This window comes from Panthera onca, chromosome A3 (assembly GCF_046562875.1).
Source record: "Panthera onca isolate mPanOnc1 chromosome A3, mPanOnc1 haplotype 2, whole genome shotgun sequence".
In the NCBI taxonomy this organism is placed as follows: domain Eukaryota; kingdom Metazoa; phylum Chordata; class Mammalia; order Carnivora; family Felidae; genus Panthera; species Panthera onca.
Window position 1 is genome coordinate 94,539,353 of NC_138341.1, and position 144,179 is coordinate 94,683,531.

The 144,179-nt window shown below is 41.7% G+C and overlaps 2 long non-coding RNA genes across 2 annotated transcripts; one reads left to right on the forward strand and one right to left on the reverse strand.

The window, feature by feature from the left end:
* Positions 1 to 33,732: 33,732 nt before the first annotated feature.
* LOC132664328 (uncharacterized) lies at positions 33,733 to 95,070 on the reverse strand. Its single transcript, XR_009603598.1, has 3 exons — positions 94,950 to 95,070; positions 84,867 to 84,915; positions 33,733 to 33,880 (listed from the first exon to the last, which is right to left on the reverse strand). It is a non-coding gene; the product is annotated as an uncharacterized LOC132664328 (long non-coding RNA).
* Positions 95,071 to 95,077: 7 nt separating this feature from the next.
* LOC144615809 (uncharacterized) lies at positions 95,078 to 116,537 on the forward strand. Its single transcript, XR_013554422.1, has 4 exons — positions 95,078 to 95,205; positions 97,236 to 97,341; positions 114,023 to 114,202; positions 116,428 to 116,537. It is a non-coding gene; the product is annotated as an uncharacterized LOC144615809 (long non-coding RNA).
* The last annotated feature ends 27,642 nt before the right edge of the window (positions 116,538 to 144,179 follow it).

The following is a 144,179-nucleotide window of genomic DNA, read 5'->3' on the forward strand; positions in this document are numbered from 1 at the left end:
TAATATCAGCAATCAGACAACAAAAGGAAATCAAAGCCATCAAAATTGGCAAAGATGAAGTCAAGCTTTCACTTTTTGCAAATGACATGTTATTATACATGGAAAATCCGATAGACTCCACCAAAAGTCTGCTAGAACTGATACATGAATTGAGCAAAGTCACAGGATACAAAATCAATGTACAGAAATCAGTTGCATTCTTATACACTAATATAATGAAGCAACAGAAAAACAAATAAAGAAACTGATCCCATTCACAATTGCAGCAAGAAGCATAAAATACCTAGGAATAAACCTAACCAAAGATGTAAAAGATCTGTATGATAGAAACTATAGAAAGCTTATGAAGGAAAATGGAAAAGATACAAAGAAATGGGAAAACATTCCATGCTCCTGGATAGGAAGAACAAATAGCATTAAAATGTCAATACTACCCAAAGCAGGCTACACATTCAAAACAATCCCAATCAAAATTGCACCAGCATTCTTCTCAAAGCTAGAACAAGCAATCCTAAAAGTTGTATGGAACCACAAAAGACCCCTAATACCCAAAGTAATTTTGAAGAAAAGACCAAAGTGGGAGGCATCACAATCCCAGACTTTAGCCTCTACTACAAAGCTGTAATCAACAAGACAGCATGGTATTAGCACAAAAACAGACACATAGACCAATGGGATAGAATAGACACTCTAGAATTAGACCCACAAAAGTATGGCCAACTAATCCTTGGCAAAGCAGGAAAGAATATCCAATAGAAAAAAGACAGTCTCTTTAACAAATGGTGCTGGGAGTACTGGAGTTATGCAACATGCAGAAGAATAAAACTAGACCACTTTCTTACACCATTCACAAAAATAAAGTCAGAATGGATAAAGGACCTGAATGTGACAAGAATCCTTCAAAACCCTAGAGGAGAAAGCAGGAAAAAAACCTCTCTGACGTCAGCCACAGCAATTTCTTACTTGACACATCCCCAAAGGCAAGGGAATTAAAAGCAAACATGAACTATTGGGACCTCATGAAGATAAAAAGCTTCTGCACTGCAAAGGAAATAATCAACAAAATTAAAAGGCAACTGATGGAATGGGAAAAGATATTTGCAAATGACATATCGGACAAAGGGCTAGTATCCAAAATCTATAAAGAGCTCACCAAATTCCACACCCAAAAAACAAATAATCCAGTGAAGAAATGGGCAGAAAACATGAATAGACTCTTCTCTAAAGAAGACATTCAGATGGCCAACAGGCAACGTCACTCCTCATTAGGGAAATACAAATCAAAACCACAGTCAGATATCACCTCATGCCAGTCAGAGTGGTCAAAATGAACAAATCGGGAAACTACAGATGCTGGATGTGGAGAAACGGAAACCCTCTTGCACTGTTGGTGGGAAAGCAAACTGGTGCAGCCACTCTGGAAAACAGTATGGAGGTTCCTCAAAAAATTAAAAATAGATATACCCTATGACTGAGAAATAGCACTGCTAGGAATTTACCCAAGGGATACAGGAGCTGATGCATAGGGGCACTTGTACCTCAATGTTTATAGCAACACTTTCAACAAGAGCCAAATTATGGAAAGAGCCTAAATGTCCATCAACTGATGAATGCTAAAGAAATTGTGGTTTATATACACAATGGAATACTATGTGGCAATGAGAAAGAATGAAATATGGCCCTTTGTAGCAATGTGGATGGAACTGGAGAGTGTTATGCTAAGTGAAATAAGTCATACAGAGAAAGACAGATACCCTATGTTTTCACTCTTATGTGCATCCTGAGAAACTTAACAGAAGTCCATGGGAAGGGAAGAAAAAAAAAAGAGGTTACAGAGGGAGGGAACCAAAGCATAAGGGACTCTTAGAGAATGAGAACAAACTGAGGGTTGATGGGGGGTGGGAGGGAGGGGAGGGTGGGTAATGAATATTGAGGACGGCACCTTTTGGGATGAGCACTGAGTGTTGTATGGAAGCCAATTTGACAATAAATTTCATATTAAAAAATAATAAATAAAAATAAAGAGAAAAAATATATATTTAATAAAAATATATTTTGAAAAATGTGTCAGACTCTTAATTTCAGCTCAGTCATGATCTCATGGTTCATGGGATCAAGGCCCACATAAGGTTCTATGCTGATAGCACAGAGCCTGCTTGAGTCTGTCTTTCTCCCTTTCTCTCTCTCTGCCTCTCCCTTGGTCATGTGTGCCCTCTCTCTCCCAAAAAAAGAGAGAATTAAAAAAGTGAGAATTCTAAGAACTGGTAAGTAATATAAACTAATATACAAATCTTTAAAAATTCCTAAACAAGTTATATTTATGTATTTTATATATTTATCTTATATATTTCATAATATACTAGATATATAATATATTCTATATCTCACAATAAAAGTTCTTACCAACTATAATAATTAGAGCTAATTAAGTCATTCTAATAATTTATTACTGATTTTGGAATTTTTGTGTGACCCTTTGTTTAAGTCAACTGTTACGAGCTACATGACAAATATTACTGAGCACCTGCTCCAGCTCAGGTATTCCAGTAGGTGCTGGGAATTCTACAGTGGAAATGATAGACAAGGTTCATATATAGACAGCCTTTGCATGATATAACACAGAAAGCTCATCAAAATCTCTCTTATTAAATTGGTGGCTATTAGGTACCCAGCACTGGGTCATTTTTGCAGTTGGAGGGAACATTGTACCTTAGCCTGCGTATCTGGCATGGCCACAACCTGGAGCCTTAGCTCCTGACAACAAGACTACCCATCTGCTTTCCCTGAAGTTCCCACCATGCAGGTTCACCCCAGGGCAATGGACAGGCCCAGCCCCTGCTGCCTTGCTGCTATTCCCCCTTTAATCTACACAGAGTTGCCAGGGGCCACCCACTTCCACTGGAGACCTGTTCCCAGGTTCTATTGCCCATGGCCAAATCTAGTTACTTTTATGTCAATCAGACTGGAACCATTTCAATAATCATCCATGCAAGGAGTCTGATGCTTTTTGTAAAATATCATCCTGTGCTCACATGCAAACTTTATGCAGATCCAGATGGTTACTGACCTCTAAATCCCCCAGGATAAAATGATATGGGGGTCAATGATATGCTAGAAAACCACCTGGGAGCATGGATAGATGTCCCCTGTCCTAGCTGCCCTGGTATCCACAGCCTGGAATGTAGCTGTTGCTCTACAGACATCAACTGATTGACACAACTTTCACCTCATTGATTCAATGGCATCAGAAGAATGGTTTAGCTACAGGTCTGTCCAAATCTTCAAGTTCACTCAGTTCTCTTATAAACAATAGTCTTTCCTATAGGAGAGGCTGCCAATACCTAATGGCTTGGATTACATCTCTCCTTTTCCTTTTGGACCTCCACTGCAGTGTTTTAAAAATATTTATTTGGGCTCCTGGGTGGCTCAGTCGGTTAATTATGTCCAGCTCTCAATTTTGGCTCAGGTCATGATCTTGCGGTTCATGAAACTCAGCCCCGTGTAGGGATCCTCACTGACAACGTGGAGCCTGCTTGGGATTCTCTCTCTCTCCCTCTCTCTCTGCCACACCCCGTTCACTCTTGCTCTCTTAAAAATAAGTAAATAAACTTTAAAAAAATTAAATAAAAATAAGATAAAAATGTGCACTGATCCTATTCTCACATCTGATGGATTTAAACTTTCAAATTCCACTGGGGGCTTTTGAAGTGCAAATTAAAGAAAGTAGTACAGTTGAGTTTACCATTTGAGAGGGATTGGAGCTGGGATGGAGATTGGACACAAATCAGATAGCACTATTTTAGAAAAAGCCTCAGGTTTGGAGGGTCTTTGTTCTGGCTTGTCTCACATGGGAATGATAGTATTATGAGCTGAATGTCTTAGGTAATTGATCCTACTCACAAATTACAGATGCAATAATTTTAAGGTTGGTCAATTAACTTATCAAGCCTGGGAAATGGTTCCTAACTCTGCAAAAAGAGGAGCTTTCATGAAGATGTTTAAAAAGCAAAGAGAAGGACAATGAATTCTCAGCTGCATTCCTCCAAGGTGTCACAAGTGTATCAGACATCAGGGCCCAATGAGGCCAAACCCAGGAGGTAGGGGAGAGCAGGGGCATCAACAATAGCAAAGCCGGTGGGGGCGGGGGGGCAGTTCCAGATCAAGGCAGGCAGATCAGATAATACATAAAGGAAGATAGGAAAGCAAAAGACCCTGTCTATTGTCCACATGCTCAGGCTGAATTATTCAAAGGCAGATTTTTAAATATGTATCAGCGTTCCAGTAAACAGGGTAAGCTTGCTAATAACAGTGCAATTCAGCAATCGCTACTCCAAATAAATACGTTCGAAATGTCATTACTGTAATCAGATTAACTGCTGTCTTTCATGTTATGCCTTGAATAATCATCAAAATTATTCTTAGAGAATTTGGCAAAAATCATTGTCTAGAAATGCACAGAAGAAATAACGGTGTCCTAGTATTTTTTTCTCTTTTAATAAGTTCCCTAAGTACTTGTAAACGCATTGATAATTTTTCTCCCACATAGGCAACTTCATATGACAAAACCAACTGTGTTCAGTTTCATGATTTCTACTGCCAGGATGTAATTTTTATGCTGGATTTTATTATTCATTACAACAGTTCACACTTTCTATGAGAACAATTGCTGTAATAGGTTAAAAGTCATTATTTTCAAAACTACCCTCAGAGATTAGCTGCTACATCACCTTCTGGACACTTGCACTTGAACATCTGAACCATAGCTCATAATTGTATTATTCACTAGGCTGATTCTTCTTGCTAAGAATGCCTCTAAATGCTTTTTCAATAGCCAGAGATACAGTCCTGTGAACCAAACCATCTCTACCCATTTTGGCATTGGGTGACAGCTGGGATCATTTGTAAGTAAATTGAGATCTAGTGATGAGTTTATTTTCTATTGTAGTTGTATTCATGATGTGAAGGCCATTAAAATTCAGACTTGGGTTATCTGGCAGTCAACATTTTCTTTAACTCAAGGAATTTAAGAAGAACAAGTACCATCGTGATCATTCATTGAAAGAATTTGCCTATCAAAAAAATGTTCTTTGTGCTAGAAAATATTTAGGAGATTAATATTTAATAAACAGATATATTAAAGGAAACTTCAACACATCTAATGAACACCTACTCTCTTCCAGACAAAGGCAGGCACTTGTACACACACTAATAATCAGTCTGAGATGGGGAACGGAAGTTCTAATGTGACTTTTATTTATTTTGCTTTTTTTTGGTAATCACTTGATTTTTTTCACCATGCTTTTCTATATTGAAAACATCTAAAGTCATTATATTCAGTCCATATATAGGGACTACAGAAGGAAATAGTTGGGAATTCAGCCAATGGCGGTTGCCCAAAAGTAGCAATAGGAACAAATCACACAGACCTGCCCAAATAGTCTATTTCCTTCTGCAAAATTCACCCCTGTCCCACATGCACTTTTATTCTTCAGCTTCAACAATGACATTTCTTTGTAACTAGCTTTCTTAGGTACTTTGTGTCTTTGTTGGTCACACTTATTCCCAATAGGAATCCCTGCCATCCCGTAAGGTCTTGAAATGAAACAGCACAGTCTTCCTTTTCAATAGAAATTAATGGGGATCTAGAGCCAAAGTCATTACCAAATAGAGCAAAATGGGGGAAGTACAACCTGGCCCCAGGAGTGAGTTTGGAAATGTTCAGAGGTTCTTTCATGAGAAAAGTAGACCAATATCTTACTTTTCAACTTACAGTACCCTAACAAAGATCCTTTGACTCTAGTTTTTGGAACCACGAAGATTTCTTTGGGTTAACTAACCATTCCTCCAGATTTCTAGGATGAAAGAGGTATAGATGGGAAAGAAACGTTCAGTTAATCCATGTAGGCAAGTGACACAGGGTTCAGTAGAGGCAGGACTCAACCCAAAGCATGGGTGTCCTTGAATGTAGTTCTATGTACCTTCCTTCATCCTAGTATTGTCTGTAATCTTTTACTATGTTGCCTCCCCCTATTCTCTTACTCCTGAAGTCTGTAAAATGTGCCCTCATCAAAACACAATTAATCCAACAACCCCTCCCACTTGGGTTTCCCAAGTGGTTGTGCACACCACCCCATGAGCTCAAGCTCTCAGCTGCCACAACCATGAGGCCATACTGGCCACACTTAGAGCTGCTTTGGCAATTTCCAATTGGAGCGGGGACATTTCTCCTTCCTCTTCCTCTTTCCTTGCCAAACCAATTGAGTTTGTTGTATCTTTTCTTAAAAGAAGGCAAGATGCAGTGTACCCAGGTTTCCTGGAATTGATTGTTCATTTTCACAGGATTGTCCAGTCAAATGAATTCTCATAGCTGCCAACAGAAGCTTTTCAGAAAAATTGGCCTCGGACGATATTTGTAATTCCCTCTACTCTTCAAGTCAAGTATTTCTTGCTCCTAAGTAGAAGCTTCCCACTTTCTCCAAAGCGTCAAGTTTTCCTCTCATCCCATGGGCAGTTTATTGATTCTTCCAGACTCTAAAGCCAGGCTTCTTCCATCCAGTCCTCTTTCCATGACCTTAGACCAAAGATGAATCATTGAACTGGAATCTCAAATTTATCAAACCAGGATGCTCAGCTGAATCTATACTACCTCCAACACACATCGCTTAAGGTCATATTCTGCATGTGGGTTAAATTAGCATATATGTGTTCATAAAAATCAAAGGGTCTTTGAATGAAGTATTCTTATATTCAGTGGGAATTTATTGATCATAAATTATATGAGGCTCTGAGCCATAAGCTTGGGCTAAAGCACGAAGGGCCATGCTTCCTGACCTCACAGAGCTCATAGTCCAGAAGAAAAGTGCATATAAACCTCCAGAATCCCATGGAGTGCAAACTATCCACTCAAAATATAACTGATATTAAAAATATTTCATTGGTCAAAAGGTCAAGTCCTCTGAATTCAACAGAAACCACTTATAGATTGATTTTCCTAGAGTGTGTTTATTCCTGTGGGGGGAAGAAAACAGAATTAGCAGGGAATCCTTTTTATTGCTTTGTATTGAATTCAAAGACTACTTATGGGGAAATTCAAATAATAAGGTGAAAAACAGGAGGTTAAGGACAAAAACTAAGAGAACAAGTTGGGGTTAATATGTATAGGAAAACAAATATAGACCTAGCATTTGTGTGCAACTAATTATTGGGAGATCATGAGGTTAGGCAGAACAAACCACAGGTGTCACTATGTATATCTTACCCCTGGAGCTCAATGTATAAATTTTGCCGAACATCCATTTTGAGCATGGCCCTGAGTGCGCTGGTAGCTTGCACAACCCATGTGGCCCTGAAGTCATTTTGTAATAAATGGCATCACTTCTGTAAGGCCATCCTGCAATTTAAAAAGATCCCAGCATGCTTCCTCTTGTAAGGTAAGAAAATCCTTTTTGAAAGCCAATCTTCAGTCCACTATCATTAGAAGAGGCTCTCTGTTGGAACAAACACCCCCCAAACTTCAGCACGTTAACACAATGGAAGTTTTTTTTTTTTTTCTCACTCACATAATGCTTCCATAGAGGCAGCTTTCTATCTGGTGATTCTGAGACTAGTCTCCTTCCAGCTTGTAGTTTCACCATCCCTGAGAACCTGAAGTTCTCTCTCAACGCTTCTGCTACCAGCTGGTAGGTGGGAGGAGGGAGAGAATGTGGCAGATCCAGTGGGAGGTTTCTGTGGGCCAAACCCAAAAAGGCATACATCATGTCTACAGTTTTCTATTCACCAGAAGTCACAACCAAACTGAACTCAAGGAAGGCTGAGACACACTAGCTACTTGCCAGAGGAAAGGGAAAATGAGTCAGTGAAAAACTCACCAGTGTCTGCTAAATATCCTAAATGTCTCTACTGTGGTTTTCCTAAGAGAAAAAAAATGCATCTGCATATTAAAACTGTAATAAGCCAAATTCATTTATGAAGTATGTGCTATTGGAAATTAATCTTTAAGGGTCTTCATGGATTTGTTTTTTAATTAAATTCAAGTTAGATAGCATATAGTGTAGTGTTGGTTTCAGGAGTAGATCCCAGTGATTCATCACTTACATATAACACCCAGTGCTCATCCCAACAAAGCACCTTCCTTAATGTCCATCACCCATTCAGCCCATCCCCCCACCCATCTCCCCTCCAGCAACCCTCAGTTTGTTCTCTATAGTTAAAAGTCTCCTATGGTTTGTCTCTCTGTTTCTTTTATTTTTTCTTCCCTTCCCCTGTGTTAATCTGTTTTGTTTCTTAGATTCCACAAATGAGTGAAATCATATGGTATTTGTCTTTCTCTGGCTTATTTTGCTTAGCATGATATGCTAGTTCCAGCCATGTCTTTGCAAATGGCAAGATTTCATTCTTTTTGACGGCCTCTGTGTGTGTGTGTGTGTGTGTGTGTGTGTGTGTGTGTGTCATTTTCTTCATCCACTCATCAGTTGATGGACATAATTTGGTTATTGCCAATAGTGCTGCTAGAAACATCGGGTGCATGTGTCCCTTCGAATCCGTATTTTTGTATCCTTTAGATAAATACCTAGTAGTGCAATTGCTGTGTCATAAGGTAGTTCTGTTTTTAACTTTTTGAGGAACCTCCATACTGTTTTCCAGAGTGGCTGCACCAGTTTGCATTCCCATCAACAGTGCAAAAGTGTTCCCCTTTCTCTACATCCTTGCCAACATCTGTTGTTTTCTGAGTTGTTAATTTTAGCCATTCTGACAGGTTTGAGGTCGTATCTCATTGTGGTTTTGATTTGTATTTCCCTGATGATGAGTGATGTCGAGCATTTTTTCATGTGTCAGTTTGCCATCTGGATGTCTTCTTTGGAGAAATGTCTATTTATGTTTTCTTCCCATTTCTTAACTGGATTGTTTATTTTGGGGATATTGAGTTTGATAAGTTCTATAAAGTTTGATAAAGTTTGATAAGTCCTACATAGATTTTGGATACTAGCCTTTTGTCTGATACGTCATTTGCGAATATCTTCTCCCATTCCATTGGTTGGTTGCCTTTTAGTTTTGTTGTTTCCTTTGCTGTGCAGAAGCGTTTTATCTTTTTTTAAAATATAATTTATTGTCAAATTGGTTTCCATATAACACCCAGTGTTTATCCCAACAAGTGCCCTCCTCAATGCCCATCACCCACTTTCCCCTCTCTCCCAACCCCCATCAACCCTCAGTTTGTTCTCAGTATTTAAGAGTCTCTTATGGTTTGTCTCCCTCCCTCTCCGTAACTCATAACCCTCCCCCATGGTCTTCTGTTAAGTTTCTCAAGATCCACACATGAGTGAACACATATGATATCTGTCTTTCTCTGCCTGACTTATTTCAGTTAGCATAATGCTCTCCAGTTCCATCCATGTTGCTGCAAATGGCCAGATTTCATTCTTTCTCATTGCCAAGTAGTATTCCATTGTATATATAAACCACATCTTCTTTATCCATTTGTCAGCTGATGAACATTAGGCTCTTTCCATAACTTGGCTATTGTTGAAAGTGCTGCTATAAACATTTGGGACCTCATTAAGATAAACAGCTTCTGCACTGGAAACAGTCAACAAAACTGGAAGCTTTTTATCTTCATAAAGTTCCAATAGTTCATTTTATTTTGTTTCTTTTGCCTCCAGAGATGTATCTAGTAAGAAGTTGCTGCATCCAAGGTCAAAGAGGTTGCTGAATACAACCCTCAGCGCTTGCCATAACAAGTGTCCTCCTTAATGCCCATCACCCTTTAGCCCATCTCCCCACCCAACACCCCTCCAGCAACCCTGTTTGTTCTCTGTATTTAAGAGTCTCTTATGGTTTGAAACAGATGAACATGGGAAAAGGAAGGAAAAATAAAATAAGATAAAAACAGAGAAGGAGGTATTCATGGATTTGATCTTCAAACCAATAAACCAACTAATAAAAAAAAAGGTCAGGAAATTATTTTGGTCAAATTACTTTGGCATCACCTAGCTGACAGCCTAAGACCATTATCAAGTGCTGCTGCTACTGAACTTTGATTCGTGAAACATAATCTTCTTTCGGAAAGATCTCAACTAATCAGCTGGCAAACAAACAGTTGTTCATAAGCAGGGCTAAAGGAAGTACTGATTGTAATCATCTCCAAGATGGATTTTTAAGTGAGTCGGGGGGAGGGGAACAGGAAAGCTACAAAATAGTATGCACAGTACATTACTTGCATTAGCTTTTTATTACTGTGTAATAAATTACCACAAAGGTAGCAGCTTAAAACAACACAAATTTAGTATTTCACAGTTTCCAGGGGCCAGGAGACAGAGTATGAGTTGGCTGGGTCCTCTGTTCAGGGTCTCTTGATACCAGATTGAAATCAAGGTACCAACCAGGACTCCAGATCCCACCTGAAGCTCAGGCTCCTCTTCCAAGTTCACTAGTTATTAGCAGAATCTGGTTCTTGCTGGCACACAGTCAGGAGTTGCTCTCAGCTCCCATGGACCACCCTTAGTCCCAGTAATGTGCTTCTCCCACACATGGCAGCCGCTGCTTCAAGGCCAGCAGGAGCATCTTCCTCTGCTCCACTATGGCGGAGTCTTAGGTAAGGAGACTTACCTAATCATGGGAGTGACATCTGTCATCTTCATCATTGGCCACATTCAAAGGGGATTACCCAGGGTCCTGTAACACTAATGGTTATTTTTAACAAACAGGAGAAACGTATACTGAATATATATAAAATATATCTATAGGAGTCCAGGAGAAACTAAAACCAGGCTTGTCCTGGAAAGCAGAACTGGAAACCTGGAAACAGAGCAGGGGGATGTCTCTGCTGTTTTTATTATTCCTGTTTGAATTATTGTGTCATATTCGTGTATTACTTGTTCACAGGAAGTAACCAAATAGAATAAGATTAGCTGGTTCGGGTCTTCTCTAGAAAGCGAGAACTGTCCTCTCAGGAGCCCACAGTGTGGCATTGATCTGTCCCAGAGAAAAGGTTGCAGGAGGGTGGGCACATGGCCTCTCCCAGTAGGTTCCTGCCTGAGTGTGTAGACACAAGCCCCTAATGATGTGGAAAGAAGACTTGCAACTGTCAAGGGCTTCTCTCTGGAAAAGTCTTTCTAAGTGCTTGTAGCTGCCTTAAATACAAACCAAAGTAGTAAAATAAGGCAACAACTTCTTATGTGCCCACATTCCTCAGTTCACCAAAGCTAGGTGAAAGATATCTTAGATGAGCAGGTGTCTCATTTTAACAGAACCTTTTAAAAAAATTTTAATGTTTATTTATTTTTGAAAGAGCAGTTGGGGCAGGGGCAGGAAGGGGGACAGAGGATCCAAAGTGGGCTCTGGACTGACAGTAGTGAGCCCAATGTGGGGCTTGAACTTGCAGACTGTGAGATCATGACCTGAGCCAAAGGCGGATGCTCAACCAACTGAGCGACCTAGGTGCCCCAGCTGGTGTCTCATTTTGGAGACTGCCTTCCTAGGGGCACTTGGGTGGCTCAGTCTGTTAAGTGTCTGACCCTCAATTTTGGCTCAGGTCATGATCCTAGGGTCATGGGACCAAGACCCACATTGACTGGGCTCTGTGCTGAGGGTGGAGCCTCCTTAAGACTCTCTCTCTCTCCCCCCCCCCCTCTGCCCCTCTCCTCTGCTTGCGTTCTCTCTCTCTCTAAGATAAATAAAATGAAGGGAAAAAGAGACTGTCTTCCTACATGCAAATGTTTATGTTCTCATTTTTTTAGCATGTATTTTTCAAATTTTAAGTCCTTCCCAGGTGGAGTATTCAGTGCAACTAAAGCTGCACCTAGGACATTTGTCCTGTTGACTAATTTGGGAATTTATTTGGTTTTTACATCTGACTTTCTAGTGAGGGTGCTGATGGTAAAGCGAGTGAATAATGCTATATGGTAGTGTCTTTCTGTGCCTCCAAAATAGCCTTTGAAGGGGGAGTGCAGTTTGTCCTACTTTGTAATCCTAACCCTGCATAAGAAACAGGGATTTTCAATAACTCTATCATAAAATGCCTATAAACCTTTTTTAAATGTTTATTTATTTTTGAGGGAGAGAGAGAGAGAGAGACAGAGCATGAGCAGGGGAGGGGCAGAGAGAGGGGGAGATACAGAATCCAAAGCAGGCTCCAAGCTCTGAGCTGTCAGCACAGAGCCTGACGCGAGGCTTGAACCCATGAGCTGTGAGATAATGACCTGAGCCTAAGTTAGACACTCAACTGACTGAGCCACCCAGGCACCCCACCTATAGACTGTTTTGATCAGGAAATTAATAACCAGTTGAAGGACTTTAATGTTACTGCCTCTCAGAGGCTCTCATGGGGACAGGCACCATGCGTGTGAGGATAGTCAGTCAAGAAGCATATACAAGTGTGCTTTGGTTTCCATCAGAGGTTATGGGGAGGCTTGTGGGCAGCTCAGTTGGTTGAGTGTCCAACTCTTCATCTCAGCTCAGGTCATGATCCGAGGGTCATGGGATCAAGCCCCACATCAGGATCCACGCTAAGTGTGGAGCCTGCTTGAGACTCTCTCTGTCTCTCTCTCTCTCTCTCTCTTCCTCTGCCCCTCTCCCCTGCTGTCTCTCTCTAAAATAAAATTTAAAAAAAGATAATGGGAGACAGGATCCAACTAGCATAAATCCACATCTGCATCTGCTTTTCTCCCAGACACTGATATGAGTGAGGAACAGTAATTGACAGTGAACTAAGGAAACATCAGGAGAGCATGGGGAAGTGAACCAAGGAGAGGAAGGGACTTAGTAAAGGGGCATTCACAAGAGGGTTTCCACAGTGGGCAGTGGGGGCTCCATCCCTCTGGGAGGCCCACGTGACAGTGTAGAAAACACGGAGCCCCCTACCCAGGGGCACAGGAGCTGGCGTTTCTTCTCCAACACCTCTCCATTGTTATTTGAAGGCTGCTTCCAGGGAAGAGGAAATAATTGCTTAGTATTTCTGGCTTACCTCACACTATGGACCAGAAAATTCCCAGCCAAGAGGAGCAGATGCTTGCAGATGGAAGGCATGGGCTGGGTGTGTGAGTTGTGAGGAGCACCAAGGGGGTACAGGGGACCAGCAACAGTGTGAGCTGGCACGCTGTAGCTACAAATTAAAAATAAAAATTCTCTACCTTGACTGAAATTCAACCCCATGCTTTTTGTTTACTTTTATTTTTTTAAGTTTATTTATTTATTTTGAGAGTGAGTGGGGGAAGGGCAGAGAGAGAGGGAGAGAGAAGAGAATCCTAAGCAGGCTCTGCACTGTCAGTGTGTGGAGCCTGATGGGGGGTTTGAACTCACGAACCTCCAGATCATGACCTGAGCGGAAATCAAGAGTTGGATGCTTAACCGACTGAGCCACCCAGGAGCCCCTGTTTGTTTGCTTTCAAAATAATAGACTTCAGGTGTGGAGTTTGGTGAGCTCTTTATAGACTTTGGATACTAGTCCTTTGTCCGTTATGTCATTTGCAAATATCTTTTCCAATTCCGTCAGTTGCCATTTAGTTTTGTTGATTGTTTCCTTTGCTGTGCAGAAGCTTTTTATCTTCATGAGGTCCCAATAGTTCATTTTTGCTTTTAATTCCCTTGCCTTTGGGGATGTGTCAAGTAAGAAATTGCTGCGGCTGAGGTCAGAGAGGTATTTTTCCTGCTTTCTCCTCTAGGGTTTTGATGGTTTCCTGTCTCACATTCAGGTCCTTTATCCATTTTGAGTTTGTTTTTGTGAATGGTGTGAGAAAGTGGTCCAGTTTCATCCTTCTGCATGTTGCTGTCCAGTTCTTCCAGCACCATTTGTTAAAGAGACTGTCTTTTTTTCCATTGGATATTCTTTCCTGCTTTGTCAAGGATTAGTTGGCCATACTTTTGTGGGTCTAGTTCTGGGGTTTCTATTCTATCCCATTGGTCTATGTGTCTGTTTTTGTGCCAATGTCATGCTATCTTGATGATTATTCCACACCCGAAAAACAAATAATCCAGTGAAGAAATGGGCAAAAAACATGAATAGACACTTCTCTAAAGAAGACATCCAGATGGCTAACAGGCACATGAAAAGATGCTCAACGTCGCTCCTCATCAGGGAAATACAAATCAAAACCACACTCAGATATCACCTCATGCCAGTCAGAGTGGCCAAAATGAACAAATCAGAGACTATAGATGCTGGAGAGGATGTGGAGAAACGGGAACCCTCTTGCACTGTTGGTGGGAATGCAAACTGGTGCAGCCACTCTGGAAAACAGTGTGGATGTTCCTCAAAAAATTAAAAATAGATCTACCCTATGACTGAGAAATAGCACTGCTAGGAATTTACCCAAGGGATACAGGAGTGCTGATGCATAGGGGCACTTGTACCCCAATGTTTATAGCAGCACTTTCAACAAGAGCCAAATTATGGAAAGAGCCTAAATGTCCATCAACTGATGAATGGATAAAGAAATTGTGGTTTATATACACAATGGAATACTACGTGGCAATGAGAAAAAATGAAATATGGCCTTTTGTAGCAACATGGATGGAACTGGAGAGTGTGATGCTAAGTGAAATAAGCCATACAGAGAAAGACAGATACCATATGGTTTCACTCTTATGTGGATCCTGAGAAACATAACAGAAACCCATGGGGGAGGGGAAGGAAAAAAAAAAAAAAAGAGGTTAGAGTGGGAGAGAGCCAAAGCATTAGAGACTGTTAAAAACTGAGAACAAACTGAGGGTTGATGGGGGGTGGGAGGGAGGGCAGGGTGGGTGATGGGTATTGAGGAGGGCACCTTTTGGGATGAGCACTGGGTGTTGTATGGAAACCAATTTGACAGTAAATTTCATATATTAAAAAATAAAAAAAATAAAAAAATAAAAAAAAAGAAATTGTGGTTTATATACACAATGGAATACTATGTGGCAATGAGAAAGAATGAAACATGGCCCTTTGTAGCAATGTGGATAGAAATGGAGAGTGTTATGCTAAGTGAAATAAGTCATACAGAGAAAGACAGATATCATATGTTTTCACTCTTATGTGGATCCTGAGAAACTTAACAGAAGTCCATGGGGGAGGGGAAGAAAAAAAAAGAGGTTAGAGAGGGAGGGAACCAAAGCATAAGAGACCCTTAGAAACTGAGAACAAACTGAGGGTTGATGGGGAGTGGGAAGGAAGGGAGGGTGGGTGATGGGTATTGATGAGGACACCTTTTGGGATGAGCACTGGGTGTTGTATGGAAACCAATTTGACAATAAATTTCATATTTAAAAAAATAAAATAAAATGGAAAAAACCAAATAATAGCCTTCATTTTTATTTAATTTTTATTTATTTACTTATTTTGAGACAGAGAGAGAGAGAGAGAGAGAGAGAGAGCAGGGGATGGACAGAGTAGGGGCAGAAGAGAGAGAGAGATTCCCAGGCAGGGAAGCTCTGCCAATGCAGAGCTTAGTGTGGGGCTCGAACCCATAAGCCATGAAAACATGACCTGACCTGAGGTCAAGAGTCAGATGCCCCAATAGATTTCATTTTTTAAGAGAAGGTTTACAGAAAGGTTTACAGAACTTATACAGAACCTTTATGGCAAGTTTATAGCAAAGTTGATGAGAAAGTACAGAGTTCCCAGTAGCTCCTCCCCACAGTTTCCCCTATTATTTTTATTATTAGTGTGATTTAGGTGTCACAATTGGTGGTCCAATATTGAGGCATTATTAACTAAAAAAGTTAAATAAAGTTAATAAAGCCTCAATATTGGACCACCAATAGTTTACATTGGTGTTCACCACAGTTTACATTGGGGTTCACTCGTTGTGTTCTATACTTTATCGGTTTTGATAAATGTGTGATGGCATATATCTGTCATTACTGTATCATACAGAACTCCCAAAGCTTTTTCAAAACTGCTAGTTTTAGTTATTCTCGCAGGAAGACCCTTCCCATGAAAATTTGAAAGAAATACGAATCCAATTTTGATTTGTTAAGGAAGAAGCAATTCTCCCGAAGCAATTATTTTGGCTGAAAATGAAATTCCCCTTAATTCTTCCAGAATTTCCAGAATGTGTCTGCTTGGCACCTTTCCAGAAAACGGTCTGTTATTTACTGATTTGTGTCCTCATCCCAAATTTGTATGTTGAAGCCCTAACTCCCAATGTGACTCTATTTGAGGTGGGGTCTTTAGGAAGGTAATTAAGGATATATGAGGTCATAAAGGTGGGGCCCTGATCTGATAGGACTGGGGTCTCTATAAGAAGAGGAGGGGACACTAAATATCTCTGTCTCTCTCTCCTCATACTGACAAAGGAAAGGCCATGTGAGGACACAGCAAAGAGATGGCTGTCTATAGGCCAAGGATAGAGTCCTCATTGCAAACCAACCCTACGGACATGTTGGTCTTGGACCTCCAGCCTCCAGAACTGTGAGAAAATTAATTTCTGTTGTTGAAGCCACCAAAGTAGGTGGTATTGTGTTATGGCACAGCAGCTCAGGCTGGCTAAAGCAGGGTCCCTTAAAAAAAAAAACTCCTAGCAAAAACGTTCTGTTCTTGGAGTGCCTGCATGGCTCAGTCGGTTAAGGGTCCCACTCTTGATTTCTGCTCAGGTCATGATCTCACGGTTCCTGAGATCGAGTCTTGTGCCAGGCTCTGCACTGACAGCGTGGAGCCTGCTTGGGATTCTCTCTCCCTCTTTGTATGCCCCTCCCCTGCTCTCTCTCACTCTCTCAAAATAAATAAATAAATAAAACATTAAAAAAACCATTCTGTTCTTCTCTTTGAATCAGGAAGAGGGTCTGAGGGGCCCAAGGGAAAGCCTGTGGCAGGGGTTTCTTAGACTGACATGGCAACCATGAGTAGGAGCAGGACGAGCACAAGCTGTGGCCTGCGCCCGGGTGGGAGTCTCCAGGTTTTTTTCTGCAGCCTGCCAGTCCTGGAGAGGGACACATCAACATGCTGTCAAGACAAATCCCAAGATCCTAAGTAAATCACAGAACAAGTCTGTCAGTCATCCTGACTGGATGACATGTGGCCCTAAAAGTACAACATCCATGAAATGTCACTGTGTCACTGCCCGATAACACACACCATGCCCCCTGCCAAGTCCTACCCCCTTTCTGGCACCTCCATCACCAACACTGCTGTGGTCTCGGGCCCAGCTGCGTGGCACCATTCTTCCCAAGAAATGTTATCTCTTGACCTTAATTGTAAGAAGCGATTTTGACTTATAAGCAGTCATACGCACAGATACCCCCTCACTGAAACACCTCATGTGTTGCATATTTCCCTACAGATAGCATGTCCCTTTTCCTGTCTCTGATTGTCACTCCAGACAGGTTCTTTATGAAACCAAGAACCCATTTTGCAAACTCCCATCATGAATCCCATGGGCATGTCCAAAGTTCCAGCTGGTGCTGTATTTTCAAAGCCATGAAGGCATTTGCCTGAGGAAACAGTGCACTATTTGGGTTGGCAGCGGCATTACTGACTATTCCAATGGTGAAATACGTTTAGCAATGAGGTGAACTCCTTGGAAAAAGGCATCGGGTTTGTTTACTCCAATCAGTAGATGGGAGATAAATCAGCATCACCTAAGCCAAATGCTGGACTCTTGCAGCAGGTGCAGACACAGAGCTTACAAGAAGCCGAAAATACATCCCACCCAGACAATTCTTGGTTTATTACGTCCTTTCCCTGGGTCTTAATAAGTCATTAAGTCTTTTTGAATCAAACAAGTCTCCTCATTTTGATGTTCCTATAAAACTTACTTCCTGTTGCTCTGAGAACTGTGGATAATGGCTCTGATACATGGAAGTTTGAATACACGTTGATAAAAATCAGATTTTCTGCATGCGATGGATATTAAAAATACCAAACTTCTATGATTTTTGAATGCTAAGCAGCGTCCACAGGGCCGAGGTGACCTTGCGGTGTGCAGGATGGAGAGAAGAAAGAAGACAGGGCAGATACCCTCACGTCTCACATAGTTAATAATTTGCCCGTTCAGCCTTCCACCACTGTGGTTTAATACAGACACTGACTGGCCGCAGTTGTCTTTGGGAAATACTCCTGAAAGAGGCAGTTTTCCAGCAGCCTCATCCATCTGCAGTCAGCTCGCTTTCTTGAGCTTCACAGGAGGTCCCACCAGACCAACTTTCATTTTGGTTTCCCTCCTGCAGCCAAGTTAATCTAAATTCAAGAACAATAGCATTCATATTTGTCCCTGTATGTCCAGGATTACCACTATTGAAAGGGGTTTCTACGATCAGCTTGTCACTTTCTTTGCTCCTTAATCTCTTTCTTTCTCTTGCTCAATGGCCTCCTCTTACTTTCTCTCCTGATGAGAGGATTTTTTTTTAGTCTCTCTCCCTCTTCCCTTTCTAAAAAACTTAGGAAGTTAAAAGGCCAGCTCAACCCGACCACCTGGGCGGCAGGAGGCTCTGTCACCAGGCACCCTGCCAGCAGCCAGCTGTGACATTGTGCCCTGCCAGAGGGATTGTCCTGGCTCTGTTGGCAGCCACCTCCCACCTGGCCAGTGTCCTATTCCCATTGTCCTCAACTTCCCTTGTTTAATGCTGTTTTGCAAATTACTAAGCATTGGAAGTCTGTTAATCACAGTTCATGTCCCATGTGAGGCCACACAGGAGAGGCAGAGCTGGGTGGGGAGGCCCGCTGGCAAGGGTGAATGTCTTGGTGGCGGCCCTTTCATACCCCTAACGAGATCATTACAGCTAACTAAATACAAGCCTGGCCTCATGACCCTCTGGGGAATCAGAAGGGCCCGTGAGGGATATCAATATCGTCCCGAAACCCCACTTTGCTGCCTTCCCATGCTGGAAGCTAACCATGTGATCAAAAGGTCTCTAAGCCCTGCTCTGGTTCCATCTGGTCCCCAGGGATCAGGCACCTGAGTGACACTGACTGTGGGCATGTCACCTGCCCCAGGGCATTCGGGAACTGTTCAGCCCAGCATAGCTCTGAGTGGACCGCCTGGGAAGCCAACTATACCTTCCACAGAGTAGACAGAGCCTGGAGACATGCCTAGGCAACTCTTGGTCCTGAGTATGGGCCGAACATGATCTAGGTGGTAAAGTCCAGGACATGGGCCAGGAGTGAGGGCTTTCTTGTTCACAAACTGTGGGCATCTTTGAAAAGATTGTCAAGAGTGTCCTTGGCATAATTAGGTGTTTTATTCACATCTCAAGGTACCTAAACTGGCAGTGAATTTCTTCCTTCACTGGAGATATGAAGATGGCCACTTGGACCCACTCATGTAAGCAGAGGTAAAGTGTGGGTGTGTGCGTGAGAATGTGTGTGTGAGCATGTACAAGTGTGAGCATGTATGAGAATGTGAGTGTGAATGCAGGTCTGTGTCAATGTATGTGCACGAATATGTATGATTGTATGTGAATGTATACAAGTGTGAACATGTATGAGCACATGAGTGTGAATGTATGTCTGTGTGAACACATGTGCGTGAGTGTGCATCATCGTCTATGCACATTTGTGTGTGAGTGTGAACATGTGTGAGCACGCGACTGTGAATGTAAGCCTGTGTGTGAGTATATATGCCTGTGTGGGCATGTATACAAGCGTGAGTGTGTGTGAGTGTGTAAGTGTGAGCATGTGGGATGTGTGTGTGTGCGTGTGTGAAGAAGGGAAAGTCTCACCAGTGTTGTTTGCTATTCCACAGTAATGGAGTTTCAGTGCAGCATTTCTGCCCACCTGCTTGATGATGACAATCCCAGTGTGACACGTAGATTTCCTATTGAAGGAAAGAGCTGGTGATCAATTATTTCTCTTTCCGTCTCTCCTTCCTTCTCAAAAGAAATGATGAAATGCTGCATTTAAATCTGTTGAGCTGGAACAAATAATGCAAGGAAACCGTATAACTGAGAGAAGAAAATAAAAGGCAGGCATGATGTGAGGGAATGGTTCTTAAATCTAAAAAAGCACAAAAATGTGGCACCTGGGTAGCTCAGTAGGTTAAGCCTCTGACTTTGGCTCAGGTCATGACCTCACGGTTTGTGAGTTTGAGCCCGGCATTGGGCTCTGTGCTGACATCTCAAAGCCTGGAGCCTGCTTTGGATTCCAAAACAAATCTAACTTCTTCCATGATCCAAGATGGGTTGCAAACAGAAACAAACAGGAAAGTGCTGAGCATCTGTTTCCCAGGTACCACGCAGAACCACACATTGGTGGTATCCTTGGCTCTAGGAGAGGACATCTGGAGCAGCCCTCTCAAGAGCTCATCTAAGGTATTCTTGCTCCTCCCTCCCTATCTCTGTAGGGACAGGACTCAGCAGGACTCATGGCACCAGCAGGGGGCTAGTGGCTGGGGATGGGTAAGTGATGCCTGCCTGCTAGAGCATTGCTTCCCTCTCTGTGCAGGGGAGAGCCTGACTGGAGCTAAGTAATGTGCAAATGGTGGCATGATCTCCTGTACTCTCCTCGGCCCTCTTGTGAATTTACAGCCCCGCATAGGGTGTGTTAATTCTATGTTTCTGAGCATCTCATTGCCAGCACTGGCTCTGGCTGTAACAAGGAGAAGTTGAGCTCATGCAGAAAATGACTCTGTGGTTTGATTGTCCTGGACCAGACTCTGTGAGGAGGACAGCAAAGGGTTGGGCCTTCCCACCCAAAGCATTGGATGGTGGTTACTGAAACTGCTCTCCCTCATGGCCAAAAGGCAGATTCCCCAGGGCTGCTCAAATATTAACCTTCATGGCACGCCAGCCAAGCTGCACCATTTTCATTTGGATGATGGAATCGGACAGAACTTAAAACTTAAACCCTTCCTTGACCAAACTTGAACAAATGAGTTTTGCTCTCATAGGTTACGACAGGGCATTAATGGCAGCATGAACCATGAAATTGCTCTCATGGCCTGTGCCTCCCCATTTTGCTATGCAAGGTTGCAGGAAGCATCTTCTGCAGAAAGCCACATATGCTTTAAATAATTATTTAATAAATAAATATCATGGTTTTCATCAACCTAAAGTAGCTTTCCCCCCACCCATGACCTAGCAAAACAGCATCACTCTTCACAGAGCAATGGCATTTTTAAAACATTAAGCTTGCTTCCTCTCCTTGCCTGACAACCTCCGAGGAAATAGCTAAACCAGAACAGATAAGGAAAAGAGTAAAGGTTTTTCATTAAATCCCTTTCAAGTTTTATCTTGGGCGTAGGAATTTTCATGAAGTAGAAACACAATTTTCAGGTTCAGGGAACTGGAATATAATTTTGGTCAGTGTTTTAAAGAATATAGCTTTATCTGAGTGGGTTTATTATTTTATAATGCACACCTACTTAATCTCATGCCAGGCTCCTCTTCGTTCATTTTGCTATGGCCACTCCAAGGCTGATCCCACCCCAGGGCCTTTGCATTTGCTGTTCTATCTGCCTGCCTCTCTTTTTCCCCAGATCGCCACGTGGTGTCTCTTCCTCCCAGTCAGGTCTCAGCTCAATGCCTCCTATTTGAAAAGGACTTTTGACTATCATAGCACAATGAGCTCCTAACCCCACTCTGTTGTCTTGGACTTATTTCCCTCTTTCAATTTGTCTTATCTGACTGTCTTCCCATGCATTGTCTGTCAATGAAGGTCTCGTCCCTTATTCTCTTGGAACAAAAATGCCTGGTGCATAGTAGGCACTTGATAAATATTTGTTGGGACAACTCTGTTTGGAAGATAAGGAGAAGCCACTTGACAGTTTTGTTTGGGGCTTACTTGGATATTTCTTGGTTCTCTATTGAAATTCTGTTTTATGGTGGCAGCAAGCAAACTAGTCCACTGGATTTGACCTTATGCAGGGCAAATTTTTATATATGTATAATTTTATATATATAAATAAAATGTGTATATATATATATAATTTATATGTATGTATATGTATGTAAAATCTTAGTATCACTCACCTTTAATAACCAAATGTCTGCTGTGATCTTTACCCTCATGCTATTACCTATAAAGTTGAATCCATGTCCGATTGCCCCTACTTTAAGAACCTGTGAAAACATGTGCTACAAGAAGAGCTTTGAAGGATCATTTCAAAAATCTGTACTACCAAGTTTTTCTTCCCCTCCTCCAGAGCTTTTTTTGTACCATTTCCCATGCTAAAGTGGGCTTGTAGGGAAATAAAGTACTTCAGGCCATAACAGGTTTGGACCCACCATTTTGCCCTTCACCGTGGCTGGGCTATTCGTTTGAAATGCAGTTATGTTTATTTGTTTCTGTTTATATTTCATTTTAGGGTTTTTCCACATTGTTGTTCATTTAATGTTTTCCCCTGAGTATGAAAAAATTAACATGGTTCCAAAGTCAAACCTATACTCCAAGATATCCTTTAAAAAAAAAGTGGTATTTCCGGCTCCCATGGCTCCAGCTCTCTCTCACCCCCACCCCTCCACTCCATTCTTACCCCACCAGCTCCTTCACCCTGTTCCAACCAATTCCCTGTAGATAACTAGCCATGTCAGTTTCTGGTTTTATCCTCCCTGTATTCCTTTCTGCCAAAAAAAAAATGCAAATAAATGCATGTTTTCTTATGTCTCTCTCTTCCTTACACAAAAGGAGGTAGACGATAGATACTCTTTTGCACTTTGCTTTCTTCACTAAATAGCATATCCTGGAAATCACGGCATAGCAGTTCACAGTAAACTTTCTCAATAATTTTTACAGCTTCCTAGTACTGCGTTGTGTAGATGGGCCACAGTTGATGCAAGCAGTCTCCTATGATTAAGCTACCAGGCAGTTTTCAATATTTTGCAATTATAAACAATGCTACAAAGGATAATCTTGTGTATATGTATTTTTGGATTGTTAAAAGTGTGTGAGTTCATAGGGTTGGTACTGCTGCATAACTGGCAAGGGCCTACACAGTGTGTTAGCTATTGCTAAGTTTCCCTGCTCCAGAGTGGTAGCAAGTTGTATTCTCACCGACACATGGAGACTATCTACTTGCCCCACAGGCTCCTTAACTGTGTTGTGGAATTTTTGAATGTTTTCCAATCTCACAGATGATAAGTGGTGTCTGTGTAATTTTAATTCATGGTTCTCTTAGTATGAATAAGGTTGAACATCTTATATTTAAAGACCATTTTTACATCTTCTTTTGAATTGTCTATTCATGTCTTTTACCTATGTTTCTATTCAATGCTGATCTTTTTCCTTCAAACGTTAAGAAATGTCCCTATGTTAGAGACACCAGTCCTATGTCTGTAATACATGTTGAAACCACTTTCTTCCAGTGTGCCATGGTCTTTTGGCTTTTGTTACAGTGTATTCTGTCAGAAAAAGTTCAAAATTCTTTTCCGTAATCAGTTATTGATGTGGTCCTCTGTTGCTTCTGGATTTAGGGACACAGTTAGAAGGCCTTTCCTTGAACTGCAAATCATATGGGAACTCATGCATTTGCTCCAAATGCTGGTATAGCTTCATTTTTACATTCAGCTCTTGAATCCTTGGGGGTAATTATTCCTGCATATAGTGTGAGATATGGATCTAATTTTATTTTTTTCCAAAACTATTCAGTTTGTCCTGCACCACTGATTAAAAGCCCCATTCTTAAGAAGGGCCTTTGGGAGCAAGGAAGGGAAGAAAAGGAAGGGGGGTGGTGGATAGAGACAGGAAGACAAACCTTTACACTTTCCTCTTCATGTCCCTTATCCCAAACACATCCCAGATGAGGAGCACGCCCAGCAAGCGTGTGCCCGATTTGCAAGGGGCACCACAGAGCAGCCGTTTCTACTCAAACCTGAGCTTGTGTCCCAGACCTTATGGTTAACAGCCAAGTTCAGGTCACCAGGGGAAGAGAGGCTTGGGGTCAGTGGCTCTGAAGTGACAAAAAGTTCCCTGCAGACTTGATAGCATCCAGCTGGTCACAGCTAGCATTTCTAATTTGCTGCCCCCAACTAATCACCACATCTTTAACTGCAGAATTGGAAGAGTCATAAAAGTACACTGGTCCCCAGGCTCCAGGCTGTAAGGCTATATGCAGAGAGCTATTGTCTATGAAGAGCTTGGGAGCAGGGACCTTTGTCTCTGCAGGCATCTGGTCTCCCTGTCCTTTTCAGTGACTCACCTTCCCCTCTCTGATCCATTTTGGTTTGGAAGCTTAGACTGTGGAAGCTTCCAGAGATGTTCTGATTTTTGGTTTATTTTGTTACCTTGATTTCTCTCATGGGTCAGAATCTCGTTTCAAACTAAACTGTCATCCAGAACTATCACAGTCTTGCAAATAGCTAACCTTCCCTGAGGACTTGCCCTAACCAGTTACTTTATGGACACTGTCTCCTTCACCTTCCCACACCCTGTGAGCATTGCTTAATTATTATATCTATTTTTCACATGGGAAAGCTGAGTCTCAGACAGGTTGCATTACTTGCTGAGGTCATCCAGTGGATGGTGGAGTTGATGGCGGAGCAGAATTTGAACCCAGCACCCACCTTCATACCTACTATGCCTGCTCACTGGTGAGACCTGTTTCTCAATGTCACTGTGTGTAATGAGAAAAAAAAAGTCTGGTGGATTTAAGATGCTGAATTTTCCCTTGCTCATTTCATTACTGGCAAGAGGCCAATTGTGTCCCCTCTAATTTACACCACAGCTCTGGGTTTTATGAATAAACTCAGGCCAACCCAGCAGGAGAGTCTGAAAGAAATCGACAGGTTGAACTGTCCACATGACATCCTCAAAAATTACTACTAGACAAAAGTAATATAATATTAAGTGTAAAAAATGATGTTTTAGGTAGACCAGGTACCAGTTATAAATTTAAAACGTAAATGGTGTGAGCTAGCTACACTTAAAAAGTCCTGGGGTATGGCAGACTAATGTTAAATATAAAATGTCTTTCTGTCTCTGGCATTCATCTGCCAGTCACATTGTTGGTTAAAAGTAGTCATTTTGAAAGCAGTAATTCATTCTCTACAGTCCTTCCTTAACACAATTTCAGCCTGCAATTTAGATGATAGGAAAATTACAACCTCAGTGCACTATATTATGTGATATAAATGTTATTTCAATTAAGCCTTGTAGGAAAACATCCACACACCACACACACACACACACACACACACACACAAGACCCAAATACAACTGGCCCATGATTTAGCTAAGTAAGTATTTCTTGTAAGCCAAGAGACTGTTGGGCAAAACCTGGAAGCAGGTAGGAGATGACCTGAGAAGCTCTGAGTTTTAGTTTTACCGGTCATGATAAGAGTGTATTACACTGACCCGAACACCAAAAGGGTTACCAGCCAGCCAGCCATTAAAGCTAGAACCACAGAATGATCCAAGATGCCTTTTCCCTCATCCCCAAAGCCAGCCAGGCTCTGTGACTTGAACCTTCCAGATGTCTTGATTCTGCCCCATCCTTTGCACCCTACACCCATCACCTTTTTTTCTAGAGCATCAGGATCACTCCCTACCACTCTTCTTTGGCAATGTTATATTCGCTCCTCAGTTTATTCTTAAGGCTATTGTTCAAAAGATAGCTCTCAATCAGAAATCTAGGGAGGTTATCTCTAGTTCAAAGTCCTTCAAGGGCTCCCTGACATTGTTCCGTGCCCGAATGTCATTGTCAGGAATCTACCTCCCCAACTCATTTCCCACCTGAACTTTCCACTTGGACATTCCTTATCATCCTTTATCAGCTGGTTCAGACCCCTCTTCTGGGAACTTCACTCCCCAATGGAATAAACCTCTCTCTTTCTCTCTCTTTTTCTCTATATCTGCTCCATATGTCCATTGCAATACTTAACGTAATTGTGTGTGTTCGTAGCTGGATACTTCTTGGGAGCAGGGATTACAAGACCTGTTCCATTTCACAGCATTCCTGGTATATTGAAAAATAAGAAAAAAAATAGGAAATGCCAAAAAATATTTTCAAAATATTTTGGGTGTTGCATGATGAATGTCCTCTTTTAATCTTGTTGGGTTAATTTTGTGATTATGTGTATAGCCTTACTTGGATATAACACCAAGAAGCTAAATATAAAGTCTTGTAAAGGGCAGTTTAAGCCAAATGGCTCTCTTGTTGCCTGCTGTGACCTCCCACACACAATAGGTCCTAGTCTTCATCATTCTCCATGTAGGTCACCTGGCCTGGTCTGGAACATCATAAGTAATTGATAAATGTTAGTTAAAAGTGCACAATTATATTATATAATTTAATATATATTTATATATATCAATACAATGATATAATGATATATAATTACAGATAATAATATATCATATTATAATATGTGTATTAATCATAACCTTTCTCTCCAGACAAATTAGACAAAGCTATCTACTATGATAAATAAGCTGAAAGGTATAAAACGACTTGAAGACTACACAGTTTTTCCCCCATGCACAAAGCCCAAAAACAGTGATCTGATCATCAGGCATCTGTCCTCCAAGCAGTAAATCTAGGGCCCAGGATCCTTCCATCCCTGGACTCTTCCACATGTGGCTTCTGAAGTTGTCTGCATCAAGTTAGAAAAGGGAAACAGAACATGGCTGTTTTTAAGTGGGAGATTTCTATTAGCATCTCGTTGGCAGAATGCAGTCACATATGCACACGTCACTGCAAAGGGTGCTGGGAAATGTAGCAAAGCTCTGTCAAGTAAGATGAGAAGACTGACTTACCAAGGGCTTAGAGTCAGCCTAACAGATTTTTTTTTTTGTATATAAAATGTGTGTTTCTTATGGCAAAAGGCAATTGCAAATCTTAGCAAAGAAAATAAAACAGTAAAAACTATGATTTCCAGACTGTTTACTGCATACCAGGCTTTGGTCTCTGGATACATTGCCCCATTTTTGTTCTTGAATAACCTGGAAGGTAGATATTCTTATCCCTTGAAAACACTGAAGCTCAGTCAAATTCCTGAGGTCACACGGCAGAGCAGGAAGTTAAATTTGTGTCTGACTGAGTTCAGAGTCCAGGGTTTTTCTTTGTTATCATGCAGTGTTTCCTACAAAAATTAACCTTCAAAATGGATTATAAGGTTCAACATATATTAGAGTGAATTTCAAGGAGCAACAATATGTAACTTGTGAGAGAGGAAAGAAATTTGGAGAAGACATTCACTTAACCTCTTTATAGGAGAAGATGACAGTTTAGAGAAGACAGACCTCTGATTGGTGGTATAGCCACAACTGACACCCACAGTCCTGACTCTCAGGCCTTCAAGTCTGTCTTGTCTAAAAAAGTCATGACACCAATAGATTAAGCAATAGTTGTATTGTTTGAAGCGGCAGGTGCGTCTGTCCACGTTAGAGACTAAACAGGTTGCCTGTTGTAGTATACTGTTCTAAGATGCATCTTTTTATCTTAATGTTTATTTTTGAGAGAGAGAGAGAGGGGAGGGGGAGGAGAGGCAGAGAGAGAGGGAGACACAGAATCTGAAGTAGGCTCCAGGATCTGAGCTGTCAGTGCAGAGCCCAACACTGGGCTCCAACCCACTAACGGCAAGATCATGACCTGAGCTGAAGTTGAACGCCAACCAAGTGAACCATCCAGGCACCCCAAGGTCTTAATATATATGACCTTCAAGACACCTCTGGAATGACTAAGAGAGATGATGTGGAATGACCTCAAATTATCAAACTTTCTGATTACACATTTATTTGACTAGGAGAGACTCAGAACCTCTGCTTTCCAACATGGCAATGACCTTAGATTTCCTAGTTTGGGCTTAGGACGAGATTGTTCTTAACCTACCAAGGGACACAGTGGCTTGATTCATTGGGACTCCCCCAGTTTTCCTGAAGGGCGGGACCAGGACATTTCCATACTTTGCTTCTTCTTACCACTCACCATTCATACTCCATCACAACTCTAAATATGACATATTTACTCAGGTAAGTGAATTTGGGAGGAGGAGATAGAAATGCCAGGGACATACACCAAGGAAATCAGAACTCCCTGCATAAATAAGAGAGACACTAAATTTGCTTAGTCTCCATACTTCAATATATATATTTCTTATTCTAATACAGATGAAATAGTCTCTTCCTACCCTAGCTTGCCTGTCATATAGTCAGATCTGCTTTATAGAATTTCCAAGAATAATAGCTAATTATTAATTATCTGTTTCCACCTCCAGCCTGTGTTTGAGCTTGATTACTTTTTTGTCCTGATTTATAAAAGAACAGATTTTTATTATGGCCATATGTGAAAGTTCAATACATTTCACTGCATTTCATATTCCTCTTGTCGTATGAATCTAACATATTTAAATGGGGAAATAGCAAAAAGAAAAGAGAATGGCATTAGACAGGATTTTATTCTACCTTTGTGTCCTGCCTTATTCTCTTCTTCCAACCCAAGAACCATTTTTGACCAGGCTGAAAGTTAAGATTTCCAAAGCTGTAAGCAATGTTATTAATTCTGAAAATGAGTCCTGACTTACCTGGTTTTCAATTAGTCCACAGGAACTGAGCTATTTTGGATTCTGTTCAGACTTGTAAACCTTTCACTGCAAACAGGCACAGCACACTGCTGGAATGACAACCAGCTGAGGTTTTTTAGTTCACTAGGAAATGTTGTGAGTGAATGTATGGTGTAAAAGGACTCAATTTTTGATAATGGATGTGCCTTTCTGAGCTTTTAATTCTGTGTTTAATTGTGCACAAAATTCAGTCTCTCAGATTTAGCATTGATGCTGGCCAGAATAATCAAAAGAGCGATGAAATGAATGGAATGCCATGGGACTTCCAACTTTGATTCAATGGCACCAAGAAAGCCCTCAAGTGAAGTCCAAGGTTTTAAAGTATATTTCTAATGACCAGAAAATTGTGAGAAATTGTCTTGATTGGGCTAAGTGCCTTGCTGACATGGACGAATGTTAAATAATGAACAAGGAACTTTCTGAGTCCAGTTTTTAAGGAAAATCTGCCACATTCCAAGCCACTGAAGCTGGTCAGTTGTGCACTCCCAGCTTGACCTAGGTATGCAAAAGGGCCAGTGACAGGCTGTCCTTCCTCCACTTTTGTCTCCACTTTGTAACTCCAGCATCATGACAGTGAGACGCAGACCAGCTGAAACTCTCGTTCACCGTACAACTTCTTTATGATTAAACAAACAGAAATGCTATTTTGAAAAGACTCCCCAATCATGGTTTGAATACATGATTTTTAATAAACCATTTAGCATAAACCATTACTCAGTAACCATAATTTCCATGGAGAAACATAAAATGACTCATTTCATTAATTCCTGGTTCTTTTGTAATTCTTTCCATCTTGCCATTCTTCCTCTAATAAGTGAGATACACTTATTTTCTTATTTCCTAGTAACTACGTTGAAGTTTAAAGATTATCTTCTCAGTATAACCTTGGCTCTGCCACACCTGTTGTGATCTGTAGTCTTTTTATTACTCTGGTCTGATGAATTTTTCACTGTTCTTGTAATAGTGAATACTATAACGTGGATCTTCACTGTTATTCTTTCTTTAAGAAGAAGGTAGGTGGGTTTTTTTTTTAGTTTCCAAAAAGTTGAAGAGGTTTTGGCTGTCTTTTTCATATTAATTTCAACCTGAGGTTTATCTTAGAGAATAGGCTTCCAACCTCTCAATTCTTTCAGGTTTGCTGAGAATTTCTTCTTTTAAATCTTCTGTATATGTTTGAAAAAGGAAAGCATATTCCCTGTACTGTTGAGACGTCTGTGCGCATCTCTCAGATACAGCTTATTTGTGTTGTTTATTTGTGTTATCCTGAGCGATTTTCAGGTTGCTTTAATCTTTCTGCTTCTAAGAGTTGGGTTACAGTTCCTCATTAAGTAGATTTATTTATCCCTGCATCTTGGCCACCCTTTGCTTTATATATTTAAAGGTGAAATTATTAGATTCATGAATGTTTTATCATACGTACGGATGTTTCCTTTCTAAAAACCTGGCATGTCTATCTTTTCCTGTATGAAAACTTTTTTACCCTAAAGTCTACTGTTGTCTGCTATGAATACAGCTACCAGCTTTCTCTGGTTTAGTACGAACCCGGGGTCTTTCCCAGCCCCTTTTTTTCAACCCTTCTGTGTCATTTTGGAGTAATATGTAAGTCCTCTTTGACTTATTTTGTTTTTCAAAAAACACAAAGAGCTTTAAGACCCTTCAGTAATAAATCTAGCCTAAGGCTTGGAGATAAAGAGAACTGCCCTCAGAGTGAGGTTCTTCAAATACCTTCAACAACCTGAAAATCTATAGGAATTATGGAAACAAAATTAGTTTCCTTCTTTATTTGCCCATCTGGACTTGGGAGTTTTTGAAAGCTGGAGACACTGACTTATTTTCTTTCTTATCTTTCAAGGAAGCTGGGAAAAAAGCTCTGGGATGCTCAGTCCTAAAGATCATTTCCCCAATACAGAAGGCAATAATGGTGTAACAGCTCTCCACGCCCTTCAGGGAGTGTTATGTTTAGAAGAGAAAACATCCCTAAAAGCATTTGTGAGAGATGACTGAGTGTTTTTATCATCAGTGATAGGGACTTTTCCCCCATAAATATGTGGCATTCAATAACACAATCTCCCTTCCCAGCTACATGCACGCGTCCTTCAAAGCCACTCTCCCTCCAACCATGTGACCATTCAGCAGAGAAAAATCAGCCCGTTTACATAACAGCTGTTAGTGCGAGCGTTGACATATTACTTCAGGGCCTTCCGCCTATAATGGGTTTTTCAAATGTGTTGCCATGTTCAGTTGATTAGTTGTGGGTGATCTGAAATGTCAAACTATTAGCCTTGACAACTACTGCCAAGGTTACTATCTTGGGAAAATATCTTTTTAATAATATAACTGTTTGTAAGTGGAAAAGGTGATGCTCAAAATACAAAGTAACAATAAGTGTGGATTACCGAAGCACTGATGTCTTCAGTTTTTCATTCTCCTTGGTGATGCATGGTCTGGGGGCTTCTTTTTAATGAGCAAGCACCACCAGCACACCCCTAGGTTTCCAAGGGCTGCAGAGATGTGGATTTCAAGATAGGAAATAGAAGGCAGGGAAGAGAGGAAGACTGACAAAAATAGTTGGAGAGTTCTTCCAGTTCCTGTGGGTAAGATGTCGGAAAGTCACTTCAAAACCTGCCCACATGAGGATTTACAAACCCAAGATTTGGTATAGAGGAGGCCTTAATGTTCATATGTGCACATTTCAATCACCATGATGGTCTCAGCAGTCAGGAAACCTGGAAGGAGGTCAAATTACTCATTGGCCCCTTCACATATTTGGTCCTCCATGCTCTCCCGTACACCATCACCAAAGGGCACCCAGTGTTTTTACCAATGTCCTCCAATTAGTGATATTCCTAACGATAGTCGACTCTGTCTCGGACCTTTCCTCTACACATAAACTACACTTCACCACATTCCATTTCTTTTGCCCCATTCTTTTTTTTTTAATGTTTATTTATTTTTGACACAGAGAGAGACAGAGCATGAGTGGGGGAGGGGCAGAGAGAGAGGGAGACACAGAATCTGAAGCAGGCTCCAGGCTCCGAGCTGTCAGCACAGATCCTGACACAGGGCTCAAACTCATGGACTGCGAGATCATCACCTGAGCCAAAGTCAGACATTCAACCAATTGAGCCACCCAGGTGTCCGTCTTCTACTCCATTCTTATACCTGCCTGCATGACAGTTATTCCCAATAAGCAAGCAGCTGTATAATCTGTCTTCCAACTGAGACACTTTCAAGAATGAAAGCACTATAATATTACACCAGGACATTGAGGTGGGCTAGGACTCTGCCAGACATACAGGATTATGGTCCCCCAGTAAAGGGTCAGCAATTGTCAATGTATTCGTCCCTCTTGGGAGAGATATTCCATTATAATCCAGGCTTCCTGGAAATTGCACTTCAGTCCAGAGACATCTGTTAGGCTGGGAAATGCTGGTGGAACAAACCAACAAACGCCTACCAGATAATCTACAATTACCAGAGAGATATTGATGCTTACTCAGTGAAAGAAGTTGAAGTCCACAAGCAGACTCACCACCACCAGGACTTCATAGGCCTGTGCTGGGACCGACCCGCATAATCAAAATTTCAGCGAAAGGGAAAAAACACATATCATGTTGTTTTTGTGTTAACCAGCACTGAGAAGTGGTGATGTTTTCTTTTTCTTGCTTTCCACAACAAAATCAACTGAACTCTTCCACAGGAATCTGTATTATTCAGTGGGTGAAGTGGGGAAAGAATTTATACAGAAGAGAGGATGAAAGGGGCATTTATTTTATAATGTCCCTAAAATATGAGAAATGGTGCCTCTTTTCTGCATTATTTCTTAGAGCAGTGGCTCTAAAGCTATAATGCCTTAATCCAAAATCAAATTAGTAGCGGAGATCTCAGGCACAATGTCAGGCTGGTGGGGAAGATATTTGGACAGAGGGTCATTTTCTGTTATAGTTTAAAGGACCCTAAAGAAGGCTTCCAGCTCCTCAAGGAAGGCTGAAACTGTGACAAACACTCAAAGACAAGTGATGTTTCAAATCTGTCGTCCCTCCCCCTCCCTCCCCAGAATACCTCGACACGTAGAAAAATGACTCTGATATATTTTTTCCCTGTAAGATATATGCAAATTTCAAAATGTGGTTTATTTAATCATCTCAATAAAAAATGGTGGCTAATTAAAAAATATTAATAGGTATAGGTTCTGAAGTTTGTTACAGATTGTAGTTAAAACAGGCACATGGATAGAATTTGAAGAAGTATTGAGTTACACTGAATGAAGTCCAAAGATCACCAAACAAACTGCAAGATAGCTATAATTTTAAATGTGCGTTTTTGTTACTTGTTCCTAAGCAGGGATCCTGACTTCATTTTGTTGAAAATAGTCTCAAAATAATGTTTTAAATGCATGAAATACATAGAACTACAAAGAGAACCAATACCTTGCAATAGTTATCAAAGTATTTAAAAAAAAACAGATGTGTGATATGGCATGTGCATACTTCTTTATTAGTGCATTAAATAATAGTACCTAGTCATAAATTCAGTTATGTCCATCATTTTGACAAAGCGATGAGCACAAATGTTGGTTTGATATCTCTGCAACAACCACAATGTGATGCGAAAATGTCTGATATCTATTGGTGACAGGTCACAGGCATTGTTGATACTAATGTAGTTTGTCTTCTACATTCATAACTAAAGGAAATGCTAAATTTCAGTCACAGTTTTGTGAAAATAGTGATATAATTTTTTTTCCTTCATTCAGGTTCACAGATTCTCTGAATTCCAGCCATGGACCTCTCTCTTCAAGGACCCGTAGACCTCAGGTTAAAAAGCAATGCAGTTCTTGTAAGGCAACATTTACTGAGCTAATGCCCTGCTTTTATTTATTTATTTTTTGAAGTTTATTTATTTTGGGAAAGAGACAGCACGAATGGGGGAGGGGCAGAGAGAGAGAGAGGGAGAGAGAGAGAGAGAGAGAGAGAGAGAGAGAGAGAGAATCCCAAGCAGGCCTTGCACTGCCAGCAGCAGAGCCCAATGTAGGGTTTGAACCCATGAAACCACGAGATCATGACCTCAGCCAAAACCAAGAGTTGGATGCTTAACCGACTGAGCTATCCAGGTGCCCCTGGCCTGCCTTTATTTTTAAAGAAGGCACCAGGCACTTGTTTGTTCCATGACGTAAGTGTAAGCCCTTCCCACTAAGCCCCATGGAGGTCATCTTGGAAACACTGCTCTACTCAGTCTCCATCCCCCAATGGGGCAAAAGTGTCTAATCATAAATGTTGACAACACTTCTCCATGGCATACCAACCTCACCAATTGGAAATATCTGGAAAGTTTAATCATTTCATCATGGCAATAAAGTAAAACAACATTGTCCACATATATAGTTCCTTCTGGAATAACTGTTGAGCCTGGAAATTTCAAATTTTCCCAACTCTTGATCAGAAGCTCTGACAGAAAAGTTTTTTTGGTTGCTGAGTTTCTGAAAAAGAAAAAAAAAAAACATGGTCTGTTCAAAAAACTGAATCTCACTGAGCCTCAATTTCCACAGAAGTAAAAACTAGATAGTCGCACATATCCTTGAGTGGCATTGGTGGATGAAATGAAGCCATGACATGACGCATATACTCAGAAGGGTGCCTTAAACATAGTGACCAGTAAAGTAAGTGCCATTCTTCCTCTCTCCAAAACACAATCATCCGTGCCACCTCCCTTTTTGTTAGGTAGCTCCTTCTAGAAACCGTACCATTGTCAATTTCCTCATCTGAAAAATGCTGTGCTCTGTTCTTTAGATTTTTTATGAAAATATCAATTTGAAAACATATTTTCAGGAGCACCTGGGTGGCTTAGTCAGTTAATCGTTTTTCTTTTGATTTCAGCTCAGGTCAAGACTTATGGTTCATTGAGTTCAAGCCTCTTGTTGGGCTCTGCACTGATAGTGTGGAGCCTGCTTGGGATTCTCTCTCCCTTTCTCTCTGCCCCTCCCCCACTCACACACATGCATGCACATGCACATGCATGCTTTAACTCTCTCTGTCTCTCAAAAATAAATAAACATTAAAAAAAAGAAAACATTTTTAAACCAATGCCAACTTATCAGCAAGGAATAGAGGCTAAGTTTCTGGCACAGAGAAAGAATCCCAAATATCCAGGAGAGGGGGAATCAGAGCAAGTGACTGATAAGAAACAAAAAGATTCTGTTGGTGGTCCAGTAACAAAATCACAAGGAGATAAATCGGAGTTCTCAACGCTGAACTAATTGGTGATTATTCTGTTCTCCATAGGAACAGTGCTATTGATTCAAATATCACAGTGCTATGTAAATTGCTGTGTTTTCCTTCTTTTATTGTTATTATTTTTGATGGAGGGGGCAGAAAGAGAATCTTAAACAGGCTCCATGCTTAGCTCAAGCCCAATGTGGGGTTTGATCCGATGACCATGGGATCATGACCTGAGCCAAAATCAAGAGTCAGTTGTTCAATAGACTGAACTAACCAGGCACCCCTCCTTCTTTTTTATTTTTAGTCTGGCAAAATTGATTGTTTGAAACATTGTACACCTTAAAACTAATATAACATTGTATGTTAATTATACTGGAATTTTAAAAATAAATAAATAAGTAAAAATTTAAAAATCTATTATTATGGTAAGAGGTGGGAGCATTGCAACAGAAAGAACTTTATAAGAGATGAAAAATGATAAGCATTGTCAGCAGAGAGTTAATTTTGACAATGAGGACACACCTTCCAGAGAAGCTTTGAGTTTCTTGAGCTACCCACTCTCCTTCCCCCAAAATGTGATCTCATACATAATTTTCCCCATAGAAATGCTAATGTCAGGTGAAAATCTAACTTTGGGATCCTGGAATTCCCACCAACAGCCAACATGCTTGCCCTACAATGCTACCAAAGAAAGGATTCCCTTCTAGATTTTCAGAGTGAGAGGTTCATTTTAAAAACCACCTATATTTGCTGAGATGAAGTATTCAGGGCATTGCTATTGTTTTTTCCTATCGATTAAATTAGGCTTACTTATGTAAAACAAGTCAATGAAATTGAGGCTTTTTAAATTAACATTGTAGTTGTCTTTAGTTTGGCTTTCTGTGATGTTAACAGCTGTTTCTAGGTGAGCAAAGTTTAGTATTTAATTTATCCAGAATCCTCTCAACCCACTGAAGAAAAATGACGTATGTTTTCATTATATGCTGAACCTTCATCATCTTACCATTAGTACTAAATATATCCCACCCACATATAGAAAATGGATCAAAAATCAATGAAAGAAAGATCAAGATCATTAATACCATGTAACAACCATTCTACTTCAGTTGGTAGGTGGTTACTTATTGCCTTCCAACTTCTTAACCTTTATGTAGGGCACTGAGGGATGAATGAGGAAAAAAAAATTCAATAAAAATATAACCCTAGTTACCATTTATTGAGTATTTATTACGTGCCAGGCACTACTGCTCACACTGATTTCTTATTGCTCCTCTGGGAGGTAAGTATTTCCATTTTAGACACAAGGAGGCTTAGATTCAAAGAGATGAGAGAATTCTAACTCCCATAGCTGGTAAGTGGCAGAGCTAGGGTTTGAACCTATGCTCTTGACCATGGAGCCTCACATAACCTCTGTCCTGAAGAAATGTATACATAGCCTGGGGAATAAAACTCTATGTGCACACAAGCTGACTATGTAACCCACCTGGAAAACACTCAGAGGGCAGTCTGGAGATATAGAAAATAGGTTGGCTTTGAAATAAGCAGATCTGTTTGTGGCTTGGCTTCCAGAAGCATCTCGGCAGGATTTTAAAGCCCAAGTTTCTGACATTCTGCTGAGTCCCAGCCAGAGGTAACCTGATATTTGTATTTGAATTGTACTAATTTAGTGGAGGTAGCTTTTCCCATTTAGACCATAGCAAATAGGCTTTAAAAACTTCAAAAGTGATGGGGCAGTTAAGCGTTTGACTCTTGATTTTGGCTCAGGTCATGATCCCAGTGTTGTGGGATAGAGCCCCATGTCAGGCTCTGCACTGAGCATGGAGCCTGTTTGGGATTCTCTCTCCCTCCCTCCCTCTCTCTCTCTCTCTCTGCCACTCCCTGTTCATGTGTGTTCTCTGTCTCTCTCAAAATAAATAAATAAACTTTAAAAAAAACTTTCAAAAGTGATGATGTTCCCTTTTATATTCAGATTGACTTTTTATGTTCAGATATTCTAGAGAATTACTCAGTAATAACTATTACAGCATCTTGATGAAAAGATAATGGTATATCCATTGTGTGTCTTATTATGTGCCTTGGGTGAAAACTGAAGGCATGAAAAGGCTAATAACATTATCTAGGGTTTAACATCAAATCAGATGAAATTATAGGTGTGAGTTTTGCAGGAGTGGAGAGCACTACCCAAATATAGGACGTTATTATGAAGAATGCTGGTGCCCCATGATGTCTTGACCACCACACTCTAAGTACATTTTACTGACTCTAACTTAGGACATCCTACTCCAAGCCTGATTTTTAAACTTCATTCATTTATTTAACAAATACTCATATGCCTGATACCGTGCTTTTGATCTAGGAGTCAGAGGGTACAGTGGAAAATAGAGAGAAAGCAGCAGAGACTGGTTTTTCTAAGTACTAGTGTAAATTAGAATTCAAGGCATTAGGAATTGTATACTAAGGAACATGCTGAGCTGAGAAACACTGGCTCCAGTTTGCATTAAATAAATGGGTATTGATTCATTGATGGGCTGAACCAGAGTCCCTGGGGCAAGTTGGTAAAGCTAGCCAATTTTAAAAAAATGCCAGACAAAGTAGTGGCCATAAATCACCAGCCATAAATACCTTTCTACAACAAGGTAACAAGGGGCATAAATAGTTTATAAATATATTTTTTGTCAAATGATTTCTTTGTAACTCTTCCCAGGCAAGCAACGTCTATGTGGTCATAGACCACAGGCTTGGGATCCAGTTTTTCCTTTCTAAGAACTTGAAAGAGTTTTGTTTTTGTTTTAAAGTGTGACCCACCCCTAGCTCATCACCCAGCCAGCAATGTAGGATCATAGAATCAGCTCTCTTTACTTGGAGACTGAACTCATTCTGGAAAGGCTGGCTGGGCCTCTCCTCACAGCCACAGAGCCCATCCAAGCTCCAACATCTCCACCTTCAGGAAATAATGCAAAACTCGCCTCAGTGCCCAGCCCTTTTTGGATATAGGACCAAACAGCACACCCTATAGCAACTTCATCCGTGATTCCTTTTTCATTTCTTCCATCCCCAACCCCTCAGCAATATCCCCATTAAAAAAAACAAAAACAAAAACAAAAAAACAACAGCCTGATTCTTAAGGCCAGTCTCAGGCCATTTGCTTCCCCTAGACATCAGAAAATGGCGGGAAGAAGAAATTCTCTGAAGAGCAGGCATCTTTTAAGGGTCTTTTTCCAGACCATGCAGCTGACACTGAACACCTGATTCAGAGCCAGATCTCCAACTGCAATTCTGGAGGAAAAAAATAGAGCAATAATAAAGATTTGAGGATTCTACACGTTTGTCTCTCCACATCAAAAGTGTTGGCTAGGGATTCAGAAAATCGTGAAGTTAACAGTTGAATAATCTCAGAAGAGCTCAGACCAGCACTGAGGTATTCCAACGATGCACATTTCTCTTTGTCCTTTAACCAAGGTCTACAGGCTTTAGCTTAAATGAGTGAAGGATTCTACCGTGACACTCTTTCAGTAAGCTCCACCAACATCAGAGAACAAAGATCACCCAAGCCATGATCACACTGCTTGTGGGGCCCTATATCTACCCCTGGGGATATTCTATACCAGCACTGTCCAACAGAACATCTGTGGTGATGGAAATGTTCTTTATCAGTGCTGTGCACTGTAGTAGCCCCTGACAATGTGTGGCCCTTAGAGCACTTGAAATGAGGCTAGTGGGACAAAGCAACTGAATTTCTCATTTTCTTTCATTTTAATCAGTTTAAATCTCAGTAGTCTTGTGGAAAGACACAGACTGAATCAGGATTTTGCCACAGGAGACCAGGATGGTTTCCACCAGATGTGTCTGAAACAAACTGCTTCTTCTCTGCCTTCTCTCGGCTTCTATATGCTAATCCATTTCTCATTTTAATTTTCCCACACTGACATACTTTATAAACACACCCTCCACCCTACTAAAAACCAACCTCAGTAGGCAAACATCGCAGAAAGAACCTTGGGGTTCACAATTAAAGTCTTTTCAGGAGCTACATTTTTTCCCCACGTCCTCTATATTATCTAACTAGACTCAAGCTACCTAACACTCCATGAAACAACTTATCATTCAGCCTCTGTTGTCCAGGTGGAAAAATTTCCAGTAGCTCTGCAGCCCAGAACCCTACTAAGGGATATAGGTATAGCGCTTACCCATGGTTTCCTCCTTCAACAAAGTTCTCAGGGTCCCTCCTAGACCTGATGAATCAGAATGTGCTGAGGTAGATACCCCAAATCTTTACATTTGATGAGATCTCCAGTGCCACAGTCACCACACACTTGCAACTGGGTCAGCCTTTGGGAAGTCCTGGCCCGTGGATCATTGGGCATGAAATTATCAACAGAGATGGCCTCCCCACTCCATGCGCAGAGGGATTAAGCAACAGGGAATTTCAGTGGTGCCATATAGGAAATGTTGTGGTTCCAGGGAAGGAAACCATATTCAGTTTAAGCTCTTATCAGGAAGAAGTTGTTTCCCTCTAAGGAATTTGGAATGCCCACTCTTCCATTGAGGTGTGGCAGAAAATTCTCAGTGCCCAGGCTAGAAGGTGTGAGAAAGCAGGTTGCCATACTGGCTGCCATTTTCAGGGTCTCAAGTAGAGCAGAAAGCTAACTGTGCATATGAGATTGAGAGCATGGACGGGACAAAATGAAAATGGCACTAACTCTCTGAACACGTCAGGAAAAGAGGAATTCCTGCCCAGCCTCTGCAATATCACCAATTCTTTTGTGAGAAGGTAATAGTAGTTCACATCAAAATCTTTTAGTTGGTTATATTTCCAGTTTAGTCTCTGTATGGTAAAATGCACATTGTTCTAATTCTCTGGGTGTGGGTCCAATTATTGTCATGCCCATTTGTCATCTTCATGGAAACTACAAGTTGATGAACCTTGTAAAAGAGTGCCATGTGTGGCTACCAGGATTCAATGAGCCATGCTCGATTCTGGAGTACAGAGCAAACCAGGCAAGTGACTGCCCACACAGAACCATGCATTAGGCTCGTTTCTATCAGGTCATGTGAAGACATAATATTAAAATGTTGAGAACTAGATATCAAAAGATGGTGCCTTTAGTTTTGAATATGTCTTTTCTCTCCTTTCCATTATATTTCTATGCCAAAGACTAAAATAGTTGCCCAAACTGTTCTGGCTCCATCTTTTCCCTCCTCTTGAGGAAATCTCTTTCTTGAGTGGTGGGAGTTTTCCAGTGTGGATAAGGAGAAAATGTATAACATCAACCACACTGGGAGTGGGTAAGGGAGCAAACAAACTAATTAGGTGGGACAATGTTGTAAGCCAGGACTATTTGTCTTAGATTTTCTTTGGTGTGTAAGAATTGAGGCTGAAATCAACACATTTGTCACTTCCTTGAATGTGGGTAGATATTAGAGACTCAATCTCTGGACCCCATTGCATGCCCTATAACTCAAGGACTTTCTCTTTATTCCTCCACTAGAAATTTATTGGGGTTTCCTGAAACCCAAAAGGGCTTCTTTTTCCCTGTGACTCTGACCTCTTGAAGAAGTTGGCCACTCGAGAGAGACGGAGATGTGGGCAAAACTGATGAGACACACGTATTGTTCACTCACCGACCACACACTAACATGCTCATAGTGATTCCATGCGCTCTTGTTTTCTGCCATTGAACACTTCTGTTCTTTCCATATTATGCTTCTATGCCTCTGTTATTAGATGAGTCTGCTCAGACAAGTTAGCTATCATTTATCTCACTTATAGTAACATCGAGAACACTATTAGTGTTGCTGAGAATTGCCCAGCTCCATGAAGATTCCTTAATAGTTTTGAAGGAAAGTCCCCCAAGTTACAGTGTGTGGGGGAGAGAGTTCATACCAGTCTATAAATGTGAAGATCCTCAAGCATTGTGCTGCATTCTTTTTTATTCGTTTTCCCTGGAGTAGGTCAAACCTCTTGAATTAAGATCCATGCTCAGATGCCAATGGGAATGGAGTGTGCAGAAACTGATATGTTTACTTGAATGTGTTTATTAAGTATCATTTCTGCCTTCATCTTTTTCCTTGCCTTTTCGAGCTTTCAGAAAAGAATCTGGTATTTATGATTATTTTATCTTTTCCCCCAAATGTGCATGATGAGTCTGCTGGGAGCCATAACAAGTTTTTTCTTTCTTTCTTTTAAGTTAGTGCTCTGGTCAATTTGTAAACTAATGGTACTGGAAGCTTTAGTTGATTTCTAATTTTTTAAAAACAATTAAGAGATGCTACATAATGGTCTTTAGTCCCAACAGTAAAAAGAACTTGCATTGCTTTTTAGGATTCTAAGTCCACGTACAGACTGACATTACTGCTGTTCCCTCCTGAATCATGGAGGCAGGAGAGAATTGCAGTTAGAGGTAGAATTATAAGCAGGGTTTCTACTTTTGCCATGACTGCATTTGTGCGCCCCCTGCTGGCTTAGTTTATGGTAACAGCTGTTAAGGAATTTGGTCTTGTTTTAATATTTATTTTGACAGAGGCTCTAAGCAGGACTCCTGGGCATAGAGGAGGTAGCAGGTGTGTGTGTGTGTGTGTGTGTGTGTGTGTGTGTGTGTGTGTATGAGACAGAGATAGAGAGAGAGAGAGATACAGAGAGAGAGAGGGAGAGGGAGAAAGAGATGTAGTCCAGCTCCCACATTTCCATCAGCTCCTCCATTTCTTTTAAATATGAGCAACTAGCATTTCCTCAACCTTCTATAGGGTGTTATACAAATGCACATCCAAGACCCCTACTTCCACCACTGCCACTTCCAGTCAGACGACTGCTTTTAGATGGAAACTGTGGACCACCACCCCACTTATAATGTATTGAAAAATATCTGTTTAACTGTCTAGTTATATGAAATAGAAATGTGGCCAAATGGTGACTCTGAAATTTCCATGTGCCTCCAAAACGTTGCTCATCTTCCAAAGCAGCTACGCTCTGGTAACCAGCCAGTTCCCTGAATATGAACATCCCTAGGTAGTTGGCTGAAACCCAAGAAATGTTCATCTCTGGATTCCAACACTCCTGGGCACATTCAGAACATGGAGGACTAACATGGCAGGCACACGCTGGAATGAGACATTGGTAGTGTAAGTCAATGCTCCTATGGGGCTGAGGCCTCAGGTTGCCACAGTAGGAAAATAGAAACTCCTTGAATTGATGCAGAACTAATATGGCATCCAGTGCTTGGTCAGGTTTTGCTCCAGTGAAGCAGCAGGGCCCAGTGCAGTGGCAGCTTCTACATCTCCACCGTGGCCACACCCCAGTGCATGCTACCACTATGTCTACTGCATCCTAATAACAGCCTCACAATTGTTCTCTCCATTTTCATTTGTCCTCCTGGCAACCTGCAATTCCACTCTGAGTCAGAGTGTTCCTCAAAACACTCAAACCAATCATTTCACTCTTTGGATTAAAACTTTTCAAGGATTTCCATTGCTTTTAGAATAAAGACTAAAATCCCCAACCCTTAGCTCACAAGGCTAGTGAAGCCTCAGATTTATCTTTCCAATCATTCTCAAATCCAAAGAGCCTCCTCTGTTTGCATTGCTTATTTTGTGAGTGCATCTAACATTAGATTCTAAGGTCCATAAGGGACCTTATGTCGATATAGTCACTATATCCACAGTACCTACCTCAGAGCCTGGTAGGTTATCAATAATTATAACTACTTACTGAATAAATAAAAGAATAACCCAGGTGGTGGCATGCATAGCTTCAGCAGCATAGAGGCAGTGCCAAGAACAAGTAGCACCAGCCCCTTTGGGACTTACATACAGGAAAGAGCTGCCTTGGCAGGAACACTGGTGACAGCAGCCAGCTTCCTACTCTTGTGGCTTTATTGGCAGCAAAATAATCAGCCACAGACACTGCCAAGTGGGGTCAGAGCAAGAATGAAGAAAGATGGCGGGCACCAAGATTTAGCTGGGAGAACTTGATGCTGAGCAGAGCTCAGGCACCTCTTGGCCATGTGTGAAGAAATGCTGGGAGGAATGGAGTTCCAGAAATTTCCCTGGCAAGGGCTAGAGTTCCAAGAAATATGCTTATGCTTCTCGTTATTGCTTGCCAAGATTTTAGGAGTGGGCATTTCAAGTTACCAAGCAACAGGTATCTTTCTTTTACTAGAACATAGGGAGAGGAGTATAGCAGTTTAGAGAATGAACAACAAAGGCTCAATGAGCTTCAAGGGATTCAGTCAATGTAGATCCATGGGATCCTACCACAAAAGCCTGCTTTGAGTCGCTGAGATATTGTCTCAACTGATTGAGGCATAAAAATGCTCACAACTTCAAAATGTGGTTTAACTGTATCTCAATCCTCTTTATAACCTATGTTTCTGGGACATTATAGAGTCTTTCAAATGTATTTTTCTTAGAGATCCTTTGTTATTTCAATGTCATATCAACTTGAGGGGCAGAGGTTTCCTTGCTTCACCTCATATATTTCATGGTAGCTGCAATAAGTTGTCTGAACCCTTAACAACATTGTCAGAGTCAAATGTACACTGTTATGTCACATTAAACTTGTTCATATTTCCTAGAGAATTTAGTAGGATTATCTCTGGCATAATCAGAGATAACAGAAAGAGACCAATCTGGGGTCCTCCAACTGATTTGCTCCAAACATCACCAGTGTAGACACTAGAAACTACCATCTCACCCATCTCACTGCCCTTAGCACTTCCCTATGTGATCCACTGTGAATGAGGCCTGCTGGAGCTTTTCTTTCCTCTTCTTGGCAAGAATGACAGCCTCCATGGCACCTCCTCTATTATCCAGAGTCTCTTAAAAAGAGAAGCCACCCCTTTTACCCTGCTTCCAACTCCAGTGATATTCCAAAATAGCATGGGTCCTGAATTGTGCTCTGGGTACCAAAGGTCCAGTTAACTGCACACAGAGAAGACTCCAGATGACCACAAGGCTGTAATCTCTTGTATCAATCTAACCAAATTATTTAAGAGAAAAACAGAAAATGAATTTAAAAAAATGAGCAACATGGGGTACCTGAGTGGCTCAAGTTGGTTGAGCATCCAACTTCAGCTCAGGTCACAATCTCACAGTTAATGAGTTCCAGCCCTGCATTGGGCTCTGTGCTGACAGCTCAGGGCCTGGACCCTGCTTCAGATTCTGTATCTCTCTCACTCTGCCCCTCCCCCACTCTAACTCTGGGTTTCTCTCTCTCTCTCTTTCCCTCTCAAAAATAAATAAACATTTAAAAAAATTTTTTAAAGAGATGAGCAGTGTAAAGGTCTTTCCAAGCCTAGGAGGAGGGCTCAGTATGCTCTGAAGTGTCATATTGCTATTATTTCTTTTAACAAGTATCCTGTAAAACATAGGTAATAATAATAATTTATAAACATTGTAAATGTTTTTATAAGTAAATTTATATATACTTATATATTTATATATAAATATTTATACATATATAAAGTGATTTATAAACATTATAAATATTCCCTTAGAACATGAAGCTCAATATGTCAAAACACTTTCATTACCTAGCCTTTCCAAACACAGTCCACCCTCAACTGTCTGATTTCGGTTAATGATGTGACCCATCTCTCAACAAGAAGGCTGGATATTACATTTGATTTGTTTCTTGCTTCCTTCATCCTACTGGTCCTATGGATAATTCCTCCACATCTCACTCACATCCACCTCCTCTTTTTCATTACCATTGCCACCTCCTGGGAATTCATTAAAAATACATCCAAACAGATCTTACTGAATTCAGTTCTTTCTTCTAGCAATGTGTCTGCATAAAACCACCAGATTAATGCAGTGTAGTTCTTCTATGGTTTGGTCAGGTCCCCTGTTCAAAAACTTTCAATAACATCCCATTGTTGATTTAATAAGCTCCAATCCGTTTGCAGATTGGGATTGCAAGACTCTCTGCAGACTGGTCACAATCTGTCTTTCTAATCCCTATATTCCAAAAGAAACTCATTACCTCTCATTTATAAGTCTTTCCCTTTGGAGTCTTATCTCCCCCTGATGGTAGACACTATGTTGTAACTGAGAGCACTTATGATTGAGCACCTCTAGATATCTCTTGGACAGGGGGTTAAGTCTTGCTTAACTAACCATTCCTCCAAGCAACTCCCCTATTGTCTCAGCATGAATTTCTTGCTTTCTTTGGTTTTCCCCAAATTCCTCAGTGGTACCCTCTGATGGTCTTTGTGCACCTGCCTCTCTTCTTAGAGAGTAGTCACCTTCACGGTTAAAGGCCACATTTTTATATGTTTCCACCACCACTGCCCACAGTATTTTACTCAGGAAGCCTTCATCATCTTAATAATTGTTTGCTAAAGGGAAGAATAGTCACTAGGTGATGCTCTCTGACATGAACGTCTTCCTTTCATCCCAAAAGCGAACAAAAGGGCACACCTACAAATGGCAATGCCATCCACACAATGGCAGGTATGCATCTCAATCCACAAATGTCCTTATGCACTGACCTAAGATGACCTTACTAAGAAATTGAAAGAGACATGTTTCTTTTCTCATTTTTCCCCATCTAAGAAGCTAAGTGACAAAAATGAAGGATAAGAAAAAGTGGTTTTCTAAGCTCATGAAAAAGAGGAGTTGTAGATTGCCTTGGTCAGAGCCAACAGGAAGCTCAGGTGGGAAGAACATTGACTACCTTCATCTAAGAATTATTCCACCTATTTCAAAGGGTTCGTGTTCAAAATGGCTCTTGTGGACATTATTCTGCTTTTATTCCCTTTGGTTAAAAATACTTTAAAGTATTTTTCTAAAAATTTTTTTTAAAAATGTTTTGTTAAAAAGCCAACAAATACTTGGCTTTTATTCCCTTTGGTTAAAAAAAAAACTAGTAATAATGAACTAAAAACAATAATTCAGAGCAGACATTTTTCCAGCAGGAAATCCCTTTTCCTAACATAAGTCCACTGGAAAAAATTTCCATATGTATAGCAGCCTTTGCCTTGACTCATAGTTCCCATGTCTGTCGCTGTTAACACTGATTTTCAGGAATTCTTTCACCAACTGGAGGACAGTTAGCTAGGATTTGACAGAATCCTATTTTAAATGTGGTGCTTGAATCCACAGCCACTCTTCATAAAGGTGATGATTCCACTATCCTGTCCTGTCATGGCTAGGATGCACACCTAGAAGGAGCCACCTGCTGCTGGGTCAAGAACCCACTTGGAAGAGTCGGTGTTGATGTAGCAGCTGTTCTTGTGGTTGAATCATCTCTGCCTGTCTCCTAGCCCCTCCTGATCTAAACAGTGATGGGCATTTAGATCAAACCCAAGGAAATGAGTTTTTGCTCTCTCCCCATCTTTCACTTCCTCCCTGGGTTTTCCTGCAATAGAAATCTCAACTAGGATTTCTACTAATATAAAAACTCTCAAGACAAGATGAAAACTCAGAGATTTCTTAGTTCATTTCTTGCCCCTTGGTCCACCTGCTCTTAATCCATCTGACAGGTGGTTCTATGGACAGCTATGAAAGATTTCCATGGACACCAACAGTAACTTTCCCCTATTTTTTTGGTCTTATTTCTATAGTTTGTTTTGTATTATTTCTGATATGAGGCCATATTAAACCTTGTAATTTGCTTGTTTGACTGTCTTCATCTTTTGGCACTTAAATTCCATGAAAGCAGGACTTTGTCTCAGCTATCACTGTGTCCTCAGCACCTAGGACAGTGTCTGGAACACAGTAGGTGCTCAATCAAAACTTGCTGACTGATTGTGATCAACGAACAGAGCATCAGTACCCCCGCCCCATATTTCACACAAGATAGGGAACTATGCAAAATTATTGAACTAAGTACAAAATGATCTATCTATCCATCTATCTAACTATCTAGAGACAGACAAGCAGACTATGAGGAAAATTGAGACAGATCTGTGCCAGCTATGAGCACTAAGCAAAGTCAGTCTGCAAAAAAGAAACCCAGCCATCCAGACACAGCCTTTAGACCCATGTTTTTCCACTTTTGTGTGCACTAGAATCCCCTGGAGATCTTGTTAGAATACAGATTCTGATTTAGGATGTGTTTCAGAGAGTGCCCCAAATTCTGCATTTGTATCAAGGTCATGGAGGATGCCAATGCCACTGGTCTGTGAATCACGTTTTGAGTAGTGAGGCTGTAGCTGTAGATAACCAAACAATGTTTTAAAATAATTGAATCTTTTATTTTATCTTGAGAACAGAAGGCTGACCAGATAACAAAGTTGATTGTTTTCTTTTTTCTTTTCTTCCTTTTTTTTTTTTTTGCCAGATATCCTAACTCCAGAAAGTACAGAAACATATCATCACAAGAGAAATTATTCCAAATACAGAAATAAGCAGATTGGTAGTTGTCAGCCTGCTTAATACACTGGGGAAAAAATAGGGTTTGAAAAATTATATGGAAGCAATTTCATGCCCATTAGACATTTTAACCTGTTTCTTTATGACCATTGATGTAAAACAAATATACTCAGATTGATCCGGAAGGGAATCTTGAGTCTTCATACATATTATTTCATTGCTTCACAGATGTTTGGAAGAAGAAGAGAAAAGTGATTCATACATGAAGAGTGATTGTCCTTCAAATCCACTCCACACAGAGATTTTCCAGTTCCTTTGCTGGTGCAGCCCACACACCATTTTGCTTCTTTGTGGGGAAATATAAGATGTTTTCTTCCTTTAAGCTATTTGCTATGGCTAAAATGATACTCGGCCCTCCAGATGTTGATGCAACAGAGAGCTAAAGAGAGAGAGACAAAAGGAGAACAGTTCTGCATCAGAGACACTGAGAGCTCCATTCATTGGAAAAGACCCGCTGACTTCCACGTTCAGCCCTACTATTTATTCTAGTCACCGGACTGTTGAAGCCACTGCCCCACTTGCTGGATGATCCCGGCTGGAGAAATAAGAACAGATTTATGGTACCCTTTAGGGTGTTCACCCTTTGTGAGGCCACAGAAGGGACACTTGAGTCTGAGGTCACTCAGAGCTCTGGCTTACTTTGGAGCCCATCCTCTCTGACAGCCAGGGCCTTATTTCCTTCCCCTGCCCAGCCCCCTTTTGTGGGGCACAGGGTCCTTCAATCTCCTGGTGTCTTGAAAACTCAGATGGAGGCCCCAGAAAGACAAAAACAAATATAAAGCATCTTATGGCTTCCCTTTATGGAGCTCTCTGTTCAGGGAGAAGGAAGTTATTTTGTCAAAGCTCACCTATCAGTTTGCCCATCTGGCAGGTGGAAATTAAACACAGGCAAGCGTCTTCTGAGAAAATGAAAGTGGACTCCAATTCCTCTCTTGATAAATACAGCCCACTGTTGGATATGGGGTTATTGTTCTCTGTCTTCTGGACACCAACATCCAAACTGCCCCACACACACTGACACAATCACACCCCTGCACACACTCATCCCTGCACACACACATCTCTGCCCCCACTCATACACATTTAGACCCTTGAACACACTTATCTCTGCCCACGCTTACACACTCACATGCCACACACACATCCATGCACACACATGCACACTCGCATCCCTGCATACACTCACACACACCCTTGCACACACACATTCCCTTACACGCACTCTCATTTTCACACATTCTCTGTGCACACACCACAGACTTTCAAATCCAGTAATGTCCAACCAGGTGCCCCAACACAAAAATGCCCCATCTGGGTCCCTACTTCTGTCTACTGTTTTCATATTTAAAACCACACAGTAGACTTTCCTAGGATGGAAACTTAAAAGTCCTAAGAACATTTTTTTAATATTTATTTACTTATTTTGAGAGAGAGAGAGAGAGAGAGAGAGAGAGAGAGAGACTACAGGCATGTGCACACAAGTGGGGAGGGGTAGAGAGAAAGGGAGTGGGAGAGAATCCCAAGCAGGCTCCATGCTGTCAGCACAGCGCCCGACATGGGGCTTGAACTCACCAACCGTGAGATCATGACCTGAGCCACAATCAGGAGCCAGACGCTTAACTGACTGAGCCACCCAGGTGCCTCAAGTCCTAAGAAAATTTTTAAACAACTTCATAGTTCTGCAATTCTTAAGGTAATTTGGATTGTTTGCCCTCAAGAGTCTTGCCCCACCTGGATCTCAAGTTCACCTTCTTGCACCCACATCTCTTCCCCTTGTGCCACCTCCTCTTTAGTAACTTTCTTATTAAGGGAACACTGTCCCTCTCTTGCTCTTCCCATGGACTGGCATCCTGTCTCTGCAGCTGGCAGATGTCCCCAGTGCCGACCCTGCCTGGGTGTCTGAATAGTGCCTGCCTGCATGGCCTGCCTCTGTGTGCACATCATTACCCATCATCTGGGCCCATAGTCACCCCTTGATGGACATCCCCCAACCCCACTGGTTGCCTGGGTGACTGCTAGTTGCCTAGCACCGTATTTTACCAGCCAGATGGGTTTCCTGTCATCCACAGTCCTGGGTCTGTCCCTGCCCTTCAACACCTGGGCCACCTGGTTTCATCTCCCAGGCCACCCCAACCCCCCATTCTGCATCCATCTATTTCAGGAGATAAAATCCTTACATAAATAACAGTAAGAGAACCCATTCTAATAACCTGCTCAGTATAATAATACTGCTGTATCATTTGAACTGAAGGACATCACCTACCAAGAAATGGATCACAAAAGGAGCCTCTCCATCTCTTTTTGTAGTCTGTAATTCTTTTCCCGACATTTGACGACAAGCAAAATCAGAGGCTTTGCATGACAAAGTAGATGGTACAAAAGGCACACAAGGAATTCCTAAGGAAATTTTTTTAAAAAAGAACCTCTTAAAACAAATTAAGAAAATGTTTTGTCAATCCATTAATGGTCAAAGAAGCAGCACCCAATACTAAAATTATTTCATATCACAAAATAGAAACTAGCCACTGGAAATAGTTTTAATCGAAGAAAGGTATATACAGATATATTTACAAAATAGAAAAACAAAGCTATCAATAGCTTCTGCTAGAAGACATTTGATCTGCTGATCTGCTACTGTGAATCTGAGCTGTTTTCTGAAGCAAGATTGTCTGAAGATTCTAAATAATCCTTCTGAATCCACACTTTGGCTTTTAACCATGAAAATGATAAGTTCAGGTTGCTGGCAAGATAGGCATGTGTTTATATCAGTTACATCAGAAAAGAAGTGGCTTATTTTGAGAGAAGGAAGAAAGACAGGTGACTACCCACTGCAGGAACACAGAAGAAACACCAAAGGAAGGAAATGGGGGAAATGGTCAGGGAGAAGCTCACCATTTAATGACTTTGGGGGTTTTCCAACCCCTGATTCCTCCCATCAAGGCTGGGAGGTCACTGAATACATCTGTCACATATCAAGAATAGCATCCCTGCAGGGGAATGGGGCTCACACTGTCAAGGCATTTTACATTAAAAGAAAAATCATAAATGTCTACAGGAGTGCTGATGCATAGGAGCGCATGTACCCCAATGTTTATAGCAGCATTTTCAACGATAGCCAAATTATGGAAAGAGCCTAAATGTCCATCAACTGACAAATGGATAAAGAAGATGTGGTTTATATATACAGTGGAATACTACTTGGCAATGAGAAAGAATGAAATCTGGCCATTTGCAGCAAAGTGGATGGAATTGGAGGGTACTATGCTAAGTGAAATATGTCAGAGAAAGACAGAGAAATATGTTTTCACTCATGTGGATCTTGAGAAACTTAACAGAAGACCATGGGGGAGGGGGAGGGGAAAAATAGTTACAAACAGAGAGGGAGGGAGGCAAACCATAAGAGACTCTTAAATGTAGAGAACAAAGTGAGGGTTGATAGGGGCTGGGGGAGAGGGGAAAGTGGGTGATGGGCATTGAGGAGGGCACTTGTTGGGATGAGCACTGGGTGTTGTATGTAAGCCAATTTGACAATAAGTCACATTAAAAAAAAAAACAAAAAAGACCAGACACTGGAGAGCTCCATCTCTCTCTCTCTGTCTCTCTCTCAACCAGTCTCCTTTTCTCTCTCTCTCTCTCTCTACCTCTATCCGCCATGGAGCATACAGTGGGTCAATATCTGCCTGTAAGCCAGGAAGAAAGTCCTCACCAGAGGTGAATTTTCTGGTACCTTGATTTTGGATTTCCTAGCCACCAGAACTGCTGGAAAAGAAATTTCTGTTGGTTAAGCCACCTTAAAAAACAACAAAAAAAACCATAAATGTACATTCTGATGTGAAATGCTGCAATATTTCTAGAATGGTTAAAGCAACTATAAATCGTTTGAGTACTTAAAACAAAAATCTCTAAACTCCCCAGTCCTGGCCGGCAGTGCTCACAGACAAACAAGACAAGTAGAACTGCATTGTCACCTCTCCTGGGAAAGCCGAGCAGTGTCCCCTGCCCTGTCCATTAACCAGAGTTTACCAATCTGTTCCAGAGCCTGGACCGTCCACCAGGACTAAACCAGGGTCTATATTTTCTCGGCTTTCCTTAATGAAGGCACAAAATGAATGCCTTTTCTGCCCTCTTTCTAGCTTAATAGGGCATCTGACCTTGAACCTGCACAAAGCAGAAGCTCCATACCTCAATTTCCCACTCAAGAAGCTCCTCAGAAACCTTTTACTTGTTTCTGGGGGAGCCTCCCTGCTGGAAAAAGCTGCCAGTGTGGATAGAGGATGTCTGAAGTTACTTTTTTAACGAATCTACAAAATACTCCAGCCACGTTGGGGCAGGACTTTTTCTGCATGCATAAGAAGGATTCTTTCATCTCTTTCTCCTTCCTTTAGCAGTTGTTCCTAATTTTTTGTCTGTCACTGATTCATTTTGATAACCTTATGCAGTTCAGAGCTCTCTCCCCAGAGACTGTGCCTGGGATACACATGCAGAGCATGTCACAGGCTCCAAGATGCCCAACCTTGGGTCCCATAAGCCCCAGGTGAAGGGTCCCTGTTCTTTGTCATAACTGTTGGGAGATAGGTACCTCTATCAACCTGGCATAAGAAAGCTGCCTAGGGACACCACATAGGTCGCATCATCCTGCAAAGCTCACCCTGCCGGTTTTGTTGTGGGCCTTCTCAGACCAAAGAGGTTGCCTTCTGGATTAAAGGGGGAAATGCAAACATGATTATGTGGTGGCTATCTGGAGCAAGAAGGAATTTCACACAGGAAGGATAGCCCAGAACCCTTCACAATTTCATTGCCCAGTACACTGTTTTCTCTTTTTCATTGTTTTATGTAGACACATGACACTGTTTGTCTGGATGCTTGTTACATTTATATAACATCTCCTCATCCCTGGGTTCATGACAGCCTGTTCTCAGGCTGTATAACTATTTTGCTGGTACTTTTGGGCAAGGGGGGCATTCTTCCCAACACAGCAAATGAGCAACTCCAATTGTGAAACAAAGGGACAAACACACAAACCAGTAATGTTACAAACACAACTTGAAAATTAGGTTAGACAACAGTGCAGAGAAATAGTCTTCAAGGGGTGTTTTTCAGGGGATGAGAATTCTTTGAGCTTTTCTATAAAATACACAACAGTTATGACTTTCTGTGTGTTCTCCCTTGACCCTCTTAGAGGATCACTTGTGGAGCCTGAAGGACCCAGTCTGGAGAGTTAAGATCTTTCCAAGCTGGGGAGGGACCACCCAGGGGGAAGCAAGGGCTGCCAGGATATAGGGGGCAGGGGTCAAGATGGCATGTGGAGGGATTGGCGGGGGAAAGTATTAATGACTGTAATAATGTCTGCCACTTAGTGGGTGTCCACCATGGGCAGACCTGTCACTCCCTCTAAAAGTAGGTAAAGGAAGGGGGTTGGGTGATGGGAGAAGCAGGAGGAAGGACTTGAAGAGTGCTGTCCTGCAGCTTCCCCTCCTGACCTTTCCTTGGGAAAAGGAGAATGTTCTAGAATGTTCCAACTGGGGAGCCTGACGCCAGCCCAAGGCCTCCAGTACCCCCATCAGGCACTCTGTCACAAAGTCAGAGGATGCAAGAACATTTTTGCAGTTTGGGAAAATAAATTATCCCCACTTCCATAATATCTTTGAGAAATGTCTAAAACCTGAAGTCTAAAACCTTGTTAACTTTCAAACTTCATACTGATGGAATATTATTTTAATGCTTCACTGTCAAACCTTGTGAGGTTTCGGGTTGTAATAGTGGAGTGCAGCCAAGGACTGAGCCAGCACCAGGAGAGCTAAGGCTTTGGGGGAGTTGCTTAGCCAACCAGGAGAAAGGGGATGTGTGCTGTCGTCACCCAACACAACATCACTGGGGATGTGCCTGTATTTTTCTGTCCTAAGTCCAGGGGTCCTGGGATTCCTCCCACTCCAGACATTGCTCCTAATTTCCATGTGGCCTGGAAACCTTTGTAAAATGATTCAAATATTGACAAATGATGTTTTCTTCTGGTTGGGAAGGAAGCTTAAGAAATACTATGTCTAAAGATGTATTTGTTTATTTGTTTATCTATTTGTTTATTTATTTACTTGAGAGAGAGTGCACACACACACACACACACACACACACAAGAGCAGGAGAGGGGCAGAGAGGGAGAGGGGAGAGAGAATGTCAAGCAAGCTTCACACTGTCAGCACAGAGCCCGACGCGGGGCTCAATCTCACAAACTACGAGATCATGATGAAATTAAGACCAACAATGAGATCAAGATGAAATTAAGAGTCAATTGTTTAACTGACTGAGCCACTCAGGTGCTCCTAAACATGTATTTAAATGAACAACAAATCCTCCATTTAAACAAGATAAAGTAATTGACAGCAAAGCCCAGAAAATGGCAGAGGAAGTGGGCACGTTTCTGTCCATAATAAACCAGAAATGAGAAATTATTTTTTAATCATTTCTTTATCATGCAAAATGTACATGAAATGTAAGCTGTAACACACACATCTTCATAGTCTTCTGAAGCTCCTGCTCTACCAGGAAACATCCTGGGGAGCCCACCCTCCCTTTCCCTCCTCTAATACATGACACCGAGTGGGGCATGGGGCATAGGTGGGCATGTTCCTTAGCTGAATACTTGGCTGTTTGCAATGCACACTTTTCCTCCGCAGCTACAGTGTAAGCTTCTCAGACACAGGGGATCTCTTTTGTCTTTTCTTGTATCTTCAGCAGCATCCCACATTGTTTTTCAGCTGTTGTAATATACTTTCCTCTATAGTAATACATTCTTGTAAAATTTGTGTTTTATTCAAAGACATTCAAACGTGGCACCTGTCATACCATACCAAACCCTGCAAAAGAGTTTGAAGGGGGAAAATGAGTTTTTGGGACTGTGGACTTTGCCAGGGGTTTGCATTCCCCTCTCACTCTAGGAAGGTGGCTCTGGAATCAGAAAAGCAGAGCTTGGTTCTCAGATCCATCCTTTATAAGCCATGTGACCTCAAGCCTCAGCTTCCCCACCTGTAAGACAGAAATGTTGATAGCTGTGCTATGTAGCTCATAGGACTATGACAAAACACAAGTAATCTCATGTGAAGAGTGCTCTGTGTATCACGACACTGCTCCAGTGAAAACACTGGAGAGTAGCGTGTTATCCTATGGGTATAGTTCACTCAGGGCAGTGTGCCTACCCACTGTCCAATTTTTATTTACCAAGAGGAATAGAGTGCCCTGAGATTTCAGAGCCTTATAGATCTGAATGAGCTGTTAACCACCTTGTATGTCATGGCTTCTCAGCGAGGTGAAGTGATTTTATGTCCTGAAACGTAATCGCTGAAAGCCAGAGAGGAGAGAGAAGAGTGCCACCTGGAAGGTGAATCAGTGTCAGGACTGCAGACAGAGAGGGAGCAGGCAGCACTGGACTTTGACCCAGGAAGGACTTGGACATGAAGCTGGAATGTAGGTCTATTCCAAGGCTGGATTGATAGCAAGAAAGGAGACTCATGTAGGGTACAATTCAGGTTCCCTGAATTTATCACTTAGAGGGTCTTGTCCCTGAGTCTAACTAGAATCGAAATGGCTTTGAAGGCCAGGGTCTGAATGGGGGATTTAAGAGAGAACTCAGGCTATTAAGGCAAATCTTATACTGCCTCTCATTGGGTTTGGTCTGGGACCTAAGACATGGCTGGGGTAGGTTGAGAAGTAGATTTACTTAAGAAGCTTGAGGCAGGACTTCTGACAAGTGATATTAACAAGCAATGGCCTACTAGAAATTTCAAAACAAGGTTTAATTCCCAAAGAGGATGCAATGATTTAAAGATCACTAGACCACAGAAACTGAATTGCAGCCTTATATTGTAAAATCTTTGATTTTGAGCTCCCAGCAAGTTAAAGGTATTATGACTGGCAAGGAAAACATATTCATTTATTTTATTTGCATAAGAAGGTACCTGTGCCCATTAAAATTAGTTTTAGCTAGTGGTATGGAGTGGACCGGATACCCATCCACTGGAGCTATTCCTCTTAGCAAGGTTCTGGGTAAAGAAATTTCTCACCGGAACTGGTCAGCCATTTCATTCTTACGCTGCTTAACAAATTAGCCCTAACTTAGTGGTGACCAGAGCAATGGGGGTACCCAAGCCAAACATCCCTTGTCCTCCAGCAGGTTATCCTAGGCTTGCTCATGTGGAGATAAGGTAGGATTCTAAGAGGGATAAAGGAGGCATACAAAACTTCTTGAGACATAGGCTCAGAACTGACACACCATTGCTCTGCCACATTCTATTGATCAAAGCAAGTCATAAGACCAGTCAGGGTCAAGGGATGGGAAAACAGACTCTGCTTTTCGGTGGGAAGAGTCGCAAAGTCACAGTGAAAAGGGCACGGATACAGGGAGGGGAATAATTGCAGCCATTTTTGGAAGGAATTTACCAGAGCCTCAACCCCCAATATATCCCAAGTTCTGGTTCACACCAGTGAGCTCTGCTCCCTCCCTATAATGAAAATGAAGAGCTCGACCTCAATCCCCACAAAGCATCTCTCCCACCTCCCTGGGTCCTCCAGGAGTTGGGTTGGAACCTTCTGGCTTAATTGGAACCTTCTGGCTTAATTGACCTTCTTATGGCATTTGCTAGCTCACAACCTTGTGCAGGAGGACTTGTGGCTCTCTGGAGATTTTACTCTCCTGGAGGAGGAAATCATGGACTCTAAGGGCCTTATACTTCCCAATGTCACATGAGTGGTCTGTACAGATGGGAGCGGCCTCACAGCCCAGTGCCCTCTCTCTGCTGTCTGCTCTCTGCCATGTTGTCTTGTGTAAAAGCTTCATGCCCGAATGTAAGATAATACAGAAAGTGCCTGCCCATCCCAAGGTCTATCTGTGCATTCAGGAAAGGTAGGAGGAAAAAGATTATAGGTTATGATGGTTAAGTTTATGTGTCAAGTTGGCTGGACCATAGTACCCAGGTATTTGGGCAAACATTATTCTGGATGTTTCTTAGAAGGTATTTTTGGATGAGATTAACACTTAAATCAGTAGACTATGGGTCCAGCACATTGCCCTCCATAATGTGGGTGGGTCTCCTCCAATCAATTGAAGGTCTTAAAAGAAAAAAAACTCATCTCTGCAGAAAAAAAAAGGAATTCTGCCAACAGATTGCCTTTGGACTAAAACTGCAAATCTTCCCTAGGTCTCCATCCTGCTGGCTTACCCTGCAGATTTTGCAGGTTTTAGACTTTCCAGACTCCATAATCATGTGAGCCAATTTCTTAAAAATCTCTCTTTCTCTGTCTACACACACACACACACACACACACACACTGTTGGTTCTGTTTCTCTGGAGAACCCTAAGACAGGTATGAAAACAGTGAAAGAATAAGCTCCATCATACTACCCCAGATTCTGAATAAATAAATAATAAGAATAAATAAGTTTAAGAACTGGATCTAAAAATTTCTAGTAACATTTCTAGTATCCTGAGTTAAATACTACTTTTTAGTAGGTTAATAGGGGAAAGAAACAAACAAAAAAAAATGTGCACAAGGAAGGAAGAAGAGCAGAAAGAAAACATTTGTAAATTCTATTCTCATATATTATTCCAGTTAAATAACTGAAGTGAATCAAAGCCAAGGGACGATATTTTACATTGATAGTCATGATGATGTGACCTATTTATGATTTCATTTTTGCGGCTGGGTAGCTCGGTTAAGCGTCAGACTTCAGCTCAGGTCATGATCTCGTGGTCTGTGAGTTCGAGCCCCGCTTTGGGCTCTGGGCTGATGGCTCAGAGCCTGGAGCCTGCTTCCGATTCTGTGTCTCCCTCTCTCTCTGTCCCTCCCCCATTCATGCTCTGTCTCTGTCTCAAAAATAAATAAACGTTAAAAAAGTTTTCATTTTTATTCCCATTACTTTATGTTTGTTCCTTTATTATAGGAATGATTGTTTAAAAATGGGATTTCTTGTGACATTTTCCCCAAGGACTCAGTGTTTTACTTACACGTAAGTCATGTGTTTTGCCAAGAACAGGGAATCAAAAATGAACATAAAAATACATATGACCTTATTTTCATTTCAACCATCCTGGTAACCAAGATTTGGAAACAAAATTTTAAAAAAAGTAAACTTTTTTTATTTATTTATTTTAACATTTATTTATTTTTGAGACAGAGAGAGAGCATGAACAAGGGAGAGAGACATTTATTTATTTTGAGACAGAGAGAGAGGGAGACACAGAATCTGAAACAGGCTCCAGGCTCCGAGCTATCAGCACAGAGCCCGACGCGGGGCTCGAACTCATGGACTGCGAGACCATGACCTGAGCTGAAGTCGGACGCTGAACCGACTGAGCCACCCAGGTGCCCCTAAACTGCCTTTAAATTGAAGATTTTTTTTTTCCCCCAATGATTGCAATACAGCTGCCATAAATCTTTGAGTTGAAGAGTAGCAAGTTTGCCAAGAAGGGAGTGAGATGGGAAGAAACCAGAAAGATCCAGAAGCAGAATCCACCAGGTTGGGCCCGATGAGCCATCCAAGTCCAGTGAAGGGAAGGAACTCAGGGAGACCACCCTCATAACTCAGGCCTTCTGAGCCTTGAGTCTCTGATAGCTGCTTTGCTGGGTGGTCCTTTCCAGACCTGAAAGCCTTGGGTATAGCAATACTCTCTTGAGCCCCTTATCAGAAGGACTTCTGCATGGATGACTAAAAGGCCTTTTAATTCAAAAGCTCTTCAGGAGTAGTAAATAAACCTAGAGTGTCTTTACCCTAAAAGCTTGATGGCTGGAAAGAAGGCTCTTTCATTTTCTGGTCCACACTGCCACCTGCTGGTCTGGCCATCTCTCTACGCTAAACATTTGTCGTTTTCTCCCTGTGGATCCAGCCGTTTATATTTTACTCAAATACTCATATATCAGAAGTGTTACCTCACTATATTTCCCATAACATTAAGGAAAGCACTTGATAAACCAATTCATGGAACACAAGTTACTCATGTGGACTGTGGATGTGAAGTGAAATAACAGTCATGAAGCTCAAAATAGAAATAGTTGACTCTGAACATCCCAAGTCTCATTTGGATAATTAATACCTACACTTGTTGGTTGTCTGATTGCCCAGTAATTATAGTTTAAGTTAAACAGGTAAATCTGATGGGTACGTATCTGTTTGTGGACGGGGTTAACAACGCCTGTTGATTAAGCATCTTCTTGTCGTTCCTCTGGAGCTCCATGGTAATTAGTGGGCTGTTATGGGGTTTTTATATATGCAAATAAATATTTAACACGAAAATGTCTCTGGATGACAGACAACAGGTTCATGAGAAGCAGCGATTTATCATCAGCACGGACTACTTCAGGGACATCACTTAATACAGGTAGTCAGGAAACTGTCAACATGTGTTTGGAAAGCCATTACAGAGGGTTTTTGAATAATTTACCTATGTAGCTGCCAAACACATAATGAGTTTGCAAAGTCCTTCAGAGGTTAATTATTCTTGTCCTCCCCCTTTTAGCCTTATTTTTACTCTCTCTTCTTATTGCCTCTCACCACTAAATAAATAAAGGAAAAGAAACTAAGGAGGGTTAAAGGGATGGGAAAAGAGAGAAAAAAGAAAAACACACTCCTGAGGTTCCCAGGGGTAACTCTCAAGCCGTTGTGTACATTTAGGTGAAATCCCTAGCCCCCTCAATAATATATTCTGATGGGTGGGGGGACTTGGATATCCCTGTGTTTACTCTTTCAAGATAAAAAATACAGGAAGTGTTTTCAATGAACAGAGAGCTTCTAATAGTCTCTGGTGAATACACAGCATGTGTAAAGCTAAGTGTGTTTGTGGGGCAGGGGAGAAAGAAGTGGTGGCTTGACTGAGTCGTAGGCTCTCAAATGATCAGACACCAGATCTTCAGAGGGACAACTGGTTCTTCAATAGCTGCCCCTAATTTTATGTGCCCCAGTGATATGATTGCTAACGGAGGTGGAAACTACACGGCCAAAGGGACCAGGATCCTTCTCCACTTATGCTAAGATGATCAACAGGCCACTGGCAAGTTCTAAAAGAAGCATGACTTTAGCTGAGGCCATGTCCTGCTGTCCCAAACCCACAGCTCCTTTGGACAGCGGGACACAGTGTGCAGGAGATGGGCATGAGGCTCCAGGACGCTGGATTCCACTCCTGGCTCTGACAGGAATAGTGTGTGCCCTTGCACCATTCCTGCATGCCATCAGTTGGAATTATTACTGTGCCCCTGCTCTTCAACAGTGAGAATAAAGCAGCCTAAGTAGCTGCACCACTTTTTACATCAAGATGACCTTTTAAAAATTCTTTTTCTTGAGAGGCTGGGGTGGCTTAGTGGGTTAAGCGTCCGACTCTTGGTTTGGGCTCAGGAAGTGATCTCATGGTTTGTGAGTTTGAACCCTGCATCAGGCTCTGCACTGATAGTGCAGAGCCTGCTTGGGATTCTTTCTCTCTCTCCCTCTCTCTCTCTCTGCCCCTCCTCTGCTTGCGCTGTCTCTGTCTCTCTCAAAACAAATAAATACAATTTAAAAAATCCTTCTTCTTCTCCTCAGGATAAAAGAAATGTATAACCATGGATAAAGAAAGAAGTGAGAAGAAAGCAGAGAAAAAAAGTGGAAATGCAAGGATGTCTCCTCTAGCTCCCCTGCCAGTGACAGCACATCATCGCTCTTACCCTGCCACCACCTTGCTTTCAAAAAGAGTTGCCTCTTGCTCTCAGTTTGCCCATTTTCTGCTCACTCCTTAGCATCCATTTCTTCTCTCAGACCTTGCGCTCCATGCAGCTTGATCCAATGGACATTCTGTAAGCCTTGCTCTTGACTGTCCAGCCACATCTCCCCTTCACGGCTGAGGCCCCATGTGCCCCTGGTTTCCTCTTGCTTCTCCGTTTCCCTCTTCATCCTTATTTGGAAGGAATGTCCTTGTCCACCTGGTCATAATCTGGTGGACCCTTTGCTTCCCACTGGGCACCCTCTCCCTAGACCAGAAGTTCCAGCCCTGTCTGTAACTAGAATTGTCTGGGGTCTTTTTAAATCTACTTATCCCTGGTAAATCTCAATATTTTTTAAAACTTCCCAGCTGATTCTTACACTCAGCCAGGATGAACTCATGAACTCCTGGGCTCTTCCCCATTTACACTAAGATTATCAGCAAGCCACTGTCAGTTTCTAAAATTAGTAGAACTTCAGCAGTGACCCCGTCCTGTGGCCCAAAACTCACAGCTCTTTTGGGCAAGGACCCAAAGTTGGTTCTCAAAGTTGGCTGAACAGGTGGAATCACCTGGAGACTCATAAAAGCTTCTGGTGACTGGATTTTACGTGTCAGGGTTTGAGGCATCTCCTGGGATGCAGGACTTTCAGAGCAAATCTGGGAAAGTCCCAGACAGCCCTGGACAAGCTAGAACAAGTTGGTTACCCTATCCGGATCCTGGCCCCAGAGATTCTGATGTAATGGTACAGGATGGGCATTGGGGATTTAAAAAGCTCCCAAGGTAAGTTTTGTTTTGTTTTGTTTTGTTTTGTTTTGTTTTTTGTGTTCAGAGAGAGAGAGAGAGAGAGAGAGAGAGCAAGTGCTGGGGAGAGGGGCAGAGTGAGAGAGAGAGAATTCCAAGCAGGCTCCACACTCATTGCAGAGCCTGGCATGGGACTTGATCCCACGACCCTGGGATCAGGACCCGAGCTAAAATCAAGTCAGAAGCTCAACTGACTGAACCACCCAGGTGCCTCTCCCACATAAATTAAGCGTGAAACAAAGTTCAAGCTTTCCCGAGCATCTGAGTCTCCTTGGAGTGCATGTTAAAATGCAAACGACTGACCTCACCCAGCAGTTTCTGACTCTAGGTCTGGGATGGGGCCAGAAATTCTGCATTTCTAACACATTTTCTGGCTGCTGCTGCTGCTGCTGCTGTCCAAAAATCACACTTGGGCACTCCCATCTCTGACTTCAGCTTGAATCCTCACAGTAACATCCTCACAGTAACAAAGACAACAGGTGCATCTCTGGCACAGCCCTCCTTCCAGTTCCAGGTTCATGTGACCAGCTGTGCTGGTCATGTGACTTCTCCACTGGGTGCTTTCAAGGCACCACAAATCCAGAATAATCCCAGTGGAATTCATGGTATTCTTCCCCAAGCCTGTTTCTTCTGATGGTCCCCATCTGCCATAACTCAGACAACTAGGTGGCATCCTGGAACTGAAATCACCCTCTGTCCATTTCCAGACCTGAGTCACCACCATATCTCTCAGTGACTAAGTCAGATGTGACAAAATAACTATTTCTTTAACTTTACACATTATTTTTGTTTCACAAATACTATTTCTATAATCTTACAAAGAATTGATCTGCACCCTGTGCAAGCAACACCCTGTGGTCTGGCTGGCCCAAGACCCTCTGTGTCGTGTCACCTTCTGTGGATGGCCAGCTGATGCCATCCTTCATTTCTGCAAGCCTGCAAGGATGAGAAGGTGCAAACAGAAGGGTTTGACCTCGTATCTGTGTATAATTTAGCTCCTGAGGTTACTGTTTGGAATTTTTTAGAGTATTTCATTCATTTGAGCCACCCTGGAACTAACATATTCTAGTTCTTAGCTCTTCCCTCTCTGATCCAATTTATATGATTATTCTAAGTCAAGGGACCCTGAAGCCACTCAAGCTTTTATCTACCTAAGAGTCATCCTTCCAGGGCATGGAATTATTTCCATGCCCTGGAAGGATGACTCTTAAAATATTCATGTAATATTCATGTAAAATTAGGTAGCCATTTAAAAAGTGCTTGGCTCACCATAGACTACAAGCAGTGTTAACGCCTATCTAGAATATGAGAAGAAGAAATACTTAAGACAGTCAACTTAAAATTTCACTTCCCTTCATATAATGCTTTGCAGTTTACAAAGTGTTTTTCTTCCAATTCCCATCTGAGTCTCAGAGTTGCCCCAGGAAGGAGGCAAGACTTTTATCATCATTATTTCTCTATTGTTGATGAGCTCACTGAGATCCCATTAGGATAAATAAACAGCTTCACCGGGGTCACACAGCTAAGGAGCAACAAAACCAGATTTTAAGGTGGTGTCCCTGCCAATGCCAGGCACTCCCCATTGTGCACCACACTGCCTCCCTGAATTTATCATATCTGAGTGTGTCAAACCAGACTGAATCTTCACACATTTCCCCATGACTGTAGTAGTATGCATGTTAGCTTGGGTTCTCCAGAGACAAGGATTCCAGTGCAAATGGTTTATTTGGAGGGGGTGGGGTGTGCAGAGAACAGGGCACATCATGTGCACATCACACCCTGGCTCCCTTTTCTCCAGCCCCTGCTCCATCGAACCTCTGAGAGCCCATGTACTGTTTTGTACCCATCATTCTTTGAAGTTACTGGGCTTTTACTTAATGCACATGTCTGTCTCTGTGAAAGAGCCACATGCCCCCAGAACAATTGGCAGGGGCCATTGCTTTTCAAAAATTGTCACAAGGGTGTCCTTATGGATGGCAGGGGGTAGGTGGGTAGTGAAATGGCATGGAGATTTGGCAAATAAAAGGTACAATTGTTAAGCTTTGGGCTCCTCAGGGCAGCCCTACAGGGATAGTTGGGAAGCAGCCTAGAGCACTCTCCCCAGAACGATCCCACAGTTTGGGTGGGGGGGGAGGGGGGGCGTTGATTCCCTGGCACTTCCAACCTGCGGGGCATGCACAGAGAGGTCTTTGAGGCTCTAAGCAAAGTCCAGGATGTGGACCACTGGCCTGGCACTGTCCATTCCAACCTGCCTTTTACTCCTATCCAGCTTTGTCTCCCAGCCCAGGTGAGCTTTCTTATACATGCCTGTCACTAACCACAAGAGGCACTAGACAGAATAGGATGGGTAGCTCCAGGTAAAACCATTCCCCAGTTGTAGACAAACAAATCAGCAATGAAATATCACCTCTATTTTTCCCATGGATCAATTAGGTAGAGCTCATGGTACACAACTTAAGCATCCTGGAAATTTTCTCTGTAAGAAGAATTCTTGCAAACCCAATACTTTACCCAGAGGTTTCTAAAAGGACACCCTTGTGACAATTTTTGAAAAGCAATGGCCCCTGCCAACTGTTCTGGGGGCATGTGGATCTTACACAGAGATAGACATGTGCATTAAGTAAAAGCCCAGTAACTTCAAAGAATGATGGGTACAAAACAGTATATGGGCTCTCAGAGGCTCAGTGGAGCAGGGGCTGGAGAAAAGGGAGCCAGGGTGTGATGTACATGTATGTTGAGGGGACACCTACTATGGAAACTGCATCCCCAGCTGAGACAAGTCCCAGGCTCCAGGCAGATCTGCAACTTCATTTTTCATACCTTCCTCCCACCTCTCAGTCACTTAATATTGGCATGTATTTTCTGGGGCTCCCTCTGCTCCCTTCCCCTGAACTACAACTCTCCAGAGAACCTCTTCATTTTAGGTTCTCCTCTGCAGAGCCCTGCCCACCCTGAGAGCCATCTGATCTGACAGTAATCAACATTTGTTCATAACGAGAGAACATGGAAAGTGCTTTAACTAGTGGGCCCTCAGCCTCAGTAAATGCCTTGTGAATAGGACCATGCTCTATTTTCCATTTCCCCTCCCCGCTGACCCCTATTGCATCCCCATGTCTTAATATATCTCAGTGTTAGGGGGAAAGCAATCCTGGCAACCAAGGAAGAGGAGCCAGGATGCAGGGATGGAAAAAAAGAAAGAAGGAGAACCAGTATTTAGAATCAACTGTGTGCTGGGAATGTCACATGCATATCTTGTTTCTTGCCCCAAGCCTGTGAGCGAAGGTGTTACAGATGAAGAAACTGCAGCCAAGACTTGCCCAAGCTACCACAGCCAGGAAATAGGGTTAAATCACCACTAGTCTTTCCAAAGTTTAAATAAACAACTAAAGAGCTTAACTCTTCCCAGAAGTATTTGAGTCTTAAAAACAGAACTTATGGGCAGAGTTTCAGATAAAAAAAAAAGTAATCTTTAACTGGCTTAATTAGTTCGAGGGGACAGTGAGAGTGGCATAAGTGGACATCACATAGAGAAAGGATAACTCAGGGAGGAAGGTGATTTGCATTTGAATTTTGCATTTGAAATTATACATTTAGTATTAAAAGAAACAGCACCAAAGAGCAAGGGTGCTGGGTCGGATAGTGCTGTTTGATTGCTGTCCCATTAACTTAGGCAACTCGGCACCTGGGACCGTGTGCCTCTCAGGTGTCCTGTCTCGGGGAGCATAATTGACTGAGAGCTCCAGGTACTGCAGCTGACTCCATGTCCTGTGTCAGCTAATGACTAGGTATAGCAGGGACACTGAGGCAGGTCTCTTCCTTGAGACCAACGTAATTTGAGCTTAAAGACAGACTCCCCATCAGATGTGCTGAAGTGCAAAGATCTTTCCTGTCCAATCTCCCTTCCCTCCTTCTTTCCCTCTCTCCTCCACAGGGGTCAGCCCTGCAGCCTCCTCTGGCTCTCTTCCCATTTTTTCCCCAATAAATCTCCTACAAATCTAATTTCATCTTGGCATCTGTTGCTGGGAGGGCACGGACTTAATATGGTCAATAAGAGGAAGATATTAGAAGACTATGTAGGTCTAAGGAAAAATCTTAACTGCTTGCCTGAGTTCCAATTGCCCTCACCTGCTTTTCTTTGTCTAAAAGCTTTGTCCGGCACCAGAGCTCCTTTGCCTGCCCCCAGCAGGCCAGGAGAGCCTGGGAATAAGCACAGCCCATTCCTTGCTCAGCAGTCCTGTTAATGACTGAAGAGTGTCAGAGTATAAATACCCCAGACCCCTCATCCCTCTGGAGCATTGCTACACTCTTCCCCAGAGACATCAGCAAGATTGAGCTCCAGAGGCCCACAATGATTCACCTGGTAACACAGCCATTGCTGCCTGTCTTCTGTTCTTTGTCTCATTCCCTCATTCACCTTCCAGGGGTTTTCCTTCATCTCCAAAATGAATTACTTACACTCAGATCCTTGCTCAGTGTCTGTCTGGGGAGAACCCAAACTACATCATGGTGTGTTGATACAATTGGATACTATACTGCAGTGATGATGAGTGATCCACAACTGCATTCAACAATACAGCTGAATCTTATACACGCAATATGGAACAAATGAAGCCAGATACAAAAGAGGCCACACGCCACCACAGGCACACCCACTGACATAAGAGTTTCAATAAGAACAAATAAGAAACTGTAAATAACGGGGCACCTGGGTGGCTGAGCCGGTTGGGCGTCCGACTTCAACTTAGGTCTTGATCTTGCGGTTCATGGGTTCGAGCCCCATGTCAGGCTCTATGCTGACAGCTCAGAGCCTGGAGGCTGCTTCGGATTCTGTGCCTCCCTCTCTCTCTTCCCCTACCTTGCTTGTGCCCTGTCTCTCTCTCTTCGAGATAAATAAACATTAAAGAAAAAAGAAAATGTAAATACATAATAATTCTAAAACAGAGAGAGCACACAAGAGCGAATACACTATGTGATTCTACTTTAAGTGCAACAGAAGACCAAGCAATTCATGCTGTCAGTGGCCACCTCCAGCGATGGGTGGTGACTGGTGTATGAGGAGGCCATCTGGGAATATTCCCTTTCTGGACCTGGGTGCTATTGACGGGGTGACTTTAATTTTAGAAAATTCATCAAGCCATAAAATTATTATTTTTCACATTTCTATGCATAAAGAAATGTTTAAAAAAGAAACAATGAGGAAAAAAAAGGTTATGTCATTTATTTGTTTTTCCATCTGTCCACCCATTCATGCATCAAATAATCAAACACTGAGCTCCAACTAGGCATAGGTATCTTTACCTCAAGAAACTTGGCCTCATGAGGGAAACAGGCAAGTAAATATGGTATGAGAGTTGTATTTTAACATGGAGATATCTTGTTCTGGGCCAAAGTTATCATACGCATGATATTGAGTGACGATCCTGGAGAATAGCACTTCTTTGACATTTGAGAACAAAAATATAAAAATAAATTCTGGATCTAATATACTTTACCCCTTAAATTTCAAAAATAAGTTGTTGTTGTTGTTTTTTAACCTGGAAGAGAGATGGGAATTGAGAGGCAGAATCCCAAGGGACATCAGGAGCTGTACTTCCTTTATGGGTGACTAATTTATCAATAATAGGGAGCCAAATAATAGGGAGGCAAAGTCGTGCACCTGGTCAACCTCTCCTCTTACGGTATCAGGTTGGCAATTCTTAGGCACCTCCTGAGATCAGACTGGAGAAAGAGTTAATTTTCCTACCCACTAGAATGCCTCCTGCCAGCCCGCGACCTGATCCTTTGTGGGAGGTGCTGGGCTTTGGAGAGAGCACTGTGAATCCATCACTATTAAAGTCTAGAAACTGAAAAATGCTCATTACACATGTGTAGTAAGTAGTTCTAGTTGTCCTCCAGCAGAGGGCACTAGAGAGTCTGGGAACCGATGACCAAAGTCAAATTCAATAAACCAACAATGCAGTCTCACTCCCCAAGGCTTTTTTTCTCCCCACCAACCCGGCCCCTCCTAATTTTCCACCTCAGAATGCAGCCCCTCCAGCCCTGCTCTTGCACGTCCGACACAGTAGGAAACAGACCTTGGGACATTTTCTGAATCAAAAACATGTATCGTGTTTATAAATGACAGTCATTGCCTTGTGGGTAAGGCTTTGAACTGTTGCTTGGTGAGCACTTTATGGTGATCCATGGGCACCCTCAATCTTCCACAGATCACACTTTCGCTACATATTTCAAAGTAAATCTCCCACTTTTTTTTTTTTTTTTTTACCAACTTAGCCTTTTCTCTTATTCTTATTTTCTCTCCTTTGAGAAAAAATAGGGGGTTAAAGGGGAAAGTAGCTATGTAGGACAGCACCAAATACTACTACTAGAAGGATTATTCAAATCTTCACCTAATAAAGTAAGTTATTTTGACATACCCTGATAGTATTATTATCTCAAGTAGTACTATTCTTTGAATTGATTCCTTTAAAATTTTTTGTTAATGTTTATTTATTTTTGAGAGTGAGAAAGAGCAGGGGAGGGCCAGAGAGAGGGAGATAGAGGATCTGAAGCAGGGTCCTCACTGACAGCAGAGAGCCGGATGTGGGGCTTGAATTTATGAGCTGTGTGATCATGACCTGAGCTGAAGCCAGACACTTAACTGACTGAGCCACACAGGCACTCCTGATTCCTTTACTTTAATGTATGCAGATGATCAATGATTTTATGCAACATTTGCAAGAAGGAAGGAATTTTAAGAAATTAATCATTGTCTTCTCATTTTATTTGTCCTAACTTGTCTTTTTCTCTCTGGAGGCTTGCAGAATTTTCTCCATTATTGGTGGTTGAAGGGAATGCTAAGGTGCCTCCCCTTCAGGAGCAAGATGCTTGTTCCCCCAAAGGTTGGGAGAACTGCTGTCACTGCTCACAGCTGAGACACTCTGGGAACTGACCTCTGCCAAAGGGACTATTCTTGAAGGCAGCTTGCATCCATTGTCTGGAGGTAGAAGGCTGGGTTACCTTTCCTCAATTCAGGATGATATTGAAAGAGACATTCCAGCTCCAGAACTCCCTGTAGGATCAGCTGAGGCTCGGCCTTGCCAGACAATACCTACCCCACCCTACTCCCAGGACATGCCCACCTTCCCACCTGACCTCCACAAGAAGAACTAGGGTCAAGTCACACATAATCCAGTGGAGAAAGTGCTGGGTCTGCTGGGTAAAGAGAGGCACTAGCTAGTGATGGAGCTGCAGGACCCAGCCATTATGTACCAGCAGGAGCCAGGAGGCTAGTCATGGGACTGTGCCCTGAGGAGACTGGACCCAGGTGGGTAGCTCATGAATTTGGATAAGGGAGACTTCATTTGCATGGGCATGCTCACTCAAGACATGGGATTTAACATCCAGCAAGGATCCCAGCAAGTTAACACACTGCTAGGGTGACTTAGAAGTCTGTAAGAAGTGGTTTCCCATGCTAAGTGCAGTAGAAATGCCAGAACTAGGATCGAATGGCTCAGTGAAGTGATCACACTGGAGCATATATACTGTGTAAAGTCAGAAACCTACAAGATGACCAGGTGCTGTGGACCAGCCCAGGGAACATGCCAGTTACCAAAGCAGTTAGGAGTGTGCTGCTGAAAGGGACCCCGAATCTTCAGGAAGCTTCATAGCAGCTATCCCCCGGAGGGCAGGGCAGATGGCAGGAAGTGATCTTACAGAAATGGGCTCCCTGATAGCAATGATGATGAAGGGATCCCGAAATGACAGAAGCCAGGTGGCAGCACTTAGGCATTAGAAGTTATTAGGTGGGCCCAATTATTGTAGTGAGTGGCACGACTGGCAGGGCAGCCAGGGTCCCTTGAGAGCCATGGGGATGACCAATAAAACATGGTGTTTTGAGGGGTGAAATAATTAGACAGATGTGTCGGTGGTCTGTAAGACCACCCTCAGATTCAGTGATTCACTAGGACTCAGAGAACTCAGAAGAGCTGTTATACTCACGATTACAGTTTATTACAGTGAGAGGATACAGATTAAAATCAGACACAGGAAATGGCACATAGGCCAGAGTGCAGGAGAGACCATGTGAGAGCTCCCAGTCATCATCTCCCAGTGGAGCCATAGGAGCAGTGCTTAATACTCCCAGCAACACATATGGAGTTGTGCCAACCAAAACTTGAGCCTTGATGTCTAGACTTTTTCTGGGGGGGTCGGTCATGTAGGGCTGGGGTGCCCACATGACTGGGACATTACTTGCTTAGTCTCCAGCCCCTCTCCCAATCAAATTGATACAATGTTGCCTAAGACCCCCACCATAAGTCACATTGTTAGACAAACTATCGGTGAACCAAAGCCCCAGAATAAAGACACTTTTACCAGGCAGAATATTCCCAGGGCTTAGAGGTTATCTCCTAAGAGCCAACCAAGGACCAATTTCTTTGGAATATGCGCAGTTTGAACATTCCAAACTTGCTGAGTTAACCTATTATTGCACCCGAGGCCAAGAGTTGTCCCGCTTACTTTGTACAGCTAAAAAGAAAGCAAAGATGGTTGATCAAGAGACTGAGAATAGGTTTCCAAAGAAAGGTCACAATCTCTTGCCAGTTTCAGGATTTGGACCAATTCTAAATCCTGAAGCACACTGAACAAAGAAGAGGCTAGGTCCCTGGGTGGAAGGACTCTTCTACTCTATGACAATTGTATATGCCAGTACTTAAGTGATCTACAGCCACTTAAACTCAGGTAATTGTAAACTGGAGAAAAGGAAATAACCAAACTTTTAAAGGACTATTAAACACAGGGTCTGAATTGGCACTGATACCTGGGGACCCAAAACATTACCATGGATCCTTGTTAGAGAGGATGCACATAGGGACCCAGCTACATATGGAGTCCAAGACAGATCCAGCTCACAGGTGGGTCCACTGGACCCATTGACTCACATGGTGGTCATATTCAAGTCCCCGAAAGTATCATTGGCGTGTATACACTTGGTAGTTGGCAGAACCTTCAGATTCCTTCCTTGAACTGTAGGGCAAGAGGTGTGATAGTGAAGAAGACCAAGGGAAAGACCTGAAAACTGCCTTGTCTCAGGCTGATCAAAGAAAATTTAAATACCCACATTCCAGTGATAAAGGCAGAAATTCATGCCATTCTTAGAGATCAAAAGGATGCAGTGTAGGTGGTCCCAACGATATTCCCACTTAATTCATTAGTCTGTCACTTAATAAAGCAGACAGGTCTTGGAGGGTAACTGTGGACTAACATAAAATTAACCAAATAGTAACCATGATTATAGTTCTTTGCCAGATGTAGTATTTTCCTAGAGCAGATTAGCTCAGGCTAAGGTACATGGTATGTACCTTTGATCTGGGAAATGTGTTCTGTTCCACTTCTATTCAAAGAAGGGTCAGAAACTCCTTGCATTCACAAGGAATAAATAATTTATACATTTACAGTTTTGCCCTGGAGCAGTGTTAATTCTCCCACCATCTATCATTACCCTCTGAAGAAATATAGGAAATCTAGACATCCTGCAGAGCATCAAATTTGTCATTGATATTAATAATTTAATATTAATCAGACTAGTCAAGCAAGAAGATCAAGGCATTGGTTACACAGGTACATCTCAGAGGGTGACAGATAAAATATATGAAGAGTCAAAATCTTGCTGTATCTATAAAACTGTTAATGGCCCATTGGTCTGGGGCATGCCCAGATAACCTTCAAAATAAAATAGAAACCATTATAACATACACCCTTCATCACTACGATGAAATCACAATGCCTTGTAGGACTCTTTGGGTTCTGGAGACAGTATATTCCACAACTGGTAATTTTCTCTGATCCATTTATTGAGTGATGTGAAAGAATACCAACTCTGAATGTGGTCCAGAACAGGAAAAGACTTAGCAGCAGGTGAAATCTGCAATGCAAGCCACTTTGCAGCTTCTACCATACAACCTAGTAAACCTCACTTTTCTGTGGAAAAGCTGGCATGCAAAATTCATGGTAAGATCCAATGGGATGACCACAGTGTAGATTCCTAATGTTCTGGAGTAAGGCCATATCACCTGCAGTAGAGATCCATATACCATTCAAATAGAGATCCTGGTGTGCAAATTCGCCTGAGTAGAAGTTGAGTGACATGTGGCCTAGAGAAGGTCACCATGAGCTGGGATCTGTCAAACCTACTAAGTCATAAGGTAGGCTGGTCCCAACAACAATCCGTTGTAAGATGGGATTGGTACATACATAACTGTGCGTGAGTAGGAAAGAGGGCACAAGCAAACTGTACAAGTGTGGTGGACTACACTCCCATGTCACTCAATATTTTTCCAGGTGAAAGAAGAGGGAGAAGATTGAGTTGGTTCATGGATGGATGGACTTGAATATGAATGCAAGATGAAAATTGGCTGCACATATACTATAGCCCCATTCAGGGTAGTCTTGAATGACGGCAGTGAGGGGAAATTCTTTCAATAGGCAGAACCTCAGGCAGTGTGGAAAGAGAAGTAGCCTGGGAAAATTTGAATATACATGGGCTTATGGCAGTGGTAGATGATTTGGCAGATAGGTCAGGACCTATAAGGAGGAAGATTGGGAATAAAGAGCTCTGGGGAACAGACATGTAGGTGGGCACACAGGAGTGGGCACCAAGTATGAAGATCTTTGCATCACATATTAATATCTACCAGAGAGCATCCAACCTAGAAAAGGCACTAAGCTACCAAGTATATTTCAGTCAGTTGATATCAGTTCCAGCCTCTGTCATTGGCTATCCTGGTGCTAGCATAATGGGTACCTGAATGAATAATGGTGACAGGGATGGAAGCTATGCATGGGCCTAACAGCAAGAGTTCCAAATGACAAAGGCTGATCTACTGCCAAAGCCAAATGTCCAATTTGCCAGGCATATAAACCAAAGCTGAGTCCCCATTTTGGCACCATTACTAAGTGACCAATGAGATAGTTGGTGGCAAGTTGATTGCATTTGACCCTACTCTGAAAAAGCAGTGATTCATCTTGACTGGAAGCAAAAATATTCTCGGTATGAATTTTTTTTTCCAGTCTGTAGAACAACTTGGTCAGCACCAGTATCCATCTTACATTATTTGATCTACCAACATGGAATACTACATTATACCACCTCAGACCCAGAGATCCACTTTGTAGCAGAGGAAAGACACTTGGTGGTGGGATCCAGTAGTCCTGTCTGCACCACTCAGAAACTGCTGGCCTTTTTTGAGAGGAGGAGGGAGTGGGGACCAGCTCATGTTTAATCATGACATTTTTTATTTTATTTTATTTTATTTTATTTTATTTTATTTTATTTTATTTTATTTATTTTATTTTATTTTATTTTATTTTTTGTGTTCTTTATTTTTTTAATTTTTATTTTTTTAGTTTACATCTACGTTAGTTAGTATATAGTGCAACAATAATTTCAAGAGTAGATTCCTTAATTCCCCTTACCCATTTAGCCCATCCCCCCTACAACAACCCATCCAGCAACCCTCTGTTTTTTCTCCATAGTTAAGCGTCTCTTATGTTTTTGTCCCCCTCCCTGTTTTTATATTATTTTTGCTACCCTTCCATTATGTTCATCTGTTTTGTGTCTTAAATTCCTCATATAAGTGAAGTCATATGATATTTGTCTTTCTCTGACTGACTAATTTCGCTCAGCATAATACCCTCTAGTTCCATCCATGTAGTTCAAATGGCAAGATTTCATTCTTTTTTATTGCGGAGTAATACTCCATCGTATATCCATCGTGTATAGATATAGATGTAGATATAGATATAGATATAGATATAGATATAGATATAGATATAGATACAGATATAGATACACACAACATCTTTATCCATTCATCCATTGATGGGCATTTGGGCTCTTTCCATACTTTGGCTATTGTTGATAGTGCGGCTATAAACATTGCAGTGCATGTGCCCCTTTGAAACGGCATACCTGTATCCCTTGGATAAATACTTAGTAGGGCAATTGCTGGGTCGTAGGGTAGTTCTATTTTTAATTTTTTGAGGAACTTCCATACTGTTTTCCAGAGTGGCTGCACCAGTTTGCATTCCCACCAGCAGTACAAAAGAGATCCTTTTTCTCTGCATCCTCACCAACATCTGTTGTTGCCTGAGTAGTTAATGTTAGCCATTCTGACAGGTGTGAGCAGATATCTCAGTGTGGTTTTGATTTGTATTTCCCTGCTGAGGAGTGATGTTGAGCATCATTTCATGTGTCGGTTGGCCATCTGGACGTCTTCTTTGAAGAAGTGTCTATTCATGTCTTTTGCCCATTTCTTCACTGGATTATTTGTTTTTTGGGTGTTGAGTTTGAGAAGTTCTTTATAGATTTTGATACTAACCCTTTATCTGATATGTCACTTGCAAATATCTTCTCCCATTCCATTGGATGCCTTTTAGTTTTACTGATTATTTCCTTTGCTGTGGAGAAACTTTTTATTTTGATGAGCTCCCAACAGTTCATTTTTGCTTTTGTTTCTCTTACCTCTGGAGGTGTGTTGAGGAAGAAGTTGCTGCGGCCATGGTCAAAGAGGTTTTTGCCTGCTTTCTCCTGGAGGATTTTGATGGTTTCCTGACTCACATTTAGGTCTTTCATCCATTTCAAATTTATTTTTGTGTATAGTGTAAGAAAGTGGACCAGGTTCATTTTTCTACATGTTGCTGTCCAGTTTTCCCAGCACGACTTGCTGAAGAGACTGTCTTTATTCCATTGGATATTCTTTCCTGCTTTGTCAAAGATTAGTTGGCCATACATTTGTGGGTCCATTTCTGGGTTCTCTATTCTGTTCCATTGATCTGAGTGTCTCTTCTTGTGCCAGTACCATACTGTCTTGATGATTGCAGCTTTGCAATATAGCTTGAAGTCTGGGATTGTGATGCCTCCTGCTTTGGTTTTCTTTTTCAAGATTGCTTTGGCTATTTGAGGTCTTTTCTGGTTCCATACAAATTTTAGGATTGTTTGTTCTAGATCTGTGAAGAATGCTGGTGTTATTTTGACAGGTATTGCATTGAATACATAGATTGCTTTGGGTAGTATTGACATTTTAACAATATTTGTTCTTCCAATCTGTGAGCATGGAATATTTTTCCATTTCTTTGTGTCTTCTTCAATGTCTTTCGTAAGCTTTCTATAGTTTTCAGTGCATAGATTTTTCACTTCTTTGGTTAGACTTATTCCTAGGTATTTTATGGTTTTTGGTGCAATTGTAAATGGGATTGATTCCTTGATTTCTCTTTCTGTTCCTTCATTGTTGGTGTATAAGAATGCAACTGATTTTTGTGCATTGATTTTATATCCTGCCACTTTGCTGAATTCACGGATCCATTCCAGCAGTTTTTTGGTGGAATCCTTGGGTTTTCCGTATAGAGTATCATGTCGTCTGTGAAGAGTGAACGTTTGACTTCCTCCTTGCCGATTTGGATGCCTTTTATTTCTTTGTGTTGTCTGATTGCTGAGGCTAAGACTTCCAATACTATGTTGAATAACAGTGGCGAGAGTGGACATCCCTGTCTTGTCCCTAACTTTAGGGGGAAAGCTCTCAGTTTTTCCCCATTGAGGATGATATTAGTGTTGGGTCTTTCATATATGGCTTTATGATCTCGAGGTATGATCCTTCTATCCCTACTTTCTTGAGGGTTTTTATCAAGAAAGGATGTTGTATTTTGTCAAATGCTTTCTCTGCATTTATTGAGAGGATCATAGGGTTCTTGTCCTTCCTTTTATTGGTGTGATGAATCACATTGATTGTTTTGCAGATATTGAACCAGCCCTGCATCCCAGGTATAAATCCCACTTGGTCATGGTGAATAATTTTTTTAATGTATTGTTTGATCCAGTTGGCTAATATCTTGTTGAGGATTTTTGCATCCATGTTCATCAGGGAAACTGGTCTATAGTTCTCCTTTTTAGTGGGGTCTTTGTCTGGTTTTGGAATCAAGGTAATGCTGGCTTAATAGAAAGAGTTTGGAAGTTTTCCTTCCATTTCTATTTTTTGGAACAGTTTCAAGAGAATAGGTGTCAACTCATTCTTAAATGTTTGGTAGAATTCCCCTGGAAAGCCCTGGACTCTTGTTTTTTGGGACATTTTTGATTACTAATTGGATTTCTTTACTGGTTATGGGTCTGTACAAATTTTCTATTTCTTCCTGTTTCAGTTTGGTAGTTTATATGTTTCTAAGAATTTGTCTGTTTCTTTCAGATTACCCATTTTATTGGCATATAATTGCTCATAACATTCTCTTATTATTGTTTTTATTTCTTCTGTGTTGGTTTTGATCTCTCCTCTTTCATTCTTGATTTTATTTATTTGGGTCCTTTCTTTTTTCTTTTTGATCAAACTGGCTAGTGGTTTATCAATTTGGTTAATTCTTTCAAAGAACCAGCTTCTGGTTTCATTGATCTCTTCTACTGTTTTGGGGTTTTTTGTTTTGTTTTGTTTTGTTCTGTTTTGATAGCATTAATTTCTGCTCTAATTTTTATTATTTCCCTTATTCTGCTGTTTTTGGGTTTTATTTGTTGTTCTTTTTCCAGCTCTTTAAGGTGTAAGGCTAGGTTGTATATCTGAGACCTTTCTTCCTTCTTTAGGAAGGCCTGGATTGCTATATACTTCCCTCTTATGACCGCCTTTGGTACATCCCAGACATTTTGAGCTGTGGTGTTATCATTTTCATTAGCTTCAATGTACTTTTTAATTTCCTCTTTAACTTCTTGGTTAGCCCATTCATTATTTAGTAGGATGTTCTTTAGTCTCCAAGTATTTGCTATCTTTCCAAATTTTTTCTTATGATTGATTTCGAGTTTCATAGCATTGTGGTCTGAAAATATGCACAGTATGATCTGGATCTTTTTGTACTTGTTGGGGGCTGATTTCTGTCCCAGAATGTGATCTATTCTGGAGAATGTTCCATGTGCACTGGAGAAGAATGTATATTCTGCTGCTTTAGATGAAATGTTCTGAATATGTCTGTTAAGTCCATCTGGTCCAGTGTGTCATTCAAAGCCATTGTTTCCTTGTTGATTTTTTGTTTAGATGATCTGTCCATTGTTGTAAGTGGGGTGTTGAAGTTCCCTACTATTATGGTATTATTATCGAAGAGTTTCTTTATGTTTGTGATTAATTGATTATATATTTGGGTACTTCCACATTTGGAGTATGAATGTTTACAATTATTAGGTCTTCTTGGTGGATAGACCTCTTAATTATGATATAATGCCCTTCTTCACCTCTTGTTACAGTCTTTATTTTGAAGTCTATATTGTCTGATATAAGTATGGCTACTCTGGCTTTCTTTTGTCAACCATTAGCATGATAGATGGTTCTCCATCCCCTTACTTTCAATCTGAAGGTGCCTTTAGGCTTAATGTGGGTCTCTTGTAGAAAGCATATAGATGGATCTTGTTTTCTTATCCATTATGTTACCCTATGTATTTTGATCGGAGCATTTAGTCCATTGATATTTAGAGTGAGTACTGAAAGATATGAGTTTATTGCCATTATGTTTTTTGTAGAGTTGGAGTTTCTGGTGGTGTTCTCTGGTCCTTTCTAGTCTTTGTTGTTTGGGGTCTTTTTTTTTTTTTAATCTTTTCTGCCCTCAGAGAGTCTCCCTTAAAATTTCTTGTAGGGCTGGTTTAACGGTCACAAACTCCTTTAATTTTTGTTTGTCTGAGATACTTTTTTTAAAAATCTCTCCTATTTTGAATGACAGCCTTGCTGGATAAAGAATTCTTGGCTGCATGTTTCTCCTATTCAGCACATTAAATATATCCTGCCACTCCTTTCTGGCTTGCCAAGTTTCAGTGGATAGGTCTGCTGCAAACCTGATCTGTCTTCCCTTGTAGGTTCAGGACTCTTTTTTACCTTGCTGCTTTCATAATTCTTTCCTTGTCTGAGTATTTTGTGAATTTGTCTATGATATGCCTCACTGATGGTCAGTTTTTGTTGAATCTTGTGGGGGTCCTCTGTGCTTCCTGGATTTTGATGTCTGTGTCTTTCCTCAGGTGAGGAAAGTTTTCCACTATGATTTGCTCACATAACACTTCTACCCCTTTTTCTCTGTCTTCATCTTCTGGGACCCCTATGATTCTGATATTCTTTTTTAATGAGTCACTGATTTCTCTAATTCTTAAATCGTGTTCTTTTGCCTTAGTCTCCCTCTTTTTTTCTGCTTCATTATTCTCCATAAGTTTGTCCTTTATATCGCTGATTTGCTGTTCTGCCTCATCCACCGCTGCCGCTGTGGCATCTATTTGAGATTGCAGCTCAGTTATAGCATTTTTTATTTCATCCTGACTAGTTTTTACTTCTTTAACTCCACAGAGAGGGGTTCTAATCTATTTTTGACCCCAGCTAGTATTCTTATTATCGTGATTCTAAATTCTGGTTCAGACATCTTGCTTGTGTGGGTGTTGATTAAGTCCCTGGCTGTCATTTCTTCCTGCTCTTTCTTTTGGGGTGAGTTCCTTCATTTCACCATTTTGAAGGGAGAAAAGGAATTGATGAGGTAAAAAAAATTAAAACTAAAAAATTAAAAACCACACACAAACACAAAAGTGAAATAAATGAGGGTTGATTCTAGGTGTGTTTTTGTCTGGTTATTTAAAGGAGCTTGATAGATTAGGGAAAAAAAAGGAAAGAAAAAGAAAACATTTGAAAATTTGAGTAAATGAATACAATCAAATATAATAAAATGAAATGATGGAAGTAAATAGAATTTGAACAATTTACAAAAAAGTAAAAAATATAGTAGAAAAAATAAAGAAAAATATTTTTAATAAAAATTGAAAATAAAAATAGATTTTTTTCTCTTTCTGTATTCAAGAAAAATAAAAGAAATGAAAAAGAAGAGAACAAAGAAAATTGAGTAGATGGATCAGCAGACTGAAATACAATTGAAATTACATCTGTTTCCCCTAGAAGTCAACTATGAAGCACTTTATAGTCCAAAAACTAAGCAGGCAGAGAGATTTGTGGTGTTCCTGAAGAGTGAGTTTGGCCCAGTAAGGTGAGGCTTACTGTAACAGCTCCGTTCTCCACTAGATGGCGCTGATTAGCTTACTGGGGTGGATTATGGCGCTTGTAGGTGTGTATCCGCATGCTCTGGAGGGGTGAAAATGGTGTCACCCAGCTACCCAGTCTCTAGTATCGGAACGCTGCTCTCCTCGACCAGCAATTGCGCACCCGTCCTTTGTCTCCAGCTTCCATCCACTCCCTGTTTTTACACTGTCCGTGTCCAATCTGTCAAGTTGCCAGGCAGCTCCTGCATCTTGAGTTTTATCTCAAATGTGGCTGTGTTTCCTGACTCCTCACTTCTGAGGGACTGTGGCTTTAACCCGTTCTGACCCTCTGTGGGAGGGTCTCACCGAGCAATGGCCAGGTGCTGGCTGCACCCAGGAACGTTCATGAGACCATGCTGCTGTCAATGCCTAGATGCTGTGGCTGGGTGCCAGCCAGCCCCAGAAAATGTTCATACAATCGTGTAGCAGCAGCATTTCAGGGATATAGGAAAATCACAACACACATCTGGCACCAGGCTTCACCCTTAATGACCTTGTCCCAGCACCAGAGAATGTGGTTGTTCTCTGGGGTCTGCTGGGACCAGGTGGCCACACATCCTCTACCACATGTCTTTCCATCAATGGGACTGCTTCTCCCTGTGTGGCCCAAGAACTTCCTGGACCCCACTCTGCTCCTGGGGATTCACCCTTCTCACCAGAGCACCACCAGATATTGAGCTACAGATTTTCAGACTCTGCACTTCCCCTGCTGATAGAGTCTTAATGGAATTTAAACCCTCTCCTTTATCTTTTCTTCCTTTGTAGTTCAGTCCCTATGACTGTTTCCCCTTTTCCACTTTCTCTCCAGGTGCTTTGGGGGGGTGCTTTTCCCATACTCTACCCCCCCATCTCTGTCCTCTCTTCACAAGCAAAAACAGCTCCCTGCCCACCGCAGCTTCTCTCTGTCCCAGTTCACCTCTCCATGCTGCATACCTGCTGAGTTCCGTGGTTCAGGTCATGCAGATTGTTGTGTTAATCCTCAGATTAACTAGTTTTCTAGGTGTGCAGTTTTCTAGGTGTGCAGGATGGTTTAGTGTTGATCTGGCTGTATTTCATGGATGCGATAGGCAAAAAACAAAAAACAAAAACAAAACTCATGCTGTTCTGTCATCTTGGTTCCTCCCTGTCTAATCGTGACATTTTAAAATTGGACAAGTGTTTGATATCTAACCACCCCACCACCACCATAAATTGATTCAAGAGACTTTTGAAGGCACAGCTAAGTCTCCAGCTTGGAGAGGATGTCCTACTACAATGGGATTCCTGTCTCTAGGGTACAGTCTATGTCTTGAATCAAAGACTATTACATGGCACTGTTTCCCCTATACACAGCCAAGGGATGAACATAGGCATGTGTTCCAGTGAGCAGCTTGGGGATTTTGTGCTTTTAAACCTGAAACTTTAGACTGTCATGATCTAGAACTGCACCACCCAACATGGTAGCCACTATTCAAATGTAACTCTTTAAATTCAAATTAAACAAATAAAAGTTAAAATTCATTTTCACAATCCTTTTGGCCAGATTTCAACTCCTCAATAGCCACATGTGGTTAACAGCCACCACATTGGGTGGTGCAGGTATAGAACATTTCCATAATTGCAGAAATTTCTATTGGATAGCACTGGTTGGAGATCCTGTTTCCCAGATTGGCAGCACTTCTTCTAGGAGAAACAGTAAGAGTTCCACTAAATTTAAGCTGCAGTTACTGCCATGTCACTTTGAATTCTATGTGCCAAGAGCCCAACAGGCAAGAAAAGAGGTCACTGTCCTGGAAGGTAGACTATTCATGTTCCACAGAGAGACAGGGATGCTGTTATACAATTGAGGGCAGGGCATAGTATGACAGCCAGGTGATCTACAGGGCCATCCCTTGGTTACCTACACCCATCCTAATTTTGATGGTAAATGAGAAAATGCATCCATACCCAAGAAAAACCAAGACCAGGGCTCAGAGCCCTCAGGGAGAGAGTCTGGGTCACTACACCAGAGAAGCAATCTTAGGCCAGCAGAAGTGCTGGAGGTAACAAGAGGTGAGGGTATAAAATAGAGGAGAGAGAAGCTGAGAATCAGCTACAGCCTCAAGACCAGTTGGAGTGGTATTACAGCTGATATCACTACCCTTCCTTTTCTATGTTTTCCCAGGAAAAGTGCCCAACCAGAATCCCAGACAAGCTTGTTCCTAGATGGGGTGAATGTCTATTCATTTAGCAAATGGATTTGAGCAGCACAAAGTGGTGCACCATCAGATTCCCTTTATTTATTTTTAAAAAAATTTTTAAATTTACGTTTATTTTTGAGAGTGAAAAAGACTGAGTGAGAGCAGGGGAGGGGAAGAGAGGAAGACACAGAATCTGAAGCAGGCTCAAGGCTCTGAGCTGTCAACACAGAGCTGAACACAGGGCTTGAACTCATGGACCACGAGATAATGACCTGAGCTGAAGTTGGACACCCAAGTGACTGAGCCACCCAGGCACTCCATCAGATTCCCTTTAAAACCTAGGCCTCTTTCCCTGCTGCTAGAGGTATTGATTGCCAATGGCTAACAGCTAAATGTCTCTCCAGGAGTTGCCTTGGCTAAAGGAAGCCACTTTGCCCGAGGTTACAAACACTCCCTGAAGGCAGCCCTTCTCCAGTGACTTGTCAGTAAAGAGGTACAAAGGTCTAGCCCTTTTGAAGACTTAGATCTTTAACCCTGGAACCCTTTCATTTATTTATTTATTTATTTATTTATTTTCAATATGTTCTTTCTTAAAAAAAATGAGCATAGTTGACACACATCTTACATTAGTTTCAGGTATACAACATAGTGATTCAACAAGTTGATACATTATGCTAAGTTTACCACAAATAGCTACCATATGTCCCTGTATATCACTATTACAATACCATTGATTATATTCTTTATGTTGTGTCTTTTCTTCCAGTGACTTATTCATTCCATAACTGGAAACCTGTATCTCCTACTCCCCTTCACCTGTTTTGCCTTTATCCATGTTGTCTCAAATGGCACAATCTCATTCTTTTTATGGCTGTGTAATATTCCTGTGTGTGTGTACATTGCATCTTCTTTATCCATTCATCTATTGACGGGCACTTAGGTTGCTTCCATATTTTGGCTGTTGTAAATAATGCTGCAATAAACATAGGGGTACATATGTCTTTTCAAAATTAGTGTTTTTGTTTTCTTTGGGTAAATACCTAATAATGGAATTATTGGCCCATGTGGTAATTCTATCTTTAACTTTTTGAGGAACATCAATACTGCTTTCCACAGTGTTTGCACCAATCTACATCCCTACCAACAGTAGAATGTACAATTTCTCTTCATCCTCACCGGCACTTGTTATTTCTTGTCTTTTTGATTTTAGCCATTCTAACAGGTATAAGATGACATCTCATTGTAATTTTGATTTGCATTTCCCTGATGATTTGTGATGTTGAGCATCTTTCCATGTGTTTGCCAGGCCATCTGGATGTGTCTTCTTTGGAAAAAAACATCTATTCAGGTCCTCTGCCCCCCCTTTTTTATTATTTATTTATTTTGAGAGAGAGAGAGAGATTGAGAGCAGGGGAGGGATAGAGAGAGGGAGAAAGAGAGAATCCCAAGCAGGCTCCACACTGTCAGCACAGAGCCTGACACAGGGCTCAATTTCACAAATCACGAGATCATGACCTGAGCCAAAATTAAGAGCCAGACACTAAACCAACTGAGCCACCCACGTGCTTGCCCCTCTGCCCATTTTTTTTCATTGGATTGTTTGTTTTGAAGTTCCTTTCTTTGTTTTTTCCAGAGTCAGTTTTTCCTTTGTTTTGGCTTTTCTCATGCATACAGCTGATTTCTGTCTGCTTGCTGTTGAGACAGCTGGTCAATATTCTGACCAGACTCTCTCTTGGGTGGAAAGTGCACCTGAGCGCTATGAATGATAATGGACAGATTTTGCTCTAGGATACTGTGAGGGACATTTTCCATTTGCCCTTCCTTCTACCCTGTCCCAATCCCCTCCTGATTTCTGCCTCTCAATTGTGTTTGGTCAACAAGGCACGCTGGTAAGAGATGAGAGGGAAGGAACAGAGTGTAGTCTGGGTACTTTCCTGTTTTCCTCCTTGTGTATTGTTTCAGGTTGTCTGCACTCATCAACAGAAGATCTCAGATCTTTTCAAAATGACCCAACATCCACCTTTGGCTGACTGCTCCCTGCTCTTGTCTCTTCAAGCCAGGGGTTATGACAGCCCTGCTGCTTCTGGCCTTGGGACCAGCACCATCCTTTGTCTTCGCACCACCCCACATTCATTTTCTTTATTAGGAGTTCTCTTAACTTGATGTCCCTGGGAGGCAAAGCCTGAGGCAACAGGCTATTTTTATTAGAGAGCTCAATCCTAGAACAGCGAAATAAGGAAATTGGGCTAAAGAGGGGAAGCCAATACTAGGAGATATGATGGTGCCGGCTGGTACTGAGTGCAGCTGGTTGCTCAGTTTCACAGGACTGTGTTCTTAGATGGGATACAAGTAGGTCAGGATGACCAGGGGAAGACAAAGGCAAGAATTTAGCCACCAGCTCCCAGCTTCCATTTGTCAAAGAGCAACTCGGCTAGATGTTAATGTCTCTGCACTTTCAGGAGGCATGTGGTGGGCTCCAAACATGATCTCATGGTGTTCCAACTCAGTATGCTAATTAAACACTAGGGTAGGAAGTAAAAGGTGTGCTATGCAGGTATGAGGGTAAGTGCTGGCAGATTGTACCAGTGTGGTGGTACTAAATGTTTGACAACTGCCTCTCCCAGTTCCGTGGTGTAAATACTCACCATGGTTGACTTCAATGTAGATGTGGAGAAGGGTGCCCTATAAGGTGTGTTTGTCACACAGATACAATAGAATCATATACAGATATAATAGAATACACTCTAGAATATATAGACTAGTAAAATAGGTAGAAAGTAATGAGTTTGGAATATTTATTACCTTTGTTTATATTATAATTTATTTAGTCACAAGTTTATATAATTTAATTTGTTAAATTATGGCTATTTTAACTCTCCCAAGCTAGTAAGGATTGGCTCCACACATTATTGAACTGCACCCACAATAAGGAGGTTGGAGCCAGTCAAGTGGCCACTGCAAGAGTGGACAAACCAAAAAACATGTAGGGCCCAAAGGACCTGAAGCAGATGCATGAGAGGAGTCTGGTAAGCTTCCTTACAGGTAAACCCACCGTGCGCTATTCTAATTGGGATGTCGGGACCTGATGATACAGTCGAGTAGGTTTGGGCCAACCGGCAAGCTACACACTCTGCAGAGGCCAGAATTAGGGAGGCTTTACTCAAGAGGTACTGACATCCACTCATGAGAGCACACCCTTCCCTGTACATGCAGATTTTTCAGAGAAGAGTCCCCATGTTTTGAGAGGGATTCTGCTCTTGTGAGATAGGGACTCTCAGGAACAGTTATGTAAATATTCCTTCACTTCCACTTTGTCCCCACCTCCACCAAACCTTCCAGTTCCAAGACCGAAACCCCTGGAATACCAATAACCATTCTGGCCCCTACTTCCCAACAAGGATCTCTTAGGGTGAGTGGGAAACTGCTTCTATCACTCTGTTTTGTCAGTCCACACACTTCCTGTGTTTGCCAGTTCCAGGAAAACTGTTGGAATCTCTCTACCTACCACCCATCAGTAACTTTCTAGGTCTCTTTAATTTTATGGGTAAATTTATCTAATTTTTTTGCACTATTAAACTTTTACCTCATTTGGAAGTTAGGAAGCATACAAGACAAACTACCTATATGTGATACCATTTGTTTTTAACTGAGAAAGGCTTACATGTGATTAAGTAAAGCACATGAGTTAATGTTCATGAATGTGACTACTTATTTATATCATTACTTATGAGGGAGAGAAAAGCAAGCAGACAAATTAGTAAACACCTTTGAACTCGCAAATGATTACCTGTTTCTCAGCAGACAGCACTATAAAAAACTTGACTCAATGAAAACATTTCAGTGCACTTGAAATCTCAAACATGGACTTGATTTCTGACCTATGGCAACTCATTAAACTTGATTGATGTGCATACTGCCCATCTGTTAAATACGCTAATGGTACTTCTGAACATGGCATGAACTTCAATTATGGAGATTGTTTCCAAAGATTTATTGGATAGTTGTTATATATAAAGCCCTGAATTAGGATTTAACAAATTAAAAAGAGGGATAAAAACAAAGAGAGAGAGAGAGAGAGAGAGACTGAATTCCTGTCTTTAATATAAAAGATGCCTATTTTGAATAAGGAGAAGTTATGTTAATTGACTGCTAGAGATTATGAAGAATAATAGAAAAATGGCATATCTGTCAAACCTTAAAGTGACATCACTAAAAGTTTGCCTCATGTTTTCATCCTATCTTAAATTCTAACCTCATCATTGTATTAGAGGGACTTAAAATTTTTTTTCTTATTCAAATGTAATTAACATACAGTGTTATATTAGCTTCAGGTGTACAATGTATAGTAATTCAACACCTTCTACACACTACTCAGCACTCATCGTGAGTGTACTCTTAATCCCTTCACCTATTAATTATCCAACTGAATTATTTCTTTTCTTTCATCTTTTCTTAGGAAATACAGCACTGTAGCCATTCATATAGAGTGCTAATTCACCCACAGACTCACTTTTTCTTTAAAGCAGCTTTTGTCTATTTTATAAGGTGCTTTCTTAGCAATGGGAGCTTGCAAGACTAAGGTTAGCAGGTACAGCCTGACTCCTGTGACCAGGGGTCTCTGGGAGAAACCAATCCAATCATTACATTGTTTGTAAAGATGTTTCTCTTCCTGGGGACTGAGATAATATCTGCAAATTATCACATCTTCAAAATAAAGGTCCATGTGCCTAGAGGGAGGCTGTGTCACATCCAAATGCTGTGCCACTGTGGCTCAGAACTATGGTGACCTGCCAGGTGCCCAGAGGCAGCTGAGGTCAGACCCCATACAGGCGCCTGTCCATTTGTTCTGACTCCTGGTGCATATACATTGAAGATCATTATAGAGCTTTTTAAAATCCACCAAACGAAAATATATCACTGCCCCCTTGTTTTTCTGCTCTTGTGTTAGAGTAAATTGAGAAAATGAGTCTGGGGATTCTAACGTGCAATAAATTAGCTGGATGTTAGAAATGTACACAAAGGTAGGAGTGACTGTTTCAGCACAAACCAGAATGAACAAGCTATCCATTTTAAGAGGAAAATTATAGGCTCACATCTATGAATATATTCGAGTTTAGGTTCTCTTACCAGTTCCTGGATGGTTTTCAGGGCATTCATATCCATGTATTCTGTCAGGCTAAAACAAACATTTTTAAAAATTAAAATTCTCCCTTTTTTCCCCTCCCATCATTTTCAAACCTTAATAAACCATCAGTCTCTGCTTTGTGGAAAGGAAACCCAAGCAGAGAAATGGAATGTATCTCCTAAAATTTTTTCAAACATCGTTCCAGTGTCTCCTGGAAATGGGGTTATCAAGAGCCTTGTCTGGATTTCTGAGTTCAGTCCACTGTCTACTTTTCAAATTAATGAAATATGATCTCTTTCCTTGCAATGAGTTTGACATTTCCTTGCCCGTTACGTTGCTCAAGGTCTGAAGAATAGTAAGAAGTAGAACTAGAGAGTCTGATGCCAGAAATCCTGTCCTTAACCATGCTAAAAGGCTGGGTGGAGAAAGCGATCAGGCTTGATGATAGATTCTCTCTGGGAGGAAGTAGAAGATACAGATCATTGGAATTGGCATGCTGTCAAAGCTGGATAGGAATCTGAGATAAGTGCCTATTTGGTATTATCTTAAGTTAGGACTAAAAAATAAGTGACACAAAAGCTGAAAAGGAAGATTGGAGCCAAGCATGGACCCTTCAATGCCAACCATATCCATTAGCAATTGGATCAGCAGCTCTAAAAGAGATCTAAATCCTGTGGCTTGTGAATATATTAGGTGATAATTCTCTCATGGATAAGAAGTCAGGAGGTCAGCTCTCTAGCACTGATATAACAGTTTCAGGGACCCAGGCTTTATCTGTCTTTCTGCTTCTCCACCCTCAAAGCTATATGTTGGCAGTAGGAGCTCCCGCCATCTTGTTTATGTTGTAGGTCTGATTCTGAGAAGAGAAAGGGTGATAGGTCACACCCCTCCAGGTGAGTTATCACCCCTAAAAGAGTTTTCTTATGAAGGTCCCAGGGACTCCACATATAGCTCATAGACCTGGCTGCAAGGGAGGCTGGAAAACGCCATCTTTTCACAGGGTATTGCTTCCTGGATAAACTCAGTGTTGTAAGACATGAATGAAGAATGGTTTTTGGGTAGGCATATTGGGTGCCAGTCTTGACCTCACCAGCCTAAGGAGTACGGACCATTTTCTCTGGCCATGGGAAGTTGGTAGAGCATTCTGAGGAGAGAGAGAAGGGGATTGGGTCAAAAAGATGAAATGGCAGAGTGTGTAGGGAGCAAGTGGAAAGGGGTGAATGGGGGGCAATGCTGTGTGAATGGACATGGAAAGGAAAGTGGACAAATACACTCCAACCATTCACAGCCACCTGGGAAACTGAGGCAGCTGGATGGTACTGCTTTAAGAAATGTCTTCCCTGTAGCAGTTGATGTTAAAACGCCTGACAGTTAACTGAATGTCTTCAGATAGAATATGAAGAACGTCAGCTATCATGTGATTAGCAGTTTTATCTTTCTATTAAAACAAATAAATTCCTCCCATAAAGCTACCCTAAAACACATTCTCTTCTGTCCTTTACACTCATTTTGACCCCAATAAAATCTTTTATAATTGAATAATATTGAAACCCTCTTCAATTTAAACTCTACAACTGAACTCAGAAATTTTGTCATCCTTAGCACATCAACACCAACTCAAATGGAATTTGTAGTCACAATTGAACAGGTATTTGGGTTAGTGAGATGTTCACGAGCTTTATGACTCAAAAAACAAAGCCCAAATGAACAAAATAAACACAGCAGTTATAAATAAAGAGTATGGGCTAATGTGCACATTTACAACAAATCATGGAATCCGTGTGTATCTGATGTGACTTTTGAATACAATTATTATAATGCTTACAGATTTCTTTCAAGATTTACTATCTGGATTTGGAATTTTGGGATTTCTGAGATGTCTCAGTGGTTTATGGAGACAAAAGGATGAAATATTTGAAACTGGAGTTGTTCTGTAAATGGCGATGGCTTCCTGCCTTGGCTCTCCACACTACGGATATTTGAAATTCAAGGATTTGTGTTTGAATTACAATAATTTTCTTTTGTAAAGGGACACATAAGTGGTATGATGTTGTTCATAGTCATAAACACCGAAAGTCAAAAGACTGGCACCATTGCAAAGGATAGTTAGAAATGGTGTTCAGATCACAAAACTCTCTGAGTACTTTCAGGGACTGAGCTACATGGAAAAAGGTATCTCCATGTTGGCACTTTAGATGTCAGCAAAAAATAAATCAACCCTGGGCATCTGGGTGGCTCAGTTGGCTGAGCGTCCAACTCCTGATTTTGGTTCAGGTCATAATCTCACAGTTCATGAATTTGAACCCCATGTTGGGCTCTGTGCTGACAACATGGAGCCTGCTTTAGATTCTCTCTCTCCCTCTCTCTCTGCCCCTCCCCCTCTCTCTCTCTCTCAAAATAAATAAACTTAAAAAAAAAATAAATCAACCCATACAACACCTCATGTCTGCCACTGACTTATCCCCTCACCTCAGTAAGACTTATATACTTTCAACCCATAAAGGCATCTTATCTTTTGTGTTTTAAAACTCAGGTCTCTTGTGAAAGGACATGATTTCACTTCCAAATACACATGTAGAAGTAGAAAAGAATTTTGTTCATTACTTTACTCAATCACATCCATCCTGTGAGGAAGAGTCTTGGTTTGAGATGGGAACTTTGGTCTCTTTTTTATTTGCTAATTATCAATATTAAATGATTCTATTTGACAATGAATTTCTGGCACAAAGTCTATTTTCATTCAGTGAAAAACTGAGATTTACAAGTTCCAAAATCTCTGCAGATCAGTTAATGATGTGGTAAACAGGGTTTCACAGCTAGACAGATGGAGGCAGCTCTTCAGCACCAACAGCTGCAGAGGCGAGGGCTGGGATTGCAGGGCTCGCTCCAAGGGATTTTATTGCAAATTCTAGCAGTAAACACAGCAGATACTTATCCATTCTCAAGAGCGATGGTTATTCTTTCTAACAGATATAATCCAAGTTGCTGACAAAAACACATTATTAAAAAAAAAAAAAAAAAACCTAGCAGAGGTCAGGTGAATTTTTGGTGGCTGAAGGTCGAGTTCTTCTCTGGCTTGGCTCTGCCCCTCACCCATCACGTTCACGCCAAATTCTATCTGTAGAATATCTTTTTCAAGGAATAGGAGGCCAAGTGGTGCCATCTTTTGGCTTTCTGTAACATACCAACTCCTCCACAAAGCCATCACAAATTAACATAGCACCCAAGTGATATTGATGTGCTTGCCATATTAAGGTAGCTCTAATATAAGTCCCCTGAGGGCCACCTGGGTGGCATCAGTCTTCTGTTCAGGACATAATCGCACAGTTCATGATTTTGAGCCCCACATTGGGCTCTCTGCTGTCAGTGCAGAGCCTGCTTCAGATCCTCTGTCCCCATCTCTCTGCCACTTCCCTGCTCATGTTCTCTCTCTCTCAAAAACAAGCATTAAAAAAAATAAGTCCCCTGATCCCCCTTCCAACCAGAGGGATGCCCCTAAGCCCAGCTTACGTAGAGAATTTAATTTATCCTAAGCTGGCAGAAGAGGCTTATCTCTACATCACTACAAAGCTGATGAATGAGCATACCTGAGGACCAGTCACTAGCCAGACATCTGGGCAGCAATGAGTCTGCTGGTCTTTGGAAACCCAAAGACAGCCAACCAACCTCTAAAACTTTTATGATGGCAAGGATGAGAGCCATTGTCTGGAGTATAAGTGAGAACCCTTCCCAGCCCTGCCATGACACCTAAAGCAAACATTTGCTTCCTGCCAGGAGTGGATAGGAAGAGGGCAATGGCTCAGTCAAGTCCCACAGGCTTCCTTCCTCAGCAACAAGAGGGAGGGCCAAGAGTGGTTAATGTGGGGACATGGTATGGATTCTTGCCTTCAGTCAGTAGTAGCAGGGGAAACCTACATCTTACTTGCAATGTGCTCTTTGGAGAACAATTGCAGTAAAAAACCCAGGAAGAGGCTAAAACAAATACAGTGGTATTTGTTGATTTGGTAACTCCTAACTGGACACTGATTTGACCCACACATCATGCTAGGCACAGGGGATACAGCTCTGAGTAGAAACAGATCCTGACCCCACGGGGCTTCTAGTTGGCAAGAAAAGAGAGTCACTGAACAGTGTGGCCAACTGAGATCAGCCATGTTGGGTGGGAGCTCTTAGTGGACATTGTGTGCCACATCCTCTCGGCCTACCTTGTGCTCACTTGCAGCCGGCACCAGTTTCTATGCACACTAACAGCTTCCTAGCTCCAGTACCTGCTTGCCTCTCCCTTCTTAACCTGAAGGCTGCAAGACACTGCCTGTAGTGCAATGTTCAACCAGTTGCTGGGTAGTTTTCCTGGCTTCCTTCCTGTTCAGAGGGGCAATTCTGAGGCATGCCACACACAGTCTCCTAGAGGCCCCCAACAGGAGTGAGCCCCAATTACCCATAGCAGTAATTCACCCATTGACAATTCCTGTATTGATGTCCCCACCTCAGTTCTGCACTTCTTCCAGCACATCCTGGACTACCTCCCAGTTAGCTGCCTGGCTCAAATCCTTGTCTCAGGCTCTGCCTTTAGGGGTTGATCTGTCTCAGGCTAAGGATCTGAAATAGCACAGGGCACATAGCACTTTTGAACAACTTAGAAGATAGCACTGACATGCTGGTTGGGCAGCCAGTGCCAGGGGTGCCCACACAGTCAGCAGAGAGTTGCCCAGCTTGGATGATGCCCCACCCGCTCCCTTGAAAAAGCAACTCTGGGGGCACCTGGGTGGCTCAGTCGGTTGGGCGGCCGACTTCGGCTCAGGTCACGATCTCGCGGTCCGTGAGTTCGAGCCCCGCGTCGGGCTCTGTGCTGACAGCTCAGAGCCTGGAGCCTGTTTCGGATTCTGTGTCTCCCTCTCTCTCTGACCCTCCCCCACTCACGCTCTGTCTCTCTCTCAAAAATGAATAAACATTAAAACATTAAAAAAAAAAAGAAAAGAAAAAGCAACTCTGTGCAGGTGACAGTCTGATGAGTTTTACACAGAAGTCCCTCTGTGAAGACTTACAAAGGACCTGGGGAGTTTGTACGTCTAAAGTACTTCAGATGTTTTATCTTTTTCCTGCTGTCCATGGGATGGGTACCTTTCAAGTCATGCCTGTGGGGTCCCCTGACACTCACCCCAATGTCCAGGCCTTGGAAAACACATCCCCTCACTTCATCAAGACATGAAGCACAGTGGCACAGTCTTTTAGGCAAACTCTGTAGGGCCAATAGTGTTTCAGAATTTAAACAGTTCAGACATTGGGAATGCAAAACCTTACATATATACCATATATGACATATCTATTATCCCTGGCAGAGTATGAGGCCATATCCCCTAACTCAACAGTTTAAAATTTCTGCATCTTCATGCTGAACACGTTTGCCCCAACTCTACAATAACTTTTGGTTCTCAGACCATACCAGATCTTAAATTGCAGGTGTAGGATTGTGGAGCCAGTCAACGTTCCACCCAACCAAATCCTGTCCCCTCAAGGTACACTACCTGCCGTTCCTCTGCCTTCTGAAGGACTAACGGGACTCCATCTATAAGTAAAGTACAGCACCTCATATGACTCCATCTTCTTGTTCTCATTGTTTTTCATGCCTTAGTCCTATCTTCCATTTCTACTGTAAACATCCTTGAAGGCAGAAATCGTGTTTGTGCAGTATGCTGAATTTGGCAGAACTCTCTCAGTTGTAGAAAAAATGGATTCATTTCAAATTTTTAAAATTGAAGTATAGCTGATACATGCTGTGACATTAGTTTCAAGTATATAACATAGTGATTGGACAAGTCTATACATTACTCTGTGCTCACAAGTGTAACCACCAACTGTCACCATACAATGCTATTACAATACCATTGATGATATTCCCTATGCCATGCTTTCATCCCTGTGATTTATTCATTCCATAACTGGAAGGTGTCCCTCCCACTCCCCTGCACTCATTTTGCCCATCTCCCAGCCCCCTCCCCTCTGGCAGCCTCTAGTTTGTTCTCTGTATCTATGAGGCTGTTTCTGCTTTTTTTTGCTTATTTTATTTTTTTAGATTCCACATATACATGAAATCATATTTGACTTTTAAAAACTGAATTTCTGCTCTCATAATTGAAAAATGCAGGAATAGCCTCTGAATCAGGTCCAGCTGGATCAAGGGGCTCTATTACTCCATCAGGATTCTTATCTTACTTTCCTTTCTGTGTCTGTGGGCACTGCTCCTTCTCGGTTGGTATCATTTTGATCAGGCTTTCCCTATGTGATTGTTCCTAGACACTGGAGGTTTACAACAGCTAGTTAAGCAATCCCCAAGAAGAAATAGCTTCTCTGTTCCCAAGTTTTCACAAAAACTCCCATCAATCATTCCCATTGGTCAGTTTGGTCCTAAACCAATCTCAATAACCAAGGGTGGTAGTATTCTTCTTGACCAGATGTGGGTCCTTGTTTCCCCATGGAACAAGTGCTTTCAGACATTGTTGGTAGAATGCAAAATGGTACAACCCCCCAGAGAGGTGCAATTACATATACATTTCCCCTTTGACTCAGAAATCCCACCAATGCAATGGCAAGTGAACATAATACGTGTACACAAGGTTATCTATCTCAGAGCTACTCCCCATAACAAAAGATTAAAAATAATTAAATGTCCATGAACAGAGACTTATTTAATAAACTAAGGCACATCCATAAATGGAGCTGCTAAAAGAAATGAAGACTATTATGATGGTTAATTTTATACATCAACTTGATTGGGTCATAGGTGCCCTGATATTTGGTCAAACATTATTATAGCTGTGGCTGTGAGGGTGTCTCTGGATGAGATTAACATTTAAATTGGTAGACAGTGAAGCAGACTGCCCTCCTCAACGTGGGTGGGCCACATCCAATCAATTGAAGGCCAGAATAGGAGAAAAAGGCTGAGCCTCTCCTGACTTAGAGAGAATCCCTTTTGCCTCTTGGCCTTTGAGCTGGGACAATGCTTCTTTTCCCCTGCCTTTGAACTGGAATGTTTGACATTGAGACGGTGCAAGTAAATATCAGAGCTCTGTGTTTGCTGAGCCCCTAATACTGGTCACAGTTACTCTCAATACCACTTTCTGAAATCAATGAACATGTTAATTAATCTACATATGAATGTTGATACTGCTAGAGTTATTCAGCCTGGAAAACAAGAAGTTACTCAGATTGGCATCAATCTGTACAAGAGACTGAAAACAAGAGCAAAACAGTCATCCCACTCAGCCCTGCGAGATGGTGAAAATCTGAAAGGCAGAAAACTATGCAGGTTCAGAAACATCTAGCCAAGGTCTAGGAAAAAATCTGTGAATCTGAAGCAGGGACTTGTCACAGCCCTTCTTCATTTTTGAAGCACAGCAGACTCAGAATACACAATGTGCAAGGTTTGACACAATATCTTCCGATAAATTAGACTGTTTTAAACTCATCCCACTGTTAAGCTAGCTTGCACCCAACTGCTTACCTTCCTTCATAGATTTTCAAATCATGAGGCTGCAAGGGATTACTCTAATGTTCTGCAGTAATCCGTCATCCTATGCAATAAAGCATCTCATGATAAATCACTAAAAATATCTGCTGCTTCATTAAAAGCAAATCTGTGTTTGGTGACGCATGCACAAGATGACAGAGTGGTGGCTTATGATGGGCCTTCCATCCTGCTGGTCCATGGCGAAGTTGTAACAGGTGCAGCCAACGCACTAGTGACACACCAGACCCTTAAACACAGGGATCCAGACCCCACAGTCCCTCTAAAGTGGCTTTAGATGATTATGCCCCAAGGGGAAACAGGTCAGAGTTACTTCTGGTGTGGTTTGAGTCCATTTGTATTTTGTGATTATGCACAAGGTCCCTGAATATGGCAAATATTACCTATTTGTAGTGGACTTAAAATAGGTAAATGGGAACCTCGCTGATAAGACTAAACCCAGCCTCAGGGGCCAGAAATTCCTTGAGGGAGAACCCTCAGAGTCAAAGTCCTGATTAAGGAGGACAGGGGTTCATGTAGCACTCACCAGAAGATTCTCAGTCTCAGGAAAGGTGTCATTCTTTGTCCTTGGATGGGACAGTCCCAAGGCATGTCCCTACTGAAACTGTGCCCCAGTTTCCCACAGTGGTAGCCTCTTCATTAAACACACACTGTATTGGCTTCCCCCTCTACTTTCCTTTTCCACTTCTTAGCTTCCTGGGATGAGCTGCTTATACTGAAATATTTTTCTCAGGGTCTGATTCTCAGAGAACCAAATCAAGATAGTCCCAGAGGTCTACAAACCCTCTGAGCTCAGTAGCACATGAGAGTTCTCCTATCAGACTCTCCGACAAGAGAGAGTCTGGTGGAAACCATGTTAGTACTACAATGAGGTGAACCAGAACCATAGAGACAGAAACAGCAAGAATGGTAATATGGGGGCTGAATTCTGTTGAGCCAATTGCAGACAGAGAGACTGAGATTCCATTTGACTGCAGGTGTGCCAGTGAGCCCACCTGAGATCAGCAGAACTGTAGGCTTCTGGAGCAATAACAAAGGGTGGTTATTTGGACCACAAGAAGCAATGGTAACTGCTACATATACTCCTTTTTTTTTAACTGAGATATAGTTGACAAAAATCGCATGTATTTAAAGCATACAGTGTGATAATCAGATATACAAAGAAAAAATGCCCCTATGTGTTACCAAACAAGAAAATTGTGGAAGGAGAGCACCACTGCTTCAAATGAGGTGGAGGGTGAGTGGTGGAGGCCAGTGTTGACCTGCAGTTTTTAAGTGGAGGTGATCTGATGGTGCCAGGTCAATGTGATGCGAGAGAACCAAAGGAAGGTCTGGCAGCAGAAGTAGCTACTAAAATACCAGAGACTCCAGAATGAAATACACCAGCCTGGTAGTACCATCTACCTCCAAACTGTAACTTCTTGGTTCTGAAAAATTCTCCATGAGGCATAAAATGGAAGAAAATATTTCCAAAACATGTATATGAAGAAGACTTGTATCTAGAATAGATTTCGTGACTCAATATTAAGACAACTCAAGCTCTTTTTTTAAGGGCAAAAATTTGAACAAGCACTTCCCCAGAGAGGTTTAAAAATGGCAAAATAAATGCATGAAAAGATGTGAAACATCATTGGTCATTAAGAAAACACAAATGAAAAATCCTATGGAGACACCACTACAAATCCACAAGTACAGCTAACGTGAAAAACACTGACCACACTGAGTACTGGCAAGGATATGAAGAAACTGGATCTCTCCCACTCTGCTGATAAAACTGGCAAATAGTACAACCGCTTGGGAAAATGCTTTGGCCATTTCTTAAAAAGTTATATGCTTCCTATATGATCTAGGTTTTCCATTCCCAGAGAAATGGGAGCATGTGTCCATGCAAAGATACAAACGTGAACATTCACAGAAACTTAATCTAGGAGACGCAAACTGTACAAAACTGAAGTGTTCATCAACACGTGAATAGATAAACAAATTTTAGTATATCCATATAAGGGAATAATACTCAACAGAGAAAAGTAACAAACTACTGATACACAAAAGTTGTATCTTAAAATTATGGTGAAAGAAGCTATACTACACATACTGTACATCCTGTTTCCATGTATATAAAATGGTAGGGGATGCAAAATTCACTTAAACTGACAGAAGGCAGACCAGTAGTTACCTGGTGACAAGATAGTTGAGGGAGAGAAGGATTATAAGGGCATCAGGGAACTTTTGAGAAGGATGTCTATGTTCATTATCATAATTGTGATGATTTCATGGGTATATACATTGTCAGACTCATCTGACGGTGTTTGTTAAAAAAAAATTTTTTTTTTTCTCCTGGCGTGCCTGGATGGCTCACTCAGTTTGGCATCCAACTCTTGATCTCAGCACAGGTGTTGATCTTGGGGTCATGAAGTCTGAGCCCCATGTTGGGCTCTGCACTGGGCATGAAGATAGATAGATAAATAAATGTAAAAAAATTTTTTCCTCCTCAGGCTGATAAAAGGGTGTGGTACCTGGCATACTTGATATTTTTATTCTGGAAAATTCCAATCCTTACCTGGAATTCTTAGAGAGGTGTTCCACCAAGGCTTCCAAATTGTCTTTTGTAGCAAAGTGGAATGGAGTAACTTTGTCTTTTGAGGTGCATTCTGCTGTAGGCCTGGCAACTTTGGAACCTAGAATCAACCTCTGTCCCCAGCAGATGAGGAAAATGAAAGGCAATATTACTCATCCTGTTGCATCTACACGACTCCTGAAACAGAATGCTACGGGCACCAGTGACACAGTCACAACAAAGTTTATTGCAATGAGAGGTAAGGCAAACCTATCAATCGGGACCGACACTCTTGACCAGAGTGCGGTCTCCAACAGCCAGGACACAGAGTTTTTATAGCCGACCACATTGTCTTATTATCACCTAGGAATAGAATGAAGGAATAGTTCCCAGGTAGAAACAGTTCAAACAGGCCCTTGCCCCAATCCAATCAGACACTAATCACATCCCTTGATTGATAGGATAAGGCTGTTATCTCTTAACCTATAGTGTTAAAACAAAGCTGTTATTTCTTAAGGCTACAGATTAGCCCTACACTACAAGTTAACCCCCTTTTCTTGTCCGTGAATCAATCCCTTGATTCTTCATTAGGAACTAAGCGGACATAGTTGAACCTAATCATTTACCATCTTGCCTCTTGACATACTGTACTAACCAATTGATAATGCATGGGCCGATAGTTAACCCAAGAAGTAACAATAGTAGTGGCCCAGCTATGGTGGTAAGCAGTGATGTGGGCCAGGGGGACCAAGAGTGATACCAATTATTGCTGGCCTCCCTGGCACATTCCCTGGCTCTAAGATTGTTCCTTACTAAACTGAGAGTGTCTCAAATTGCTCCGGAATTGTTGGCATGAGACATTATGCACCAACCCTGCCCTTAGAGGTCCCCTAGGGTTAAAATTCGTTGTGAACCCCAAGGGCACAATGACATCATTCGGAGGCCCCAAGCGTGCCCAGTAGCTCAGAATGAGGAGAAAATAGATGAGCTGGTGTTGGGTTACATTTTCCTTGGGCCTCACATTGGGGGTTCAGGGTTCTAAGGAGAGTAATTAGGGTGTCAAGGTCCCGTCCTGTTAACCAGGGGGCTAGTGCCTCACAACCCCATTTGGCACAGTGGTATTGGCCCTCTCCTTCACATTCATTTCTTCTATTTGCATCTTAGCCAAATTTCACTCTAGTGCCCTATTTCCACATCCGCAATTTTTCTCCCCAATGTTCCTGAGAGCTCTTGCCCAGGTTTGCAACCCCCATTCTTCTCCTACCAGTTCACACAGGTCGAACAAGAAATAAGGCATAGTACGAGAGGCGTTAGACGTTACCACCTTCCCTGTGACAGTGTCTGAGTTCCCATTGGATGGCCAAAAAGACAAGGGGTGCAGTTCCACACAGTCTCCCAAGCTTATTATACAAACCCAGACAAGTATTATTATTCCTGCATCAGTCTTATCTTTAAAGGATCCTCTGGGTGCCTTTTGACCTTCCATCACTGTTCATTCTCTGGCCCCGTATCAGTCCTAGGTGTTTCTGCCTCCACGCAGTTTTTCTTAACCTGAGAGTGACGAATCCAGGTTCGGACACCGTCTATCTTCATGGCTGTTGGTGTAGTCAGGATCACGGTGTGCAGTCCTTTCCAGCACTGCTCCAGGGTTTGAGCTCATGCCTCTTGACCCAAACTCAGTCTCCTGGTTGAAAGGGGTGGGGAAGAACAGGAGGATGGGCGAAGGCTTTTTTCAAGGCCTTAGTTGTTTCCTTTTGTACAAGATGCAGGGCCATGAGTGAAGCCAACAAGTGGTCCTGTTCTAGCTGTTCTTTTATGTCGACCCTAGCCTCGGCAAGGTAGGTGGAGGTCTGCCAAATAAAATTTCGTAAGGGGACAATCCCTTGAGTACAACGTGCACGCAAAAGGGCAAAAGGCAGAACATCAACCCAATTTTTGCCAGTCTCAAGGGACAATTTGGTTAAGGTCTCTTTTAGAGTCCAATTCATCCTTTCTACTTGACCCGAGCTCTGGGGTCTATATGCGCAATGTAATTTCCAATCTATTCCCAATGCTCTAGCTAGACCCTCCAATACCTGTGCCATGAAGGCCGGGCCATTTTCCGATCCTATGCTCAGAGGCAGCCTGAATCTAGTAGTTTTCAGTAAAAATAGATTTCAGTAAAATCTACTTCCCAAAACCAGCCTGGCTCAGTTCCTCTCTTTTAGCTTCTGAAAGCTTATTTGCACCCTGATTTACTTGGGCACAACTCACACATCTTTCAACCATCTCCTCAATCTCTTTTCCCAGGCCTTGGACCCTGAACTTTTCCCCCGCGCCAATTCCTCCATCTTTGTTTTTCCCAGATGAGTCCCTTGGTGGAGCAGACACACCATGCGTCACCCAAGTGCCACGGGTAAGAGTAGCTTACCTTCAGGATCCTGAAACCACTTTCGTCCCGGTATTATACTTCCTGCTTTTCTTCAAATCCACTCCAAATCTTTAGGAGTGTAATTGGGCTCCGGCGGAAGCAGGGGGTCTATCAAGATCAGTAGTGCCAAAGCACTTTTACTTTCAGTTAAGGCAGCTTCCCAGGCTGCCGCATCAGCCAGGCGGTTTCCGACTGCCTCTAGGGAGTTGCCTTTTTGAGGTCCCGGGGAGTGCATGATCACGAGTCTCACAGGTTCCCAGATGGCTGTTAGAAGGTCTAGAATTTTGGCTTTTTGATGTCCTTGCCCTCCGCCGTGAGGAGGAGGCCACGCTTTTGATAGATGGACCCATGCACATGTGCAGTTGCAAAGGCATAGCGGCTGTCCATATAAATATTAACTGACTTGTTTTTACTGAGTTTCAGGGCTTTAGTTAGTGCGATGAGCTCTGTGCACTGGGCTGAGGTTCCCCAGGGAAGGCAAAAATGTAGAGGGGGACCTAGTCCTTCAGGCAGCAAAGTAGCTGGGTTTAAGGCTCAGGGGGCACAAAAACGTATCTGGGGCTGGTCGAGCATCAATGCCTGATACTGGGTAATCCGAGTATTTGATAGCCACCATTCTGGGGGAGCCCGCAGTAAGGCCTCCACTTCATGGGGCCCCATAACAGACAACGTCTGTCCCAGGGTTAGTTTATCTGCGTCTTTGACTAGTAGCACGGTGGCAGCAATCTGTTGAATGCATGTGGGCCACCCAGAAGCAACTGGGTCTAGCCTTTTGGATAAATAGGCCACTGGTTACTCTGGCGTTTACTGCTCTCAGGTCTTGAACTGGCTGAAAATTGGAAGAGTTAGACTTTTGGACAGGCAGAAGTAGAGTATTCCATGGTGACTTGCATGGGGTCAGAATGCCCGAGTTGTGCAAATGCTTGATGTGAACAGCGATTCCCCACCTAGCCTCCCGGGGCATAGAATATTGTTTTAGTCTTACTGGAAGTGTGGACACCTTAAGTTCCACAATTATTGGGGCTTGATGAATCACCAGTCCAGGTGGATTGGTCTCGGCCCATACCTGGGGAAAGTCTGCCTGGAGACTTTTAAGGAGGGGATTGACTGTGTGAACATTTTCATTGGGCACCGAGGTAAGTAGGCCCTCTTCCCCAAGTGGCACAGTCACCATCCCTATTGTTGGGTCATCCTGGCCGATTTTAACATGCATACCCCCTTCAGTGAATCTCAAAGAAGCAGTTTATGTAATAAGTCTCTACCCAGTAATCCAGGGTAGGGGCATTCAGGCATGATTAGGAAAGAATGTGTAACAGTTTTACGGCCTAAATCTACTTGTCCTTCAATGGTCCATTTACAAGTTTGGGACCCAGTCGCTCCTTGCACCAGGGTTGCTCCTTGCCTGGTGGGGCCAGGATCTTGTTTTAGAACTGAAAAGGTTGCCCCAGTGTCCACCAAGAAAGTCTTAGGTTGGCCCCCTACATTAACAGTAACCAACGGCTCAGAAGGGGCCACCAAGCGTGGCCCCATCAGTCAGAATCAACTTTCATTATCGACACCTGGGGTGGCCGTGTTTTACGCTGGGCTAAGTTGGGGCAATCCTTTTTCCAGTGTCCCTCTTGCTTGCAATATGCACATTGGTTATTTTCCCTAGTGGTGCTCTAACCCAACTGACTTGTTTTTGTTTTTGTTTTTCTTTTTGCCAGACCAGAATTCTTTGGTCACTTGGGGTCCCCTTCCCTCGCGGGCATCCAGGATGGCCGCTACCACCTGAGTCAATTTTTTTGTCTGTCTCTCTTCCTGCGAATCCCTATTGTTAAAAACTTTTTGGATTATTTCAACTAACTCAGATAAATTTTTTTCTTCGAACCCATCTAATCTTTGCAATTTCTTCCGGATGTCTGGGGCTGCCTGTGAGACAAAGGCCAGGTTTAATGCCCCTCTATTTTCAGGTGCCTCAGGGTCAATAGGGATAGAGGTACGGTACGCTTCCATGAGCCTTTCTAAGAAGGCTGAGGGGCTCTCCTCGGTCCCCTGAACTACCTCAGTTACCTTAGATATGCTTGTGGGCCGGCGGGTAGCCACTCGGAGACCTCCCAGTAGAGTCTGGCGAAATAGGGTCAATGATCGCCTACCGTGAGGAGTGTTTGGATCCCAATCTTCAGGGTGCAAGGAAGGAAAGATTTCCATGAGTAAGGCGGGATCCTTGGTGGGATGCCTGTTTGGCCCCATCACCAATTTTTGGGCCTCGCGACGGATCTCATCCCATTCCTTGGTACTGAAGAGAACCTGCAAGAGCTGCTGGCAGTTATCCCAGGTTGGCTGATGGGTCACAAACGTAGTTTCAAGGAGAGAAATTAATGCTTGGGGTTCTTCTGAGAACGGGGGGCCCTGAAGCCTCCAACTATAAAGGTTGCTAGTGGAAAAGTGCACACAAACCATAAAGGGTTGGACATCACCCTGCAGGGGTGGCCCTGGCTAAAGGGGTAAGGCAGCGGGAGGGGGGATGGAAGGAGGTTCCTGACCAGGTGTGAGACGGGCTCAGGGGAGTGTCCCGACTTGGGCTTGCCTCCTGGTCTGAAGCATCCGGACCCGTATTCTCCAGGCGAGAACTATAGGGCCATTTACAAGTTTCTTATTCTTCCTCCGGTGCAGATGGTAAAGGGGGCGGCTGCTTAGTCCCATCAATATTCTTATCAAGTGGACAGCCTTTAAGTGGCAAAACCTGTGCTTTAGGGAGGTGAGGGGGAAAGAAAGGTTTTAGCCAATCTGGAGGGTTTTCGATGAGGGTTCTCCATGCCTCAATGTATGGGATTTGATCTTCGTGCCTAGAATAGACAATAGCATGAACCTTATGTACCAGAGTAAGGTCAAAGGACCCCTGCAGAGGCCATTCAACCTGAAAGCTGGTCCATTCCACCTCGCAGAGAGTTCGAAGGACTGGCTTCTTTTTTTTTTTTTTTTTTTTTTTTTTTTTTTATTTATTTTTGGGACAGAGAGAGACAGAGCATGAATGGGGGAGGGGCAGAGAGAGAGGGAGACACAGAATCGGAAACAGGCTCCAGGCTCCGAGCCATCGGCCCAGAGCCTGACGCGGGGCTCGAACTCACGGACCGCGAGATCGTGACCTGGCTGAAGTCGGAGGCTTAACCGACTGCGCCACCCAGGCGCCCCGAAGGACTGGCTTCTTGACATGGAAGCCGAGAATTGAGGCAGCTTTCCCATAGTCCTGGAAATGGGTTAGTATGAGACTCAGAGGGGTGGGGGTACTCTGATTTTGACCCATGACAAAGATAGGCAAAACTGAGAAGGACGCACAATCAACAGAAAGAAAACAATTAAGACAAAACCGAGAATGATGCACAATCAACGGAAAGAAAATAATTAAGACACGAAGAGAACACAAGTTCGAGATCTCGAGGCCAGTAGGCCGCAGCAGCCACATAAAAGTAGGATCCTTTCTAACAGAAACCAAACCAAATGGGACCCACTGGCATTCTGGTAGGAACCCTGACTCTGGGTCTATAGCCGCGTCTGGCACACCCTTCTTGAGTAATTCAAATGGCGCACCCCAATCCTTACCTCTCCCAATCCTGAGCCTCCTTTCAGGGGTCAGCGGAGCAATCCGAGGAAAGGGCCCTGTTTCAGACCTTTAACTTTCCCAGCCAATGCACCAAATGTTGCATCCACACGACTCCTGAAACAGAATGCTACGGGCACCAGTGACAGTCACAACAAAGTTTATTGCAATGAGAGGTAAGGCAAACCTATCAATCGGGACCGACACCCTTGACCAGAGTGCGGTCTCCAACAGCCAGGACACAGAGTTTTTATAGCTGACCACATCATCTTATTATCACCTGGGAACAAAATGAAGGAATAGTTCCCAGGTGGAAACAGTTCAAACAGGCCCTTGCCCCAATCCAATCAAACACTAATCACATCCCTTGATTGATAGGATAAGGCTGTTATCTCTTAACCTATAGTGTTAAAACAAAGCTGTTATTTCTTAAGGCTACAGGTTAGCCCTACACTACAAGTTAACCCTTACAGTCCAAGGTCACTTTCCAGGTCACAGCCAACCAACCCAAAGGTTTGTCTTCCCAGATCCCAACTGTGGACCTGTGCCCTGGCCACCTGGTCACCTGGCTTCCCAAGCTCCTCGTACTGTCCATTGTTTTTCTGGTGTGTGTTTTCCCTCTGAGTGCTGGATTGAGACCATTTTATCTAAAATTCAGAGTTTTTAAGGATGCTCTTGGAAACCAGTCTCCATTTTCAGTGCAATGGTATTCCTCCTTCCATTGTATCCCCAGGTCACAGATAAACAGCTCTTTCATCCTTCTGAGCCGCTTTGATCATTGGTGCCTTTATCCCAAATCTATACCCAGCCAGTCTCACCCTTCTGGAGTCCTCGTGAGCCCAGACTCTGTACGAGTAATCTGTGGATCAGTCTGACATACATATGCTTAGCCGGAGTCATAAATGCCTTCATTATCCTGGACCACCCAGCTAATATTTTGTCTTCAATATGAATGCCTGGCTCCACAATAGCCCTGTTGTTCTACACCCTTAGGCTGTGGCGAAGCCCAACCATAATCTCCCTGTTCATAAAGGACCCACAGGGTTCAGATTATCCTTTCTACTTTTGTGAGCACTTGTAAAATCCTTTGGGAAATCAGTGTAGTTTACAGCAGTGTCTTATGCCACTCCTCTCTCAAGCTCCTCCTGGCTGTTCGTGGGGGATTTCCAAGTGACCCTGCGCACCACACACAGAGTGGCCTCCAGCGCCTGCCTCTGCCCACGTGCCAGGTCTGACTCGGGGGCTCAGGCTCCTGCCATATTCCCTTTCTGCCTCTGTCATCCCTCCTAAAAGGTGTTTATGTCCTTCACACATAACAGAAATACAGGAGGACATGAGAGAGAAAAGCCACCAGCCTAATGAAACTCATACAGTATTGACCCCCTTCCATCCTGCCTCGACATAGGAGGAAAACAAGAGGAGATGCCTGCCTGTGCAGACAAAACCCTGCCCTGGCTGTTTATTTTCCTGACAATAAAAATGCCTCTTTGTTGTTTCCAAACTGTTGCTGAAAATTCTGTGTTAGATGCTGAAACAACTTGTGTCGAATTGTCCACTGTTACTTTGTTTCTCAGTGTTGTCTGTGGACATGTGACATTGGCATCACCAAGGAGCATGTTGGAAAGGCAGAATCTCAGGTCCCTTCCTAGTGTTACTGAATCACAATCTGTAGTTTAAGGAGATCCCCAGGAGATCAGAGCCTGAGAAGATCTTCTTAAAAAGCTAATTGGCCAGCTTGTTACAACGAATGGGAAAGGGCTTGTGGTTTTCTGGGCCTTGTTGGCAGTTTCTAGCATTCTAGAATTTCCTAAAGGGTTGATTCCTTAGCGGTCCTGGTGGGAAGAAAGTAAAGAACACCGTCCAGTCTGGGACACAGAGTGTGTATTTAGGGCTGGGGTCAGGTGACATAGGAAAGCCACAGCTGATATCAGTCCTCCATGGCCTTGGGAAAAGCCACCAGCAGTCACCCATCACACAACTCCTGGAGGTGACAGCTGTTTTTATTAATCTTAATAAACCTCAATCACATGCCATGAAAACATTTCTATTTAAAATGTTTCCCTTTACAGAGGTGGTATTTGTTCCTTCTCTTTTTAGACCAGTTTTTACACACACACACACACACACACACACACACACACACATATCCAAATACATACTGTCAACATGGACTACCAGAGAAATAGAAGGGAAAAGCTTTAATTCATACGATGCCATCTCCACCAAGCATTACTCAGTTATGACTCTCCAGGAGAAGTCAAGTTAACGTCACTATTCTCGGGGTCTCTCCTTTGCTCTGCTTCCTCATTTCCCTCTAGACCAGAGGCTCCAAACTGAGGGAGATTTTGTTCCCAGGGGACATTTGGCAGTGTTTGGGGACATTTTCGGTTGTCGTAGCTAAGGATACAGAGGTGCTGCTGGCATTTGGTGGGTAGAGGTCAGGGATGCTGCCAAATGTCCTACCACACAGAGAATGGCCCCACAATAAAGAACTGTCTGGCCCAAAATGTCAAAAGTGCTACAGTCAAGAAGTTGCTTCCAGACAGCTCCTGGTCTAACCATATTCCACGGCCATCTTACCGTTTATCCTATAATGAGATCCCACAACCTGCCCTGCCCAAGCATAGCCATCTCTCTCTTTCCTTGGGGAAGATGCAAGGGGCTTAATAATAATCGTATGTCATGTATATTAAATGTTTAACCAATCCAGGCATGGTTCTAGGTGCTTTCCAAGTACTTGCAGCCATTACTCTTTATAGCAAACCTGGGGGCTACTGTTATTATGTCATTATTATATCACCCCCATTCAACAGAGGAGGAAACTGGGGCCTAGAGAATTGAAAACTTGCTCAGGTCCCCCTGGAGCCAGGATTTGCACCCAAGTCGATTGTCTCCAGAACCCTCCTCTTAACCACAACACCATTTCACCTGAAATACTAAATACTTGCCAGGGAACTGAGGATGACTTTCATAGGTAGTTTGTTGCCTACCTGTCAAGACTTCAGGAGACCCAGCTCTGTGGACAAGGCCATTCCTTCTCAGGAGAACGTGCTCTTTTTTACACATGTGGCCTCCCCCCAGAAGCCAGGTCAATCATGGGAAGTAAAAAAGGAAAGAACCAGCATTCTTTATGGTAAATCCAGAGGTGAGGAAGTTTAAAATGTCTCTGCCTGCATTTTTCCCTTATTATGCAGTAGGCAGTGCGCATGTGGGTGAGATGAACAGAATCAGGATCCCCCAGCTTGTGGCAGCTGATGGAAAAAATAGAGAAATAGTCTGAAATCTGGCAGCCTGACTTGTAAAAGGACCAAAGAATGAGCGAGTGGTGGTGATTGTTTTATTAGTGTCTGAGTAAGAGTGTGTAATGCTGACTGATCTGAACTGAGAAGTTCCATTCTTTCTGGGAGAAAGACTTATACTCACTCCACTTGAGGAAAAGATTCAAGAGAAACAAGGATTTTATTTTGGAATAGAGATTTGCAAAAATACCAGCCCCTTTGAGTGTTTCGCCAGCCACAGGGCTAAGTAGGCCCTTCCTTTCTGCCCCACCCTGTGCCCACAACCCCTCCCCAGCCCACACTGCAACCAAGACAATACTGGTGTTTTACAAAAGACAATCAAAAACAGTGCAGAGTAAGTATGGTTATCCACCAGCTTTTATGGAGAAAAATTAAAGTTCAAGTATTTAAGTAATTTAATACAATTTCTTTTACTGGCATGGGCAGAATTGTTTTTGATGATAAGAATGTCAACCAACACCAATAATAATGCCAACCAGGAATGGACCAATTTTTGAATGTCAGGCACTATCCTCACAGTTTTATATTCATATCTCCTTTAAACCACAAAACAACCTTGCCACCATATGGAAGAATAAATTGAGGTTCAGAAAGGCATAATAATTTTCCTAAAGTCACACAGCTGGCCAGGTGGCAAGGTTGTTAATTCATATGTCATTCTAATGAGCAGGCTGTTCTGTGGCCCCCTTGATCACTTACAATGCCATTAAGATGCTTATAAATTGGGCGCCCACAATCCAATGGCACCGATATTGTAGCTTCTTCCTTCTCTCAGTCTCTCAGTCACTCAGTAACCTTCCCACATTCCTGGACCATAAGTCTGCTCTGTGGAGAACAAAGTTGCCATGGAAGGTGCTCTGATTGGGCAGTATGTTGGGTACAGCCACTTGGGTCAGGGACTCTCAGGGGAGAAGGGAGAATTTTGTTCCCTTAGAAAAAAGAAGACACACAGAGTTGCCTTGCCCTCAGGCAAAAGGGGATTGAAACAAAAGTACCAGGAAGAAGAGAACGGTAGAGGAAAAGGAAGAATTTGCCATCATTATTTTGGTATTTTTTTCCTGGGATGCTTTACCTCTGTCTTAGTGGATTTGGGCTGCCATGACAAAATACCAGAGTCTGATTGGCTTATAAGCAGAAACTTATTTCTCACAGCTCTGCAGGCTGGGAGTCTGAAATCAGGGTGCCAGCACAGTTGGGTGAGGGCCATCTTCCAGGTCTCTGACTTCCTGTCGTATCATGAGGTGGTGTAAGGCGCAAGGGAGCTTGCTCAGATCTCTCTTATAAGGGCCCTAATCCTATTCACGAGGACTCTGCCGTAATCACCTCCCAAAAGCCTCACCTCCTAACCAAAGGTTAAGTTTCAACATATGGGGAGGGGGACACATTCAGACTACAGCAACCTCTGTGTCAGTGGTTCTCAAGAAGGGGATGATTTTGCCAATTAGGGGATATTTGTCAATGTCTGGGAACACTTGGATCACAGCTAGAGGGTGAGGGGCAGTACTACCGGCATCCAGCAGGTAGAGGCCAGGGATGTTTCTGAGTATCACACAATGTACAGGACAATCCCACACAACACAGAGCCACCTGTCTCAAAATGTTGGTAGTGCCAATGTTGAGAAGCTCTGCTCTAGCTTCGTGAGCACAGATCTAGCACAGGATATTTGGGCCAAAACCACAACTTACCATGAACCTTGAGAAAAGCATCCTTCACTTTCGCCTGGCCCCATTTCTCTCTCTGTCAGCAAATGAATGGGGATTCAGAAATTTACAGACCCTCTTTGTTCCTCATCCCTGAATCTGAACATAAAAGGAAAGAAATTGATTCCCAATGCTCACGGGATCACAAGTCCATTGCACATTGGCAGATACCATCGAAGTTGTGACTTGTTTACTTTTCCTTGTGGAAACAGGAATCTGAGAAAAAAGTTAGTCCGGCAAACTATAGGGGGGAAAAGGAAACGGGAACATTCCAGAAAGATTTTTCAGGGGTTACCTCACTCTGATGTGGCTAAAGTAAAATGTACAACTTTTAAAAGAAAAGTAAAACATGAAAACCCCCAACAAACAACAGATGCCGTAGGTGTTGTCTGGGGACCTGGCAACCTGGGGACTTTGGCAACCTTGTCTTTGCAAGCTGAGAAAGATGCAGCCCGGCTGGGAGCCCCAGAGCAAGGGACTGCCTGCTGGAGGAGCCCCACCCTGAAAGGAAAGGCCAGGCCTGGCACCTGCGCCTAGCTCAGTCTTTGGCCAGGGGCCACCCCCAGAATAGCTTATAAGCCAATCACACTCCTGCACAGCATCTCCTTTCCTAAATGGGGAACTGAGTTGTGTCCCAGGCTTGATCCCTAGAAGCAGACCCTGAGACAGGGTTTTGTGTGAAAAGGATTTATGATGAAGGATTCCCAGGAAAAACCTGGAAGTGGGATAGTACACCACAGAAGGGAGCAAAGCTAAACCAGGTGAATTCTCGGGGGAAATCCCACTGAGGGTTACTTTGGCTCAGGCCTGGTGAGGGCATGCTGGGAGTTGACCAATGCGGGGGTGGCAGACCCAGTCTCCACCCCTGCACCACCCCGTGCCTGCCCTGGGTGAGTCACTTGTCAGGGCTGCCCCTAAGGGCAGTAAATTCCCAGGCACTTCTGTTTTCTGCTCTGCAGGCAAAGTGAGTTCCCACAGTTTAGGGACAGCCCTGCCAGAGACTCAGGCTGGCTGTAGGAGGTGAAAACATCTCAAGGGTAGGTGTGCTTGAAAACGTAAAGGGCCAAGGAGCTCCGACAACACCCAAACCAGACTGAAACCCAAATTTATAATGATTGAGGCAGAAAAGGAAAATCAAGAATGGAACCAATAATTTTTAACGTTTGCATAACTATTCACTTAAAAGTCAATCTGACATTTAGTTTTCTTTAAAAATACCAGGGACAGGTAGGGAAAGGTTAGTAAAAGAGCACAAACTTTTAGCTATAAGATAAACAAGGTCTGAAGATCGAATGTAAAATATGGGGACTACAGTTGATAATGTTGTATTATTTACTCGAAATTTGCTAAGAGGGCAGAGCATAAATGTTCTAGCCAAAAAAAAAAAAAAAAAAAGATAAATATTTGAATTGATGGATGTGTTAATTAACTAGATGGTAGGAATCCTTGTACACTGTATCTATATATCAAATCACCACAATGCACATTTTAAGTATCCTATACATTTATTTGTTAGTTATACTTCAATACAGGTGAGATGCCTGCCTGAGATATTGGAGGGGCCATGCAGACACAAAGACTGGTCAGAGTCTTCCTTGAAGAGTAATATCTATGGAAAGCAAATAAGCCAAGGGGGTGGATGGGAAGCCACTTGCTTCACGAACAAATTCAATGTATTTCCCATAGTTACAGTAATGGACTTTGCCTTGGTGAGGCCTTTGGGTTGTGAAAAACAAAGTCCATCAGTGACTTCAACAGGCAGAAGTTATTCTCAAAAGGCTTTACCTCAAAGTAATACTGCAGAAGCTTGTTTACAGACTTAGTTTTCTTCCTTTCGATGTTTTTCCCTTTGGATCTCTAGATAGAAGCTTCCAGAAAGAAATTTTAGATCTCTTATTTCTTAAGTTCTTGTAGGAGTGGGAAATGGATCAAAGATGTCTCTGCACCACAAATCAAGGATCAGATCTGGATTTCTTACAATGAGTTTGATCATTGTTGATAGTGGGACCAGATAATTGATCCAAATGCTGTCCCCCTTGACATCCCAGTTATCTGTCTGGATGGTTTGTGAGCTTCACCAGAAATTGTCAAATCTCCACGAGTACTATATAAGCACATGTGGTATAACTCAATCTGCTTTTTCTTTTATTTTGTTTATTGTTCCTTATTTGCTTTTTGATTTTTTAAAACCGTTTTGAATATACAGAATAATTGAGAAGGAGTACAAAGAATTCCCATATAGCCCTCTGACCACACATTCCCTGATCATTGACATCTTACACTAGTACTAGACATTTACTACAATTAATGAACCAATATTGACACTTTTTTCTTTTCTTTTCTTTTCTTTTCTTTTCTTTTCTTTTTTTTTTACTGTAGAAAGAGAGAGAGAGTGTGAGCGGAGAGGGGCAGTGGGAGAGAGAGAGAACCTCAAGCAGGCTCTACACTCAGTGCAGAGCCCGACTCAGGGCTGGATCTCACGACCCTAGGATCATGACCTGAGCCGAGATCAAGAGTCAGACATTCAACTGACTGAGGCACCCAAGTGCCCCCCACACATTCTTATTAAACAAAGTTTATAGTTTATCAGGATTTCCTTAATTTTTAACCTAACATCTCTTTTCTGTCCCAAGATCCCATCCAGGACACCACATTACACTTTGTCATCCTGTTATCCTGGGCTCCTCTTGACTGACAGTTTTTCAGACTTCCTTTGTTTTTGATGACTTTGATAGCTTTGAGAAGTTACTGGCCAGGTATATTGTAGGATGTCCCCCTATTAAGATTTGTCTGGTGTTTTTCTCATCATTGGAATGGGATTATGGGTTTTCAGGAGGAAGGTCACAGAGATGAAGTGCCCTTTTCTTCACCTCATATCAAGGGCACACACTATAATCACAAATATGATTGCTGATATTGCCTTTGAGCACCTAGCTGAGGCAGTGTGTGTCAGGTTTCTCCATTGCAAAGCTCCTCTTTTATTTCCTCTTTCCACACAGTGCTCTTTGAAAGGAAGTGCTGTGTGCAGCCCATACTTAAGGAGTAGAGAGTTGTCTCCACCACCTTGAGACTGGTATATCTACATAATCTACTTGGAATTCTGCCTGGACGATTTGTCTCTTCTCACCCATTAATTAGTTGATTCATCATTTACTTATATCAGTTTGGGTTCAGATACTTATTTTTTTATTTTACTACTGCTTTATTTAATACCATTTTATTTGTTTTGTTGCTCATATTGTTGTAGCTTTGGCCACTGGGGGCTCTTTCAGCTTTCAGCTGTATTCTATGGTCTTTTGACATTCCCACTTCAGCGTGTTATATTTTTTAGTGCTTACTTATTTTATTTTTTTTAATTAAAAAACATTTTTTTGAGAGGCAGGTGGGGGAAGGAGCAGGAGAGGGGCAGAGAGAGGGGGGTACAGAGGATCAGAAGTAGGCTCTGCTCTGACAGCAGTGAGTTTGGTGGGGGCTTGAACTCACAAACTGAGTTGAGGCAAAGTCTGATGCTCAACTGACAGAATTACCCAGGGTCTCCTTTAATTTTTTTTTTATGTTTATGTATTTGCTTTTGAGAGTGTGGGTGGGGGGGGGGGGGAGGGAGAGAACAGAGAGAGAGAGAGAGAGAGAGAGAGAGAGAGAGAGAGAGAATCCCAAGCAGGCTTTGCATTGTTAGTGCAGAGGCCCACACGGGGCTTGATCCCACCACCTGTGAGATTATGACCTGAGCTGAAACAAAGAATCAGTAGTTTAACCAACTGAGCCACCCAGGTGCCCCAGATGCTTACTTATTTTATAGCACTACAAGGCTCCAGACTCATCTGGTATATTTCCCACCCCAGTTATAAAATGAGCCCTGATTCCTTTTATTGGAGAATGGTATTAGAAACCAAGATGTGGGCAATAGGTGTTCTTATTATTAAGGGTATTATTGCTTCTAGGCCATCTCAAGTGGAGAGAGCAAAGAAATACATGTAAACACATATGTAAACATGTGTATTTATACTGAGTTAAAACATGAGTTCTGGGGTGCCTGGTGGTTCAGTCGTTGAGTGTCCAACTTCAGCTCAGGTCATGATCTCACGGTTCATGGGTTCGAGCCCCGCATCGGGCTCCATGCTGACAGCTTGGAGCTTGGAGCCTGCTTCCGATTCTGTGTCTCCCTCTCTCTCTTCTCCTTCCCTCCTTGCACTCTGTCTCTCAAAAATAAAAATAAACATTAAACAAACAAACAAACATGAGTTTTTACTGACCTCTTTAACTACAAGCTATTACCATGTGGCTCATTCCAGCCTCCTCTTCTTGTTCATCTGTAAATTCCCACTCCAACAATGAGAAACTGGCTCCCATCATCACCATGCATTGGCTTAATTGTTCAGTTCCATATACATGTATAGCAGTATCAGACTTGTTAAACTATCCCCTATGGAAAACAAGTTTTTCAAATAGAGTACAATGGTTTTGTGCATTTCCTTGTCCCTTTAGAATTACAGACTCCATTCATCTCTAAAGTGACTAAGGTCAACACCTTCCCTTACACCACCACCCCCCCCCCCAACACTCTCTCCAGTGAAGTTATTTCATATTAGGTAGATTCATAGATTTCATAGTACAGTTAGATTCTCTTGTCATAGTACACATTTTCTCTTGGGATTCTGCTTAATTTTTTAAAATTTTTATTTAATTTATTTTTTTATTTTACATCCAAGTTAGTTAGCATATTGTGTAACAGTAATTTAAGGAGTAGATTCCTTTATGTCCCTTACCCATTTAGCCCATCCCCCTCCCACAACTCCTCCAGTAACCCTCTGTTTGTTCTCCATATTTAAGAGTCTCTTATGTTTTGGTCACCATCCCTGTTTTTATATTATTTTTGTTTTCCTTCCATTATGTTCATCTGTTTTGTCTCTTAAAGTCCTCATATGAGTGAAGTCATATGATATTTGTCTTTCTCTGACTAATTTCGCTTAGGATTATATCCTCTAGTTCCATCCACATAGTCGTGAATGGCAAGATTTCATTCTTTTTTATTGCTGAGTAATACTCCATCATATACCACATCTTCTTTATCCATTCATCCATCAATGGACAATTTGGGCTCTTTCCATACTTTGGCTATTGTTGCTAGTGCTGCTATAAACATTGGGGTGGATATGCTCTTTCAAAACAGCACACCTATATCCCTTGAATAAATACCTAGTAGGGCAATTGCTGGGTTGTAGGGCAATTCTATTTTTAATTTTTTGAGGAACCTACATACTGTTTTCCAGAGCAGCTGCACCAGTTTGCATTCCCATCAAGAGTGCAAAAGAGATCCTCTTTCTCTGCATGCTCACCAACATCTGTTGTTAATGTTAGCCATTCTGACAGGTGTGAGGTGTTATCTCAGTGTGGTTTTAATTTGTATTTCCCTGTTGATGAGTGATGTTGAGTATCGTTTCATGTGTTTGTTGGCCATCTGGATGTCTTCTTTGAAGAAGTGTCTATTCATGTCTTTTGCCCATTTCTTCACTGGATTATTTGTTTTTGTGGTGTTGAGTTTGATAAGTTCTTTATAGATTTTGGATAGACCAATTTCCCTGATGAACATGGATGCAAAAATCCTCAACAAGATATTAGCCAACCAGATCAAACAATACATTAAAAAAATTATTCACCATGACCAAGTGGGATTTATACCTGGGATGCAGGGCTGGTTCAATATCCACAAAACAATCAATGTGATTCATCACATCAATAAAAGAAAGGGCAACAACCACGTGATCCTCTCAATAGATGCAGAGAAAGCATTTGACAAAATACAGCATCCTTTCTTGATGAAAACTCTTAAGAAAGTAGGGATAGAAGGATCATACCTCGAGATCATAAAAGCCATATATGAAAGACCAAGACCCAACGCTAATATCACCCTCAATGAGGAAAAACTGAGAGCTTTTGTCCCTAAGGTTAGGGAAAAGACAGGGATGTCCACTCTCACCACTGTTATTCAACATAGTATTGGAAGTCTTAGCCTCAGCAATCAGACAACACAAAGAAATAAAAGGCATCTAAATTGGCCAGGAGGAGGTCAAACTTTCATTCTTTGCAGATGACATGATACTCTATATGGAAACCCAAAAGATTCCACCAAAAAACTGCTGGAATGGATCCATGAATTCAGCAAAGTGGCAGGATATAAAATCAATGCACAAAAATCAGTTGCATTCCTATACACCAACAATGAAGGAACAGAAAGAGAAATCAAGGAATCAATCCCATTTACAATTGCACCAAAAACCGTAAAATACCTAGAAATAAGTCTAACCAAAGAAGTGAAAAATCTGTGCACTGAAAACTACGGAAAGCTTATGAAAGAAATTGAAGAAGACACAAAGAAATGGAATAATATTCCATGCTCACAGATTGGAAGAACAAATATTGTTAAAATGTCAATACTACCCAAAGCAATCTATGTATTCAATTCAATACCTGTCAAAATAACACCAGCATTCTTCACAGAGCTAGAACAAACAATCCTAAAATTTGTATGGAACCAGAAAAGACCTCAAATAGCCAAAGCAATCTTGAAAAAGAAAACCAAAGCAGGAGGCATCACAATCCCAGACTTCAAGCTATATTGCAAAGCTGCAATCATCAAGACAGTATGGTACTGGCACAAGAAGAGACACTCAGATCAATGGAACAGAATAGAGAACCCAGAAATGGACCCACAAATGTATGGCCAACTAATCTTTGACAAAGCAGGAAAGAATATCCAATGGAATAAAGACAGTCTCTTCAGCAAGCGGTACTGGGAAAACTGGACAGCAACATGCAGAAGAAGGAACCTGAACCACTTTCTTACACCATACACAAAAATAAACTCGAAATGGATGAAAGACCTAAATGTGAGTCAGGAAACCATCAAAATCCTCGAGAAGAAAGCAGGCAAAAACCTCCTTGACCTTGGCCGCAGCAACTTCTTACTCAACACGTCTCCAGAGGCAAGAGAAACAAAAGCAAAAATGAGCTATTGGGAGCTCATCAAAATAAAAATTTCCTCCACAACAAAGGAAACAATCAGCAAAACTAAAAGGTAACCTATGGAATGGGAGAAGATATTTGCAAAAGACACATCAGATAAAGGGATTCTGGTTAATTTGCGTCAGATTTGTAAATTTGAAGTAGTTTTTCTCTCCCCTTCAGATTGCATCAAACAGAAAACACAACTAGAAAAATCATTTTCACCAGTAATCCAGCAATATAAAAAAGTTGGAAGGTGTAAAGCAGGTCACGTGTTAAGAAGATTGACAAATTGTTTAATTCTTATGTAACTATGTATTCAGCTTTCCTTTGAATCATAAAATGATAAAAGTGGTCACTACCTCTCAAGGTTTTTGTAAGATTTAAATGAGTTTAATACACCTAGCATCCTCAGAACAGATAATAGCACCTAGAAAATGCCCCTGTTATTATTGCCACCAACAAGTATTCAGTGGAAGAGCACTGTGGCATGATTAACACCTTAAAAGATCATTTTGGAAACTGAAGGTAGGAAGTTAAGAGGCTATTGTTGTTAGAAATCTGAGTGAAGGATAGGGGCAGAATGGGGTCAAGCAAGGAGAAGAGGGAGAAGATTAGTTGCCACTGGATATGATGAGCTATAAGATAGAAAGAAAAAAGTGAAGGATAATACATAGTGTTTGTCTTAAACAACCAGGTGCCAGAATAGTAGTGCCATTTACTGTGGGGAGAAGACTGAGGGCCTTGGTTTGGATAATCCTGAAAGCAGAGCCTACAACAAGGACATAGGTGCCCAGAGTTATTTGGAAGGTGGTCCCAGGAAACTAGAGTGAGGAATTAGTGATCTGGAAAGAGAAGTCTAGAAAGGATGTGTCATTTGGCCATTATTGGGATGACCTATGGGGATGAGTCATCACTATGGGTCACTGAATTCAGTCCTACTTTGGATTCTCTGTGTAGGACATGCCTCAGAGTTGTTCCACCAAAGGATAAGGGGTTGGGATGTTTACCCACCAGCCCCTACTCTCTTTTGTGGAGGGGTGCTGCTAGAGGCACGAACTTCCCCTACTCCTTTTCCTTTCAGCACTTGCTGTGTATTATGTGGGCTTCCATGGCATTGAAGAAAGCTGGGGCAGAAAAGTGCAAAGGTGCTATGATGGCAGAAGCAGGAAGCTCTTGGTGTCCACTGTCACTGCAAGAACATCAGAGATGGGCACAGGCACCCAAAAAGTTGGCTATCCTGAGAAAGAGCAGGATGCCAAAGGTATGGTAGAATACAAATTAAGGCTTTTAATTTTCAATTCAATAATTATTTATTGATATGTATTATACATAGAGTATTCTGCCTAGGTGCATGGGAGATAGACATGGGATAGACACTACAGAGAGTAAAGTCAGGGTCCCTTCTTTCAGGAAATTGTATTTAGTAATATAATGTAATTTAAAGTCTTATGACATGATGTGACATGCTTTAGAGCACTGGTTTTGGAGTCACACATGTTAGGGTTAAGCATGCCATTTTCAATCTAGGTGAACTTAGGATATGTTACTTGATCTTTCTGAGATTGTTTCCTCATTTGTAAAGTGGGATGGCATTAGTTCCCTCCTCAGGAGTTTGTGTTGATACTACATGCAATGATGGACACAAGGTGGCAAGCCCAGGGTCTGGCACAAGGAAAGCACTCAGTAACTATTAGCTGCTCTTATTGTTGCTGCTGCTAAGAAGAGAGTACAATATTTGTCATGATCATTACAATGCAAAAAGATTTTCATAAGGAGGCAAAATCTTATTTCTTAACCCTCTCCTAATTCATTCTAGTTACTTCTAGAATTGTAAGAAAGACAAACAATAGGCCTAATACATGATTACTTAATAAGTTCTTTATACCTACGAAGTGAAGAGTCACCCAAAAGGAATCATTTAAAAACATTTCACTTTCACTCAGTCTTATCCCTTTCCAACCTGAGTTTATTCATTATAGCATTAGAATCCCCCATTTGTTTTTTTTAAATAACTTTTAAGTTTATTTATTTATTTTGAGAGAGAGAGAGAGAGAGCAGAGGAGGGGAAAAGAAAGAGGGAGAAAGAGAAGCCCAAGCAGGAGGAGGGGAAAAGAAAGAGGGAGAAAGAGAAGCCCAAGCAGGTGCCTCACCATCAGTGCAGAGACCAATGCGGGGCTTGAAACCAAGAACCATGAGATGATGACCTGAGCTGAAGTCAAGAGTTGGATGCTTAACTGGCTGAGCCACCCAGGCATGTCAATCTCACATTTGTGTCAAGAAGTGGACTATATAAAAAATTTTTTCACAAGAACTATCACCCAAACTACCATTATTTAATTTCCCTGATGTCCTTATAGCTTATCTTTATCATTTTTAGTCTTTCCTCTGTAGATTGAAGTCAGTGGCTCTCAATTTAGAGGTTATATGTGTGCATATATTTATATATGTATTTAAATGAGTGTGTTTAAGTGTGTGTGTGTGTGTGTGAAAGAGAGAGAGAGAGAGAGAGAGAGAGAAGCTGTATCAGTTACCCACCACCATGATTATGCTGCATAACAAACTATTACAAAACTTAGCACCTTAAAAAAGAAGCATTTATTTTTTCACATGTCTGAGGTTCAGTGATTCAGACTTGATTAGGCTGGACAATTCTGATTTAGTGGGACCCACTCACAAATCTGGGGGACAGTTGGTGTTGGTTGATCAGAATGGCCATGGACCTAGCTGGAATGACTGGGGCATTTGGACTCAGCTCCACACTCCTCATCCTCCAGCAGGCTAGCTACAGCATCTTTTCATGGTGAAGGCACAGGAGCAGGACAGGAAGAGAAAATGGAAAAGTGCTCTCTACATGCATCATATCTGCTGACATCCTTTGGCCAAAGCCAAATCAAAGGATGGGAACAGAGACTCACCTTTTTAGTGAGACAACTGAAAAGGCACATGACAGAGGGCCTGGATACAGGGAGGGGTAGAGTTCTGAGGCCATTCTCACCATCTGTCATGGGATAAGTATCAGAGCCATTGTGGGAATGTTTTCTAATTCCCCACATTTCCTCCCTCTGCCACAGGGACCCTGACACACTCTGGTCACCCCACATTGTTGGGTGGGAACCACTTCCTCACAGGCTCTATACAAACAAACCTTCCTCTCAGACCCATTCAGATTCCATGTGTGTCATGGACTTCCATTCGTACAAGAATTTTTGACTGTGTTTAATAACGGAAATACTTATGGGACAATGTGCTAGGTCTGGGGACCCAGAAATAAGTAAGAGCCTGTTGCTGGCTCCAGGGTACATGAGTGGTGGAAAGAATAACATGACAAACAATTCTAATGCAAGACAGCAGGGGACATAATAAAGGACAAGGCAAAGTGCTATAGTGGCTGGGAGATTTGGTGGAAAGACTTTTTTTCATTCATCTATATGTTCTGCTTTTACTTCCAAATGCAGTTTGAAAAATAACCTCCAGTTTCTTCAACAGATATGGAGCAAGGAAAAAAAAGAAGATGGTGTTGGTGGGAATGCAGACTGGTGCAGCCACTGAAGAAGATAGTATGGAGAATCCCCCAAAAAATTAAAAATAAAGATATGATCCAGTAATTGCACTACTGGATATCTATCCCAAAAATTCAAAAATAATAATTTGAAGGGATACGTGCACCCCAATATTCATAGCAGCATTATCAACAATAGCCAAACTATGGAGAGAGCCCAATGTCCATTGAGAGAGCCCAATGTCCATTAACTAATGAATGGATAAAGAAGATATGGTGTATATATATATATATATATATATATATACACACACACACACACACACACACACACACACACACACACAATGGAATACAATTCAGCCATAAAAAAAGAGAATGAAACCTTGCCGTTTGCAATAACATGGATGGATCTAGGGTATAATGCTAAGTGAAATAAGCCAGTCAAAGAAATACAATTACCATATGATTTCATTCACATGGAATTTAAGAAACAAAGCAAACAAATGAAAAGGAAAAAAGAGAGACAAATCAAAAATCAGACTCTTAACTATAGAGAACAAACTGATGGTTACCAGAGGGGAGGTGGTGGTAGGAGATGAGTGAAATAGGTAATGGGGATTAAAAGTAAACTTAGCTTTTTAAAAATTTTTTTAAAATTTTATTTGAGTGAGAGAGGGAGTGAGTGAGCAGGGGAGAGGGACAGAGGGAGAGAGAGAATCCCAAGCAGCCTTCACAATCAGCACAAAGCCCAACACAGGGCTGCATCCCACAACCTTGGAACTGTAACCTGAGCTGAAATCAAGAGTCAGACACTCAACGGACTGAGCCACCCAGGAGACCCAACAGCACACTTATCTTGATGAGCACTTGAGTAATATATGGAAGTGTTGAATTACTATCTTGTACACCTGAAACTAATATAACTCTGTATGTTAACTACTCTGGAATTAAAATACAATAAATATGATACAACACAATAAATTAAGTAAATTTAAAATGAAATGGAGGGGAAAACATACAGATTAAAAGAGATTTAAGAGACACAGAATTGCAACCTAACCATGGTGTGACTCTTATTTGAATCCTTATTCAAACAAACTGAAAAAATGATGTCATTTTTGAGATGGTCTGAAATTTAAATAGTAACATTAGAAAATATTGTTAATTTTTTTGGTCAGAAAATGGCATTATTGTGGTTATGTTCAAGATAGTGCTTATTTTTAGAGCTATATACTTAAATGTTTATGAATGAACTCATATAATGTTTAAATTTTGCAACAAACATAATATGGGATGGGGTGTGAATAGACAGAACCAGCCTTGGGTTGATGGAAGTTAGGGCTGGTGGTCAGTACATGGGTGTTTATATGGTTCTGTTGACTTTTGTGTATGTTTCAAATTCCTTACAATAGAAAGTTAAATAAATAAACCCATCTTTCCTGGAAAAGTTGATGGAATGAACCCACTTGATTCTGATTGTTTCCAGGACACCCTGCATTCATGGTTCAGTCCACACACACAATCACCACTGAGCAGAGGCTTGGTGTTTGTCATTTATATATCTCTCTTTCACTGGTCTGGTACCCAAGGATTCCAGAAGTATGTGGAAGTAGTGTCTTGGTCTTAAAGGAACGTAAGTCTGGTTACTCTCCCTACTTTTTAGAGTCCTCTTGGGTGGCCCCTACCCTTATTCACCAATTCCTGCCAAGCAAGGTCTTGTCAAGAATTCCTATGACTGTGGCATTCTTTCTTAATGATGGAGGGCTATAGACTCTTAGACACAGTCTTACAAACAGAAAAAAAAAAAAAAAACAGGAAAAAAATTAGCCCACCCATAACTCTCCAAACTTCTCCCCAGAGATAAAATCATTCCTTTACGAATTATTATCTTAAGCTTAAATGCCTGGACCATTTCATGTTGGAAAAGTGCTAATATTTTCTATCCTTTGTCAAGACAGGCTTGGACACTGATAAAGCCAAATCCTTTTAGCTGATCAGGGGGTCATCAGGTCCTTGGCCTGAGACAATAAATATTACTTGGAATTGAAGTTTTTTTATTTTGTTTTAATGTTTATTTATTTATTTGCTTTTGAGAGAGAGCGAACACAAGTGGGAAAGGGACAGAGAGAGAGAGAAGAAGACACAGAATAGGAAGCAGGCTCCAGGTTCTGAGCTGTCAGCACAGAGCCCTATGTGGGGCTTAAACCTACAAACTATTAGCAAAGTCGGACCTGAGCCGAAGACCTGAGTGAAAGTCAGACGCTTAACCAACTGAGCCACCCCGGTGCCCCGGAATTGAAGTTTTAATAAGAATAAGCAGGCAAGTACAGTACAGCTCATGATGCTTGAAGTCAGAAGCTGACGCTGCCTTGTAACTTATGTTGACAGTCTTAATGCTTTGTTCTCTTCAGTATCTTGGACACGATGTCCCAGAACATCAGTCCTCAACTACCTGCCGACCCCATAGATGCAGCTGCACAGGGAAAAATGGACCATTCCTTCCTGCAGGACCACCTGCTTGTCCAACACCAAGTGTCTCTAAAATGCTTCCTTTTGACACACTTGGGGGTTCAGCTTTGAAGGGATAAGAAATCAGGTTATGAAAACTGAGGATGGTTGGTCTCACATGGAAACCTAATACCTGAGGATCATCTAAAATAGAGGCTAAAGTGTATGGGGAGATACCCTAGGTAGCTTTCAAGCCTGTAATTTCATTACTGTTGTCCCCATGGCTTAGCCACTTAGGCCTTCAACAATTGGCCTGATGTGGGTACTTGAGATTCTGATACACAAATGCAGGTGTCTTCAGGAAGCAGTCAGATAATGTCTAGGAGTAAAGTAGTGAGAGCAATGTATTCCATATTAAGTAGGCATGGCCTTTGTTTCTAAAAGATCGTGCATTCTCCCATTTTTGTTGAGACATATGGCTTTCTGTATCTATCATTTTCCCTCTTTGGGAGAGACATGTGGGCATAAAAATTATTTTATTTTCTCTTTCCTTCTATGTGAAATAACAGAGCAACCAAGGTGATAATTGACAACTTATATGCAGCCTAGACACATAGAAAGGAGTGTGCGGGGGTGGGAACCAGGGTAAACTGGGGGTGGTGTGTTACATTTTGTCAAAGATAAACAAAGCCAGGTCTGGTTAAAGTGGTAAGGACAGACTTTAATCAGTAATAACTATTACAATAGGGAAAAGTGTGCAGTGTGCAGTGTGAACTGAACTCAAATTTGACTTGTATGAGGGGACTAGCCTTTTAAGGGGTGAATGAAGGAATGTGGGGGGCAGTGAGTGGTGTCTCAGTAGAGTAAGGCAAGTGAAAAATTATAAAAAGTGGGAAGGGAAGATGTTGTATGTGAGATGCATCTGAGTTTGTTAACTGACACTTGGGGAAATTAGGCTCCTGTCCTCTGACAGAGACTGGGAGGCAAGGGCCCTACCCTCAGGTAGTGGCTGGAACAAACAGGAAATTCTCAGGCAGGCACTTTAAGGGGGGCTGGGTCATCCTAGGTATATGGCCTTGAGCTGTTAGAAACCATGAGTGTTTTTTTCAACTCTTTATAGGCCAGGGTTGAGCCTAGTAGAGAGGAGGGCTCATATGAGCCTAGCTAGGATTTGGCCAAGGACTGGATATTAGTCAATCTCAAAGCTATGTCCACTGTTTAGCTCAAATAATTATTACCATTTAGGACCCAACATTGCCAAGTCTTCCACCTGCTGAAGAAAAGCTAGAAATGTAGACATTTGCACAAAAATTCCCAATTTTAAACTTTTGGTAGCTTATTCCAATACCCATATTTTTAATTTTAGCAAGACAAACAAAAAAACCTGTCTGTGGGTTAGCCATGGCCCTGGGACCACCAGTTACAGCCTGTGTGTAAACTAACTGGGGGAAAAATTAACCCTTGACCTTCATTCTTTCCTCATGAAAATGTTGCTGTTTGAGAATGGCACTTCCCCAAATCTTTGTGTGTGTTCAGTTTGATTTATTAAATATAAATAAAAATGCTTTTTTTGTGTATCAGCTTTACACCCAGGGTGGGGCTTGAACTTACAACCCTAAGATCAAGAATCATATGGTCTACTGACTGAGCCAGACAGGTGTCCCAAAACTGCTTTCTTACATGTGAACTTTTCCCTCCCAGGCAAGATCTAGAGGAATATTTCCCTATTTCAATTCTATGTCTTATGAATCCTTTTCCTTGAAGAACTTGCCTTTATCTCATAGCTTTGGGCAACAAGTCTACTTTGCTGAGAAAACTTGGCAGAAGATTATATTTAGAAAAATGTAGAGCCAGGCAAATTCCCCTATCAGCTGCACTAAAACCCGTGATCCCACAGGAGCCAGAGCTGACATCCTACTATTTCTGCCTGCCCTCTGATGGACTTTTTATTAAACATATAATTGGGTACTTCTGGCTTGGGTACTCTGCCCAAGAGAAGTTTATAAGCACAGATTTAAAAGAGCATAATAAATACCTCTTTGTATTAATTGGAATTGCCTGATTTCATTGTTACCTTAGATGCCAGAACATTAAAAAAAAAAAGGTTATTATGAATAGCAAAAAAGGGAATTTAGTTCCTTTTCTCCCTCCCATGTAAGCTGAGAGTTCATTTCTCAACCTCTTATCCTTGTATATACCTACTTGTAAGCAGACATTTGTTATCATTCACATGATATCATTCACATGATGTATGCTTTTAGCTTCGAAGGAAAGCTACCTAGTTGGGCTATCCTCAAGTAACAGGGGTTTATTCCAAGAAAAGATGAACAAGGACAAGAGGAATCTTTTGGGAACTCACAGACAGTTGTACAGAGTGAGGGACTCACTGAAATGTAAGGTTTTTGTCTGGAACCAAGAGGGGTTCCTGCCCCCAGGATTCAGGTCCATTGTGGCCCTTAACCCCCAGCCCACAGGAGAAGTCAGCCCATCCCTGGTCTTTATGGGTGTTATGGACTGAATTGTGTCTGCTACCCCCAAATGTTGAAGTCCTAATGCCCAGTACCTCAGAATGTGATCTTATTTGGAGACGGCTTTTAAAAAGGTAATTGAGTTAAAATGAGGTCATTAAGGTGGGCCCTAATCCAATATGATTGCTGCCCTTATTTGTAGAGATTAGGACACACATCTCTGGAGGGAAGATCATGTAAAGAAAGAGAGAGGATGTTTACAAGCCTAGGAGAGAGGCCTCAGAGGAAACAATCTTGCTGACACCTTGATCTTGGACTTCAGCCTCTAGAACTAGGTGCTTGCTAGAAGTTGCTATTGTAGCTGCTACATCTTACCCCTGTCTTACCCCCTGCCATCTTACCTCCATTCTCTAGACCATGGTTTGTGCTGACCCAAAGCCTCTGCTTATTGGTAGTTGCTGTAGCCTCATGGCCCCTTCTGTTGGGCAGGGTACTCAAACCAACCCTCTGAAAGGCTACTGAAAGTTCAGGTTTCCTGCCTTCTTCCAATTGTGTGGTCAGGAGGTCACAGGATATGCTCCCAAACTACCCAAGGCTCTTTACCTTGGTGTGAGACTATAGAAAGACTCCCCTTAGAAAGGACTGTGTGTGTGTGCATGTGTGTGCACACGTGTACTTGCTGTCTGTACGTGTGTGCATATGTGCATGTGCGTATGTGTGTACACAGACATGTGTGAAAGATGCTTAGATTTGGGCCATTGCCACACTCATTTATTCAAAAGCAAGTTTATTCTAGAAAATGCAAACTAGCCTATTGTGACAATGAGGTGGGAGTGGGGGAGGGAGGGGTAGATTGCAATGTGGTTTGAAGAAACCTTGTGGATAAAGAAAATGTTTTGATTGTGGGGTGCCTGGGTGGCTCAGTCAGTTGAGCATCCAACTTTGGCTCAGGTCATGATCTCATGGATTCACGGGTTTGAGCCCCACATCGGGCTCTGAGCTGACAGCTTGGAGCCTGCTTCAGATTCTGTGTCTCCCTCTTTTTCTCTCTGCCCCCTTCCCCACTTGTGCTCATGCTCTCTCTCTCTCTCTCTCTTAAAAATAAATTAAAATAAACATTTTTTTTTAAATAAAAGAAAATGTTTTGATTGTGGCCATGATTTCATGAATGTATTTGTCTTTCAAAAACTCATGAAATCCTAATCCTGACAACATGCATGCTATTATTGTATTAAAGCCTCCCCCCAAATTCCAAGCAAAACTTTTTTTTAACTCCATTTCAAGAGGTTAGTTTCCAGATAGTTGGCACCTTGCGGGATGACAAGGCCTGAAGGCTTCAGCCAAGCTCTAGAGACAGCTCTGCACAAACGCCCCTTTGTGACAAGAAAGGTATTGCTCTACCTTCCTTGGCCTGGCAATCAAGTCGATAGGCAACTGGCTGCATGGGGAAACAATTGAGCCAGCAGGGCCAGATGGAGGCGTTGAGTAACCGTGAATGAGGAAGTCTCAGCTGATTACAGTGATTACTGTTTTCATGGTGTCTGCAACCTCCGATTCAAGCAGCGCAAGAAAATGCCCTCTGGTCAGAGCCCTACTTTTGTTCCTCACCACTTTATTCAGGAACTAAGTTTTCTCAATATTCTAATACGAACACAGCTCAGTGTCCGCTTTGGTGTGCAGGCTTTGATGGCCCCCTATCAGCGCAAGTATTTAATGAGGCAGTGTTGATTGCATCAAACCTGGAACAAATCTTGCTAGCATCCAGAAGGGACATGCCCAGCACATGCCCAAGGCCTTGCTTCACTCTTGCTAGTTTTATCGTATGCTGCCGTGGACATGAGTAGATGGAACTACTCCATCACTGCTAATTCAAAAATAGTAGCGTTCAGGGGCGCCTGGGTGGTTCAGTCGATTAAGTGTCCAACTCTTGATTTTGGCTCAGGTCATGATCTCATTGTTCTTGAGTTCGAGACCCACATTGGGCTCTGCGCTGCCAGCGTGCTTCTGATTCTCTCTCTCTTCCTCTTTCTCGGCCCCTCCCCCTGCTTTCTCCCTCTCAAAATAAATAAACTTCAAAAAAATAGAACTCAAAGATATAAGCACATTTTTAAGAAAAATCTTAAAAAAAACAGACACAAATTTTCACCAAAACTCCTTTTTAACAAACTTTGTATTGAGATATAGCATATACAAAAAAAAAAAAAAAAAAAGTGCACCAATTATACTGGAACAGACTGATGAATTATCACAAATAGCATACCCCTAGGTGAGCATCCAGGTTAAGAAGTGAACAGGATCAGCGTCCCAGAAGACCCCTCCTGCCATCTCCAGTCACTGTCTCTACACACCATACCAAAGGTAACTACTATCCCAACTTTTAACAGCATTAAATAATTTCAGTTCTCCTTGACATTCTTATAACTGGAATCCTACAAGACAAATTCCTTTGTGTCTGGTTTATGTCATTCAAAATTCTGTTTGCAAGATTTATCTGTATTTTTACTTATAGGTGTAAATATTGACTTCCATTGTTGTATGATACTCCATTCCATGACTGTACCACAATTTATGCCTCTACTCTTGCTTGACATTTGGATTGTTCCAAGTTTGGGGTTAATATGAATAGTGCTGCTGTGTACATTTTAGTACATTTCTTTGGATGATGAACACATGTGCAGAATTTTGCTGAGTATAAATCTAGAAGCTGAATTGTTGACTCAGATGTTCAATTTTAGTAGATTCTACCAAATAATTTTCTAAAATGGCTGTAGCAACATTCACTTCCACCTTAGCAAGAGTTCCAGTTGAGGGTCCTCCTCCTCACCAGCACTGATTTTTTGAATCTTTTTCATTATTGTCATTCCAATGGGTTAGAAATTCTTCTGAGAAAAACAAAAATCATAAGCTGGGAAAGAATAGTCACCATAAATATGTTCTCAACATGAGGCAAATTTTGTTTCCTACAGAATTAAGTGTGTAGAAAAGTTTTCTGGTTTCAGACAGTCAATTATATACTTAATATCAGAAGACTCCCAAATGTAATGATGCTGAAGGCTCAAGCGTGTTCCATGAATAATCATAACTCAGTGGAAGGAATAGAAGTTGGTACAGCCACTTGGGAGGGTAATTCAAAAGTAGCCACCAAAGTTTTAAATGTGCATTGACATGGCAACTCTCTCTCGGGAATAATAATATGGAAATTCCTAAGTATACAAAGATTTTCATATAGATACATTCCTTTGCTCTTGTTTGTGATAGCAAAACATTGGGCACCACCTAAATGTTTGTCAGCATAGAAATTCTTTAATATATCATGTTATGTTCATACTATGACATATTGTACCACCATTAAAAATAATGATGTAGAGAGAAGCCTGGGTGTCTCAGTCAGTTAAGTGTCCAGCTCTTGATTTCAGCTCAAGTCATGATCTCATGGTTGGTGAGATTGAGCGCTTTGTGGTGCTCTGCATTGACAGCACAGAGCCTGCTTGGGATTCTCTCTCTCTGCCCATTTCCCCTCAACCCTGCACATGCACATGCTCTCTCCTCTCTCTCTCAAAATAAATAAATATTTAAAAAAACAATAATGACATAGATACTGTGTACTTCTATGGGAAAATGTCAACAGTGTATTAAGTAAAAGAAAATTTAGAAATGGTATGTGTGGTATGACTTTACATTTGTTGGAAACAACAAACAAACAACCAAGAAAACACTATAAACTAACAGGGATTTACTTCTTGGGAACAGGATTAGAAAATTAGAATAGCGATGTGCAATCTTAATCTTCTATATTTTTGTTCTTTTTCAACTTTTTGCTATGATAAAATATTATTTGACAATTTTTAATACATGTAACCTTTCCAGTATAAAACAACACTAATGAGGGTATGACTTTGATATGCGTTCTTCATTAAGGTGATGGGCTTTACTAACCCAGGTACCCTAAAACTTCAATCATTTACTCTGGTGGTTGGGTTAGATTAAATTATTGCTTAACAGGTATTCATTCCCCCACCTCCAACCTTCATGGGAACAGCATACTTCTCCATCCCACTGATGTTGGTCATGGCCGCATGACTAGCTTGGGTCAATGGAAATTGGGCAGAAGTGACAGTGTGTCAGTTCCAGGGCTAGGCCTTAAAAGGCATCATGTGTTGGGGTGCCTGGGTGGCTCAGTCTGTCAAGCGTCCGACTCTCAGTTTCAGCTCAGGTCATGATCTCACAGTTTGTGAGTTCAAGCCCCAAATCAGGCTCTGTGCTGACAGCGTGGAGCCTGCTTAGGATTCTCTCCCTCTCTCTTTGCCCCTCCCCACTTGTGCACTCTCTCGCTCTCTCTCTCTCAAAAATAAATAAGTATTTTTAAAAAGGCATCATGTGTTTTCACACATGTATGTTTTCATCCCTCTGGGACGTTCTAGTTTTTGTAATGAGAAAATCATGCCCCAGGTAGACCTGCCTTGCAGTGAGAAACATAGCATGGAATTGTGCCAACTGACCACATGATAGCATGGGAATGCTTATTGTTGCATGCCACTGAATTTGTTTTGTTTTGTAATTACTACTATGTTGATATCTGAGACATTCACTAACAACTTTCTTGATTTTTTTGCCTCATTATCACTTTTTTTTAATGGGCTCACTTTTAAAAACTTAATTTCCTATTTTAGCTCTATCATAAGCTATAATAATGAAATATAGACTTTGTGTGCTAGTTTTATATTAAATACATATTAGCATAAGTATATAACTAGTAAAATTTTTTAAGTTGATCTTTCTGACTCCCTTGTATTATCTGGGCCACACCAGATACCAGATATAAATACCACATTTTCAGAAATACTGACATAATCCATAAATATATTCACTCTCCTCTCTTATTTTTTAGTAATTGTAGGCATTTGCATGATGAAATATAGAATCTGTGGTCCTGGAACTAAGCATATGTCTGGCTGTCAGAAGTGGAGATAAACCAATGTTCTTGGTGATTTTATCACTAGGCATACAGTAAATTACTGGGTTGACCAGCTCAAGCTCTGAGTGGGGCAATATGTGGTAAAGGGAGACCTTAGTTACTTGTCAATGTGCAGTATTTGCTCCATGTTTCCTTATACAAATAAGTTTGTGACATATATTGTATTAAAACTCAAGGTTTTCTCCTATTCCTGGGAGCAGTATGGAGACACCTGCAAATTGGCAACAAAAATTCAGCCAATTCAAAAGCAAAAGTATTTGAGCTGTACCAATGGCCAAGTATCAACATGTGATAAGTGATGACTGAAAAGGAGCCTGCCATCTCAAAGAAGTCTCTAACTGCTTAGTTAAGTAAGCTAGCTTTGAGCAGTTGTTCTTGGTGAGTTTTACTCTTGTAGTTTGACATCTAGAATTATTTTGCCCACCACCAGCAGTATGAATACCACACTTTCACAAATACTGCCCATAAGTAATGTCTTTTTGACTTTTTGAATTCTTTTATATGGCTACTCAAGGATGGCTTGTTACAACTGGCATTCTCTGTTATGACAAAATGAGTGAACTCAAACTCTCAGCATATACTTGCTCGTGGCTGGGATTTCCTGAGATCTATGATATGTATATCATACTTCTCATTTAATTCCAAAGCCACGTAAATGTATCCAAATGTTGGGCAAAATTCCTGTTCCTTGCAGCTCCTAAAAAACATTATTCCATACTTAGCACAAAATGCTTTCATGATAGACTCATAAATGAAGGCCTTTCATAACTGTGGGTTCCTTCTGGAAAAAAAGAACCACTGAGACTCTTTTCAGAACCTGCTACTGGAACATGGACTTTGTCTATTGAGTTCTGAATCTTGGAAGAATTCCTCAGGGAGTCACAGTCTTCAGTCCCTTTTCCTCCAACTCTGGCAGGCAACCTTGGAGAACATTCCCTTTCCTTTAAATGGGAGCTGGTTGGTCACAGGCTCATTGTAATCTGGGATTCCACAAAAAATTCAAGGATAGGAGAGTACAGTGCATCGGCTCTTCAGCACATGTTTGATTTCCTATATGTAGAAAGTTTCCAGACATGGTATATGAATTTAATATAAAGTATATTTTGCAAACAAATTAAAAATACATTCTGGAAACTTCCTCAACTTGGTGAAAAACCAACATCTTGCCTCATATTTACTGATGAAAAGCTGAAATCTTTTCCCCTAAGGTCAAAAAAAAAGACAAAGATACTTTCTCTTGCTGCTTCTATTCAACAATGTATTGGAGATTCTAGCCAGGGCAACTAAACAAGAAAAAGGGCATAAGTAGTATTTCACATCAGAAAGGAAAAAGTAAAGCTATCTCTGTGTGTAAGTGACATGATCTTGACTATAGACAATCCTAAGGAACACACACACACACACACACACACACACACACACACACACATACTCTAGAGCTAATAAACAAGCTCATTGTATTCTGAAAACCATAAAATATAATTGAAAGAAATTAAAGAAGACAAATAAATGGAAAGGCATCCCATCTTTGTGAATTGGAAGTCTGAATATTGTTAAGATGACAATACTCTTCAAAACTGATCTGCAAATTTACTGTTTTCCCTACAAAAATCCCAGTTGGCTTTTTTTTTCCACAAATGGGCAAGTGGATTCTAAACTTCCTATGAAAATGCAAGGGATCCAGAATAGCCAAAATAATGCTGAAAAAGAAAAATAAAGTTAGAGGACTAACACTTCTTAATTTTAAAACTTACTACAAAGCTATGGTAATCAAGACTGTGTGATACTGGCATAAGGACAGATATATAGATCAATGAAATAGAATTAAGAGTCCAGAGATAAATACATACATTATAATCAATTGATTTTTGACAAGGATGCCATTGTAATAGTCTTTTCAACAAATGGTGTTGAGACAAGTGGATAGCCACATACAAAAGAATGAAGCTGGACTCTTAACCTTAAATAAGATATAAAAATTAACCCAAAATGGATCAAACACCTAAATGTAAAAGATAAAGTATAAACCTTTTAGAGGAAAACATACATGTAAATCTTTGTAACCTTGGGTTAGCGAATGGTTTCTCAGATCTGATAGCAAAAGCACAACCAAAGGAAAAAAAATAAATTGAACTTCATCAAAATTAAATTTAAAAAATTTTTTTAGTTACAAGTTTTGTATTTCAGAGGCACTCTTGAAAAAGTGAAAATACAACCCACAACATGGGAGAAAATATTTGCAAGATATGTATCTGATAAGGGACTTGTATCTAGAATATATAAACAGCTCCTACAACTGAATAATATAAAACAACTAACCCAATTTAAAAATGGGCACACAATTTGAATAGATCTTTCTCCAAAGAAAAGATACAAATGGTCAGTAAACACATGAGAAGATGCTCAACATCTTTAGTCATAGGGGAGTGCAAATCAAAAGCACAATTAGATATCATTTCATACCCACTAGGATGGGTATAATCAAGTGACCAAAAATAACAACTGTTGATGAAATTTGATGGTATTTGAATTATGCCAACGTTAAAAAAATACGTCTGTACTTCCACATTGCATCATGTATGTGTGAAAAAGTACGTTGTGTTTATTGACCATTCTGATGACAGACACTCTTCCATTTCATTCTCTATAGAAATTCCAGAAATTTCACATTCTTTTACCTTCCAGCTCTATATCATCACAGAACTTTACTTTTGGCACAAATATATTAGTCTTTTGTAGCTTAAGAACTAAGTACACTACAGTCATTGTGACCACTTGAATTCGTGTGAACTAATTTTTTAAATTTCCTGTTGAATAAAATTGTGTGAGATGTTGCTCTTCATCTATTGTGAATCAAATTTCTTAGGTGTCAAAAGTACAATCTTGACCAATTATTCATGTCAACTCTCACTTCTGAAAATTTACACATTTTATGTACTGCCACTTCTATTATCCTCTATCATGTCATGCTTACACACCCTCAATTACCTAAACATATCCTCTATTAACAGATAGAATTCTTTTAATAAATCATATATTACAGGCATGAAAGACATTTTAGCATTAACTTGAAACTCGTTGGAAGTTAATGCAGTTGTGTTTTATGTAGCTTAACTGCACTTTTTAAAGAAGGGAATTAAAAGCAACTACACCAATCCAGTTTTTGTTGAAGTTATGTCAGATAGTTTCCTATTTCCAAATGTTTCTCAAACTATGCTATGAATTGAATTGTGTCCCTACAAAATAATATGTTGGAGTCCTTACCCCCAGCCCCTGATAATGTGATCTTACTTGGAAATAGGGTCTTTACAGAGGTAATCAAGTCAAGATGAAGTCATTAGTTTGGACCCTAATCCAGTCTAACCGATATCCCTACAAAAACGAGGTTAGGTACATTGACAGACATGCAAAGAAGGAAGATGGCATGAAGAGACACAGAGAATGTCAAGTGAAGATAGGGGAGTGGAGTGATGCTTTCTGCAAGCCAAGAAGCACCAAAGACTGCCAGCAAACCACTAGACACTAGGAAAAGACAAGAAAGGATTCTCCCCTAAACATTTCAGAAGAAGCATGGTCCCGGCAACACCTTCGTTTTGGACTTCTCACCTCCAGAACTGTGAGAGAATAAATTTCTGTTGTTCTAAGCCCCTCAGTTTGTGGTACTTATTAGGGCAACCCTGGGAAACCAATAAAAACTAGTTTCTTTGTTAAGGGTAGTGTGTGTGTGTGTGTGTGTGCACGCGCGCACGCACACACACTTTAAACAAATCGGCACTATTTTGTTATTTCAAGTCCAAATCCCCTTCTGCTATTTTCAGCTCAATTGCACATACAAACAACAGGGCTAAGCTAGTCTCAGAAGCAGAGTCAATAGCCTCCTACAGTGATGTAAATGACAAAAGACTACATCTGTCTGGAAGTGTAGAGTTTTGTACTGCGGTTACAATTACTCTTTGGGGGTAGTGTCTTTTTTGAAATTGCCTCTGTAAAAGGTATAAGGACCCTGGAGGGTGCCCCATAGTTACTTGCTTCCTGGGGAAAAGATAGCAGGATGTCCTAACCTGGACTGTCTGGGAATCAGATCCAAGTTGGAGCTTGTGTGTCCAGGCTTTATTGGAAAGTACAATCACAGAGCAGCGAGAGTGAAGGGACAGGAGGAGCAGGGCAGGGAGGGTGGGACACATTACTGAGCTGCTCATAGTTTCTTAAGAAAACATAGCTGACTGCTCGGTGTTGCCAGTGGTCTCTCAGGCTGTGAAGTACACTTGGCCCTGGGACAGTCTGTCAAGAGGAAGAAAGGAGAAGCATTTACTGAGACTCCTTTTCATCTCTTCTTTCTCACTGACCTACGTTTCCCTCACAAGATGTTAATTCCCCTGCATTTTTGGTGGTCTTACCTCAACCCACTAGGTAGCCAGTGAGAAAAAAATCCCATGTCCAGTGTTGTTTCAATCATCTATTGCTTCACAACAAACTACCCCAAATCTTACAAGCTTAAAACAACTTAATATATTTTGTTTACAATTATAGGCTGATGGGTAGTTCTGCTGACCTCTCCTGGACTTACTCATGTGGCCACATTCAGCCAGCTGGTTGAGGCAGGGCTCAGCTGGGACAGCTGGTTTGACTGCAGTTCCCTCTTTGGTGTCTTTTATCCTAATCTTCCCAGCAGATGAGGACATGGAAGAGGCCAATGGAAGATGATGAGAATAGAAATAGGCAAGGCTATGGAGGCCTGGGCTTGGGACTTGTCCACATCACTTCTGCCACATTCTATGGTCAAAGCAAGTCACAGGGCCGGCTCAGAATCAGGGAGAAGGGAAATAGAATTTAGCTATTGATAGGCACGTAGATATTGAACCTACTATATATGGTGTAGTACTTTGGAATTCAGTAGTGGTGGGAAGAAGCAGGTCAGATTGTGTGGGTGTCACCCCTGCTGTGGCTCCTGCCCCAGCATGAGGCTCTGATGAAGACTGTCTCATCCAGGGGGCACTGAGACAACCAGAGGTGTTAGGGGACCAGGGAGTAGCAGCTGTGGCCATACTTCCCATGTCTCGAGGGCTACAAGAGGGGAGGAATGTCTAGGGGATTCACATACTATGCCCTGTCCACAGGACTCATAGATATAGGATGGTAAACATTGACTGAATCAGAGGGAGTTCTGAGAAGATTCAGGGTATGATTTGGGAACTAGGAAGAAGGGTCTAAGTAGTGAAGAGGACATTCAGTACAACCGGAGGGTCACCATAGTCATGAGGAAGCAGGGTGCTTGGCATATTAAAAGGAAGACAAGGACACCTGTAAAACAAATTTTTCCTGTTGCTTCACATTTTGCCTGGTGCTGTTCCTGCATAAAATATCTAAGCTTAAACCAAAGTATCAGGAAAAAGATTCTTTAACTCATTCCATCATTAGCTTTTTAATTTTAGCATAATTTCAATATTCAACGGACTTCTGAGTTTTGTGTCAATCTTAGCATGTGACCCCAGAAAAGAACCTGAGACAAGGATGAGGGTGAGGGTGCAGGTGTTTACTTTTGAGATGACTTCAGGTAACATTGGTAGGAGAGAGAGGGAGAGAGACAAGGAAGGGAAACAGCCAGCGAATGCTGTATTATCCACCAGGTTAATGATGGGCATGTGCAGCTTGCTTTTCCCAGGCACTTTGGGAGGCTTGTGGGGCGCACCTCAGCATTACTTAGTGAGTGGGCAAGGTTGCCAGAGTACTTATTCATCAGGTCCCACCAGTCGGTGGAGGACGACTCCTAAGTACACAGTGGCTCCAGAGGCCTCAGAAGGTCCTCAGGGGCTTATAACTGGAAGATTTTGGGTTGGCATGCCCAGAGATGGGAGTGCTGAGAAGATGGGGGTGTCAGGAGGGGAGACACCAGCAGTGTGTGCTCTAGTGACCATTCATGTCTTTAGAAACACACTGTATGAAATTAACATCTGGAAGTTCAAATCTGCACTCTGACCAGAGCTATCACCCCAATAATTTCTTTCCATATATTTCTATCCTTCCCAAATCTGCACCTCTGAAAACACAGATTACAAAAGAGTGGCTTTAGAAGCAGTTTCTCAGGGCACCTGGGTGACTCAGTCAGTTAAGCGTCTGGATCTCGGTTTCGGCTCAGGTCGTGATCTCATTGTTGGTGAGTTCCAGCTCTGCATCAGGCTCTGCGCTGACAGTACAAAGCCTGCTTGGGATTCTCTCTGTTCTCCCTCTTTCTCTGTCCCTCCCCCACTCATGCTGTCTCTGTCTCTCTCTAAACACGTAAATAAACTTAAAGAAAAAATCTGATAACCTTTAAAACTAACTAAATAAGTAGATAGATAATAAAAGCATAGGAACTGCAATGCAAGTCACCCAAGCAACATGTAACGGGGGTGAGTACTTTGCTCTAGGCTGAAATTACTTAGTTCTTGTTTGATTATGCAGAGATCAAGTAGTAGGTGGCTTGTAACCTCCCTTGGTGTTGTCAAACTTTCACGAAACTTTCTGGGTTGGCACTCTTAGCTTCTTGCACACCACAAGATGATGCAAATGGAAGCCCCCAGGGCAAGGATTGCCTGGGCTCATTAGTAGCATTCAGTGAAGAGTCCTGAGCCATGTCGGAGTAGACTTGCCCTTGGTTTATAGACTTTCTTACTGCACTCTCATATGCTCTGCCTTTGCAAGACTGTCCATGAGTCTAAAAGGCAGTTGTGCCAAGTTTCCAGAGGCTGCCCTAGCATGCTGTCAGTAAACTGAAGCTTCCACAGGCAAGGAGATCATATTTTTCCTTGTCTGAATATGTTAATAATGTCCTAATCCCTCCAAGACCTCTCAATGGCCTGAGAGGTTCTGTAAAACTGACCATTCGGTTTTAGCAGCAACACAGGGTTTGCAATCAGGTAGGTGAACTGTCATTTAAGAGCATGAAAAGAAAGAGCAGAGAAGAGAAGAATGTGGGGTTTTAGGAATCCAGAGAAAAGGAGGAAAAAGGAGAGAGAGAAAGAAAGAAGGGGATTGAAAGCAACAAGATAAAAGGTTTTACATGAAAGTGTACCTTGGCACAGGTAGATACCCTTTTGAAATGGATATTGTCTCAATGTGGATTCCCTCAGAAGCTGATCCCAGGATAAGCATCAGAGTGCAAAGAATTTACACTTCACAGTAGTGAAGGTGAGGGAGCAGAGAAGTGATACAGGACAGGAGGGGTGCCAATCAAAGATGTTATTAAGCCAGCATCCACGGTGGGCAGATGGAGCTTAGGCCTTGGGTGGAAGACCCACCTGAGAAGTATCCCTCCTGAGGGTGAACGATTGGCCTATTTATACACCATCTTAAGGTAACCATTGTTTGACAGCTACTCCCATGGGGTCTTAATTCCTCTGGCGCTTCTGGTCCTTTGCAAGGAGATGCTCAGTGGAAATGCAGTGAGTGCCACTTGGAAATGAGGCCAATAGGTATGAAATAGGAAGACTGAGAGAACCACAGCTGTCTGCCCAGTTTTCTTTTTAACCTCCTCCTCTTATAAACCTCTATTATTGGTACTTCAAAGGAAAACAATGATACTGGGTTTTTTTTGCTTGACTTGAATTGATTTCAATACTTTGCTATAATGTCCCAGATGTAGGTGACCTGAATCCTCTGCCTTGAAGCTACACTCCCATTAGGAGAGCAGAGCTTGGGATGGACACTTCTGGACACAGCCATGGGGTTACCTCCTAACTTCTGGTAAATTGGCCTCAACTTCAGTTTCCCTAGACAAAAGAAAAAGTAGCTATATGTATTTCATATGAATGCCTTTCAGAAAAAAATCCTCATTGCTTGAGATGACTCATTGCAGGTAGACACAACTGTCCTAAGCAAATAAGAGCCAAAAAATGGGAGATTTAAAAATTATATTTCTTATAGAATAGGCTATGGCTTACTGTGGTTGTATTTGGGGTCACAACCAAGGAAATTGTATTACTGAAATAATCAGAGCATCTTGTATGTTCTCACTTAAAAGATGGCCCAAAAACACGAATTTCAAGGACAAATTTAATGTATTCCTAAACATGATATGACCCAATGATAGTATCAAAATGATGACTAAGTCACTTGTTTCAAATACTTAGTAAGTAGACTCCACACCCAATGTGAAGCTTGAACATGAGACCCTGAGATCAAGAGTCACGTGCTCTACCAACTGAGGCAGTCAGGCACCCCTCAAATACTCATTGATTTAGCACATATTTGTTGAGAATCTTGTAATTGCTGATCTTTATTCTCTGTGCTACGGATATAGCAGTGAACCACATCCACAAAGACTCTACCTTGGTGAAAGTATCACCTATTTGTGCAAAACAGACAGTGAATAAATAAGCACAGGGTGTCAGATGGAAAAGAACAAAGCTGAGCAAATAAGAGCTAGATGTAGTCAAGTTGGGAGCTGCAATGTTAAATAGTGTGGACAAGGGAAGTCATACTTGAGCTGGGTCTGGAGGGAAGTGGGAGAGAGCCAGTTGCCACTCTGCTTTATGCAGTGAGAGCTTGTGTGAAAGCCCAGAGGTGGGAGTGTGCCAAACCTGTTAGAGCTGCAGCTAGAGGCTGGGGTGGCCAGGGATGAGCCGCTGCAGGGTTTTGATGGAGGAATGGTGTGATATGAATTCCTTTTCAACATGTACACATGGGCAACTGTGAGAATAGTCTGGGCTGGGGAGGGGAGTGGGGGCAGTGGGGAGGCAGGGGTGTTTAATCTTCATTCTTAGTGTGCTCATTTTAAGGGTAGTAATAATGGAAGGAACTTCTGACAGCTGGCCAAAGGTGCAATTCAGAGAGAGTCAAGGGCTCCTTTACACCAGGAAACATATCCCACAAATGCCTCTTTGCATTTGAGGATTCTAATCCACATACATGGCCTCAGAGAGTGAGACACTAACTTTAACAGGGAGCCCAAACCTGATTTGTAATAAACCAAAGACCTGACCAAAGGGGATATACAGGTGGCAAATAAAGTATGCAAAGATGCTCCACAATGTATATTATCAGGGAATGCAAACTGAGACAATGATGAGATCCCACTACACACCTGTTAGAATGACCAAAATCCAGGACACTGACTACACCAAGTGCTGGTGAGGGTGTGGAGCAATAGGAACTCTCATTCATGGCTTGTAGGAATGCAGAATGGTATAGCCACTTTGGAAGACAGCTTGGGTGATTTCTTCTAAAACCAAACATATTCTTACCATGTGACCTGGCAGTCATATTCTTTGGTATTTACCGAAAGGAGCTGAAAACTTATGTCCACACAAAAACATGCATATGAATGTTCACAGAAGCTTTATTCATAACTGTTAGAACTTGGAAGCAACCAAGATGTCCTTCAGTAGTTGAGTAAATAAATGGTGGTACACCCTGACAATGGAATTTTACCCAGCCCTGAAAAAATGAGCTATGAAACCATGAAAAGACACGGAAGAAATTTAAATGCATGTTACTAAGTGAAAGAAGCTCAAATGAAAAGATTTTACATACCGCATGATTATAACTATATAACATTCTGGAAAAGGCAAAACTATGGAGACAGTAGAAACATCAGTGGTTGTCAGGGATTAAGGAGTAGGAAAAGATGAATAGGGGAAATATAGAGGATTCTGCATGATACTATAATGGGAGGTATATGCCATTATACATTTGTCCAAAACCATAGAATGTACAACACCAAGAGTTGACCCTAACATAAAGTATGGACTCTGGGTAATAGTGATGTGTCAATGTACATTCATCAATTTTCACAAATATACCACTTTGGTGGGGGATGTGGATAACGAGGGAGGTTATACATGCATGGGCATATATAGGAAATCTCTGTACCTTTTGCTCAATTTTGCTATGAATTTTTATCTGCTCTAAAAAATAAAGTCTATAAAACAATTAATTAAAGCAGTCTGACTCACATATGTGAAAATAAAGGAAACCTCATTAAAGATGGAGTCTGGAATCCCTGATAGGGAGCTCAAATACTACCCCTCACCTTAAGAAGCATACCTTGCATTCCCCAACTGGAGGAAGCTTATTTTACATAACCCAGCAACAAGAAGGAAGCATTTCCCCTTGCCCAGCAACAGCCTAGCCAATGAGAAACTGCCATGCTCAGCCAAGGAGAAGCCATACAGCTCCTCCCAGCTTCCTGTTTTCCCCTATAAAAACAAACCCCTCTTTTCTGTTCTCCAGACTTGCCTCTGGTTCTCCATAGTTTGCTTGTCCCAAATTGCAATTTTCTGCTATTGGAGAATAAACTCATTTTGCTGGTAAAATAGCTGGCTCTTTTGTTTTTTTAAGGTCAACACATATAAAATGTTCTCACTGATTAGCATGAAGGGAGAACTGGCATTTGATGAGTTGCTCGGGGCTGGACACTCACCGGTTGTTTCCTTGTCACCAAAACTCTTCGGGGTGGGATAGAAAGCTATGGATACTCATTACCCCCACCCCACCCAGCTCTCGCACCAGTCCTTGGGCAGGAGGGGTAGATCCAGCTGGTTCTAATGGGAATTTTTCATTGGACTTAACGTCCATGAGCTTGGCTCTCTCTGGCCAACTACAGTGAAGTTCTCTGGTGCAGACTGGAGAAGATAGAAAAAAAATATGCTCTGGGAAAAGCACCTGTGCACTAAATTTTGGTAATCCACTCCATGGAATTTTACACAGCCACTTAAAATAATGGCCCTGATGACTATGTAGCAATGTAAGAAATGCTTTTGGGAAAAAGAAAACAAAATACAAACTTGAATAGATGCCACAATTACCAAGATGCATTTTAAGAAAATAGACAAGAAAAAAAAAAGGCAGGAAGAAAAAACGACAAACATAATAGGGATCATATTACAGAAGTGTCATAGGGCTGTTATCACTATGAGTGCACTTTTTTTCTCTGAATTATTTTGAACATCTTGCTTTTCGATTTCTTCTTTGCTACCAAAGAAAGTCCAGTTTCCAAGAACTGACAGTTTTAGAGAGTTTGACTGTCTGGCTGTGGGCAGCCAGGGGGTCTGCTCTCTTCTCTTCTGTGTCTGGAAGCTGAGCCTCTGGTCTCTATTGTGAAGATTCCCTTGCCCCACGTGAGAGGCCAAACTTTGAGTCACTCTATCCCTTTCAAGTTTCCTGAGAACAATATAACCATTTCCTGGCAGTAATCACCAGTTGTCAGCAAATTAAACTGACAAAGATACATGATACTGTCTTTCCTGCTTCCTTCTTACTCTTCAGAAATGCAGTCAAATGGGAATTTCAAAGGTCACCTTTCTTACCACTGATTTCAATATCCTTCTAACAACCTCAGATGCTCCTCTGCAAAGGTAGTGAATGAACAAGTACTGCTAACAAATGTCAAGGGAGGAAATTAAAGCTCTTTTCACTGGGAAGAGGAGGAAAACTAAATGGTTTATAAAGAAGTTTGAGTTAACATGCAAAATCAAAAGCGTAAGACATTTAAGTACATGCGTTTATGCCTATGCAGAGGCTGCCATTTATGTCCGAGTAATTCAATGTATATATTTTGGTGAAGTAATATATATGCTCACTCAGAATCTTAATTTTTCCTCCTGTAAGAATTTTGTAAAACTTGCTGTCCAAAAAAGACTGCTAGCCAGCAGTACTACAATGATAGTCGCTGAAGTCACACCACCAAAGATATTTGATCTATAACCAAGTTGCCACAGTGCCCCAAATGCATGTAAAGAAGGATTGGATTTATGAAATCTTTATTTTCTAGATAAATATCTAGTAAGATGCTCCCATATAACAATTGTGGATTTTTATGGCTACTTCTCGTTCCTCCCTCCCTGTCTCCCTCCATTCCTCCCTTGATTTCTGACTAAAAATTAAAAGAATCATTAATCACTTGTGTTCATACTACTATATTTCTCATAACACTTAAATTATTAAGAGTATTTAGCAGACAATTTTTTTGTTAATTTTTCAAAGGTAAAAATGCAATTACTTACACTCTCCAATATATTTTCTCTTGTCCTTCTTTTCCTGCCTTGATTTTCTTACTTAGCCTTTGTCCTTTTGCAAATAGGAATGTGGGAAAGCTACAGCAAGATTTGGGGGGAAGTATAATGAGGCTCCATCACTAATTAATACTTTAATTAAAGTGGTCATTGGAAGTGTTCTCCTAATGAACTGTTGCATCCCAGGGTGAGCCGTGACCTCACCCTTTGTTGTCGCTCTTATGTGGCTCTGCTTCCATCTTTAGTTGTAAAAAATAGATCCCAGTGTAAGTTGGCATACGCATGTGGTTGCAATCATTTTTTGGCCTTCCTACAGAAGCTACATAGTTCCTTCTCTGTTCTGAGCCAAGTTGGCTTGTCTTCCTTTCTCCCTTCCATGGTTCTGAGGTTGGACATGGCGGGCATGTTGATGACTATGATTTGGATTAAACATTTCTAAGAGTTGTCTTTAAGAAAATTACATCTCTCAGGGGCTACCCCTGTACCCCAGCATCCCTGCCATTGGAACATGACCATCGCACTGCTGTAACTGCAGGCTGACTGCCTGCCTGCTCCTTGCTCTGATCCCCAACGAAACTTTCTACAGACTTCCTCCTGTCCAAGCATTGACCGAGTCATGTGGCATGAATATTCCAGATATTCAGACCAAATCTTTTAACACTTCTTCTAAAAAACGATATCTGAGCCCTTATATTCACCATTTTGTATACAATGAACACAGCAGGAATTGTATAGGTACATTCAATGAGCAAGTGGATCCAACAAATTCCATTTATTCTGGCAGTAGACACCCAGAATTTATAAACAGTGCAAATGTTGCAACTAGGTCCATTCCCAATAGCTTACTAGTTCCACTATAGCCATTTACATGCAATAACACTTACAACAAGATTCAAAATATCCAGATGTTTGTGAGAGAAACAATTTGGTATCTCTGTTTTTGAGTAATTTGCCAGTGTAGGGAATTGTCTGGGTCATAGAGTATATATTTATCAACCCTCTTAAAGTCCTTGGCTGGGTCTGGAAATTAAATTGATAAAGATTGGGGGTGCCTGGTTGGTTCAATCAGAAGAGCATGAGATTCTTGATCTTCTGGAAATTAAATTGATAAAGGTTGGGGGTGCCTGGTTGGCTCAATCAGAAGAGCATGAGACTCTCGATCTTGGAGTTGTGAGTTCAAGCCCCACTTTGGGAGTAGAGATTACAAAAAAATAAATAAATAAATAAACTTTAAAAAATTAATGAAGATTAACACAAGAAAAGTATTCAAGCTTATTTAATATAAGTTTATTTAACATACGTTTTATGGGACATAGGAGACTTTAAAAGGAAGTGAAGACCCAAAGAAACCATGAGATCTATGTACCTTTATGCTAGGTTTGATGGAGAGTAGATGGTCATGGAGGAGTATGGTAGGTTAAGGAGTAAACTGTGGGAAAATTATCAAGTCCTGCTTGTTAGGATTCTTTCAGTGTTCCTTTCTCTTCAGAGATAAAGAGCTTCCTTTCTTACAGGTCTAGGGAGGACACCTCTCACACAAGGGTTTTATGGACTATTTTGGGGAAGAAGGGCTGGAGGAGGAAGTCAAAGTGGCCTTCCTGTCCCTGTCATTTTCTCAGACTCCTCAGCTTAAAATATTCAACATGCCAAGGAGCTGTATTTGGGGATATTGTGTCCTGAACCCCATCAAAACACGATGGTTATTTTTTTTTAGCTTATTTATTTTGAGAGAGAGAGTATGTGCAAGCACAAGCATGGGAGGCGCAGAGAGAAGGAGAGAGAGAATCCCAAGCAGGCTCATGCTTTGAGCACAGAGACCAACATGGGGCTCAAACCCACAAACTGTGAGATCATGACTGGAGCCAAATTCAAGAGCCAGGTGCTTAACTGACTGAGCCACCCAGGTGCTCCCACCATGGTGATTCCTGAACTATCAGCTATTGACACTATATTTCCTAAAACCATTTAAGGTGACATTTCTACAGGATCTAAACACCATCACCAGTTAGAATAAATGTTTCATGTCAATTGAGGGAGTTGCTGGAGTACAGATTTGAAGGGGAGAAGAAGGTTTTATAGAAATACAACGACTTTTGGGAATGCAAGCTGGTGCAGCCACTCTGGAAAACAGTATGGAGGTTCCTCAAAAAAACTAAAAATAGAACTACTCTATGACCCAGCGATTGCGCTACTAGGCATTTATCCACAGGATATAGGTGTGCTGTTTCGAAGTGACACATGCACCCCCATGCTTATAGCAGCACTATCAACAATAGCCAGAGTATGGAAAGAGCCCAAGTGTCCATCGATGGATGAACGGATAAAGAAGATGTGGTATATATATACAATGGAGTATTACCTGGCAATCAAAAAGAATGAAATCTTGCCATTTGCTACCACATGGATGGACTGGAAGGTATTATGCTAAGTGAAATTAGTCAGAGAAAGACAAAAATCATATGACTTCACTCATATGAGGACTTTAAGAGACAAAACAGGGGCGCCTGGGTAGCTCAGTTGGTTAAGTGGTCGACTTCGGCTCAGGTCATGATCTCGCGATCTGTGAGTTCGATCCCGCGTCAGGCTCTGTGCTGACAGCTCAGAGCCTGGAGCCTGTTTCAGATTCTGTGTCTCCCTCTCTCTGACCCACCCCCGTTCATGCTCTGTCTCTCTCTGTCTCAAAAATAAATAAACGTTAAAAAAAAAATTAAAAAAAAAAAGAGACAAAACAGATGAACATAAGGGAAGGGAAACAAAAATAATGTAAAAACAGAGAGGGAGACAAAACAGAAGAGACTCATAAATATGGAGAACAAACTGAGGGTTACGGGAGGGGTTCTGGGAGGGGGGATGGGCTAAATGGGTAAGGGGCACTAAGGAATCTATTCCTGAAATCATTGTTGCACTATATACTCACTAATTTGGATGTAAATTTTAAAAAATTAAAAACAAAATTTAAAAAATGACCTTTTATTCTGTTTTTGATGATAAAGGATTTATGTTTTTAAAAGATAAAAAAAAAAAAGAAAAGAAACACAACAACTATTATTGAAGTGTAAAAAAGAAGTACATGTCAAGAGTAAATGCTTTGCTGAATTTCTCAAACTGAGCACACCTTATAACCAGCACCCAGATCAAGAATCAGGAAATTCCCAGTCCCCCAAACCCTTCAAACTCCATCCCAGACACTACTTTCCAGCAAGGGTACCATATCCTGACTTCCAACAGCTTACATTAATTTTTCTTTTTTTGTACTCTGTGAGAATGGCTTCTTTCATTCAACATCATATTTGTGATAATGCCCTGGTTGCATGTACTTGCAGATCATTCATTTTTATTGCTGCAGAGACCTGCATTTCCATGATGTGAATTGACTACAATTCATTCTACTGTTGCTGGCAGTTTGGTTGTTGTGTTTGGCTATTGCAAATAGTTCTGCTACTAATGAACATTCTGGATGTTCATAACTTTGGATGCACATATATGCTCATTTCTAAAGAATATACGTAAGATAGAATTTCTGGGTCATAGAGTAGGTACATGCTCAGCTGTACTCAGTACTGCCAAACTGCTTTCCAAGGTCGTGATGTGTCAATTTGCCCTTTTACCAGTGGTTCATGAGTTTCAGTTGTTTCACATCCTCACCAACACTTGGCATTACCTATATTTTTCATTTTAGCCATTCTGATGGTGGCTATAATATGTACACCGCTGATGAATTAATTAATTTGGAATATCTCATATGTTCATTGACCATTTGCATATTCCTCAGGGGGCAGATTTTTAATATTTCCAAGGAGAGTTTGCTTGTGCTATAAAATAAGGAAGAAGAACATTTTCAAAATGCAGAACTAAGCTTTTGCCTTTGCTTAATTTTTTATCCAGGTTACACACACAGGTGTATATCTGTTTGCTGATGGGAAACAATCTAACTTTAGATAGATTAATGAAGTGACTTCTATAGTGGTGCAGGCAGAATTAATAGGGGACCAAGAATCACCCAGGAATCCACAGGAGTGAGGAGCCACTGTCATCTCAGTCTTAAAGAGGCAAAGAGATGGAAAAGTGTCCCAAGAGCCCACTAAGAATGGCTCTAGGGAGGAGAGCCTTCTGGTAGAAATTGTAGAGGGATATAGCCACTGCCATAAAACATTGCCCAGAGTGAGAGGAAATGGGGAAGAGATACCTTAACCTCTATCTTCCCATGCCCTTCACTCCCTTGCTGGTACTTGCCATTGGCCAATCCAACCAGAGTCTAGAGAACAAGGGAGCACTGATGATACAACCCAGGGCCCAGGGAAGGAGAACAATAGAGTGGAGTGGACCTGACTGTGGGGGATGGAGGTGGGGCAAATAGATCAAACCAATGCATGCAGGTATGGCAGTGGGCAGGGTGGGGGGTGGGGAAGAACACAATCCCAGAAGCCCTGGGCTCTGTCACTCACTAGCTCTGTGTCTTTGAGAAGAGAAATAACCTTCCTGAGCCTCATTATCCAGATCTGTAGAGGGGAGTTTTGCCTAAACTGTCTATAAGTTTCCTTTTAGTTTCAAGATTGTTTTTTGAGCTCCTGCCATCTTCATCAGGATGGGCTAGCCAGGTCCCCATAGGTCCCCACCACTTCCTATTATGCTATACAAAGGCATTTGAGTTTGTAAACTATGGCCTAAAGTTTCTAGGGAGAACAAGATGTCAGTTAAAAACCTCTCCTGGTAAATCTTATATTGCCACCTATAAATATTTTTCTGCTTCCTTAAAAAGTACCCAGTGAGAAATAAAAGACAAAGCTACTCTGGATTTCAGAAGTTCCATTCTTTTTCAGCAGATAGCTATTTAGATGCAAGGCACCATCAGGGAAGATTGATGTGGCACAAAATGTACCACGGTACTGAAGACACGAAGAATAATGTAAGGCAGAGGTCCAGCCTTATATGCTAACCAAATATGAAGGAAGGTGGAACAGATATATCAAAAAACATCACTGCAAGGGTGCCTGGGTGACTCACTTGGTTAAGCGTCCAACTCTCGATTTCAGCCCAGGCCATGAACTCACAGATGGTGAGAGTGACAGTGCAGAGTCTGCTTGGGATTCTCTGTCTCCCTCCCTTTCTGCCCCTCCCTCATTCGCTCAGCCTCTCTCTCAAAAATAAATAAATAAACTTTAAAAAATCACTGTAAAATGTAACAGTAGCCATTCAAACCTAAAACATGCACAACCTAAAATCAGTAATTTCACTTCTAGATATCTCCACTAAAGAACCCCTTATGTATGTGTATCTGTTTTGTTTCAGCTAACTTGAGTAAGGTAGCTTCTACCACTTATTACCTACTTGTTACTTCCCTACTCATTATTTATTCTGTGTGACCAGAACATATTAGTTGATTAATGATTTATTTCAACACTGTTGAAATGGAGACTCCTGTAGAAATGGAGCTCCTTTGAGCTTCAGTGACAGGCTTGATTTCTACACCTATTTGAGTGTTTTCATTAAAAGTCATGCCATGTAGAGAAATTCAATGCCAGGAAGTGTTGCCTAGGCCAAAGGGAAACCCGGAAGGCCAACTGCACCAGCCAACTCCTTTGCAGACTGATGGCCAACTTCAGGTGACCTTGCTCACTGCTCTGGTTTCTCCTATCTGTGCCTGCAGCTCTTCATTGTAGATCCTGAGGTCACTTTCATTCATAAAGAGCCTCAGGGGGACTTTAGATCTCTTTTCTGCTTTGGGACCATCTAAGGCAGATGCCTTATTCTCTTATCAACTGCACTTGAGTTATTGGTGTATAAGAAAGAGATATTTGTATATCAACCCATAGAGTGGTTTGTTAAATGAGGCTGATGTTAAATTGGCATTTAGA